The sequence below is a fragment of the Colletotrichum fioriniae genome (genome assembly GCF_027942845.1).
Source record: "Colletotrichum fioriniae strain IMI 355084 chromosome Unknown scaffold_2, whole genome shotgun sequence".
Taxonomy (NCBI): Eukaryota; Fungi; Ascomycota; class Sordariomycetes; order Glomerellales; family Glomerellaceae; genus Colletotrichum; species Colletotrichum fioriniae.
In genome coordinates, this window is record NW_027076838.1 from 447,660 (window position 1) to 556,968 (window position 109,309).

General features: G+C 53.0%; 16 protein-coding genes across 16 annotated transcripts; 7 read left to right on the top strand and 9 right to left on the bottom strand.

Annotated features, from left to right (window-relative positions):
- Positions 1–17,365: 17,365 nt before the first annotated feature.
- On the bottom strand, positions 17,366–20,116 carry N0V96_001978 (uncharacterized protein; the record flags this gene model as incomplete). Its single annotated transcript, XM_053195114.2, has 1 exon — positions 17,366–20,116. One exon carries the CDS (start codon positions 20,114–20,116, stop codon positions 17,366–17,368), a length of 2,751 nt encoding a protein of 916 aa, XP_053047385.2.
- A 10,090-nt stretch (positions 20,117–30,206) lies between these two features.
- N0V96_001979 (Chromosome alignment-maintaining phosphoprotein 1) lies at positions 30,207–30,519 on the bottom strand (the record flags this gene model as incomplete). Its single annotated transcript, XM_065756393.1, has 1 exon — positions 30,207–30,519. A coding segment is annotated over one exon (313 nt), but the record flags the coding sequence as incomplete, so codon positions are not given.
- Positions 30,520–30,595: 76 nt separating this feature from the next.
- On the bottom strand, positions 30,596–31,688 carry N0V96_001980 (uncharacterized protein; the record flags this gene model as incomplete). The annotated part of the gene is made up of 3 exons (XM_065756394.1): positions 30,596–31,079; positions 31,148–31,212; positions 31,276–31,688. Coding segments are annotated over 3 exons (962 nt in total), but the record flags the coding sequence as incomplete, so codon positions are not given.
- A 15,923-nt stretch (positions 31,689–47,611) lies between these two features.
- Positions 47,612–50,593, bottom strand: N0V96_001981 (uncharacterized protein; the record flags this gene model as incomplete). Its single annotated transcript, XM_065756395.1, has 3 exons — positions 47,612–48,133; positions 48,344–50,251; positions 50,345–50,593. The coding sequence occupies 3 exons, from the start codon at positions 50,591–50,593 to the stop codon at positions 47,612–47,614; spliced, it is 2,679 nt and encodes an 892-aa protein (XP_065614764.1).
- A 3,273-nt stretch (positions 50,594–53,866) lies between these two features.
- PKR1 (SMK killer toxin resistance protein) lies at positions 53,867–54,445 on the top strand (the record flags this gene model as incomplete). The annotated part of the gene is made up of 1 exon (XM_053195112.1): positions 53,867–54,445. One exon carries the CDS (start codon positions 53,867–53,869, stop codon positions 54,443–54,445), a length of 579 nt encoding a protein of 192 aa, XP_053047383.1.
- Positions 54,446–55,034: 589 nt separating this feature from the next.
- On the bottom strand, positions 55,035–57,299 carry N0V96_001983 (uncharacterized protein; the record flags this gene model as incomplete). Its single annotated transcript, XM_065756396.1, has 5 exons — positions 55,035–56,185; positions 56,244–56,315; positions 56,377–56,688; positions 56,748–56,773; positions 56,833–57,299. 5 exons carry the CDS (start codon positions 57,297–57,299, stop codon positions 55,035–55,037), a joined length of 2,028 nt encoding a protein of 675 aa, XP_065614765.1.
- Positions 57,300–59,503: 2,204 nt separating this feature from the next.
- HIS1 (ATP phosphoribosyltransferase (ATP-PRTase) (ATP-PRT)) lies at positions 59,504–60,637 on the top strand (the record flags this gene model as incomplete). Its single annotated transcript, XM_053195109.2, has 3 exons — positions 59,504–59,576; positions 59,640–60,209; positions 60,267–60,637. The coding sequence occupies 3 exons, from the start codon at positions 59,504–59,506 to the stop codon at positions 60,635–60,637; spliced, it is 1,014 nt and encodes a 337-aa protein (XP_053047380.1).
- A 968-nt stretch (positions 60,638–61,605) lies between these two features.
- N0V96_001985 (uncharacterized protein) lies at positions 61,606–62,257 on the top strand (the record flags this gene model as incomplete). Its single annotated transcript, XM_053195108.1, has 2 exons — positions 61,606–61,692; positions 61,844–62,257. 2 exons carry the CDS (start codon positions 61,606–61,608, stop codon positions 62,255–62,257), a joined length of 501 nt encoding a protein of 166 aa, XP_053047379.1.
- A 1,589-nt stretch (positions 62,258–63,846) lies between these two features.
- Positions 63,847–67,709, top strand: N0V96_001986 (uncharacterized protein; the record flags this gene model as incomplete). The annotated part of the gene is made up of 4 exons (XM_053195107.2): positions 63,847–64,659; positions 64,718–65,130; positions 65,178–65,396; positions 65,447–67,709. The coding sequence occupies 4 exons, from the start codon at positions 63,847–63,849 to the stop codon at positions 67,707–67,709; spliced, it is 3,708 nt and encodes a 1,235-aa protein (XP_053047378.2).
- Positions 67,710–68,149: 440 nt separating this feature from the next.
- On the bottom strand, positions 68,150–69,745 carry MCA1_1 (Ca(2+)-dependent cysteine protease; the record flags this gene model as incomplete). The annotated part of the gene is made up of 4 exons (XM_053195106.2): positions 68,150–68,175; positions 68,249–68,418; positions 68,492–69,317; positions 69,373–69,745. 4 exons carry the CDS (start codon positions 69,743–69,745, stop codon positions 68,150–68,152), a joined length of 1,395 nt encoding a protein of 464 aa, XP_053047377.1.
- A 2,957-nt stretch (positions 69,746–72,702) lies between these two features.
- On the top strand, positions 72,703–73,383 carry N0V96_001988 (uncharacterized protein; the record flags this gene model as incomplete). Its single annotated transcript, XM_053195105.2, has 3 exons — positions 72,703–72,796; positions 72,895–73,119; positions 73,337–73,383. 3 exons carry the CDS (start codon positions 72,703–72,705, stop codon positions 73,381–73,383), a joined length of 366 nt encoding a protein of 121 aa, XP_053047376.2.
- Positions 73,384–79,012: 5,629 nt separating this feature from the next.
- Positions 79,013–80,474, top strand: N0V96_001989 (uncharacterized protein; the record flags this gene model as incomplete). Its single annotated transcript, XM_065756397.1, has 4 exons — positions 79,013–79,160; positions 79,441–79,808; positions 79,838–80,084; positions 80,176–80,474. The coding sequence occupies 4 exons, from the start codon at positions 79,013–79,015 to the stop codon at positions 80,472–80,474; spliced, it is 1,062 nt and encodes a 353-aa protein (XP_065614766.1).
- A 3,300-nt stretch (positions 80,475–83,774) lies between these two features.
- On the bottom strand, positions 83,775–84,686 carry N0V96_001990 (uncharacterized protein; the record flags this gene model as incomplete). Its single annotated transcript, XM_053195102.2, has 1 exon — positions 83,775–84,686. The coding sequence occupies one exon, from the start codon at positions 84,684–84,686 to the stop codon at positions 83,775–83,777; it is 912 nt and encodes a 303-aa protein (XP_053047373.2).
- Positions 84,687–91,398: 6,712 nt separating this feature from the next.
- On the top strand, positions 91,399–93,417 carry N0V96_001991 (uncharacterized protein; the record flags this gene model as incomplete). Its single annotated transcript, XM_053195101.2, has 4 exons — positions 91,399–91,809; positions 91,886–92,350; positions 92,408–93,247; positions 93,310–93,417. 4 exons carry the CDS (start codon positions 91,399–91,401, stop codon positions 93,415–93,417), a joined length of 1,824 nt encoding a protein of 607 aa, XP_053047372.2.
- Positions 93,418–95,188: 1,771 nt separating this feature from the next.
- N0V96_001992 (uncharacterized protein) lies at positions 95,189–96,957 on the bottom strand (the record flags this gene model as incomplete). The annotated part of the gene is made up of 2 exons (XM_053195099.2): positions 95,189–96,180; positions 96,234–96,957. The coding sequence occupies 2 exons, from the start codon at positions 96,955–96,957 to the stop codon at positions 95,189–95,191; spliced, it is 1,716 nt and encodes a 571-aa protein (XP_053047370.2).
- A 2,804-nt stretch (positions 96,958–99,761) lies between these two features.
- On the bottom strand, positions 99,762–105,005 carry EST2 (Telomerase reverse transcriptase; the record flags this gene model as incomplete). Its single annotated transcript, XM_065756398.1, has 9 exons — positions 99,762–100,121; positions 100,192–100,810; positions 101,014–101,313; positions 102,249–102,420; positions 102,516–102,584; positions 102,645–103,524; positions 103,622–104,044; positions 104,094–104,836; positions 104,894–105,005. 9 exons carry the CDS (start codon positions 105,003–105,005, stop codon positions 99,762–99,764), a joined length of 3,678 nt encoding a protein of 1,225 aa, XP_065614767.1.
- Positions 105,006–109,309: the final 4,304 nt, after the last annotated feature.

Below are 109,309 nucleotides of genomic sequence, written 5' to 3' on the forward strand. Positions count from 1 at the left end.
CCCAGATATCTGGAAGAAGTTTAGAAGGGAACTAAAAGTCCGGGACGGGATTTGAGGGGGTCCCCTGGCCATCATCCCAGTCCAACGGGCTTCTGGGATGATTTGTTTGCCCGATCCCACCCTTCTTCGTTCGCTGCTGTTCTTTTCTTCTTCTATCGTGTTTGGAAAATCCGACGGGATGTTGCCGCCTTGGAAACCCTTGGGGACACTGTCCAGTCTCCAGTTGTGCCAGTCTTGTTCCGTTTGCATTCACTCGTGGCGCTCCTTTGCCTTCGTCTTGAAATCCAACAGGAATGCCATGTACGGAACACGGGTTACCCTTTTCTCGGTGTGACATTTGGCTCACCTTGGAACCACTACCCGTCTTCTCCTCAACCCCGAATCCCGGACCAAAGAGAGGGAGTGAGAGAAAAAAGCAAAGGACACAACGTTATTGCGATTCCAGCGACTCGGTCCAGTCCTATGCCGATACCACGCCAAGCTTGGCCGTGCGAGGCAAAGGCGATTGGCTCAGTCAGAAAAGTCCGACTTGATCGTTTCGGATGGTCCCTTCGATTGGAAGGGGGACGCAGGGCCAAGTCGCATAGCATGCCTGTTTCAATCGCGTGGACAGTGCTCTTCTCTTTCTGCCTCTACTTCTTCTTTTCTACCTTTTTTTTTTCGCCTCCAGCTCCACGACGAGTACGGCTTGCAGGAATACGGGGGACATTTACCCAAACAAGGTAAACGAGAGCCTCTTTTTGAAGAGCCTCGCTCTCTTACTTCCCGGTTTGGCCCCTCACCTGTTCAGACAAGCAGAGCCCTGGGCCATTCTCTGCAAGACGAGTTCAGAAAGGGGCATGGAACAGCATTTAGAGACGTCCCGTCTGGACGACCTGAAAAAGCCAAATGCAAACTGATTTGTCAAGAAGAACCATAACTTAACGTTGCCCATGAACGTCCAACTTCAGCCCAAGTCGTTGCTGTTGCGTTCTTGACCCAAACATCAGGCTGTTGTTTCGTTAACCTCACCCTTCTGTTCTTTAATAGAAAGAAGCACAGGCCCAGAACCTCACAAATACACCACAAGAGGCGGTTAATACAACCCAAAAGGGACAATCCAGAAAAAACGGGAAACATCAAGTGCAAGAAACAAACAAGCAGCACCGCCGCCTTTAGCCTTTGCCCTTTTACGGCAGACCTCGTTTCCGTTCCGCCGTCCGTGAAGGTGAGGCTCAAAATCAAGAAACCCATCAACCCATCTATGTTCCTACCATTCCACCACGCTAAAGATAGCATTCGTGACACAAACCTCTTTACCGCCTGGTTAAACGGATTGTCCTGCCTACCATGAACCCAGAGCGTCCCGTCCTGCTGCTGGCTGCACACGTCCGTTCCCCTCTTATTTCCAAAACATTGTGATAATGCACCGCCCGGTCATTCCAAGCGAATGCTGCACCGCTCGGGAGAAGCGGCACTGTATGATAACTGGGAAATTGTGGCAGGGCAGCAACTCTACAGTTCTAACAAACTTGCCGTCTTACTACATTCGGGTGGCAGTCTTCCGTGGCATCAGAACGGGAGCCAAGCTGCGGGGTGATTAAAACGGCTGAAATACATCACGGTCCCCCAAAGAGGTCTAAATTCTACCCATACCGTAAATCTGCCCCCTCTGGTGCAGAATACACACTTCCCGTGATGACGGGCGCCACGGATTGCCACGCAAAAGGGACCACATGGACAACAAGGCTCCAACCAAATGGGAAATACGGCCAACCTTTTCCCATCATCATCCTCATCGGGCCGCGAGGGGCTCTTTTTCGCATTCACTTACACACCTCCGCGTCGATGCCTGCCTGCTGGTCAGCTTTCCACTTCAAAAAGTTCGCAGAGACAAGAAGAGACAACGTCGAATGATGAGGCCTAATCAACAAAATGATGTAATACCACTTCCTACGTGTGTCCATTCTGCCCTTGCCCGTCACATCTCGTGGCCTCACGTTAACCCAGCCACTTACACGCGATACAAACCTCGCCACCCGCATTCTCCAAGGGTATCATCACAAATACTACTACCATCTGATATATTCTCCAAAACTCCCCTGATTCGTGATCCCCCTCCCATAAGCACGCGGCAGAAATAACAACCTCTCAAAACTTCCGACGTCCTACGGGCAATGAGGCAGGTGCCCGCCGGAACTGCACCTCAGATACTTAACCATCCCGTCCCCTCTTGCCCCTCTCCTCTCCTCGCCTCCACTCACCCGCCATCATCCTGGAAGTCAAAGGAAAACCCAAGCAAAATCTCCTCCAAGCCCCAGTCTGACTTCGTTGTCGGTTCCACAAGACATGGCAATTCCTCCTCTTCTTCCCCCTCTTCTTTGCTCCCTACTCCGCTCCCGACGGGACAACCCCTGCCGGGATAACCTAAGCCCCCGAATCGGGGCCAGGAAATATCCACAGAATCGCAATACGTAAAACGGACACGACCTGCCGCCCCCTTCGTCCCGACGGATTTCACACGGGTCAGTGAGACCCCAAATTCCGTTCCGTGCCGTCTACATTGCATTCTCCGCAAGTTCGTTTTTCCCAGCGTTTGAAAAGGAAAGACTTCGCCGTCCAGTCATCATTTAGAAGCTACGAGTTTGTGTGTCAACCAAGTCCCGTGATGTCTCATATGTATACCTGTGTACCTGCCTACTTTTTGAGGTTAACTATGGAAAACCCGTGCCTTATTCCTCAAGGGCCAATAATTTCACCCATTCACTTAGATTCTACAGCGAAATATCGGCGAACGGGGTATGAGTGGGACAGGGTTATGTATTCGTCCGCTCAACTAACTAGAACCAACTAGACTAGCTTGCTGTGTCGCTTCCGCCATGTGTGCGGTGTCGCGTTGTTTGCGTATCGTGGCTTGCAGGCCAACGCCAAATAAGTGAGTGCCTCCCTGAAATGTGTTGATGATGTGTGTGCACTCAGGCTGGCCCCTCAAGTGGTCAGCCCTCAAAACCTGTCAGATCCAACAGACCTTGTGAATCCTACCGAAAGACCTTGAATCCTGAATCATGCCACCACGAAGATGACGATCCCTGGTTTCCTGAAACGCCATAACCACCGAAAGGAAAAATAAACGCCGTGGTCGATCCGTGTAAAAGGTCATACTGCATGCCGAACCGAGGGTTTCCACGAAAGAAAATTGCAGACTGTGAAGTGAAACTGTCCCCCATATCTAGTATGGCAATCACGTTCCCACTGCCCACGCCGTCCACGCCTACGCTGTCCACAGCCGCCAAGTCCATATCGACTTCCCTATTCCCGTACCCATGGGTTGGCTTGGAGCGACCCACCATTCGTACCACCCAGCATATGCCGATGGCTTTCGTCGGGTGCTGCCAGGTCTCCGATCCAAGGGCTCGGGAGAGCTGCCGGCAGTGAGGTTCGGTTCGTAGGATTCAGATATCCGCTCCCGTGAAGACCTTCAGGCACGCCAAGAGCGGTTGGCGTAGCTCCGTTAGGGTGGCGTGCGAGAATCGGAACTCCCTGCGTCGAGGCGCTCGCAGTCTCTCCTGGACCTGCAAAGCCAGTCGCCTGATGATGGTGTTGATGCATGTTGGAACCAGAAAAGGACACCTGTGATATAGCACTGTGGTTCGTACGGCTGGAGCCGTTGGATGCGAAACCCCCACGAGCTGGGAGCAGAGAAGGAATGGCAGCATGCCCTCTCCGACTACCTTCGTAAGTGCTGGACACTGGTCTGGGCCGGCTGCTGTTGAAAGTTGGTGAACCTGGCCCTTGAACTCCAGTACGAGGTCGAATCCTACGCCGACTTTCACCGCTGTCTGTTGGGGGAGAGCGACGTTCACCGTGGCTCGATCCAGATCCTTGCGAGCGGTTTGGGTCATCCTGTGCCAGGCTGGCGTCCCTGTCTCGCATGTAGCCAGCGTAACCAACAAGGCCTCCAAGGTTCACATGACCACGGTTGCGGTAGTACCGGTCAAAGTTTGGGTGTGTGGATGTGATCCTGGGTTCGTGAGGCACCTTGTCTCTGCAGTAAGGGCAGCTGTCCGACTCCTCAAACCATTTCTTGATGCAGTGATCACCAAACACATGCTTGCATTTGGGCAGTCGGAGTGGGGCCTCCTTGACACCCTCGGGTGTTTCTACACCGAATTCGTTATAGCAGATGACGCAGGCTGTCAAGTCATGTTAGTCCCCATCTCTCACAACAGCGCAAGAATCCCTATAACTCACTTCTTTCGCTCTCTGAGAGCTCGGCAATTGGAACGCTCTGGAGAGATTGTATAGCCGATGAAGACGCCACATATTTCGTGGTCACAGAGCCACGCATGAATTGGGCGGCCCGAACGTGGTCTTCTTCCAAAGTCATGATATGACGTGCCATTTGCGTTGGGTTTCCAGCCATTGCGATGACTTGTTCTAGGGCGCCTCGGTCGGAATCCACATCACTGTCAGAAAGAGGGCTTTGTCTTCGGGACATTGCGCGCCGAATGGCAGGAACTCGACGTCGCTCTGAGTGGTGATGCGAGCCCATGCTACTTGATGAGCTTGAGGCTCCAGAAGATGAGGCACCTGTAATATTCCGGGCATCATTAGCATGCAGATTGTGAAATGCAGGCAAACCCCACTCACCTGAATTAGGTTGGCGAACGTCAAGCGGCGGGTTGGGGAAGGTTGCATGGCTGCGATGGGGAGCAGTTGAAGGAGGCGCAGATCCAAACTGTATACTGGTGCCGGAAGATGGTGCTTGACTCGTACCTCCGTTAGATTCTGATATGTCGATCTGGGGAGGATTCGGGGCCGCCACAAGGTGTTCTTGGCTGGTTTGTGCTACGGGAGGAGTTGATGGATTCACAGAGTGGGAAGCTGTGTTAAAAGCGCTGTGGCGAGGTGCAACATTCTGCCCACCAAAGTTCCTCTCAGAACTGGTATAGAACGGCTGGCCTTGGGCCGGATGGCCTGCTGGCAGGGCCGCAGAAAGGTTGAATCTCACCGGAGGGAGCTGCGTATGAGGGAACGACGGTTGCATGGTTGGAGGGCCTACCATTTCGCCTTGCGGCCCCCCGGAGTAGCCACCAGCCACATTGCCAAAGTTTGGAACCGGCACATGATTGTAGTAAGGTGCCTCAGAGGCTGAGTTCGAAGGCCGGTGCTGGGGTGCCGGAGGTCCCCGGTGGTTCATCATCTGAGGTTGGTGTTGCCAGTGATATGGCCCAGGTGGCAGTGGTCCTTGAGGTTGCCAACTTGGGTAGTTGACCGAGGAGTGAACAGGGTCGTAGTGCATTGTTGAGCGGTGCTGTGGCATCCCAGGCAGTTGCTGCTGGCCTTCCCTGTTAAGGAAATATGGGCATCGTGGACGTTGCTGTGCGTACGGGTTTTGTGCCTGACCCTGAGACTGCTCCGGATGATGATATGCGTAATCCATGGCTTCGTCCATGCTGTGAATCCCTTCCACCGTTGCGTGAGAAAAGTCCTCTAGACTGGCTAGACTGTCGCTGTGAAGCCGGCTTCTGAATCGTGGCTAGGATTGCCTATATTGGAGAATCGCAGTCTCTCTTTCACCAAATAACTCAGTTATCTCTCTTTATTCCCCTCGTTTTTGTCGCTTGATCCCCCTGTTTGTATGCAGCTGCACGGCGTCGCCCGCTTGCTTTTCCTAAGCCCTTGTTCAATCGATCAGTGGATGCGTTCGTCGTCGTACAAGCTGCCGGTGGTCGAGGCAAATGGATCGTTGACACGAGGGGGGATCCGAAATGAATGTGGTCTGTTGGCAAGTCGTCGCGGACTGACTGGAGGAGGGGTAGATGCGGGTGAGTCTGGGGGTTTCGGAATGCGTTCAACCGAGTGTCGCTGCTGATTTTATCGATTGGCGATAAAGAGTTTCCAAGGTCGGCTCGAGATATTTTTTCCCCAGTTACCCATCGAGGTTTATTTTTTGGTGAAGTTCGTGTCCTCCAGATGAGATGCGCAAGGTGCTCAAATTCCCAACCTCTGTTTGTTGGTACCTGGGGTGGTAAAGGCGGTATCGAAGTGTAAGAGTCGGGCGGGACGTGAGACGGCTGTGAGGTGAGGGGCGCTGCTGCTAAGACACTGGGATGGGCCGCTGGATCATGCCGCTTTCAGAAGTTAGTCGGATGTTCGCAAAAGAGCGGGATGCAGGCGTCTGTCTTGTTTGGCCGTAACAGGCAAGATGCAGCCTGGGTAAGTGCGATGGAATTTAATGCCGTGGGGAATTTAAAAAAAAAAAAATGGAGGGAAAACGACTGCTGGGCATTCCTCGTAACAAACTGGTATTAAGAGCGGTCTGTGTCTCTTAATCTGCTTGTTCGCTCTTGCTCTTGTCGCAGGGCAGTGATGGAGTAGGGATGAAAGGAGGAGCGTGTAAGAGGATTGTGCGTGGGAGCAATTCAAGGCGGGGGATCGAAGCAGAGGGATGGGATACCTTATATGAATGTAGTGTGTATGAGTATCGTTGAGGGTGACTACTCAGTAGGAGGCTAGGTAAGGTGAGATGAGCCAAGTGAGGCAGTGAAAGGAACAGAGTGAGGGCGAAGGCAGCCTGTTCGTCTTCTTATTAGGTAGACGAAAAGAGGGGTGACGGCGACGGTGACTCGATGGGTTTTGTTTTCTCTTGTGACAGGCCGCATACGTCGTGACGCCGATGTCGCCGAGCAAGGGATATTGGTCGATGGGGTTCGGGAGGAAGACGTTGGAAGGTTAGGTTAGGTTAGATTCATGAGCGGTCGGTGGGCGGCGAAGAGTATCGGTGAGACGACGATGGCTCGAGAAGAGAGGAGGAAGTGGGAAGAAGAGACGAGAGACGACCACCGGGGGGGTGGAAAAGGGAAGGGAAGGCGCGGCAAGGAAAGAGGGGTGGGCAGGTAGTCTTGGGTTTTGTATCTCGTCGCAGGCAAGAAGGAAGGGAACCTTGGGACACCAGACACCAGACGCCAGACGCCAGACAGACAGACAGACACCACCACTTATTGAGGCAATGTGTATTAGTAGGTAGGCAAAAAGACCGGGTCGACAGGGCCATGGGCGAGCGACGGAGAGACGAAGGAGGAGACACTCCAGCCAGGCAAGGTCTAAGAGACAATGGGAATGGGTGGAAGCGAACCGGAAGGGAAGACAAGGCGAGGTCCAGACAAGGCACCGGAAGCCAAAGCAAAAGCCCACCTTGGACCTCACTACCCCAAGAGGTATAAGTCAGGTATCTCGCTCACACTCACACTCGACCGACCCTCACGAAGGACAGGCTTGGAACAAGACCACTGATGATGGAGCCCTTCGCAGAATGCCCGGGCAATGGCACCGGGACGGGGGGACTAGCAAGACCATACATACATACGTACATGTGCAGAAAGAGTGAGGGAAACCATGCACCAAGACGGGACCGAGTTGGTAGACTGCACAATCCAATACGGCTGGGCCGGGCTGGGCTGGGTTGGACCGGCCGGTCTTTACTTTACGGTACTGCTAGCCAGTCAGATATTACTACCGCTACTCCTCCTCTTCTTCCGATGATCCAAAGAGCAGCCCATGACCGGGACCATGTTCCATGTCCAGAAAGTCATGTCGTTGCAGGGCAGAAAGGGCGGTAATTATGGGCTGGGTTGGATCGCTTTGCTACAACAGGATTGGATTGGACCAGGTCGAACCAAAGACGACGAAGCAAAGTGCCGCAACGCAAAGCACAACAGCAGAGCAGAGGCACATACACAACACGCAGCACACTGCACACAGAGCACTACCTACCTCGTACACACAGCACAACATGGGCAGGGCAGGCAAGGGCAAGGGCGTGGCATGGCATGGCGCTGCACTCCCGCCAGGGAAGACGGCAGACAATAACCCAATGGGGGGCCAGGTCAGGTCAGGTCAGGTCAGGGAGCAAGGGCAAAAAAAAAAAACAAAAAAAAAAAAAAGGACCGGGACTCAGAAGACGACTTGCCGTGAGAGGACGATACACGCTGGGGGTACGGTGCGGAAGTAAGTGTGAGAGTTGGAGACGACTGGGTGAGTGCCGAGCAAGAGACTTGCAGGGCCATGCGCATCCGCCGGTCCAGTCCACTTCCCAGCTGAGGGCCATTTTGTTCCCGTCCAACGAGGGGTATTTGGGTTTGCATTTTGCCCTCACAATAATGCTGTATCCGACTCGTCCATCGTTTGGCCCTCTCACCATGCCTCGGGACCCCACGAAGCCTTCTCTCCGGTGACCGAACTGAGTGTACGGCCGGGCCCACCAAGAACGACGATAAGCAGTAAGAGCAAACCAAACCGGGGCTGGAACATACTGAATATTGGATGTGGCTGTCTGTCAGGAAAAGCGACAGGTTCAGTCTGGAAGGAGAATGACGGAAATTCGACCGCGTGGCCTAGTCCAGGCCGGGCGGGTGCTGATTGCTGGCGCTGCTGTTGGCAAAGATGTTTATTATCCATCGCTGATTCGGGTGCCGGTCTACTCATACGGCGGGAATGTGCTGGATGACTGGGTACGGCTACCTTGTGCGATGCCCTCATTTTGTTCGCAGTGGTCTTTCCCACGTCAATGTTCCACATGTAAGCAAGCCCGGCCCTGGGATGTGCGTGGCTCCGTCTCTTTGGAGGGGCAAGCTATGCGACATGGACTGCGCTGGGCGAGGGTTAAATGAATAGTTCCTTGTCGGGTGCTCATCAGGCTTTGGAAGCGGAAGCTGGAAGCGGATGAAGAGGCAGAAAGCAAAAGGCCAAGACAAGTTCGGATCTGAGAGTCAGTGAGCCTACGAAGACACCGTACTTGCGTGGGTATTCGTACTCTACACTTCCCTTGCCCTTCCCTTGAGACTGAGAGTAACCTTTTGCAGCCTGCCTGGCTAGTGCTCCGTCCGAGGTGAGCCACCAAAAGTGAGCGAGACGTGAGCAACCTTACCAGACATGGGTAGCGAGCGGGTGTGTTTGGGTCGTTGTTGTCTGTTCGGATCCTACGGGGGCGGGCGGGTGTCAGTTGGCGGCGGCAAGGCACCTTTCCTTTCCTAAACACTTTCAGAGGCGGCGAGGGAGGAGACGAATTGTGATGCGCCAAAGACTGGGTCGGGAGACCAGGTCACAAGCACCGTCCTCGATGGCGGATGGGTGGTGGTTGATGGTGGCGGCGGTGGACAGGGAGAGGCTTGAGGATGTCTGCAAGTTACAGCTAGGTCTCGTCATTGCCAACAGGTGTCGTCTTTCTCTTGAACCATACATTGATTATTGCAAAAATAATGTAAGGTGGTATCCGCAGTTGACCATTTGTGTGCGGATTGATGCACACGGGCGGTAGACTGAAAGTTTCCTTGCTCTTAAAGAGCCATACACGATTGAGCCGGGGCCTCGGAAGCGTTGCAAAGAATGAATGAGCCGGCAGAGGAAGAGCACCTTATCCATGATCGACCACATCCATGATCCAACTGGGCTGGAGGCCTGAACAGATGGAGGAAAATGAACGGGAGCCGCTGCTGAAGGCTTGTAAAGTGAGATGTATCAGGAAAAGCGGGCGCTGACAGGAATGCAAGCGCACCGCATCGTAATCAGCATCAGCAGCCTCAGCAGATTACCACGATTTGGAAGCGACGATATGCTTGCCTGCCGAAAACGTCTGAGTGTGAAGAAATGCTCTTTCCGAGGTTCGTTACTTTGGAGTCTACGCATTTACGCTCGCTGATCACAGACTGGCAGACGGAGCTGAGAACCCACTCACTTACCACTCCAGCTGTCCTCCGCGGGAACTCCCAAAAACTCCGCCGTGATTTCACCGGGCATCATCATGTCGTGACCGGGTCACGAAGGGACGAAACCTTTCGGCCGTGGTGCGAAAGCGGTATGAATGTAAACGTCAACGACCAGGGGCCATGGGGTGTGTCAGTAGGTCGTAACGGCAGTCCTGGGTCCTGGCTTCAGTTGGTCGGCTCCATCTAAGTGTGAATGAGGTGCTCACATGAACCACCTGAGCTCGGCCGGTCCAAGCAGGGCAACCACCCAATAATAACACACATTCACAGTGTGTTTTCCGATAGGTATCAAGTATCAATAAATACGGTCCAATACCCTTGTCACGGGTGAATGGTCTGAGAGGCTGTGACTAGACACTTTTCTCGTCACTCTGTCCTGCTAGCTCCTCACAGCAAACCTGGTAGGCTAGCTCACCATCGAGCTGGATGTCATGGCAGGCCCTGGTTCTCACCTCACTGAGCACAACATGGCTGACTGGGCTTGCAGGATACTGGCTTGACGATAGTGAGAAGGTTTTGAGGACCCTGTAGGCTGTAAGGTAATCACTCACTAAATCACTGCTCTGCATGCTCTCTGTCGGTGGCACTACAGACGCAAGCCAATTCCCATGCGAAAAAATACACTATTCAATAGTTCGCTGCCACCACAAAACCACAAATCCTGGTTGAATTCTCACAGGAAGTTGCACTGAAAATAGTATAGCTTCGGGTGTGGGAGACGGTCTGGGGTCCGTGTGATTCGAGTTGGCCTGAGAGTAACCAGGGCCGGGCGACAGAGTGAGTGAGGGTGAGGGTGAGAATGAGAGTGAGAGTGAGAGTGAGACTAACACACAACTAAGGCAGGCTTGTCAGGTGTTACGAAACTCAACTTGATCGACCAGTCGCACGCGCCATATGCGAGCCCTTCGCAGCACCAGCATGTTTTCGGCTTGTTATACATGAAGACGGCCATAACACCCGCCATGTACCCTGCCTGCCGACTTCCACTATCCGTACTGCCTGAGGTGCGCTGTGATTTTTGCCTGTCAACACAAGTGAGGTATCCGTATGGATTGGTAGGTGGTTGTCTCAACCTCGTGCTTTCTGCCCTGGAAAACCTGGACTTGCCGCCTTCCCTTACCAGAAGGTGTCTTTTACGGCTTGCCTTGCAGTTATGTACGGATACATAACGCAGTGTAAATTGGGGCACTTCATGCTCCGTGAGTCCTTCCTTGTCGATAAGTTAGTAACTCATTCATCCGCTCACCTTCCCGTATCTGGGAAATAGAAGGTCAGACCCTGAACTTGCATTCAGACCGGGGTCCTGTCACCTCAAGCTTGCTTCGCCGGCAAGTCTTCTTTTTCTTGCAACCGCCCCTCGGCCGTCAACTCACCTGTCTTGGAAACGAAACATCATGTCGCCTGCCTCTTTGTAATATAAATATTCCTATGCCGTCTTTTGCAACTCCAAGTCTCACGGAGAGGATTGAGATTGAGGCGTGTTCTCAGGCTATCCCGGTCAAAGTTCAAAACAGCCGCAACCGACGGCTTCCCTTGCGTTTGCCCTCTTCTCCCTGGTATTTGCGAGACACAGCGTCTCCACAACTGGACCCCTCAGCCGGACAGCCCTCGATCATGAAATGCACCTAAAAGAACCCAGCAAGCCCACGATGCTGCGGACTCCCTGCCCGCCTCTCACCGGTTTACTTGCCTGCTTGTCAAAACAAACCCAAGGTCCGAAGGTGACGAAGCTGCTGTCGGTCCACACCGTGCGCTGTCTCACTCGGCCGTGGTTTTATTCTGCCCAGAAGTATCCCGTAAGCTGGCGAACTTCCCAACTCCCCGGCGGGTGTGAGTACCCTGATTGTTGCGGAATTGCGACCGCCCTCCCAAGAAGCACGAGGGGCCCGACAATCCGCCGAGCGTGCCGACAAGATGCCATCGAGAAAGATGCTTCAAGATACCTGACACACACACACACACACACACATACATACTGATTACCAGAGACATATATGGAAGGTTTTCTCAAGTTGATACTCTTCGGTAGTTCTTCGCTCGTTTCCTCGTTGATCGACGTATACCAGACCTGTCTCTCAGCATCATGGCGAATCCTATTATCAAGTGGTTCGCGCTACCTTACCTTGCAAATGACTGACCGCCGACTTGCCGGCCGGCGTGCACCACCTACATATCCGCAAGGTAGGCACGATAGCGATAAGGAGAGGAAGCAGGAGGAGGGGTAGGGGAGGGTGTCGTTACAACAGGGAGGGGCCAGCTGTTGGGACCAGCCACCAAGGAACCGTCACTTTTTTTTTCCATTCATTGCCCTTTCACAATGTCGTACGCCATTCGTATTCCTCGGTTTTCCCCCTTCTCATCCCTATTTCCCATGGGCCTTCCTCACAAATCCCACTTCATGTCCGTTGCTGACCCCGACACCCGGGTAGTGGTCGAAAAGTACGGATAGATTACGGGAGAGGAGGGGCCGTGGGGCCTGCCATGATCAACTTGGACCGTTTGCGCCGGGCCGTTCACACCACACTCTTCCACTGTTGGAAATCCAACCACTTCTCTCCCACCATCAAAAGTCAGTAGTGCCCCCGCCTTGGGCCATACTAAGGTATGCTCCCTCATCTGCATCAGCAGCGCAATCAGCTTTGGTCCTAGGCGGAAGATATCATTATCGGCCCCCATTTGGATGGACCCCTGACAGTGACTCATTTCGGTTCTGTTGCTCGGAACCTCCCAAGTCCTCGCGTCCTGTCACTATCCTCAACTGGTTAAGAACCATCCGGTTGACCCAGGTGGTTCTCAGATTCAAAAATAATCCAAAACCTCACGTTTCCCGAGTCTACGTCCTCACATTTCCACACACCCCCTACCAACAAGCTACGTCATAACAGGTTCTAGCTCCCCCTCCGAAAGGAACAGACACGAGGGAAATGCAAGGACCCCGCGGCTTTGTCTTAACAAGACCCCAGTCATGACCCTGCTGCCAGACCATAAGACCATCTAGCTTCGAGGAGACGGGACTTATCCATTGGCTGAAGCCCATTTTGGTCGCTAACCTCGTCTCTAATTCGTTTTCGAAGCAGCGGGATCCCCGCGACGATCTTCTGAGCCCTGGTTCGCGCTAAGATAAAGTGTCCCCCCCGTCCACGCTGGACACTACTGTTATCGACTACTTCGGTGACTCTTGTCTCTGTCCCTCCCTTCTCTTGTCCCACCTCCCTGTCCCTCGTCCCCGTCGCCTGACCAGGTGAGATTTTACTTAATTTCACGGACTTTTCCCGCCAAGTCAGTCTGTTTTGCTTCAGATGTTCGTCTCATCATTCAGTGCTCTAGGCTCGCCACAAGGGTGGACTGCCTCAATTATTGGAACCTCGAGTCAGCACCATGGCATGCGCCCAGGTGTGCCCATCCATGTCTATTCTTTCGCCTTGCTATCGCCCATGGCGGTGGAGGACGCATCATCAGCAAACTTTTCTCCTCGGCACTCATCTACCGCATTTGAGGTTGAGCCAAGCCTCAAACGCGGAATCCAGCTTGACTGGTCTTTTGAGAGTTATGATCATCACTCTCATTCAGCAGTCTGATGGTCGAAACTCTTACTAGGCTTTTCCCTTATTACCACACCAACCAATACCGGAAGCATAGCATGCCGGTCCTTTTGTTCCAGTCGCTACTCAGCGCCTTGTCCAGACCGACGCTCATGTGGTCACCTGCAGGACCAATGACACCCGAATCTGCAAACACTACACGAGACAAGGTTGAGTTACACGGAGCGAGCTACTTTAATGTCGTGGTTGACACATTGTCTTTTTCTTTCCATGTCTTTTTATGTCTTGCGAGTTTCCACATCAATATCCGGACTACGCAACGGGTTTGGCAGGTAAGCCGGAATTTCCCTTTTTTGAACATGCATACCATGAGTCCTATAGCGAGGTTATCGATGCCACGCATGGAGCACCTTACTCACCTATAAGGGGGGGGAAACAACAACAATAACAACAACTCTCTGGTGGGCAGCACTTCATCCACTACGTTTGATTGTACCGTCCTCGATTGCCGCGCATGATTAAACAAACAAACCCCGAGTCGTCGATTGCACGTCCGAGGCACTCAACCGGTCCGATGATCCACAATCCAGGCATTTCTGCTCCGAAGGGCTTGCTCCGATGACTGCTGACTCGGGGCCCATGTCTGGACCATGGCTTGGCTGGGGCGGGGGGACCCAGAGCTTTCGCTGGGTGATGATGACGTCTGATTCACGTATTTTCGGGTTTGTCGGCCCTTGAACCTCCGCCAATGTTACGTCTCTTACCGATATCTCACCGCATCTTGTCATCACGCAATTTGCTGAGAATGGTACTTTGGGGGCCCGTTGCTGGCGCCGAAGCCTTCGTCTTCGTTTTGTAGACTCTTGGTCTTTATCCACCACGGACAGTAGTGAACTCGACCACAAGAGATATTTAGGAGTGAAGAAGTGAAATGATGAGTTCCGAAAGTCAAGTGGCTCTGTTTGTTTCCTTCTATCTCTCAACTTACGTTGTTGAATTAAGGAACAGGACCGTTCAATCACTAGGCGGTGCGAACTTATTTGGCATCTTGATCTCCAAATTCCAAGCCATCGCTAGAAGTGAACTCGGCTTTGGTATTCTTCTGACTGTGTTCCAATTGAGATGACATTGATTAACGTATCGTGCACTTGCATAGTGACCGACAGTTGACGTGACTATGCACTCGGATACCCTGTCCAAGCCCAGCTGCTGTGATACGAACCTTGGACGCTGGTCATCTCCTTTGGACAAGTCACAGAATGTAAATGCGACTGCGAATAACTATCCGTTATCAGATAGGAATGTGATTCAGTCTGGCATGAGGCTAGGGAACGGGGTCACCTGCTATTGCCCTCGTCGTGTCGATAATGTCTTGGTGGAAACTTGTTTACCTTCAAATCTAACACAGTTAGCGATCTCTTCTTCTTCAAGTCCGTTCACAAGTGCGTCCGCAAGACCTAATGTTGCGTAGACTGATGTCCAGACCTGACGTAATTCATTACATGTGGGACGATATTCCATCTCGACTCCGGCTTCAGGAACAGAACGACTGAGTTGAAATGTTCCGTTATGAGTGACATGGCACAATCAATCAATCCCAGATGAGTACGTGCCGGTTAGCAGGAATAGACGTTTCACCTAAGTACCATGCCTTGAGGAAGACACCCAGACTCTGTCTCCAAACTCTTCCTTCTTTTGACTTCTTCCACCTCATGCTCCATTCTTGACGACAGTGAGCCGTAATTCGTGGAATGGGAGCCATCCAAAGGATATAGATGTTCATAGTACGGACGTCCCCTCTTGAGAAGCGAAACACGATCAGGGTCTTGGGGATCAGTTGAAGTTGTTTATTCGACAACGCGTAGCTGATGAAGACTAGAGCAGCCTTCCACCGCAGTCTCTAGATCGAAGGCGAGAAGCGATACTTACCATCTTTTGAGCAAGTTTATGTAGGCACTAGTATCAGGGTATGGCAGCGATTCTGAGGACATATCATGTAAGTCAGCCCAACAAGAATGGATCCCATCCTGTTACTCATCCTCACTTTTTCTACATTTGAGAAGGAGGCCGGGTTTATACGTCAGAATCTGACCGTGATAGACTTTATTGGCTATGCTGTAGAGCAGTGTACTCCCGGTGCTCTCAAAAAGTGACCATGTCATTGACAGACGTAGGAGACTGAACATTGAGTGAGGTTATGGAGTTATCGGCGCCTGCCTTACTCTACGCCTGGATTGGATCTTCTGCGCCAATGATCCAACTTGGCCGATAGATCCTCAGATATCGCTTGTCAAGATACGAGGAGAAAATCATGGACTAGGCTTGCCAGCTGCTGGGGTTCACTCAGGCAATTAAGGTCGATTTTGAGATATCAGTGTCTCGATTCGAGTACATGCCAGATCACATCATATCTCAGAGGTCGAAACGTCCGGCGGTCAGGTCCAATGGAGCGAAAATCATGGCTTCTGATCTCCCCGGGAGATTTCGGGTGGTGTCAGGTACCAGCTATCATCATCTGCCTTTATCGAACCTCAAAAATCTCTTTGCTAAATGCATAGCTGACTGATGATGATCATACAGCTGCATGCTTATAGGGTCAACGGAAGCATCGGCTTTTAAGGCAGTCTCTCCAAAGTAACTTCTCCGCCCCTCTGTTTTGAAGGTTCCTAGTCTTCTGTGATTCCTACTTCCTATTCGTATACATTCCAGTGCAGTTCCACAAACACGACTTGAATATTGTTCCAGTAAGTTACTGTCGCCTTATATCGCTTTTTACGCTCAGTGGCTGATGCCTAATGTCTCGCCTTTCCCCCTCACACCTAGCTCACAGGGCTAGTTTTCAGCTCCCTTCTGAATATCAAATGGTGACTACACTGCTCGAAGCCTCTTTTTGAAGTGCATTTGGCTGTCTATAGACTCACAGAGTCTTGAATCAAAGTACCATCGTGGCACCGCAAGTTATAAGCATACGGATGCAATTGCAAGGCAAGCTCATGAAGTACGTGGAAGGGTTCCTGAACGTCTCGATGGTTTATGTTCAGATCTCACAGACTGTTGAGACATACCTGCACGCAGGCGTACTCGGCGAAGCAGGATGCTATACTCGAACACTCATCTTCATGCCAAACACGAAGCGACCCAAAGACAAGAAACGCGCGGTGTAACCGCTGTCATCCAAGCAGACAGTGTCTGGAGCATGATGATGATGAATGACAAATATTTCATGATCAGGGGGACGGTGCTTCAGATTTGATCAAATTTAGCCTCACAGAGGTGGTCAACTATGGCGAGGGGTCTTGCCCAGGCAGACACAGTAACATGAGCCCGATGACTGACGGCCGTCGAGGACTTCAGTTTCGCGTTAAGGAACTTAGCAACTACTCTTAAAACATACACGGCGTCCCAAGACGTAAAGAAACAGGTAAATCTCTACCATCCAAGGTGCTAGCCGAAACCGTGCATCTACGGAGATTGAAGCAAATCTCTAGGTATTCCATTCTCGTCGAAGTCAGGCACGATGCGTGGGAGGCCCCTTTTAGACCTAGTCCCTCCAGTTGGGAGTAGATATCAAAGAGAGAACGAGGAGAGAAGACCTTGATGCAAGTATTTCTTGGGGCTACGAACGCAACTGCCGCTGATTCTGCTGACCGTTGTAGCCGAAACGAGGGTTGAAAACAAGGAATGAAATCACTCCAACCCTCATGACGCTCAAATTGCCAGGCGGCAACTTGACAGGCATCGAGCTCATGTCCGCAGAGATCTGGGTGCAGGATTGATGGATCAAAATGATGTTAAGAATAGTCTCGCCATCAGAAGAAGGTGATTGGAAAGCACGTGGGTGTATCTTGTCGAGTGTGAGCCGTGACCTTCAGTTACAGCATCCACGTTACGGAACATAGGCTAGTGGGCATAACTTGGTTGGGTATCGTAGCTATTATTGACTGTTACCAAAGTGTGGCTCTACAAATGAGCCGCAGGTTATCAACTTGAGGTTGAAAAGTCCCCCGTCATAAGGAATCATCCAGCACCCTCAGATCCAACAACTCTCCTGTCTACTGTCGAAGAAACATATCCCGCTCATTTCTTTGGCAGTCGATACTTTCCTCCGACCAGCTCCAATTCATCCATCGCCATCTTTTCTGCAAGGAACTCCTGCAGCTCCTCATTGCTCCATGGGAACCCGTCCGCTATCAACATTTTCATCATCATGGCGATCTGAACCAGTGGCATGGCCGGACTCGAGTTGGTCAGCATACCAACAATGAACTGCCAGTACACCTGTCGACGCTCCTTCTCCTTGGCATCCAACGCGCCCGGCTTCTTGGGTGAAAGTTCACCCGAGTCGGGCGCGGGAGCATCATCGGGGCCAGGTCCAGGTGGATTCCCTCCGTCATCGGCATCATCATCTAGCTTCTCAATGACGATGAAGGTGCCCGGCTCGATCTCGCGGATGACACGCTGACCGACCCAGAACGAGAGGGCAGAGCGGATCAGATCATCGTCCATCTGCAATACCTCTTCAAGCTCGTCAACTGTACGACGTATGGGAAGCGGTCCGCTGTAAAACTCGTCTGTTTGGAATGCATATATGACAACGGCTTCATACGTCTTGCACTCCTTCTCAACTGTCCTGTCTTCAAGTTCAAGGCTGACAGTGGCGTTTCCGAGATTATTGAGCCATGTAAGCTTGCGGTTAGACTTGAGACGTTCGAACTCGCCTTCGTACTGCCCTTGACCCTCGACGACAGGCCCAGGCAAGATGAAATGCTCTCGGTCCATAGTTGGCCAGAAGAGCCGAGAAAGAATTTTGGTATGATATGACGGAGTGTTATGGGGCTTACGGACGGGGCCGATGACGCCTGTCCTGATCGTCTTGGAGATGATGGAGTCGACTTTCTTCGAGTCTTGGATGTCCTTTATCATGACGTCGCAGTTTTGCAGGGCATTATCCCCAAACCGCTTCTTCAGGAGATTGAGCACACGGACTTCTTGGCTGAACTCCACCTGTGTGGACAGCAATCTCTCTGCGATGATATTCTGGAACTCCTTGATGAAGATATCCTGAGAGCCTAGAGCGCTGATCAAGGTTCCGATGACGTCCTCTGACTTGGGACGCTTGTAGTTGACTCCGGCGTCAACGGGATCAGGGATCCATTCCATATCGTCCCAGTCCAGTTCCTCATCCTCCACGGCAGGCCTTCTTTGCTGCGATGGATCGTTGAGTAGAATGGCGAGCTCAACAAGTTTAGTATTGCCTGCCTCCGTACTTGAGTCATCCGGGTTTGATAGGAGTCCAGTCACGACGATGGGGATCGCATCGTCTCTCTGACATAGGTAAAGCTGCAACGAATGAACCACACGGTCTAGTAGTACTTTGGAATGGTCTAGAGCATGGAACGTCCTGATCATGGAAATGTATACGCGAAGTATATCCAATGTTGACCGTCCGGGGTGCAACAGCCGTTTCTGTAACGCTGCCGAAAACGTGTCCGTCAATTGCAGCCGTCTCTGCGGCGTTGTGATTGCCATTCGGAGGTCATCAAGAGCGCCTCTGCTGTGGGGCCATTGGAGAACGATGTCGAAGAGTTCATGGATACGCATGACTGCTAACCGTCCAACGGCAATCTCCTTCCACTTTTCGACATCGGTCCAAGCAATGTCCCCGCTACCGATGCGAGCAAAGACCTCGACTGCTAGCCGCGAATAATGGTTCTCGACCCAATTGCATAGTGCAGCAATACAGCGCGAAGGGGTGCCAAGTTTCGTAGCGCGAGGCACAGACGAGGCGCGCGGAGCATCCTTCCCGCCATCAGATTTCGACTGCGTCCAGGCGCCCGCGAATGATGTTGTAATGTGCTCCACCATCATGGCATCCATGAGCTCAGCGAACAAGACTTGGAACCTCTCGCCTGCCAGTCCCACTTTGTGCAGTGCCTCAATCAACCGCAGAAGCTCTTGTCGCGCTGCCGCTGCCGCTGCTGCCTGACGATCTGCTTCGAGGTCGTTTGTCCGAGAGGCACTCGAGGGAGGCCTAGTTTGCTGCATGCCGAGAACCAATCTCATCAGGCGACTCAGAACAGCTCGGAGGGACTCCATAAGCGCCTGCGACATGGAGTTGCCGATGACTGCGTGTAGATCACGGCGGAACTTGTCGACGGCGATGTCTGCATGCTTGTTCTCAAGACCCCGCACGATAAGAGACAGTCCATAAAGATACTGGCGGTGAGCTGCTTCCAGAGTATGGATGCTTCCGAGGAGTACCTGGGATTGGTCACCGTACGTGTTGCAAGCGGAAAGTAGGGGGAGGACATGTTGGGCGAAGTGGTGGCGAACCTGCTGAGTATGCCATGAAAGGATGTCCTCGGTACTAGCGGCGTTCCCAGAGTGCTTCGCTGGATGGAGCACCAGCTTTAGACTGTCATAAAAGTCTGCGTCGTAGTCCTGGGATTCCGGAGCCAGAGTGCCAAAGGAGTCCTCAGCGGCCACCGACGGCGGAAGTTGGATACGAGTCGTCACAATGTGCCATGCTTGGTCCCACCGGACTTGTTCGCTGGTCTGCATGGAAGCAGAGGTTTGTGAAGGCCTGGACGAAGATGAGGCGTGGAGTTCTGAAGGTTTGCCATGGCCGGGGAACTGCGAGCGGGAGGGTGATTGACGGTGTAGTGGCGGTGATAGTGCGCCGCCAAAGGGCTCTCCCTGCGACTTGAACCTCTGAGAAGGTATCGAATGAGGAGTAGGTTGCGAGATTTCGGAGTCAAAGACTGATTTGAACACACTCTGTCTCTTGCCGCTCCACCTGGACGGTGCGGCGCTCACTATCGTGGCCATGACTGCTTGTGGAATGCATCCAGATGCGCTCAAGCGGAAGGATTCAACGCCTGCCTCATTGCAGAGTCTCGGCAAGGATGCTGAGGTGACTCAACAAGGAAGTCGCAATTATGTCGGTCGACGGTATCTATCGTGGAGGATTGCCGTGCTGTAGCCGGTTGTTGTTGATTCCTAAGTAGGTGGATGGAAGTGTTTACTTTGTTTGGCGTTGATGGGTTGATTAAGCGCTGCGCTTAGAGCTTGCTTGACGCCTCAAAAATTGGGAGGAATAGCGTGGGCCTATCGCAGTGTCGCGCTTATTTCTCCCGCAGCTGGCGACAGGCGCTAGCGCGGCGTTCATGGTTCAATTGGTAAGCCCAAGGGGAAAGAACGCCCGGAGCGGCAGCCACGAAGCGAGACAGGCGCACACGGCGCAGATGCTGATGGTGCATGCGTCGTGAGGGTTGGCAGTGTACAGAAGTCGAAAACACCGTACTAAGCACAGTATACCTGGGTAGCCCCCGCTCCTGTCCCATCGCCTTACCTAGGTTCACACCTCCAGAGTTGATATCCACTTTTACAATCACCCCTCCCCTTTGCGCTAGTGTACAATACGACGCTTCTCTCTCTTTCGCTCGTCTCGTGCACCACCTTCAACGTATCCCCTGCTACCTTATCTAAGCAACCACTGAACTCCATCGTAGTTGCGGACGACTCCCGATGTCAATTCGCGACCTATGACCAAACTACGAAGACTCAAAACCGCCGGGAGAAAGTATCACGCCTAGCTAGGCGCAATACCTGAGGACCATGAACAAGTCATTCCAGTGTCGTTGCCTTCAACCCACAAATACTCGCTTAAAGCGCCCGCAGCCGCTCTTCCCTGTCGAGCATGGTCGAGGGCATGTCTTCAAGTGGTGTTTCCCTTGCGACAAGTGTGGGGTAACGAGACGAAGGATTGAGGCAAGCTGCGTTGAACCTGTCCTCAGCAGAACCTGCATGCTTCAACATGGAGAAGAACTGGGGACATGGCAAGGTATCACCGCTGGACCAGAGCAAGGGGCCACGGGGGACTTCAACGTGAACGCAAACTCCGAGGAGACACAACGAGGAAGGAATAAGATCTAAATCTCAGGTACGAACTTCTTTTCCCACTCCCCCAAAGCTTCAACTCTATCGCAAAGAGCCTGTAACGCATTCTTCCCATAAGTCGTTGGCGACTAACCGTGTTTCGTATCCAGACGTGGAGTATTGCTGGCCAGTGCGCAATATCAAGAGCAATCTCAAAATCGTCCGAGGATGCAAATCTAGGCTTGATTGCCAGTGGGCTGGATCCTCGATCAACACAAAGAAGCAGGGCCATCCCAAGCAACGGGCGCCGTGACCATCCAAGGCCGGGGCGATTTGCAATCGACGTCGGCGTCATCCCGGTACTCCAATACGTATGCATTCCAATATCGCTCGCTGTCGGCTCGTCTCTCCGTACCGGAAGATTTGCTCGGGAGTACACGAACGAAATCGAGGCCAATAAAACCTGACCAAAAAGTGGTTCAAACACCGAACCGTTGCGGTCTTGCCCCAATCGGCCACTTTCATGACCGATCACAGCTTCACGCGTCGTGTCGTCAAGCCTCTTCCTTCGAAGCGGGGAAACGCGACCCCCATGAGTCCCACGGAATTATCGAGGGAGAGGAAGCCTTCGGCCCCGAGACAAACAGACGGCTAGTGTCTTCCGGCTTAGTCAACTTCCACCGTCGTTAACCCCGAGCGAGGTCGAAATGATGGACAAGCATACCACGGATGCCCAGGTCATTCAACATACGCTTGCCTATACGAAGGGGCTGTCGCGTCTTTGACATGAACCCTACGGATACAGCCTGTCAACTTCGCCTACACGAAGATTATGAGACTTACCATGCTTCTGGTCAAGCTTGCCGTACTTGTTGTCAACGCTTCGTCGTTACCTATCGACAACTTCGTGGTTCTGAAGACGACCCCGTTTGCAACCCTTCCGATCTGAACGCCCGCTCATCAAGGGTCACAGCTCCATGGCTTTCTCTCAACGTCTGCCCGCAAATCAAAGCAGCCGGTAGACGAAAGAATGCATGCTTGATGGCGGCACAGTCCTTTCCAGAGCTTCCATGTGGCTGTTCCACTGTCGCCCTATGAGCCGGCCCCTGCTTTTCAACCACCATTAGCCGTTGACCACCGTTGCTTCATGATCCTTTGCAAGTGACAGTGGCACCGTTTTCGTGCCACCTATTCGCTCCGCCGCGATTGTACATCAGCGTCCTGCCGGTGACTTCGCCACTTCGCGCCCAACAGGGCTGGCTTTTGAGCGACTAGCCTTGGACAAGATGGAGGGTGAATCGATATGGATGCAGACGGACTGGGCTGTGGGATGCTCCCGACCGGCACGGCAGTGGATCAAGCCACCAACCTTGTCCAAAGTCGCCCGCCTAGCCCATCAGTGGACCTCGAGTAATACTGCTGCCTGGAAGTCATCACAGGCCGTCAGCCTACCCGTAGCGCGCAAGCGACAGGAGAACCGACGAGCGGCTACCGAGCATCTCAATAGATTCTTTGTAGTGCCGTTTGATTGCTAGGGCGGCGTCTTCCCGAAATTCGAAGCGACAGCTTTTCTGAGACTACTACCATAACCTCCTTCGACCTCGGAGTACGTTACAAGCATATACTCATGTCCCCGGATGAGAGTTTAGAGCCTAAAATCAGCAATTGAATAAGTGCAGTTTGTTCTGCCAGCAAAGCCACGACTTCAAACGATTGTCGTGAGCCTAGGCCCCTGAAGCGGATGATAAACAAGGGGCTCACACGTAACCCGAAGATGTCAAGCTAGGGATAGAGATAGCCAAAGTTATTCGAGCTCTGACAAACGCCAGAAATCCACCACCCGACTTTGAGACGAAGACTTCCAATAACCACAGAGGGGTCGTTGACATACCAGGAAATCCCGATCGACTAGGCAAGGAAGGTACTTAGCCAGACTATGCTCTGGCGTCTCAGGTCAAACTTGCTGCGCCTACTTCGCTACTGCCATCATCGAATAGCAGACGCTTGATGAGTCCTGAAGGATTGCACTTGCAGCTCGCATGGTAGCCAATAAGGGCCAAGACGCAACGAGTGTCGTCGAGTATTCCGTCCAATGACGCGCGAGGAGAGTAGACGGCCTCAGCATGTCAGGACCTGTCACAGCTTGCTGTCAACTTGTCAACTTGGCATGCCCTCGGAGTGGGCCCAATACTTTTCCGGGTCGCTGGAGTCGCAGATCCATGTGTATGTTTGGTCGTTGCATATTCTGCTTATATAATACAGTAGATGTTGGGTTGGGTTTTGGCCCCCAACCCCGCGGCGAACAGCCTGGGAGTCCCTTGCACTGGTTGTTCGAAGAGTTGTAGCAAGTTCACAGCTGGTTCGGCAGCAGTCGAAGCTACCAGTATTTCGCATCATTGCGCGCGGCCGGTGGGAAGTTGTACCTTTCTGCAATTTCTGAAACACCAGCGAGTATGAGTGTCTCTTCCTAAGGACACAGAGCTTGCGTATATCCATGACACCAAATACTTTGTCGCAAGCCACCCTAGACAGGCAGCGGTCTCAAAACGTGTTGTCAAAGGGTAGAACAGTCGAGTCTTACAGCAGTCGTCTATGCTATCTTGCTCACAGCTGATAGCTCCTTGACCAGTCGCGAAATTTTTCTTCTGACTTTTGCCGATCGGCGGCCCCTTTCTCCTTTTCCCGATCTTTTTTCATTTGCGATACGAAAGTAGCTGGTATTAGGCGCGGATTGATACTACACCAAGGCGCGCAAATGAAGCCCGGACGACAATACCGACTTGCCCGACGGTCGTAGCTCTCAGTCTCCCCCGTTCGCAGTGATTCACCGACGGGCGTAATGGGGCCGAACACGCACGAGAATTCGGGACTACTGCGTAGGGTCGGTTTGCCACGGAAGCTCGGGGGTCATTTGTAGTCGCTCTGGGTCCGCCGACACGTTCATGTGGAGCATGAGGCCACTCTAATGACTGCAATCTCGACTCTTGAGCGGTTGGCGTGGCAGTCATCCGCCTAGACTAGCGTTTACCTAGCACGGGGAGCCCCCCGGATCACATCTCAAGGGGGGCTCGATTATTGATGTCTGTCCGTATTTGTACACTACGGACACAGGCTATGGATACCCGCAAGGTTGCCATGCGTTCGAGGTCTCTACTCCCGAGCCTGTTCGGGAGTAAGATCGAGGTTGCAGAAGACTGCAACTCCATAACCTGGAGGTTGGAACCAGAAACCAGGGACCAATCATTGCACATTTCAAGTGTTGCAGCTAGGCAGGCACCTTTGGTACCTGTGCTCGAGCCCGGACGAGCAGGTTTATGGATACTTGCCATCGCCAACTCCCACAGAGACCGGACCCTCCTTGGCTCATATTCACGGGGTTTTGGGTCTCCTGGTCCTTGGTCACGCTTTTCCTTGAAACCTCATCGAGTAGGGTCTGCTCATCAGTTCGTCAACCTCGGGCCTGTGTAATTATGGCTGAGTTCCATTGCGGATAATCCACGGGCATCAGGAAGAGGAAATTTTCGGCTGCGCCTGGGGAAGAAGGGCACTGTCCAGAACAATGAGCTCGTCTCTGCTCTCGTCTTACTGGTTGCATTAAACTGATACCCCAGGAACGTACCTAGCAAAGACCAAGCATTCGAATGTCCCAAAACAGGAAGAACAATTTTCTTCCTCTTTCTCAGCTCTTGTTCGGTATTTTACCACACATGGACTCTCAGGGCAGGTGACTTACGAAAGATGACATCAGATTCTATCGGGTGGTGCCCCTGTTCTTCTTTCTATCATCCGTATAGATGCGGGCACATCCAGCGCATGAAAGATGCTTTCCCCCCTTATGCCGCAAAAGCCGCTTATCTCTCTGCTCACGACTCTCTCGCCTCATTTTCCACTCCTGGCTTTTCCTTGTAATCCATGTGCCTTACAGGGCAGGGTGTCGAGTTGTCTCCTCATAAAGGGGGTTCAGTAGAGAGCAGATTGAGTTGTATGCGTAGGCCAGTCGGGGTGTGAAGGAAGAACGAAGTATACACTATAGCCACAGCACTACGACGTTGGCACTTGGCGAAGCTGAGGTTACAATAGGTACCAACTTTTGGCCCTAGCGAGAGTTTCGGGTAGCGACTTGAACCGCTCGCTCCAGTCGTTCCACCCTGGGATTGAAATTTGGGGGCGGAGAGTCTCCGACAAGCACGAGCCAGAACCAAGGATGAACGTCTTCAGTGAACCCAGCAAGGATTTCGGACGAGAGAGCTTGCCTCGGGACCGAAGGTTCAGTTCGTACTGTAAGGATGAAGGTTCTGGGGTCGACGGAACAAGGTATGGCAGTCTCGACTATCCCATGAAAAGTGGCAATAAGGAGACAGAGCGGCGGGTTGACTGAGGTAAGGTAGGTAGGTCGAGATTGCCTTCACTACCTTATTGATACAGTACAGTACCTACAGTCAGTCGTCACTTTTCAGACCTGCACGCCTAGCAAGGGTATCGCCCAGTGACGGTCCCTTGCGGCACCTAAGGTACCTAAAGCAATATGTCAACTGAGAGGAAAGGAGGTAACGTAGCCATACACGAAATATCCATGTACCTGCCCAGGAGTGAGGTGTGTTCGTACGTACCTTACCTGCCTTGCTACCTACCTTACTACGTAAGGAACAGAGCAAAGTAAGGTAGGTACCCACCGTTATGGTCTTGCACTGCACTTTCTTCACCTCTATCCGCAGCGTCCCCTGCACCCTGCCACGCCTGCCCTCCTCGTCTGTTGGGTCACTTGGGTGAGGGCTGACAGGCGGCGGGGGCGACCCTCTAAAAGTCCGGGCGGTCCAGTCAGACGCCTCCCTCACATTTGCAGTGTCGCGCTCACAACTTGCCAGGCCAGCCCTTTCTGATCCATCACCAGGTCGTCGACACCAACCGGGTGGCACCCACGTCGTCTTCCCTCGCACTGCATCTGCATTGCATGGCTCCTCAATCCCACGTTGATCTCGGACTGGGCTGCGTTTGTGCCTTTGTCATTCTCGGACTCGGAGGATGACACGCCCTTGACGCAGCATCACTTGGTCCTGTGCCCCATCCTCCCGCGGAAGACCTCGGAGAGGCGCGTGGGCGTCGCGCAGCCATCGACGGGACACCCTCAGAGCCAGAGGAGCAAGCGACGATATTGTCATCGTCATCGTCTATCCGTAAGGATACAGAGCAAACCAAACTCCAACGACCATGTCCACCACCACCATAGCCATGACTACTGCACAAGTCTGCGCACTACCTGCGTCAACAGCCGCGGTATGCCGCCGCCGCCTCCTCCGCCGCCGTCCGCCCGCCCGTCTATTCCTTCTCGCCCTGGCGGGCCGTTCCAAGCCTCGAATTCTCACAAGCAAGGACTCATCTCAGCTCAAACGAGATTCGTGCATCTCCAATTCGACCTTATTTTGATGCCTAGAGACAGGCTGGTCGCGATCAACCCTCCAACCCCGACCTCTTTCCATAATCAGATGGACTCAATAGACGTTAAACCAGACATCGTTAGGAACGCCTACAACCTACCAACGTCTTCCCGACCAGTTAGGACCCATCCTATTTCCATCGCGGCTGTGTCGAACATGGGGGGAGGGGTGAAGGCGGGGGCAGCTACACTACACTACACTACGTGTTTACACCACACCACACCACAGTGACCACACACCATCAGCATTTTCTCTTTCTCCAATAAGTACGTACCTTGCCTTACCTTCATTCTCGGTACGTACCTCGGCCCTGTTCCCCTCACCTTGCTCGTTGTTCTTTGCTCACCGTCTTGCAGCCCGCTTGGCCAAGAAGATATCATAGCCCTGAGCTTTACGGATGCTTTCCTACTCATACGAAACCTGGCCTGCCATTCCTGGTCTAGAGCCTAGACGGCTGGATACGGATACGCTGGTCGAGCAAGACAAGTCTCAGCAGCCCATCTGCAAGAAAACTTCGTTGCCTTGACTGAACCCGGCTTGTCTGGGTCGTCTGCGACGGCGATCGCTGCCCGCTCTCCCTCGTGAGCCCTGGGAGCCCGGGTCCCAGGTTCCTAGCCCCTCAACCAGGTCCGTTGTGACGGGAGGCGGGTCTTCAATTGCCCGCCGGGACCAGTTACACTAGACAAAAGAGGCTTGGGTTGAGTCGACCGGCCCCTCCTGCGTTTCCTTGTCCGATGGCAGCATGCAAGTCGGTCAGCCTGATTCGGCCAACTGCATACTCTTCCAAGTATTCATTGCATGTGTCGCTCAACTCTGGATGGTCTACCAACTAGCATTTTTCTCTCGGCTCCGGTCCGATGAACGTCAAGTTAGCATTTCTCGCGAGACAAAAAAAAAAACTAACTGCAATCTTCGCTGTCCTGGTATCACAGGCCAGGTGGGCGATGTCAAGCGGGTGAGGGAGAATTCGAGAAAAAGGCAATCTCATCCGTGGCCAATCTGGGCGTCTGGTTTTGGCCTTGTCCGTTTGTACGGTGCCGATCCTACGCAAGTCGACCCGTAAACTTGGTAAAGCATCTTTCGACTCCACGGCCTCTCAACGTTGCACGGCAGCCACTTGTTCGCAGCGGCTCTGCTAGCCATCCCGGTTCCAGGACTACGACTCGCAAATGGAGACACTTTGGGGCCAGCCCAAGTCATGAATGGCATCATATACTGATCCTCAGAGTGCGTCCAAGCCCCCCTAGTTGGCTCCGCGCCGTCTCGGTCCGGCACCGGCGCGAAGAGGGGACCTCCATCCACCACCAAGAATCTCCATATTTTCTTGATATCGTCCGATGGTCCTCCAGGTCGACAAGCGACAGCAAGCAAGCGAGATGGGATGCTGGGCGCGCCGCGTACCAGTCTACCAGTTTACCAGTCTACCAGATCACATATGCCATTACCTCGCACCTCCCCGTCCGAAGTACACGTGGACGATAGATTGCTCCCGCCGGTGGCCTGGAATTCCAGCCCCACGATCCGTGAGTTCCACGGCTGGGAACCGGGGGATCCCCCCCCGAGTGTTTGAGTCCCCGCCGGGCCCTTGCAAAAGTCGGATAAAGCACGACTTGCTCCTACCCAACTCCGCTCGACTGATCTTGACATCACTAGGAAGCCCCCGGCTGATAGCTCACTTGGCGCTGGCGCTTATGCATCAGCGTCTCCCCTATGGACGGAGAGCGACTCCGAAAGCTAGGACCTTTCCTCTCCTCCCATGGCCCTCGCTGGAAACGTCGTCGCCGCCCCCCTCCTTCGTCCATCCAAACCTTGGTCCATCCGACATCTAACCCTCCACAATCCGTCGTATCTCCATTTCTGACGAATTGACAAAAGATCCAACGACATCGGATGCAAAGCAACGTAAGGTGATGTCCTCACATTCCCAGCTTGCTTGTCTCTATTTTCTCTCACGGAGTACCGCATTCCAAATCCAACTGGCCTACCAAGCCACGCCGCATGATCGGAGGGAGCTCCATTGTCATCTCGTAAACCCCCTCTCAGCGAAAATGCTTATTGTTCCCTCCTTTGTGCGTCTGGGATACAGAAGGGCACGTCCCTGTTCGTCTTTCCAACCTCGTTTTTCACTCTTACTTTGCTTCCGCGGCCGCCTTGACAAGGGACCCATCGTCACGGCGTCGTTTGGCGGCCGCCAACAACAACAATTGCTCCTTAGGCCCGCCCCTCTTCAAAGTTCCCATTGTTTTGAATAGTGGCTATTTCTCCCTCCCCCTCTCTCTCACTCATAAGATTCAAGGCCCCTAGCTTGGATAGCTTAGTAGTTTCCACGGTCGGTGGTAACAAATGCCCGAAACAGAGAAAGGGGTGGGGTGGGCGTGAGGAACTTGAGAGACACTGCGGGCTGCCGGTTGCGGGCGACTCACCCAATTTCGAGATTGCCAGGGGTTCAAGCGAAAAAGTGCCGGGGTTGCAGAGGCTTTTTCTTTTTTTCCCTCTCCCGCTTCACCAATTCCGCCAGGACCGCCCTCCCCCCCGGTAATGTCTTTCACATGTAGACTAACGATAAGGCGGATATGAGAGCGAGAGAGCGAAAGAGCGAAGGAAAAAAAAACTTATTGATTATTCGATATGACGTGCGTCCAAGGATGCTTGTAATTTATCCTTCAAGGCAACAAGATTTGTTTTCTCAATGCCTAAAAGTTCGGATGTCATGTCCGCTGGGTCTGCGCGCACTGTTGATACTTCTCCAAAATAACCACGAAGAAAAAAAGGGTTTCTCCACGGAAGCCGGGTGCCACGTCCGTCTTACAGATGAGTTGTAGGACGAGACGAGACGACGTTGGTAAGACGGAGAACGGGGGTTTTCTAATTTTGACAGACTAAAATCATTCTCGACTGCATGTCCCCAATTCGATGTTAATGCACCGAGGTATTGGTGCACTGAGATGTTGATGCACTAAGAGAGCGGGATTAAAACGTGTGTGTAGAAAGATGCGTTCTTTTGACGCTAGTGAAAGGGTATATTTCAAGATTTATCGACATCAATATCGAAAAATTGAGTAGAAGAAGATATGCCATCTAGACGATTTGATCGTCATTGTGCCGTTGGTGCTGCTCCTGCCGCTGCTTCCAAGAAAATCAAAGCCTTCCAAAATTGTCGTGAGAACAGAAAAAAATCGATGAAGTGAAAACAAACCAAAAAAAAACACCCCTCTGGAAGAAAAGCCCAAATAACCCAAATAGTAGAACCAAGTGAGAAAAAAAAGAAAAAAACAGACAGAAAACTCCTCCCAAAAAGTGTGCCAATGACAAGCTCATTGGACAACTTCTACCTATGTGACTCCCCCCCTCCTTTCCAGCGATATTTTTGTAACCCTCCTCGGCTTCTCTCGTTTCCTCTTTAAGTAAATGCTCAATGCCCCAAACATGTACAGTTCGAATGGTAAAACGGATCTGGTTTTTTCCCCCCCCTCCATCCGCAAATAGCACGGCCGTAAGGTCCTTGCGTGGCTTGCGTGCGTGTGTGTTGGAAAAAGGGACTTTTGTTATTGTTGCTGGTTCTCTCTCCCCTTTCGCGTGCTGTTGGTTCCAACAACCAACAGCACTCACGTGTTTCGGCGCTGCTTGCACTTGTCGTGGAGAAGGTGGCCATTCCTTGCCGTCGTCCTCGTGAATTCGGCGCCGCAGTTAGGGCATGTCGCCTTGGTAGCCTGCCCAGACTTTTCTCTTTGATGCCTTAGGAGGTTGCTAAAGGTTGAAAATTGTCTTCCGTTGCAGCCGTGTTCCCAGCATTGAGGTTTCGGCCGGCTCTGCACCACTCTGACGTGACCCCCTTGGTCTGGGGCCCCGGGGCCCATCGATGGCGGTACGCCATACATCAGGCTCGGGTCTTGTCCAACAGGCATCGAGTGTCGGCTTCTGCGTTGGTTTCTATTAGTTTCAAAGCGTCCTTCTTGGGCAATCACCGTCTCGGTGGGTTTCTCTCGCAACATACCCGTATTGTGCTGGTGGTTGGAACTGGTTGGAGTAGTCCATGCCACCAATGCTGTAGGCCTGGGCCATTGGTGGGTATCCGCTCTGATAGCCATGGTCTGATAGAGGTGGGCTGTAAGACGGGAGGTACGATGATGATCCCATTGAAGTTGTTGGTTCTGCGAGGAGGGAGATTGGCGCCGGCGCTGTCGTGTATACGGGCACGCCCATTGTTGAAGAGACGTCGGGTAGACTGAGGGGAGGCGAATGAATGTAGGGGTTGCTACTAGCTCTGTGGACGCGTTGTGATGCCTTGGAGTCTCGACGAGCCATGTCTCTCTGCTTCTTCAGTTCTCTCTGCTCTGGTGTCAAAGTCCCCCGTGGCGGACTTGCTGTTACTGATCTGGAACCACTGGGGGGTGTGAGGCTGGCGTCTTGGTGGTGGTGTCCGAGGGAAGAGAGGTTGTGACCGAGTAATGATCCGCTTGCTTCAGGGTTGTCGAGACCTTCGAGTTGAGAATGTTAGAAGATCCCAGAAGGGTACAAGAGGTGATCAAAATGTAAGGTTAATTACCAGGCCAAGTGAATGCTGATCGGCTACCCATGGTGAACGAAGGGTCAAATGGAATAGCAACAGTGCTGAAGGAGGAAGTGTTAGATGGTCTTTATAGTCTAGTGGCTGGTACAATGTTGGAAGCGCACCTCATGCTTGCTCCAGTTCGCAGTGGCGGAGAGGACTGGTTGGAAGAGTAGTCCTGGGCGGGGTCCACTCTGACTAGAGGGGTCGAATCCGAAGTGTGATGTACCTCGTGTTCGTTCCACTCTGCTGCGTTCAAGATCTCGGGAGGTAGGAGAGGGAAGGGTGAATATCCTTGTGAGTTGGAGGTTGAGAGAAAGGTTGCGGAGTTGGGCGGGTTGGGACTGATATAGCCGGAGGAATGGAGAGCCTCAGACCTGACCGAGGGGCTGGACTCTAACGGTAGCGTTCTGGGGGAATCGACTAGTTGGATGTTGGCGAATTGAGCAGCAGTAGCTGATACACGGCTCCCTGCTCTAGATCTGGGTGGAAGTGAGTAAGAGTCCTCGCAACCCTGCTCAGAAAAACTGGAAGCCATTGATAAAGAAGAAGGACGACGATGAAGAAACTCTGGATGGCACATACGGGCGAGGTTGTTGAAGAGTTGATGTCGAGATGTACTTGTTGTCAAGAGTATACCTTTGATGTGTATGTCCAAGCGTTGTAACCAGTTGATGAGTTGTATCAAGCCAGTGACGATGTTTGATAATCGACGACCCGGATCGACGACTTATAACGAGACCAGTGCGATCAGGCAACGATTTTGAGGTCTGGAGAAGGAAGGATTGCTTGCTTGCCAGGTGGAGGCTTTTGGTTCAACGAGATCACAGATGCTAAACTTGGATATCATCAGAAGGTTAAAGATCTCAGCCTCACAGGCCCAGGAGCGGGCACTGTCTTATAAATGGCAAGCGGGCAGTGAAAAGCTGTGGAGATGGTAGCCCAGATCCCGACCTCTGGACGTACCTTTTCCATCGCATGAGAGGAGAGAAGACACAAGACGGCCATGTTCAAGGAGACAAGCTACACTACATGGAGGTAGGTCCAGACGGTGGGCAGGGGTTCAGGGTAAGAAGAAGAGAGATGGAATTGAGTGACCAGGTCGGGATGGAGAACAGAGTAAGGTACCAGCGCCCATTGTGTGTATACTGTTATGTTATGGAGAGGAGGGTGTGGGGTGTGGTCGCAATACACCCGGGGCAAGGGGGCGTGTATAAGATGGGGAACGAGGGCAGACTTTTGCTTGGGAGCGGAGGGAGAGGTGTAAACGGGGGGTGAGAGCGGGCGAGAGAGTTCCTAGCGCATGGTGCAAGAGCGAAAGCGCGCGCAGAGCGGAGGCACGCTGCTAGAGGTGTGTGAGAGCGAGTGAGAGCGAGTGAGAGCGAGTGAGAGTGAGATTGAGAGTGAGAGTGAGTGAGGGTTGCTGAGGTACACAATAGAGGGGATGATGGGCAGATGGGCACAGTTGACGAGTGAAGAAAGACACGGGGCTGTGGCGGGGACGGGGAAGGGATCGATAGGCTCCAGCATTTCCAGCAAAAGCATTGGCAGCCGTAGCGAAAAGCCCTGGTCAACGTCCCTGCTTCAAGCTTGAGACGGGCTGCAGGGCTATGGCTAGTGCGCACTAAAGCACTGCTAGGTGAAAGAGGTGTGGAAAGTAGAGGATGGATCATGGATGACATCGCTCGAGCCCTGGCTGGCCGTCAGAGACGGGCCACTGGGTTCTGGGTTTCTGGGTTTCTGGGTCAGCTACCTTACACAGTAGTTGCTAGGTATGTTGGTGCTGGGCCTCGGGGAATGGCTCACTCAGGGAGGAAGATGACGGTCCACGGATGTTGGTGACGGGGATGGGAGCCCTTGACTTGAACCCATCCCAGCCGGTCTGTGATCGGGAAAGAGTGGGTAATGGGACCTCAATTGACCTTATTCCCTATTGGGGCAGCAGTTTCGACGTCGACGGGGAACCAGGGGCCGTGTTTGTATGCCTGAGCACCCTGAGTTGAGGGCATTCGATCATCGATTCGACGAGGTGATATTCCAGCAAGCTAGGACTGAGGAACCGCTGCGCGCGCAAGAGAACACCGAGGAAAGATGAAATGATGTGGTAGTAGGATGCTGGACCTAGTAGCCAGTGTGTGTGCCGAGGAAGCCTGTGTATGGTTGAATGTGTGTGTGTGTGTGGCATCCTGTATCCATGCCCTCTGGAGGTTGTCCAAGTTGCAGTAGGTGACTGACCACTGGGCCCCAGGAAATGGCAGTGTTGGGCCGGGAGCCAGTACGTCGGGACGGCGGTTTTGCGTAGCAAACCTAGCCCGGCATTGGACAGGCAGAGCAAGAACTTGATGTTGGTCCGATGGGCTGTGACGCTGTCCTGTCCAAGGATGTGAAGCGACTATTTCTCAATGTTTTTGGTTTTGCTTTTTTTCTCTCTTTCAATTCGTCTGTTTTCTTGGCGGCATCGACAGCAATCCGGATAGCAGGCAAGCAACGGTACCAAATTCCCATGTCTAATTGGAAGACTGAGGTGCTTCGATAGAAGAAAACCGTTTGAAGAAGAAGCCGGACACTAGATGCTCTCAACGGGCGGGTTGGGCAGTGTCCACAACGACGGGCGACTCAAATTGGGAACGAAGGAAGCGGAAGCGGAAGCCAATCCATACCGCTGCATTGCAGAATAACAAGATGCCCGGATAGGTTAGGCGAAGACGAGGGATTGACACGGGAGGACGGTTTAGAACGGGCTAGGTGTTGACCGTCTCCATCGAAGTGCAGGCGGCGTTCAACAGAGAGATTGCGCGAGCAGGACGTATTCGCGAAACGGAGGGCGGATAGGAGAGGAGATCCAAGGAGGACGTAGAAACCAGGTGCGGCAAATGGTAAGGGAAGGACAAGTCCCTTGAACTCCCCCAAGAGGTTGAAAACAAAGGATCGGGATCCTTGTCGCTGCTTGTCCGCATATGGCCCGGTGTTGGATATGGTGGTGGAGAGAACGTGAGCAGGTTGGGTGAGACGATAATTGGAGAAGAAGGGGAGCAGGAGGGGGAAGAGAAAAAAAAAAAAAGGCCTTGGAAATTGGAGCTGTCGTTCGTCGTCCAAGACGGAGTGGAGATGTACGGTGTGTGGTCGGGAAAGCGCGAGGTGCGGTACGTACTGGATGGGTCTCCAGGATCTAATCTTATTCGGGTCTAGAAGAGCGCCTCATGGGGAACCGGGGCAAGAAGAATACGTACCCAGGGTATCCGTAAGACAGGTAAGTAGCTACCAAGGTACCTACCTACCTGGACGTTCCTACGGACGGTACGGCACAGTAAGGCGAGGCAAGGTAAGGCAGGTGCCGCCTTGGGAACGAGCCAGGAAAACCACGATTGAGAATCTTCTTCAAGGTGTTTTCCTCAAGGTACCTTACCTTACCTTGCGGATACGGACTCCGTACTTGCAGACTACGTCTACCTAAGGTAAGTCCACTCTACCCTGCCAGCCATTCCTTCCATTTATGCCGACGGGAGATATGACGGTGACTCAACGTTATCCCGTGTCCACAGTCTCTCCTTCTCATTCTATCCGTACGGAGTATCCGTATGTCACCAAGATAACCAATCCCGGGCGAGCGTAAAACACGGCGAACTAAGGTAATACCGTACGGATGGATGTACGTCAGGTATGGGATCGTCGACAGACCCCGCCGCGCATCGGCTTTGTGTCGTCTCTCATTGCTCCGAGTCCGTATCCGGGGCAAGACATGGAAGTGGGTGTACAGACGAGGATGAGCACTAGAATTCCGTACATCTCACCTTACCTTTCCTTATTACGCACATTGGGGCAATGTACATTCGGATGACGGATTACCAATGCCTTAGTTTAGGACGACAACCACCCCGACCGGCACCGCAGCGGCAAATGGGACCTGCAATGGCTCTATTTAGAAGGTTAGACGAGCGTGTGAGATGTCTGCGCCAGGGTAACCGCAGTGGGTGCGCTACGTGCGCTAGGCGTTTTGCTGTCCGATGTCAAAGTCCCAACTTCAATACGTCCAAGAAGTGGGTGGGTGTCTTGGGTGTGTCAATAATTGGCTTTGGCTCTGTTTTTCGTCTGCTTGCTCTCCTCTATTTCCCGATCTCCTTCTAATCACTTGTTCGTCTTTCCAAAAATTGGGTCAACTTTCTTTTCTCCTCGGTTTTTTTCTTTCCAGGGGTGAGACGTCGGACGACCAAGGTTTCTCTGTCGTGACAGAAGTTGGGTCTTTGAATGGCGACAAATGCCTACCTTCCCTTGCGATTAACCGGGAAGGCAAGGTAACAAATGGAAGGCATGGATCTGGGAATCTCTCCCGCGCGGGACCACCAAGTAGCGTCCGTCAGGCGTCAGCATGGAGAAACAAGCCAATGGCCTTTTCCCACACTGACCTGTACGCCACACTGTAAATATCTGTGAGACAGTGAACGTGCCTATCCTTGACTTTTTCCCAAGGTGATGAGGTGAGGAACTCGGGCGTCTCGGCTTATTTGACCAGTCTCATGTCTGAGTCTGACCTGTCATCACCTACTAGGTACGGATATACCGTCTAACTGTGTTCTGCCTTCCGCGGGTGCAACTTGCCTCAAGTTTCTTTCGGAGACATTCAGTCAGACAATCAGTGAGTTTCCTTTTTGCTTTTTTAGGTCTTACAGGCAGGTTCTGCTCCCGTGATCGTTGCTGTTGCTGTTGTCGTGGCCGAGTTCGGCTGAATTATTCGAGACCACCTATCAAGCAACTTAGCTTGATGCGATGGACAAAAGTTCATACCATTCTGACAAAGTTTTCAGCAAAGACTCTGTTGATGATTCTACCTAATCATTATCTTACCCTGTGGACACACCTCTCATCAATGTTTACTCTGTAGGGATACATCGTTTCCTTCTTGGATGTCGGATGAAGGTCGACCCCAGCTTGCTGCCATGCCAAGCAGTGAACCGTGCTCGCTCGATGGGATTAAGTCAGCTTCTGATCGACAGACCGTGCTGCTTGAGGTCAACCCTGAAGTGGGTCTGTGAGTACTTGGTTACCTGCCTACATACCTTAGTGTAGTGTACCGAGTACGGATACATGGTACGGTGTCTTACCGGGCTTACCTAAGGCAGCCGACCTCGGTATGCTTCGGAGACGTACTCCGTAGAACACCTTGTTGGCCTGAGCTGTACCTAACAACCTGCGACTGGCGAGGACCAGTGGAAGTTGGACAAGTTGGAAATTGCCTGCCGCCGCTCCGCTGGTCATCACTTGGTGTTCAGAACTGGGAGGGGCGCACAGACCACACTTACGGACGCAAGCCCATCTCTCAGGCGACGCAGCTGTGTTCGGCAAGGCTCACTCACTCACTCAATTTCACCTCAGGCACTGACAGACTACAGTCTTCAACCCCCATCTCCCTTCTAATTTCTCTCCCGCCGGCAGAATACACCCTTGGTGGCTACTGCCAGACGCCGGCTGGCTTTGACCTCGTCCGGTCCCGAGATCTTGGTGCGGATGGGCGAGGGCCAGGCCAGACCAGGTATCTTAGGCAGTCGTTAAGATCCAGGGCAGCAAGGACAGGCCCGGTAACGTCAACGGCTTACCTTACCGTACACCCCTCCCCCATCAAACGTTGGCATGAGAGGGTACGGAGTACTTCGTACTCCTTACCTACCTCCAGTCTCCCTTACCAATCGCCCACTCTTGAGTCTTGCTACTGATGGAAGTGTCTATACGAAAACAGATACGGTTGCATCTTTCCCACTGAGCTCCGTACGGATATTCAGACAGAGCACGCACGACCTGCCATCCAAGCCACGCCATTCATCCAATCACTTCACTCAGCCATCGGCAACCCGAGCAAGCGAAGAAAGTCCTGGTCGTTGGAAAACGGTTTTCAAGGTGTGCCTTCACCGCACTATCAGTACCCGTACGGATACAGATGTCCCCGCTGCACTGCCATCGCGACAACAAGCCTCCGTCCCCATCACGTCGCCGCTATTCTCGCATGTTTGCATCGCCGTTAGGCAGACTCTTTCTTACCAGCCCTTGGCTGCGCTTCATCCTTCTGCACCTCGTCAAGCCTGTCAGTCCAGCTCGGCTGTCCACGCAGTAGTTGATCATCTCGTCTTTTCGGCGTCAGCGTTCTCGGTCGCTTGTTGTCCGAATCATGGGGCGTCCCTTGAGTCTTGACCACATCTAGCTCGTCCGTCACTCTATCCGTACTCAATCACCATCTTGCTCCCAATTCGCACCTCGGTCACTTCCCGACGCACTAAGGAACTACACATGACGCCGTCGCCCGCACCTTGACGCCCTTTAGGGCTGGGGTGAGGAGACACTGAGCCTCAGGCCCAAGGTACCGCATCGTTGCCGCGCTACCTGCTCCTAGCACACCCAGTTCAGCTTCAAAGCTCACTAAAGTAAAATCACGGATAGGGCTCGCCCGGGAACTCGGGGCGTGGCTTGCTCTTTCAGTTTTACAGCGCGTCCTCGTCGTTCTCTCTCGCGGGCGTTCATCAGGTGCGCCGTCGCTCTCCACAAGCTTCTACCGCTCAACAGCCGACAAAAGTCCCCCCTCGAAGGGACGCCATGTCATCATCTCCAACGTGTGGGGAAGAGCCCTTCAAGCAACAGTCGTCCTCGGCCCAGTGTCGTTGGGTGACAGGATGATGCACATCATTGCCGGTGAAGGGTGTTGCTGGCCGTCAGCAGACAGCACATCTACAGCGGTACAACTCAACCGCCGCAACAAAGGGACCTCGCATCGCACGATTGCTTCTCCGACTGGACTCTAGAGGTCTAAAAGCACCCATTCAGTCCCACCACCAATATGATTTTGGCTACCATGCCCGCCTACATAGGTACTACCAGCTGCCCGCCCCTCTGGAACACCACACCCACGAGTCTGGACGCCACCACACTTGAGCCAACGTCGACTGTCGCCATTGGCGGCGTTCCACTTGTCGCAAGCTCACGCTGCTCATCGCTGTTTCAAGTCACTTCAGTGGCCATCCGTGGTCTTGCACCAACGCCTCCATGTTGCGGCAGGTTTCCGTTGTGGTCGAACTGCATCTGACGCCCGGCAGCATCTCAAGCCGTAAGTCGGCGTCCCGAAAGTGATGCATATTCTAAATTAGACGGAGAAACTTAGGGTCACTTGGTCCAAGGTGCATTTTGTTGCTGCCTTGAGACGCAAAACGCGATCGTCGCTCTCAGGCCGCTTCGAGCTGGACCCCCAGAGCTACAGCTTCGGACGAGGTGCAGCCCCATTGAGGCCCGGGCTTGTGGATTGCACCAACGCCATTCACCCTAATCACATCAGCAACGGGCTCAGGCCGTGAGATGGGCCACACATTCCAAGCGGAGGTCTTCCGACTGACACATTAGACGGGTACTGAGAGCTTGAGTAATACAGCAAGCGCCCATGATCCGCAGCCCATCATCGACGTTACCGGGAAAGTCCCTGCCACTACGATATTAAGCCCACAAGGCTTAGACTTTGGGCTGATGACCATGTTGTTTTCACCAACTCTAGCATCTTTCTTGGCCACACAGTATCATATCCGAATGATCTTTACGGATACTGGGATTATGATTTCCCGACTTTCGGGTCACAAACGCTTTCAGGCATACTGACACATATGACACTTTGCCAGGTAGAACCATCCGATGGCGTTGACGGCCAGCGTTTATCTGGGCCAATTATCTCTGGCTCACCTGTTCACGCCATCTGGGCCGGTCCATGGCGCACATGTACGTCCAAAGCAATGGACGGCATTCGAGCCACGAGATCGGTCCCCATGTGGCCCGTTGATTTGCCGCCCAAAAACGCGTTTGGACATAATGTGATGACCGCAGAAGCTGAGAAGCCTGAGATTACTCAAATCGAGAGAGAAGGAAGAGTACCCCAACGTCAAGCCGTGGGGCTCCGATACCAGTCAGACAGTACCATCAGCCACGGAAGCATGGGCGCCGAATAGGCGAGCTGCGAAATCATTGGCTTGGGTCCGATGATAGGTTTTGGAAACCCTTCAAAATCGAGCCTCTACCAGATGCAAACGCAACAAGCATTATGATGGAAATGACTCTTTACTCGAGAGAGACCCATGTCTTTGAGAGTGAAATAGGCCTTAATACGACGCTTTGAGTTCTCACCACTCCCACGGTCATCGCGGATCGTTGCGCTCTCATCAACAGGCCGCGTCCTAACGCATCCCTGATTACGTGAGACGTACGCATACGCATGGAAGACGCAAGAAGCGGGAAAGATCGAAGATTACGGTCGGACAATCGTTGGCCAGATTTACGAATTGCCAGACTAGGAAAGATTGCGAAACTTTGGACGAATCTCAAGGTTCGACACAAGTTCGGGTCGATGAAGACAGGCTGCAATGTTACTCTTCGATCCGGCCCCGGATCTATTGCAATTTTGCCCACGCCTCAAAGTCGTCATCAACGTGGACTCATAGTAGACTAGGGAGAACCTGTCACCTCTGATAGGAGACAGCATTGACTTATCCGTTAAGACGAGCGATGTGAACCTCGGCCTTTTCGCTGCCTCTCTGAGCCTTAAGTTCTGGCCGTTGACGATCGAAGTCTGGCCTTCATCACCACCGTGCTATCCGAATATCATATCCAAGTCCTACGGAGCCACGTTGAGCTAAGTTGCAAATAGCCACTCCGTACCCGACTCGGACTGGCTGTGTGTCCGTACGGATAACCCGAATCACCACAAATACACAGCAGAAGCTCACGCCTCATATCAGCAAATATGCGAGAGCTATTGGCACCCTGTACCCTTGAAGTATGTAAAGGAACAACTGCCACGTTGGCGACTGCCCATCAAAATGGAGACCAGACGACCAGGGTCGTCTGACGCCCTGAACTTTGAACAGCTCACTGCTTATGCGGCATGCCACGGACTCGGACGAGTGAGCTCCAAAACCTCGGGGCTCGCCCCCCAGCTCCGATAGTATGAATGGGCAGCGTGATGGAACCCTTGGGACCCCTTGAAAGGCAATGAACACAGTGCACCGGCCAGGCACTTGATCCATCGTAAACGACGCAATAAGAAAAAGGCCGAGGCTGCGAGATCGTAAAACCAAACGTTGTCGAAAGCACTCGGCACGCGAGGTCAGGTCAGGTCGTACCGTTGAATAGAGGACGCTGCCACCCACGGACGTTCGTCGAATGAGAACCTCCACAGGGAAACGTACTGCTTACCATTGCGTTTCATATCGCGGGCCCTAGAAATTTCGCCAGAGACATTACAGAAGTATCTTGCATCTTCTCATCTCGCCGTTTACAGCTCACGCGGCTGTAGCCCACCGGGATGGGGGTGTTCCGTGGACTCCTCATATTCCCCGTTCATCTACAGCACGCGGCACGCGGCATACAACACTGCCCTGTGAACAAGAAACCCGCATACGTGCAGTGGGCACCGCAGAATCCCACTTTGCTTGAGATTCTCTCCGCTCTCCCACATATAATTGCGGCATGGAGCTGCAAAGAGATGGAAATGGCGCTTGTCTGCTACCTTAAAATTGTTAGCGTCACCGACTCTTCAGTGTTTTGCATTTCTCAGACTCCTTTGGGATCAGATCGTGCTCAACTCCTGATGATTTGCTAGGAACGGTCTCTTTGCGCCAAATGTCAAATCTACCAAGCTACACCAAGGGGCTCGATCTACGATGCTACAAGGTCCACCAAATCCCGGCCACAGGATACAGTTCGTTGTACGGAAATCCTACTGTTGGTCTGATCGACTTTTCGGAATCCTTGACCGATGGGGGAGGACTGTGCCTCTTACCCCGGATTCACCTCGACCTAAGGTAGTCAAAGTCGCCGAGAGGCTGTCGAAGTCTCCGACTTCGCAAAGGCTTGAACAATCTCTGATGTCCTGAAGGCTCACATTGAAGCTAAGAAGCGGGCGTTTACTGGAAGAGTCAAGAGACAGGTTTGAGGCCTCGCACCATCAACAGTAGCTCTTCTAACCCTCGCCTGACCTCCGGAAGTTTCGCGGCGGCACAGACAGCATAGACCAGGTTGCGGGCGCTCGTCGTTATATGTCAGCAGATTAGAAATTGCGATAGTTGGGAGCGCCGTGCCTCAGACCATGGCGTCTCTAGGTTGAACGCCGCCAATATCGTTGCGGCTTCACAGACCTCACAGCCTGGCGGGAAACAGCCAGGTCTTCTTGGGCACGCCGAGTATCCGACGGTCTCTGGCCTGTAGGGCAGAGCGATTTAGGGCTGCCTGCACGAGACGCATAGGTCACACCACACGGCGGAATGCATGTTCATGTTGGGAAAAGGGTTGAACTGCCTCTTCTGGGTTGCTCTCCGTGTTCACGAGCGTAGCTAGAAAAGCCGCGTATTCTTCCTGCCGATTCGCCGACAAGACATGCAGAAGGGCGGCATGGCTCTGCTCTAGATACGTCGACGTCATCCAAGAATGAAACCCCCTCAAATTCTACGCGGTCGCCATCACGAAGAATTGTTGTTTTTCGCCCGAACCGCTTCGCTCCGACAAATGTTTTGGTAGAGATGTACCCGTACTGAGACCAAATTCGAGTACCGCGCCTACGACGTCATGGTCTGTTCGCAGGCCAGCCGGTGCCGTGGCTGGCCAGGCGGACGGAACCTTTGTACGTGGCCGTATCGATACGCCCTCAACACGTATTTTACGCTTACACCTTTGGCTGATGAAACCCTTCTCCGTACATTCGTACATACCGGCCATTAGACACACTCAGAATCCTTCCGCTGCCGCCCCCAAGTGTTCCTCCCAGCCCTACGAGGGACCGACCGCTCTCCATCTGCGTCTTGGGTTGCTCCAAAGTCTGACATGCAGCGTCAGGTTCCAAAACAGTACACGCTCGCCCGTACACTCTCAAACAGAAAGTCTGCGTCTTGCAGCACACCCCTTGTCAGAAAATGAGCTGAAGCACTGGATTCGAATTGACATATGGCCGTCATCTGCACGCTCGACGTGGCCCAGCACTGTTACATCCAGTTGCCCTGTGGACTTGAGATGCTGCGGCTGTGCCGCAGACGAGTAGACAGACACACCACATTATCCACGATTGTTGGCCAGACCCTGGCCCCTTCATTATTATGGGGACTTGAACGAATTGCTATTGTCGGATATTCAAGTCCACTCTGCTTACGACTTGTTTGGCACTTTGGTATGGCGGGACCTGATATATCAGCCCGAACCTGCCAATCGCCTTCACCCAAAACTCCGCAAGAGTGCGAAGAAACCATTGTTACAATCTGGCCTGGCCTGTCTGGCTTCTGGCCGTGAAATGTAACGGTACGATCCATCCCGAACGCCTTTGATCAGGTTCATGCGAGCATGGATGATTTGGCTCATCGGGAGGATTCAACGTCTCGCACCAAGCGCCCTATGAGGGGCATGACCAAGAGGTGCCAGAGACACGCCCCCTCCTGATGTCGAGAGATCGATTAATTTGGCGGCGCATCACCCGCTTGCAATGGCGCACTTAGCACATATTCTTGTCGCGCCTTCTTCGATGCACTGCATGTGTCTGGCCAGCTACGGTGGCGGTATCTGACCACTCATAGTCGGTGCCGTCCGCCAGCGACTCGATGCGGTGTCTATGTGTGGGAACGAAGATAGACAGGAATTGCAGTGTCAACGTGGACGATATCGAACCATGGAATCGGTGGTCTATCATAATCCCCAGACGAATCACGGTGGTGGTCAAGTAAGACGAATATGTTTATCGCCATAACGAACGAAAACAAGTTTGGCAAGAGCTCCGTTACGAGCGTCAGCAATGAACTCTCGTGGACAACAGGTCAGCATCTTCAGACACCACAGGGAAATTTTGGCCAACGCAGCATTGCCAAACATCTTCTTGCGTTCGCGGTCGGACTTTCCAGATTAACCCCGTGGTTGTGGCCGACTCGGCTCATACGCCGATGTGACTCGGAGCACCTGGTCTCGCTTCAGGTCCTCCGGACCTCATGGACGGTTTCCCACACGGCCGTCCGGGGAATTGGTAAGGGGGGCGCACGGCTCGTAGGGCTAGACGACTGATGCATTGGGGCTGACGGCGGTGGACGACCTGGCATGTCTCAACTTGGAAGCGGCGACGTCTGAGGGACTAGCGGCGAAAAGATCCGATCTTGAAGCTTTGCATTCGCAGTATGCGTACAATGCAGAAGCGTCTTGTTGTCGTCGTCACGGGGAGGTAAGCCGGACGCCCCCCGCCTCTGGCGGCAGTCACGATTTGGAAGCATGATGTGTGTATCAAAGGGCACAACATAGAAGCATGTACGTGAGCCATCTATGTGGACCACGTCTCATCAGCCCGTCTCACGAAGGGGGAAAAGTCAGCCTTGTGTGTCCTGGATATCCCTTCTCACCTCAGCCCGACTCCGAGCTGGCCAACCTCGACTATTATGATCGAACTCTGGGCTCGCGAGCCGGGCTTGAGCGGTATGCACGCGGTCCTCCCAAAACTGTGGCTGGGGTTCTGGTGGTAACGAGGCGGTGACCTGCGCAGGGAGGTAGATCCTATGGCTCTCACGGACCAACCACCGCACATCGTCTGGGCATTGAGGGGAATGACAGATTCTAGGCTCCAGAATTACCTTGTTGCTATTTTCGACGGCGGACAGCATCTCGATGGCTCGATTGTGAACTCACGGAGAGCGGGTGTGCTCCATTAGTGTCCGGGCCAAGCGCCGGTCTGACGAACGAGTACCGTCGGGGAGAGAGGGTGTAGACAAGAAATGGGGATAACAGACCAAGATGGAAGGATTCGTCGAGCGATGTGTGGCGCAAGGTACAGCGAAGCCAGCGCACAATGCCGCCATTCCGGTCAACGAGGAGGATTCATCGGCAAATGTTTAATGTCCCCACGACAGCTCATGTCAGACGGACCTAGGTCCGGCTTTACAGTCTAGATGCTCACTTGTAAGAGGTCATCCAGGAGATGGGGATGAATAAACGATGAGCCAAGCACAGTAAGTCCGCTTTGCAAAACAATCTCCATACGGTGAAGAAGCAGGCAAACGAAGGAGCCGTTGGCAAGAGGTGGTCTTGCTCTGGGCTCATGTGACTACCAAAGCCCTGACTGAAGCTCGCCCCGGTCTGGAAATGGCCTCTTCACGAGTCTCGACTCTGCTCATTACGTTTCAGGCAATGACGTTTTGAGCTACACCGCAAGCAGAACCCCTTTCATCACAATCCTAGAGATATCACAGTCTCTTTTGATAATTCAATTACCACATCCGAAGGGGGGAGTCCTGAGGCCGGGATGCACATCCTCAACTGCCTTGGCCGGTTCGAGTAGACCCGATAGTCCCATTCTCTCGGTGTTACTTTACCTTTGCGGAGTCCTCAAAGTAAGGCAACAGCATGTCAAGGGCCTTACTGCGGGAGCTCCGCCTTGCCAATCTTTATGTAGAATCGACGACCGTTCGGGGCAGCCCTACAAGGAGACCATGTATCGTCCCCCGGAAGTGAGAGGTCATCCTTCTGTGCCTTTTCTGTCTTCTCAATATTTAGTTTACCGGCTTGGCAATAGGCAAGCCGTAACCCTCCCCTTGTTGAACATGTAAACGAAATGACTTCGTCTAGCTATGTATGGGCGTACTGTCTTGTAGTTGGACGACCTTGAATAGTTGGATTAGGCTTCCATCCTTTCGTTTTCTCCCCTACTCAAGCTGTAGGGGTTTGTCTACCTGTAGACACATCTACTCGTTCGCGAGGAGATGGTCAGGGTACATGACGAGAGAGAGAGAGAGAGAGAGTAACGACGCAGACAAGAAGAGGGAGGGGGTTTTTCGTTCGTCACCCCCAACATCACTCTTCTCTTCGAGTACACCCTAATTCCACATCCTCATCCCACTTGAGTCTCCCACCGCCGTGGCCTCAGTAGGGGAAGAAAAAAAGGCAAGGATCTCGATCCTCCCGCTTGACTCCTTTCCCTCGTTCTTGGATTTGGTTTTTTTCTTCTCCCACCCTTTCCTGTATCCGTACGGATATTCCACCCACATACACTCATCTCGACCTGCTTCTCCCCTGCTCCTTCCTTCTTCCTGCCGCAGTGCGCAAGCCCCCATGTCCACCACCATCGCGAACCGCCATCACCGCCACGACCACCCCCACCTCTTTCTCTCTCTCTCTTTTCCCCATCTATCTGCAGGACTAGGACTTGCTAAGCTTGGTGGAGGTCGACAGTGTTGTATCACTGCTTATGGGTGGCTTCTGAACCCCGTTTCTCGCAGGGACTCCGCCAGAACTGACAATATGTATACATGTATACATACTTGGTAACTCAAAGCCACCGAGGCCGGGAGAGAGAGGGGGCTGCGAATGAAGAAGGCCATATGTATCTTTGCGAGACTCGTAGCGATGAAGACAGGGTGAAGGGGGATAGATGGCGCAGAATACTTCCAGAACAGAAGAGATCTGCCTCACTCTCTTCTTCCTGTTCTGCACTTCGCCTCCTCCACTTTCACATTGGTGCCTACTTTACCTTCCCTTTCGAACCCGCGAGACGAAGGAGGGAAGGGGGCGGCTAAGAGATGGAAAGGGTCTGGTTCTCCTCCCCACCTTCATATCGATGGAGAGTCTCTCGATCAAGCCTAGACCTAGGACTTTTTGTCCCCTCCCCCTCTGTCCCCCCCAAACGGCTTTTGTACACTTACATGAGACCCGGCTTTGAGGTATACTAGAAGAAAGGCATCATCATTGGATGAAGGGTAGGACTATGACTAGGACTAGAATGACAGAAGGCGAGGGGGAGGGTGTGGTGACAGCAGGGTAAGTTCCGTAGATATCCCCCCCCTTCCCTCTCTCTTTCCATCAGACCATTCAGAGCTCTTGTACTGGACTCTTGAGGAACCACTCGCGGTAGTCGGGGTCCCCTCTTCCCGAGAAATTACAAAGCCAAAGTTGATTCCGAGAGAGAGAAACGCCCTAGTGGAAAGCTTCGGTTGACTTGACATACGTACACACACACACACACACACACACACACACACACACACACACGCGTAAAACTTGACGTAGTCCCACTCTAACGAGTCTAACATATCACTTTACAACAGCAAAACATACTGTCGACCAAAAGCCTCGTTCTGGGAATACGTAAATACAAACTTCCCATTGGATTGTACGTGCCAGCCCTACCTACCAACTCCTCCCCTTGTCCCATCATCCATCCATCCATCCATCCCCCTCCTGAAAGGGAGAGTACACCACGCCGTACGGGTACGGTGCGGAAAGCCGGAAAGACGGATGGAGCTCCCCCTCCCCTACCCTCTCCAACGAGCTTGCTTCCTGGTGAATATGGTGATGGTAATGGCGGTGGCTTTCTTCCCCTTACCTCCAGCTTCTCCTCTCCCGCAGGCACGAAACGGCTAACGCATGCAAGGTCTGCTTGCGTCCCCCATGCCATGCCATGCCATGCCATCCGATGCCCTCCATCCTCCCATCTACATCTGAAGAAAATAAAAGGGGTGGCAAGTTTCCATCACATTTCCTTCCTCTCCGCCTTGTCCCGAACTGCCTACTGTGCCACCCCCATCTATCCATACACACGCCCCCCCTTCCTCCGCTTTCCCTTCCTATCACCTCTTCTCTGCGCCTATCTCACCTCTCAAGTACCCATCTCATCTCCCCCGATCCTTCCAAAGAGCAAAAAATAGACGCCGGTGGGCGGGTGGGACAGCAAGCATAGAAAAGACCAAGGAGGAAAAGAATCAACCAGGGGTGGGACTTTGGACGTAACGTTCCAAACAAATCTCGTTGGTCTAGCTTAGTCGTTCATAGGTGACATAGGAAGGTGTAGGAAATATGGTTCTGTATGTCAATCACTTCTTGACAGAGCCCAGACCTGCTTGTGCCCAAAGAGAGGGGGGGAGGATCATTATCATATATCTGTTCCTAATATCAAGGCGTCTTGAACAGTTCTGCAGAGTCAGCCACTAGACGGGGTCCAGTGTGGTGGATAGATGGACAAGACCATGTTGCTTACCTCTTGGACATTATGCCCCTGAGCATGGAATTGACAAAAAGACGAGAATCATACTGTACCATCCACCAAATATACCGGGTTGACCTTACTGTCCCAGACATGAACAACACGCAAGTGAGTTGCGCACCATGACAAAAGGGTTCCGGAAAAAGGGATGGAATTAACAATGGCTCCCTATGCTGCGGTTCAGCACGGGAAGGGATATCAATTGATGTAAAGGAAAAGACGACTAGGCTAGTCCATTTGTGGGGGAGGGAAAACAAGGCTGCCCCCAAAACCTCAAGATAACGTACTTTGCAAAACCTCCTTCGCCTTTGATATTCAACCATCTCGCTGTATTGTTCGCATATGTCTCCTTGGTATGCAAGTTTTGACCCATCCAGATGCCTCCTTTGGCGAACTTCCACCCCCTCCCCCTCGATCACTTTTTTCCTACCTGCGTTTCAGAGGCTAAATCACAGTCTGCCGTGCCGAGCCTTGAAGATTGCGACCTTATCGTCGTAGAACAGAATCTCGCGGAGTCGGAGACGAGGACGTGAGGTGCCGTAGTCCGCATCTCGCATCGATTCATCGTCGTCCGAGTCTTGCGCCGCAGAAGCTTCCGACTGCGAGTCATCTGCATGTACTGCATTCCCCGGGGTATCTTCGGTTTCCTCCTCAGAGGTGTCTTCATCCACTTGACTCGCCGTGTCGTCGTCGTCCGTAGCGACCTCATCTTCCTCGTCTTCGTCTTCACCGTCGACTCCAGATTCGTGGCCCACAACACCGTGGTCAGCTGCGACACTTGTGGTTGACGCACCGCTTTCTTCTGCCGGCTTGCTTTCCAAGATCTCGAAGCACTTTGTAGAAATGCCCACGTAGCAGAGTTGAATATCAGGGCGAAGGGTGATGATATCTACCATCTGCAACGCCAACTCTCGAGGGTCAAAGTTGCCGAGTATATGGTCGGCAATATGCTGCAGGTTGAGCGACCGCAGCTGAGGGGTATTTGGCAAGCGCTGAAGGAATGTGTGCTGTAGTCATCGTCAGCTTTGGGGGTTCTTTCAATTCTGCTTCTTCGGAAAGCCTGAGCATCATCACGACAATTGCAAGGGCTGTGATTGTGGCTGAATGAACCCTTGATACGGGGCACACGTGTTCACTAGCTTTGAGGTAGGTGCACAAACGATGAACGAAAAACAACTTACCCAGTCTTTGAAGTGCAAAGAAAAGGCCAATTCCCTTAGGCTCACCATGCGCCCACTTGTCATGTAAAGCAACATGTCCGTCGGCAGCACCCAGTTGCGCCAGCGAGCGGTGTCTGTGGCAGTGTTGCCATTGCTACGCTTCCGGTCTGAGCTGTCTAGAAGAACCTTTTGTAGGCTCGCCCGGTGTTTCTTGATGACTCCCTTAAAGATTTGATCGATGGTCACCGCTGGCGGTCCACTAGGTCGTCTCCGATCCTGCAGGAAGAGGACTTCTAAACTGTTAGGAGCCAGAGTGTCTCTGAGAAAGCTGATCAAAGCCGCCGAAGTAACATCCGTGTGAATGCTCTTGAGATTGAGATGGTACTCCATAGCTTGCTTGGAGCTGGCGTGGTGTTGATGAGATCCAAGCCTGATAATCGGAGTGGGAGCGAATTGCTTCCTCAATGCCTTCCAGAGACTGTCGTGCTGGGCGCACTCGAGTATAGTCAACGTGGTCAAGACAGTCCAGTCAAAGGCTTGGCTGAAGACTTGAATTGACAGATGAACTCTTTCGAGCTCGAGAGAACGTAGCTTGAGCTTGCCGTCCAGCCTCCTTCTCGGCACGCCCGAGGGTGTATCCACGAGGTCCCCGTCGCTGGTTACCTGGTCTTTCACAAGCTGTGACTTTTCTCCATGGCCTGCTCGGTCATCGCTGTTCTTCCCTATGGCATGAGCTGCGCCCGTTGATTGAGCCAATGCATCGACTAAGAGCGGCTCAACTGAGCCATCCACTTCCATAGCGTCTGATTCGTTTAGGTTGGTTTGCCCCGAGGCATTCAAGGCCTCCGCGGTATCCACAACAGAGGTCACGATATTGGTCTGTTGTGTCGCTTGCGTCGATGCCATGGGGGCCTTCTCTCTCGATTTCGACGTCGACTTGCGGCGAATGTCATAGATACGACCGACAAGCACGCCCAAAACACCGCCTAATCTCCTTTCACCAATAGAGCTCTCACCGGGCCATCTGGCATCCCGATCGATTTGCTGCAAGTCGGGCCCATCCCAGGCTTGAACGAAGTCCTTGAAGACAGCTCTCGGGGATATGCCGACGCGAAGCTCTTGTAGGCGGTCTTTTGATCTTTCGATCGCTATGGCCATCTCGTCCAGGTATGCAAGTTCGTCGATGTCGAGAACAGTCAGGCTCTTGAGCGGAGGCAGAACGCTAAAGGTAGGGAATTCGATATTCGTTTCCGCGTACGGAATCGCGCCCCGCGGTGCCGGATGAGCAGAGTCCGAAGGAATCAAGATGCCGACTGTAGTGAGGTGGCTGCCGGGTGGGACGAGGGGCGGAATCGGGGGAGGCGGACTCGACGATGGCGACGGACTGGAGCCGTCGGTGTTGTCATGCCATCTCACCCAAACCTTTTCCAGCTTTGACTCGCCCTCCGAGCTCTGTTCAGGAATGGATGCCAGAGCCATGAAGATCTCGGAGAGAACACCAGTCGGCATATCCCAGACGAACGACTCCAGGTTGACCATCTTCTCCACAGCTAGAGCGACGAGCGTGCCCAGCATCTTGCCGCTCTCCTTCGAGATCATGTACTCGGCTACCCAATCTTGTGGTCCATTGCCCAGTGAAAACTTCTTCGTGTATTTGGCGTAGTCATTCTTCTGTCTCCGAACGTTGGGACCGTAGGTGGGGATGTAGCTTGGGTTGAGCATCTTGCGGGTGCGATGCGCGAAGGAACTGCCGAGGCAGATTGTGGATAGGCCGTAGGTAAGGGCATCGACACTCTTCGAGTCGGACGTAGCCATCTGGGTGGCATCGGGCCAGACGATATCGAATCTCGAGTAGATGTGGGGGATCGCGAGATTGTGGAGGTTTGAGTTGGTCAAGGCGAGCGAGGTAAGGTCATTCGTGTGCGTGATCTGGAAATCTCAAATGTCAGTACGGGGGGACAGACCGAGATGTTGGATAGCAGCTTAGCTTGCCTCCTTAATGATCAAGCGCAATATGTCCACCGGCAACTCGAGAAGAGTCAGCTTCTTGCCTGACTTGCTGGGCGCGACAGCATCCCATTCTTTATCCTTGCCCTTCATCAGCTTGCGCATGACGACGGCGGGGTCTACCGAAGCATCGGGGACACCATCGTGGTCGACGGATGCGGGGTGGCCTGGGACGTCGTTGTGGTAGGGAAGCTCGACCTCGTTCGGATGCGGCTCGGCGGCTTGATGGGTCATTGGATCGCTGGTCTGCAGGGCTGGGGCCATGATCGCGAGGGGCCTCAGCGCATGCTTCGGATTGCGATGGCAGCGGTTGTCGATTGCTATTGTAGGCTGCTACAGCTACAATAGCGTGGTTTCTCTCGGTTTCCAATCGCGTAATATGTTGTAAGGTACTGTCGGGGTGAGGAGTGAGTCGTCAGAGGAAGCGATCGTGGGTATCTTGGCTCGGATGCAGAAGGCGCGTTTTGGGCTTGTTCTTTTTTCGTAAACCCGCGGATGGGTCAGAGAACAGGATGGTAAAATGGATTAAAGAAAATACCGGGCTGAAAGAAGATGATTGGGAATGCTTTGTTGAGGGAATCAAAGAAAGGCTGGCGACAGCAGAGGTCTCGCGAGACCAATCATGTCATGTCAGAAATGACGGACATGGGGTGTCATGAAATTTCGTTCGTTGCGGCTCTGTGGTGAGGAGGAAGCGGCGACGGCGACGGCGGTAATTGTGGTAGTTGCGGCGGAGGTAGAGGTGGTGGTGGTGGTGCGTTGGTTGCCGGTGCAGTCGTCAGTCGTCGATCCGGTGGTGGACGTGGTGGACCAGCTTAGGTTGGCCAAGGTCTTTCCCAATGTGCTCCGCGCTAAGGTGGGTGGTCCGGTCACACGTTCCCCGGATATCGTGCAAAGTAAGGTAGTGTACGTAAGGAAGGTATGTACCCTTTCTCAACTGCTGTTCTTCCCTCTCTGAGTACCTTGACCATAAGAGATTGGGGTAAAAAACTCCGACTTCTCCGACCAGGAGTGAATTTTCTTCCCAATCCGATTGGTCAAGGGAAACAAGAGGCAGGGTATAGACAATTTGCCTTTCAAGGGTCTCCTTCTTGCTTGCTCTGGGCGATGGAAGTTGTTGGGAAGCAAATGGATACATACAAGGAAGAATGGTGTTGCACCTGAGAGAGAGGGCAGTCAGTCGGTAAGGTAGGTATCCATACCTTAAGGTACTTCAAAATCAGAGTAACCCGGCGGCGGCAGTACGGATTTAGAAGAACTCGGAAAGGTAGGGGTATATTTGTCGGGTCCCATAAGTATTCGGTCCCGCACCTTCAGTTCCAGATTTGGGGGCGGAACCCCAGGATCATCTTGCAACGTGTGGTTCCTGACGTTGCCGGCAAGGGCATTTCACTTGTTGGACCTGTTCTCTTAGTCAGTCACAACCTAATAGGCTAAAACTCCTTTCTTTGAGACGGCCGATATCTCACACAGACAGGCCTGCCATGCGAATGAGATAGATTAAATGCAACTTGCAGGCTCAAATTCTCCGACGGCTATGGAGGAAGACGCGCATACGAACACATATACATATACGCATGCAAATAGGGCAGACAGCTCCTGACCCCTTCTTCTGCCGTCGGATCATGTATCCATATTCTGTCCCCCGTCGTTTTCATGGGGCAATACATAGGAAAGATGTGTGCACCGTAGCCGATGATCCAAGCATGGAGTGGCGTTACTCTCTCTCTCTCTCAGTTCTTCCAAATTGAGCGACTCAACTTAACCCAGCTCAACTCAGCCCAGCCTGTTTAAGCTTACAACTGCTTCACCTCAAGCTACGCCATGACGTCCGGATCCTGGTTCCTCAACGACTTCAGCTCGCTGCTACATGCAGCTGCTGCTTGGTCCTGGCGGTACTGACGATAAGGATTTAAGCTTTTTGCATGATCTGCGTACTATCCATCTTCAGTTGACACCCGAGGGGAATACAGGTAGTCGGGGGGTACTGTTTCCAAGATAGTGCTAAGTAAGGAACTGTGCAATCTTTTTGGTGACCGGCCGCATTGACAGGGATTCCGCCTATTGCTTTTGGTGTATGGCTCAGAGTGAAACCGAAATTCGGCAACTGTTATCGCCGACGACGTGACTGGCCCCCACCACATACTGAGGTGCTTTAAGCATGGAAGACAGAACACTTCCATACCTACCTAAAGGCAGCATATAGAAAACAAGCCTGGCAAGCAACAGTGATGAACCAAAGGATGGAATTAACTTCCCATGTTTTGACATGACGCGGACGATACAAGATAAACCGCCATTGCAGTAAGGATCAGAACGGATACTTTGTACGCTTCACCCCGCAACTCATCTTCGACGGACCCCAACAAGCTGGTCAGCAGGTCCCCTTCGCCTCGCCTCGGCTCAGTTGAAGCTTTGCGTTAGAGAGGTCACGACCCCACGACCCCAGGGGAAAAGAACGCGACGGTGACGTTTCCCGAGCCATGGAGGGGTCATTCCGGCCTCCCGCCGCTCCATTCCTATTGCATAGAAACAGCCCAAGAAGCGTGTTCCGAGGGGCCGCGTGCTGTGACCGACCCCTCTGTGTTGCTTGACGGTATTTGTCGTCGTCTTTGAGTTGGGCAATCCGTGACCACAGAGATGAACGGAACCTGCCTGTCTGTCTGCCTATTAGGCAACCCTATGACCCTTTCTCTTCACAACCACAGTCAACCCCGTAAACATCCAAACACGTCGAAGTCAACTATGGCGATGCCACGGTCACCTCTTCTTCTCTAATGTGCCACCTGTTCCGATTCTATAAACACCGAGTGACCACGTTGCATCCACCCTCCGACAGAGAGATAGAAGAGGAAGATAGAGATAATACCGTGTCTCCTCTGGCTTGCTGTCGGCCAAAAAAGAAAAGGTACATTATCTCGACCGTTTCCCTCTCCTCCTTCTCCCACCCCCTGCCACAACCCGCGCGTGTTGTCAATGGTACTCGCCTGCCCCTACCTACCTTACCTCACCTATAAGGTAACCTTCCACCTTCCCTGACCTTCCTAAGCAGCCGGAAGGGACCCCTCTCTTTCCTGCCCCCTCCCTCAACCCAATTGTTGCTCAACCCAGAAACGCTATTTATTATGCGCTCTTACCGCCTTGACTCTGCCGTCTGACTGCAAATCCAAACGAAACAACCGCATTATCGCCAAATAAAAACTCGTCGCGAGCGTCGTCTTACATTTTGAAAAGAAACAGAACATCCTACCCTAGTCATCTTCCCGAAGTAGCTCTCATAAGCTAGAGCAAACTGGAATCCACTCCTCCGAAGGTCCCTGCCCGAAGCAAAATACTCCACCAAGAAGCATCGCATCCAACGACTACAAACAGCACTGTGGCCAGTATTCACCTTGTCAAGCCGCGCATCACCTCCACGAAATCGAACACAACGATCGAACGATACGAGAACAGCATTTGATCGGCCGACGGCGAACCCTGTGCATCCGCAAACGCCATACATAACATCGACACCGAAGCCCCCCAAACACATCAATCATGGCGGCCTTCGTCACCAACCTCTGGGAGTCAATCTTCACCCCAGGCCCAACACCGACTCTCCTTCGCGCAACCAACGCAACCTTTGCCGCCCTCCAGCTCCTCCTCGGCGTCCTCCTCCTCGCCACCTGGAGCATCCACTTCGTCATCCTCTCCTTCCTCAGCGCGGGCCTCTGGTACGCTATTAACTGGTTCGTCGTCGAGCTGGCTGAACACGCAGAGAAAGAGGCCAAGAAGACGTATGGTACCGATACATCCGCCGGCGGAGTAGCAGGAAGCAGCGCGGCAGGGGCCAATACTCAAGGAACGGATGATAGCGACACCGAAGTTGAGGGCGGCGCCGTTGTCGGCGGCGTAAGGGGTGGCGCTCGCGGGAGGAAGGGCGTCGTGGGCGGTAGCAGCCAGATCGAGACAGCTGCTGAGCAGCAGCAAGCGGCCGACTTGAAGCGTCGTACCGCCGTTACCGCCGCCGCCGAGTCTGGGGCTGAAGATGCCACTAACGGGGGCACGCAGTCGAGCGTGAGCACCGAGGATGAATGGGAAAAGGTTTCAGAGAACGAGAACGAGAAGGACAAGTGAATGAGCGTTGAGGCGCGACGACGATACGCTTGACCAACACCACTCGCCGAGCGATGCACACCACTCGAATATCATACCACTATGGAGGAGGAGGACGACGAGAAGGGAGCGGGGAGTTGTACGGAGAGACTGATGTTCGGGACGCATCGCGCGACGAGAGATTTGAGATACCCTTGAGCAAGCGTCGAGACATGCGCTACCACTGTCCGGACCGGACTTGTACATAGGGCTTTGGCAGCATGCTCCATTATGGGCAGCTCCACGTACACATACTTATGAAGACAGCGATTCACACCGCCGGTAGTAGCCTCATTCATCCGTGACGCCGAGTGTGTTCATCGAATGCCATGCTGGAACATGGATCCTTTACATTCAACAAAAGCCCATAGCTTCGAGATGTGTCATTCCCTCGAAATCCTTTAAACGAAGCCAAAAGCCCTATGCGTTTTATCCCACACATGATCTAATGCAAGAGAGCTTACTCTCTGCCCCCCCTCTCCGTAACGCCATCCCATATCCCCTACGCTCCCTTTGCCCTTACAATGATGAAATCCGTACTGTTCCTTCTGTTTCTACTCGTACATTGTACTCAGAGATACTTGAGCTTTCGCGTGGCGAACGCGGCCACCACCGCACAAATAGCACCGATGAAGAGACACACGGCAATGGCGTTGGGACCGTCGGTGTTGTGCTGCTCGTGCTCGGGTGCGTCCGACAGCTCGGGGCTCTTGCCAGGCTCTAAAATGGTGAAGACAATGGTGCTTATAAAGGTTCCGATAAACTGCGGCAGGGTCGTGTAGATGTTGAGTATGCCAAAATAGATGCCCGACAGCTCGCCCGTAGACGATGTCGTCTGCTGGCCACCCTCATCCGGTCCATGTTCCAGATGGAGTGGCTGGTCCTGGCCGAGCGTGGGCAGCTCAATGTTGGAGCCGTTTGATAGGCGGCGGTAGGCTGCCGTCCCGCTCCCTCCTTCGCGGGCACCACTAAGCTTATTTACCTCTACACCGAGGAAGGTCGTCGGCGCCCACATGGCGATCGTCCAAGATAAGCCGCAGAAGGCAACGAGGAAGGTTGCGAAGCGGAAGCTTTGCGCAAAGGGGGCCAGGAACATGGCCGCGGCGAACATAAGATGGCCGCATATCCAGGCGGTCATGAGGTCAGGCTTGTTCTTGTTGAATCGTTCAAGAAATGGCGCAATGGCTTGGGGCGGGCGAGCCGTAAAATTGTCATCATCTGGCGATTTAACAACCATGGGCAGGAGCCAGGCGCCTATGAAGGTGATGGCCGAGTAGATGACCAGCGCCAAACTACCGATGCGACCAATGTCGCCAAGGGCATCTTTGGAGTCTTTTCCCTCTGCCGGAGCGTCGTATCGGAAGTACGTCTCGCCAACCCAGGTGGTGCTGTAAAACAAGAACGGAAACCAGCCGATCCACGACCAGAACTGGGCCCAGCAGATGGCCTGGATCCGAGGGGGAAGATGGAGCAGCGTCGACCAAATTTGGCGGAAGACCTTGAACCGCCCAGTGGCTTTGCGGGGATCGTGCCTTGTCGACACCAAGACCCGCTCAGTGACAGCCCAGCAGGTCACTCCGGAAGAGAAGAGCACCAAGAACGTGGCGATGAGCGTGAGCTGCTTGAATTGCGAATCGCCCATTGTCTTTCCAAATATGCCGACTAGGTCGATGGCACCGGCTCCATAGCCCAGCATGTGTCCAATCGCGGACATTCTACTAGCTTTGTGGGGATTAGCGGACGGGATGCAACCTGGGGTGATGATGCAAGCTTCACTTACACCACGCGGCGCCAGTCTGTTGCTTCTCAATGGGGAGAGTATCGACGATCAGGCTTCTTGCGCAAGACATCACTGTACAGGAGTCAGCTTCAGAAATAACGAGAGGCTTGCACGCAGGCCTAATCCAACGCACCAGCATTGATGGCGAAATCCACAAAGTAGATGGCCACCACTGCGAGGATAATTGTGAAGATTCGCGCAGTCTCCTTGTCCGAGACGAACATCTCGACAATTTCTTTTGTGAATCCCAAGGTCAGCAGGCTGATTGCGACGATGATCGACCCTATCACGATAAATGGTCGCCGCCTGCCCCATTTCGACTTGGATTCGTCCGCGATAGCTCCCACAATGGGCTGGACTACGAGTCCCGATAATGGCCCTGCGATCCATACCAGCGAGGTGTTGCTCTTTGTGAGGCCGAGATTCAATAGGTATGGTGTACAATCTGTTGTCAGGGTGGATTAGCACGCGAAGACCGGCGATTGTGGATGTACAGCGACGTACAGGTCATTTCAATACCCCATGTGAAGCTACAATTGGAACCTGGTCAGTATGGTAGACCCATTGGCAACTGTCGCTTGCGACATACGTGATACCAAGAGTGTTGAAGGTCAAGAGCACCATTCGCATGGCCTCTGAGCTCCCCCTAATGGAGGGCTGTCCCGCCCAGCTAGACATCCCTGCGGGATCTTGCTCTAATACGAAAGCGTCGTCGTCTTGGAGGCAATCTTGACCGCCGTCGTTCTCGCCTCTTCTAGATGTGCCCGTACGGTGTTGGGTAAAATTGCCAAGACCGAAAAGCTTCGTGTCCCCTTCTCGATGCGCTTCTGGGGGTTCGCGGACTGCTAAGGGAAAATGGGCGTCGTCATCTAGCTCGTTGCCGCCCTTGTCGTCATCGATGTTGCTGCTGGAAGATCTAGAGGGCGTCCTGATCGGGGTCGATTTCCCGCCCGAGTAATCGTCGTCGTAGTCGCGGTCGTCCAGCGAGGGGGAATGGTGAAGGTGTAAGGATGAGGAGTTGTGCGACGACGTCGTTGAGGCTGACGTATGGGCCATTTGAAGGGGCCGGCGCAGCACTCCGTACAACAGGCTGCTTGCGCTGCCAAGGGCAGGGCGGGCGGCTTGCGTATGGGCAGGGGGGTTTTCGAGGTGTGGGCCAGGACCGAATTTAAAGTAATCTGGGCGTCGCGGCCGCTGCGGATATCAGGACCGGGTGCGCGTCATGCCCACAATTCAGTGGTTGTGAAAGGAAGATCAACCGGCTGGAGTAAACTTTGCTGGCAGATTGGGGATGGATGCAACGGAGGTCCAAGATGTGCAGGCCAAAGGAGTGGTGGTAACGTCAAGCTATGGTGGGCCCAGCATGGAGCAGGCGCATCGAGGGTCCAAGGTACGGAGCACGGAGTACGTACGGGGGAAATGATGAGGTAGGGGGCAAGCTAGGCGGCCGGAATGCAATACGAAATTGGCAGGGCGAGTGACTGCTGCGCACCTCACAGTTCGACTTTGGATTGTGCAGAGTCGGGAGCTTGGGATACCTTATTTTATGATTAGGTATTGCCTACCTTAGGCGAAAGGGGTCCGATAGAACAAGACAGTCCAGGATATGCATAAGAACAGGAGAGGGAGCAAACATCAATCCAATAGTCGGGGTCCTCAGGGAAGCAAGCTCGCAGCCGGCTTTGCTGTGCTTCCCTCATGTAGATGAGGATGCGTGGCTTGATGGAACATGGAAGGGATACGAAGGTAAGGTGAGTACCTACCTTATTGTTGTACACTGATCGTTGTGTCAAGGAGTAGGGATAGGGAGTAGCTTGTACCTAATGCGAGGGAAACCACCAGGAGTGATGGAAACCAGAAAGCCTGCGGTATCAAGAGTTTTGTTTTAATTGGGCTTGAAACAATGGAAAGTAACTTAGATTGCCCTACACTTCAATTCGTCCAGGGAGAATTCCTCTTAGGTTCCATTCAAGGTAAGGTATCGTCTGCCAATTCCCAGGCAATTGGCCCGACAGAATGGCTTGAAAGTTGAAGCTATGTCGAAGCTTACACGGGGAGTTTCTCGCGTTAGAAGCTCAGACCATCTAAAGAAGCCAGGTCCAACTTTCAAGACAGGCCCGTACAGAGATGCTCTGTAAGAGTATCGAGACTTGGTCATGGCCGGACATTAGGGAATATTTATCGGCATCAGAGATATACTTCTCACTCCAAACCTTTTGGTTAGTTCAACCATGTATAGTGGACAGCAGTCATGTTTCTACTCTGGGGCTTGAAATTCAGCAATTGCCCAGTAGAGCAACTTGAACATGAACATAGAATGCCCAAACTCTGTACCTTACTGTTATTTTAGCTTTCTCTCTTCAATAGCGACACAAGACCAAGCACCTTTAGGAGTGATGTAGGGGTGGATTTCATCAAATCATTCCATAAGCTACTTCACAATAACGTGAGTTGAGTGTATCGATAAGTATACTCCGTATATATCCTTCCCCTTCAACCCAGGCAGAAACTGGCAGGTAAAGATGATATCCCCGAGGTACTGGGTAGCTTACCTCAGCGAGGGCCCGCTGTGAGAACGGGCGCAGGTGCCGCCTGCCCCTCCGGCGTGTGCCGTCACTTGGTCCAAGGACTGCCCCGCGTTCAACGGCGTGCCCCGCCATCCACTCGCGCTCTCTGCGCCAGTCGCAGCTCCGACATAGGCCAACGTGGTGGTGGCCCGCGGTGATGAGTGACGACTGCTGCCGCACACTAGGACGGCGGGGTTCCAATCCACCACACAAAATTTCCGCCCTCTTTCTCTCTCCCAGTCTTGGCCCGGTCTTTGACTCACCGCAGAATCGAACAAGTGTAGTCACCCCTCTACGGACAGCTTCCGCGACGACCAAGAACAAAGTCGCGCAGACTTCGACTTTTTATCATTGCCCGAGTCCCAGTCCAATTGACTCGAAATTACGCTCGCTTTCCAAGCCTCAACCACCCTCGGAGCACCTCACACCGACCTGTGTTGTGCGACCCAAAACCACCCCGCCGCTGTCGCTGCAGAAATTCTCGTCGCCATTGGCTTCACTGCGACCTTGTGCTCCAATCCACACACGCGCCCGACCCGACCGTTTCCACCTAACCTCTTGAAGCGTTTCAACTCTGGGAGCAACTTCTCTCCACCTATTGTATTCCCGTCTGTCGATCGCGTCATTGCAACATACCTTTGCCTACCATGGATTTGGTCAACCAGTTGGTTTTACCCCTCCATCACAACCGCCATGGACCATTTCGCAGAGAAACTAATGACGAAGCAAAGCCTAGAGGGCCGCCTTCTATTCGCCGTGCCCAAGAGTGAGTCAACCCATAATGTTCATCTCAAAAGGCGCACACGCTGACAATGACTCCTTTCCGCAGAGGGCCGCTTGAACTCCGCTACGCTCAACCTGCTTGAGGGAGCCGATATCCAGTTCCGCCGCGAGAACCGCCTCGACATCGCCCTCGTTAAAAACCTCCCCATCGCCCTCATCTTCCTGCCCGCCGCCGATATTCCCACATTTGTCGGCGAGGGCCGCGTCGACCTTGGTATCACGGGCTGGGACCAGGTCAAGGAGCACGATGCCGGCGTCATCAGCAGCAACAAGGCCCGGAGAGCCTCTGTCGAGCTGAACGCTGAGGGCGAGGAGCTCCAAAAGGTCGGAGGCTGCGAGATGGTCATGGAGCTCGGCTTCGGCCACTGCAAGCTGCAGACCCAGGTCCCGGAGAAGGGTCCCTATGCGACGACGCAGGATCTGGTTGGCAAGACCATTGGCACCAGCTTCGTCAACCTGGCGGCAGAGCACTTTGCCAAGCTGGAGCTGGGCGTCGACGCCGATGGCAACAGCAACACCTCGCCCAAGAAGCTTCGTACCAAGATTATCGATCTCAGTGGAAGTGTCGAGGCTGCTTGTGCGCTGGGTGTCGCCGATGGCATTGTTGACCTTGTTGGTAAGTAGTCGCCCTGAAATGGCCAGCATCTGAACAAGCACTGACATTCGCATCCAGAGTCTGGCGAGACCATGAGAGCGGCCGGCCTCAAGGCCATTGACACCGTTGTCGACTCTCAAGCTTGCCTCATCAAGTCTCGGTCGCCGTCAAACACCGAGCTTATTGAGCTCATCGCCGCCCGTATCCGCGGTGTCATTACCGCTCAGAGATTCGTCCTATGCCAGTACAACATTGAGAGGTCACGTCTGGTCGAGGCCAAGCAGATTACCCCTGGAAAGCGGGCGCCGACCATCACAACGCTGGACGAGGAGGGCTGGGTCGCTGTCAGCTCAATGGTTGAGAAGAAGAAGATTGCGCTGGTGATGGACGACTTGACCCGCGTTGGCGCTCAAGACATTTTGGTGCTCGATATCCACAACACTCGATAGATTTTGCAGTATTTTGGAAAGGAAAAATAGATGAATACCACGAAATATGTAATGCCCTTTCAAGAATGTCAGCAAGCGTGCAAGACTCGACCAATCTGTCGCAATTGAAGTAACGGCAGGAGTTCCAAAGAACAAGACGTGACCGAAAGCGAAGATGAAGCTGAAGCTGGGCGGAATGGTCGTCCATCACCGACACAACTGAGCAGTGAGCAGTTGTGGCTGAGGTGACGGTATTTTCGATGGTACGCATGGCATCGAGGCGTCGACATTACTTGCGTCGCTAGCGTTGCATTTCGAGGCTCTGCACCTTTGCTCGGCCTCATCGACCAGCCCCTCCTTCTGTGGATGCAGGGCTGAATCAGAATGAGCAGAGCCACGCACTGGGCACCCCTGATAAACAAAGCTCTAAGGTCTTTGGGGGGGCTCGGGTCCTCGGGCCCGCACGAGCGAATTGGATATCGATCGATGCTCTGAGTATTTTTTTTTTTTCTCTTTTCACAGCGTTTCTTTAGCTTGTGTTGAGAGAGAGAGGTGTGATGTGATGTCTTGCTGATCAGTGATCCCCCAATACGCGCCAAGTGGAGACCTTCCGTCACTCCCGTATCCCGACCGCAGTGCGCGCAAAGGCGAGGTACCGCAAGGTAAGGCGCACCACCTGGCAACCGAAACCGAGGCGGTGGTAAATTTAGGCCCAGTACGGATAGTGGCAGCACGGCGGCGGTGCTGCCCGCCCGCGCCGAAGCTACCGATGATCAGGTACCTTACCTGACTGACATATTTCTATCTCCGCACGCCGCCGTCTTTGACGTTTCTCCCTTTTTTCTGAAATCTTGATTTCAACCTCATCTCTGGAAGACAAGCCCTTGACAGATTGCTAGATATCCATATTTCAAGCTTTACGAATCAGTTTCCAGCTAGAAGTCCATTGTTCACGGACTCTACAAGCAATTCAGCCATCGGGAGGCACAATGTCGTCATCAACAACAGCCACCAAAGTCACTGCCACGCGAGGCAGCAGTGACGCTGGAGCCGTCCAGCAGTCTACCATTTACAAGGTAAGATCCCCACGCGCTCAATTCCAACGCGGTATCATGAAGTCTGGGGTTTGCTCTGAAGAGACCGGAGAGGGTTTCCGGCTGAGCTGGGCATCTCAGGTGACATAGTCGCCGTGTCCTGATGCGCAAGACCGCTCACATTTGCACCCAGTTTATAATGACACCCATCATCCTCGTCTCCTTCCTGCTCTCCCTAGCCTGGGTGGACCTCACATACACCATCAGGAGGTCAAGAAACCACGGCAGGCAAGGCTGGATGCCCTCCTGGCTGCACAGCATCCTCTACCGGAAATCACAGTACCGTTACGCAGAGGCCAAGGACTCAAAAACAACGACGCCGACGACGACGCCGAGTCCCAAGGATGAGCGGGAGGAGTTTTACTACCATAGTAAACAGAAGAAGCTGTTGCGCGCGGAAGTCGACGATGCGTTCCAGCTGAGAGGTCATGTTCTCGTCGTGATGGCGCTCGTGTTGCTCACGACATCGCTGGCTTTTGCTTGGGGTGGCTGGATGGTTTTCAGCTGGGTATGGAAAAGCTTTGGCGAGAGACCATTTGGCGTTTGAGAGATGACGAATGAGAATGTGAATTACTGCGCCGGGTCGAGAGTTCTGGTATACGGTCGCAACTACACGATGTTCAAAGCTCTTCCCAGCTACATCAATGCGCACCCGGGATGAAGGCGGCACGAGTTGGGATGAACTCTCTATCCATGCGACTGTTCCAAGGGCTTTGCCAGAGTCGACCCCTTGTGGCCCACTTGAGATTCCTGGTGGCTGACTCGGCTTGCCCTCGACAGCTCTGATATCCCGATTCGGCAACGGGTAGCATTTCGGAGCTTACCTCGAATTTGGTGCGGTATTAAACACAGGCCGAAGAAAAATATAATCGACTATGATGGGAAGACTGGATGGTACTTCGGACAAAATGGCGTAGAGGGCGAAACCTCGGGAGTTTGGTTATACCCTGGAGTTGATTTGTAGCTGCCTACATTTAATGATAGAACCAAAAGTTTTCGCGTTGCTCAAGGTGGATCAGATGTGGGATTTAACTTATGATTCTTCTATGGATATCATGATGCAGTCTCACGTGTTCACCCATATGAACTCGTGGGAGAAAGAAGCGAACATGTTACCAGAATAAAAACATTGTAGTGAAGACATCCATCATTAAATGTGATATCCAAGTGCCCGAGAATAGGAACCTGCTTTGTTGAAGGGCGGTCACTGTTAAAAGAAGTCAAGCTCAGTGTAAAAGGATAGTTGCAAGAGGTCACGTTAGCATGGATACAAGGAAGGTGCGATCATGCGGTCCAATCTTAGAGATGGGATCGAGCAGGGAGAAACGACAGAGAATGGGATCGCTCCTTTCTCTAACCAGACCCCTAGAGGAACTCGAAATCAGATCAAAACCTCTCGAGCCTTGTCTTATGAATAGCTTCATGTCCATACTTTTCACCGAGCACCGGACCATTCGGTCGAAGGGTTCTTTGCTCCAGAGGCCCCGGTTGGACCATGAAGTCTCTGGTCTAGTTCGGGGTCCAAGTTCGATCCCCGATCAGTCCAGCTTGGTTTTTGCCTTTCTCGACTCTTCATAATTCGAGAGATTTGACCTAACAGTACTCTCTAAATCATTCAAGGGCAGCTGAGAGTCCCGAGTTCGACCTCCTATATACATACAATTAGAATTAGAATATACTTTCTTAATCGCATACACAAACCTTTCTTCCAATCTTCTTTAGTCCCTTAAGCAATAGCTTGAGGACCTCTTAGATTTTTCACTTTCAAATTTTAACATCTGTCTTTCAGTCTTTTAAACAAGAGATTGTTGCACTGGATCTTCTTACTTGCCAACTGCCGGGGAAGGTGACTCGAGTGGGGCAGATCTTGGAGTGGGCCCAGCACCATCAGGGAACGCAGCTTCCCCTGCCGACTCTGGTAATTTTCTGGAGCTTCCCTCTTACCCCACGCACGCGCCGACTTGCTCTTTGCACCTTTCCTTTTCTGGCTTTGAACGCGCCGACTCCAACTCTTTCCACTTCAACTTACTCAACCGACTTTGCAGGCTGCCTTTCGAGACCCACTCACTAATTCATTCATTCACTACAAAAACGTCATAGAGACATTCGGCAAATGCGACACATGAAAATACAGTCATGTCGGAGCCGGAGCCTGCACCTCAAAGGCCCGGCATCTTGCACGGCACCAACGCGCCACTGAGTAGCGCCCTCAGAGCAGAGTTATACCAGGCTATCGAGGCCCTTTACGCGGTCGGTGGTGGGCCCGACACGTCCCACGCGATCGAGTCAGAGACAGAAAACCATCCGACTACGACAGAACAGCACTCCGCCTCCAGTCATGCAATAGATGCTGCATACGGCCGGCTCACTGAGATTTTGAAGCACTGGGACTCTAGGACTCAGGATCGATCCTTGTCGCTTCAATATGCTATCTACCACTTCCACGTCCCGAAAAATGGCATGGAATTCGAGAGTTGGGTCATGGGGCAGAACATGTCTGCTGCTGACTCTACTCTCATTACTCGTCTCATCGACTTGTGCCCTCGGCTAGGATTTGAGGTTCTTCCAGTGGTTATGAAATACACAGGAAAACATTGCCAGTACCAAGCTTGGATTTCCTTTCAGAGAGACGGCAATGCTGGGTCGCAAACCCCTGAGCAGAATGGCTTCTGGCAGGTCAACCAGCATATTAGACACTTGCCCAGCATTGGGTATTTTGGCAGTTTTGATGATTTCACGCTTGCTGAAAACATCGATTGCCAAGAGGGTAATGTTCTAGATGATAGGAATATTCTCTGGGAAAGGGCCCGTCGGTCAATCTTTTCATGGCAATGGCCCTATGAGAAGCAGGCATTTGACGAGGAGCTAAGATATCGTGAGGCAAACCCTCAGTGGTACCGGAACATTGTCCCAGGCACTAGCGGTGACCTAGGACAATACTTCGCACCAGTGAGTTCGAGGCGACCAGCCATCTAGGCGTTTGTGACTCCACTCTGACTATACACAGGCAATCATCATTACACCTCTCCGAACACAACTTGACTTTGTCAACACGACCAATCAAACCCAGCTTGCTGGAAACCTCTGGCGCTATCTCTTGCGGCAATGCAGAGGATCTTCAGAGTCAGCGTTCTACTTTGAAGCACTCAAGTCTCTTTGTCAATTTGTTTGGCCTCAGTACGGCAATGAGTTGCCAGAGACACAGATCCTTGGCCTGCGGGTTAGGAGCCGTGAAGATTTCATGGGAAAGATCGACCAAGATCTCATGGGTGATTTGATATTGACTTCACTGGCGTTCAACGACCAACAACTTTTCCAAAACCTTGTCGCCAACATCCAGTCCAAGCCGATAGTAGACTATGACTGGATATGCCAGAATGCAATCTTTCATGGCTACTCGGCAGCTGATGCTCTTTATGAGTAAGTTATACATTTACAATCAATAATCAAAGCTAACACCAGCTTAGACTTCGCCATTTCCTATCCGAGGGCAACAACTTCTTGCAAGTTGCAAGCATCATCGACAAGCTGCCTGCATGTTCCGAGGCCAACAACTCGAGCCATTACACCCAGGAACTGGGAATCACGGCTATCAGAATGCTTGAAGCCCCTCTTTCAGCTAGCCATGGCCGGCTCATAGTAAACCTCTTGAAGTTGTTCAAGGACTTTGGCACGTGGAGGGACACGTGAGTACATTTTCTAATCTTTGGTATTTTATCATACTGATAATCAATAGGGTGAACGCAGCCGTGAGCCGACTTGGAGAAACTCAAGAGCAGAGTCAATTCATTCTCGGATTGTTTAACAGACTTTTCGAGGTGGCCAAGAGACAGAAGCTCCCCCTTGACCAAGTCACCGAATTTTACGAGAAGCACGCAGGAGTGACAGGAGCATCACGAACGCTATGGAACATCAAAAACTTGGTTAGCAATGCCAACAAAGAACAGAGCACCGAAGCCCAGGCTTCTCGCAAGGCTTGGTGCGTTGCTGAACCGACGGAGGAACGTCTTCACGACCTCTCAAAGCTGGGCCCAACGAATCACACAATGATCGCTGGACTACTCCGAAACCTTGATCGTCTAGGTATGGTTGATCAACTATCTGATCTCACAAATCACATTGCCCAGCATGTTACCGAGATCGAGCCTATCCATTTGGCATCTCTCTGGCTGCCATTGCTCAAGACCCTCCAGGATGTGGCGGACCCCGATAAGCCGGCATATCAGCGCCTCTTTCAGGCCATCTTTGTGCGTTACGAGAGCGCAGTGTTTGAGGATGTCTCAGGTCTGATCGAGCGGGAGCCAAAGTCGATACCCCCAATGGCCGAATGTTGCGGTCACTGCAAGACTCTTAACTCTTTCTTCGAGCAACCATCTTGGAAAACAATTCACCTGGTAAAGCCCAGAGCAATTGTAGACCATATTCAAGGACAGCTCAACAAGCAAGACAAGCCCATCAAAGCAGCTATCTACGGTAAGAACGAGGCTAGTCTGACGATGCAGCTTACCAAATTTTCGCTGGTCAACGAAAGAATCCGCACAAGTGAAAGATTGAGGAGACAGGAGGCTACCAGAGCTGTTCATCAATTCGACCCAGATGTTCTGCTTTCATTCCTTGGAGACAAGGGTGGGATCATGTGGAAGCTTGGAGATGCGGAGTCTCAGGGGCCTCTCACAAGCACCGCCGCAAGACCCGCAGCTTCTTCTCCAGCTATTGTGACTGTTGAGCTACCTAGGCCAAGCTCTACGTCCACTTCAAGCATTTCTCTGGTGTCTTTGGAGACGCCTCGAAGGAGCCACCAAGAATCCCCAACCAGAAACGAGCTGCCACCAAGCAACAGCGTAACCCAAAACCAGGCAACTCCAGAGGTGGAGGGTGTGGACATGGCAAACATTGTGAAGCCAGAGCCTTCGTCTACTGCCATTTCAGCGGCTAGACGGTCAGGTCACAGGGACATCAGGGAGATGTTTGGCGCGAGTGTCAAAAAGGAGCAGTCTACAAGTACCCCAAGCGGCAGCAGCCAAGATGCTCTACCCGTCTCCAGCGACACCTCGACGAGAGATCCACTCAAGAACTTGGGCAGGATCAAGCTCGAGTCTACGCCCAAGTTTGATGGTGAAGCGACGGCCCGACTCCGGGCGAAGCTAGACAAGAGACTGACGCCGAGAGAGACCCCTCGAAGCGGCAAATTCGATTCCAGTGTGTCGAGAACGCGGGACCCGTTGGCACCGTTTGGAGGAATCAGCTCGAGAAAAGAGCCCGTATCGTCGTTCAGCAGACGAGCCGGGTTAACGGGGACTTTGGAGCCCATGTCTTCGCTTCCGAGCAGGCCTGACGAACCTTCCAAAACACCGCGGCTGGACGCCATGATGGGTGGTCCTACGCCTAAGCCTACGCCGCGTCTGGACGCCTTATCGGAAGGGTATTCCAACAGCAGTCGACTAGGCCTCGGGGTTAGACCTAGGAGCCCTTCGAGCAGCCCGTCACCAGCTACCGGCAGCAGCAACCAGCCGGACTACATGGCGGCGATCCTAGACGCGGAGCGCTCCAAGAAGCGTCGTGCCGGCTCGACATGGGAGGTGCGGTCGGCCTCGGGTAACATTATGGGTTCGGGCACGGCGTCCTCTGCCGCGAGCAGGTCGCGGTTCAACGGACTTGTCGACGCAAGTCAACAAGAAAACCCCAGGGTCACTTCCCTTATGAACGAGAAAAGTCCCCCACGTTCGCGCAGCGGATTTGGGGGAGGAGCGAGAGCTTCGTCGGGAGCTCTTACAGCGCGGTCTCATAATGTGAGGCCGGGGCAGAGTCGCATCTCCGGCACGATTCCTCGCAAGAGACAGATGGACGACAATGACGACGAGGATGTTATTGACCTCTGCGGCGACGATGGCCCTTCTCTCAGAGGACGTCTCGGAGGAGGAGCCTCGGGGGGGAACAAGAGGGTCAAGACCACCCCGATCTTCAACCTCCTTGATGATGATCCTTTCGGTGAGGATTAATGGAGATGAGTTGAAATTCGTTTATTTTGGCATGAGCTCAGCGCATCGGGGCAGTAGTGAGCATTTACTTCACTGGACATGGCTTGGCGATATTCCATTGGTAGAAAGGGGGTTTCCCTTTCCTGGCCTGCACGATAGGACGGTAATCACGGGAGAGGGCGTTTGGTCGAGACATTTTTTTTCTTTTTTTGCTTATGCTGCTTCGGAGAGGCGCACATAGGCGATTTGCACGATACCCACTACTATAGACGTTATAGAATCAGAAACGCAAGGCTTTTTTTCTCTTCATTTTGAATTAATGGAAGACGATGGTCATCATGAATCATTTATATTTGTATGACTTTTGTCATTACTACGCTTTAAAGCACTGCTTTCCCAAGTTTGAGTGCCCTGCTTTTTTTTTTGTCCTGGATAGCTTCCGCCTCGGACACCAGAAGAGTTTACATCACATAGAGAAGATCCGTGTCTAAAGGACGATTAGCATGATGTATCAAAAGTAGATTAAACACATGAATGACAAGTGGATAGACGCGGCTTACCGATCGGGTGACTGCTTGAAAGTTGAGGCAGCTGGGTGTACTTCTCCTCCAGGACCTCGCGAATGCTGTTGAGCAGCTCGACGTAACTTTGCTGGGGGTTCTTTTTCAGAGCCGTGATAAAAGCGTACGACATGGCGCCCGTAGCTTGGTTCGCAATGGTAGCGTCGGCACTAGTAAACAACTTTTGTTAGATCTTATAACTCTGTGACGCCGTTCCTATCACGGTAGATGTGGGAAACTCACGATGTCTGACTGTCCTTGCTGCCGGACCACATGATGACGTCGGCGGGAGAGGTACGCGTGTCCTTGGTCTTTTCGTAGGCATCGTCGCCGGCAATGGCGCGCTTGCCGAAGCTGAAGATGGAGCTCGCGACACCACCTAGATCGCCCGAGGTGTAAGCCGTGAATGCCTTGAGCAGTCCCTGACCGGCCTCCTTGGCCAGATTGGGCTCCTTGAGAACGCCCTTGGTGGAGTAGATGTAGGGCAGGTCGAGGGCGGAACCAGAGTGGCATGAGTCGAAAATGGCTGTAAGTCTCACGCCGGGCTGGAGGGGTCGGACCATGATGAGGTGCATCTCGTCGTCGACAATGTGACCGGCTTCCTTGTAGTCAACCGGGTAGATGACTTCGTCGTAGCCGTCATCTTCATCACCATCCAGATCCTCAGTCTGGCCGCCGTGACCAGAGTAATGGAAGAACAAAGAGTCATTTGGCTGTGCGCCCTGAACGAGCCAGTGCATGGCTCGGAGGATGTTGTTCTTCGTGGGCTGACCCATGGCCTGCTGCTGATCGTCGGTGAGGATGACCATGTCTTCACGCTTGTAGCCGTACTTTTCTACCAGGAAGGCCGACAGGTTCTTGACGTCGTTGATGCAGCCGCGCAGCTCACCATCCTGGCCAAAGTAGTTGATGCCGATAAGAAGGGCTTTCCTCTTGCCCTGGCAGGTGGAATACTGGAAGCTGTAGCCATCGGGAGCGCCGTGGCCGAACTGCTGAGCGCCGGAAGGCGGGGGAGGGGGCGCGTTTCGGTTGCCGTGAGCCCAGTCGTTGGAGTTTACCGTTGGCATATCTGAGATGAATCAATACTCATGAGACTTTGAAGAAGCGAGGCGTGTGATACTCACGGGGTCTTCCCTGGTGGCCGGAATTGACAGGGTAGCCGTATACGTCGAGGCCCGGAGGCGGAGGATGGGAGGGGGGTGCATACCTTCCGATGTAGCCCTGGTCCGGGTGCGGGTTGGGCGGTGCCTGGTTATAGCCGTAGCCACCCTGACCCGGAGGGGGACCGGGAGGCGGGTTGTAGCCGCCGCCACCGCCGCCGCCGTAGCCTCCATGGTGTGAGGGAGGGGGTCCCGGGGGAGGTTGGTATCCGCCGTAGCCGCCGCCGCCTCCTCCTTGGTGACCTCCATAACCTCCCTGTTGCTGGTGGCCGCCGCCATAGCCTCCTCCACCATAACCACCGCCGCCGTAGCCGTGCTGTCCTGGGTAGCCAGACATGTTGCCAGGTCAATTGACGCTGTGCTTGTGCAGGGTGAAGAGTGTTGTGCAAGACGTGTTTTGGTTTACACAGGCTTCGCTGGAACAGAGGTGAGTTGAGTTGTGAGTGAGGTGGTGTCCCGGAAAGGGCGGGGTGAGGGGCAAACCCACTATGAGCGAATAAGCTGTGCCCAAACAAGCCTTTGTTATTGAACGGAGACTTCCCGGCAAGCCAGGGAAGATGCAAAATCTATAGAGGAGGGTCTGAAGAGCTGCAGAAGTTCGGACTCGGAAGGTTAAGAGTTGATATGAACGGAATGCGAAGGGTGTTAAGAAAGATTGTGGGGTTCGGTTGGGTGAGATGCGAGAGCGATGCGCAGAGAATCGGGTGGTCGGATTGGTACCTTGCCAAGGTCTTTTGAGCGGTAGCGCGGCACTGCGGGAAGCTCCTGCTCACCTCAGAGCTGGGAAAGCGTGGATTGTAGCAGCTTACCTTAGGTATCCGTAATACCCAAGGTCGAGGTGGGAAGGGATGGGCTCCGATGGAGGGGCAACGGGCGAGGCAGCCCAGGATGAGACGTCTTGAGGTCAGAGTGGTGGGGTTGGAGGGGAAGGGGCGGTAAGGGGAACTGAACTGGATGGAAGGTGAAGGGAGGAGACCCTCGGTTGCACTTGCACCAAAGGCGCGACGTTTTGTCTGTTTCTGGGCAAGTGTTTGGAGTTTTCAGCTGGGATTCACACATGTCTCCACGCAGTAGAAGAGAAAGAAGGAGTTCCAGAAACTTGTTCCAGATCATCTGATCACCTCTCTCTGTCCGTACTGATACGCGCGAGGTTGAGGTATGCTTTCTTACATTCTCCCGCGTGTTCGAGATAAAGCTCCAGTCCTTCACATCTTATTCCTAGCTACAAAGTCAAAAAGTCATCTTCATAGATTGATTGCTGCAGCTTGTTGCCTGGTCTGGCTGCGAGCCTGAGCATGGGAGGGCTTCGCATGCGAGGCACACTCCGTTGGTTAGATCCATCAACGAGCAACAGTTGGGATGCCTCCAAGGCTGATACAGATGGTCCGTGATTCGAAAGGTGGCTGGCTAACGGTAGTCCTGGGCTCAATGGGAGGAAGAAGTCCAAGCCACGCTGAAATGCAGGTCTCAGGAAATCATTGCCGATGAGCCCAAATGCCGGTTGAAGCTCGATGCATCACCAAATACCCATGATCAGTGACAATTCCAACAACGTCCATGCCCAATCATGACATATGCTACCGAGACTACCTTATTCGAAAGGAGCAGGGGGGGTTAGCTAGGTGGCTAGGCACATAAATGTCTGTTATAGTTCATTGTTCGCCGAACTTCCATCGTCTGCCAAGACCAAGCGGCTGTCAGTTCCTCCCCTTCCCGCGGACGGCAGAGGAGAAGGGACGACGTGCCCAGACCTGGTCTGACGGGAAGAGAGGGCGGAAGGCGGAGGGAGTCCCATTGCTGCCCTTTTCTCTGCAACTCTGCGCAAGTCTGCACGCTATCATTCGTACATACGCAGTACAGCTATCTGATGTTGCCACCCACCCACCCCCAAGCCCGGAAGCCAATTCAAAGCACCGGACAGGACCTAATCCTTTTTGAGCAACGGCGATGTGGATGTGGCCGCGTACGCTTGCAGGTCCGCGGGCGGAAATAGACTTGGACGCCAAGACTCTTCCAGGCCACACAGGCGCTAGATGGTGCCGTAGGGCAGCCTGGCGTCATACCTCACATGCTGGTGGTGATCAGGGTGCACAGCAGGGTACCGGTACTGGGCATCTTAGGTAAGGTAAGGTATTTGTACGGATACAACATGCAGCTAGGTATCTTGTGGTGTGAGAGGGGGAAGGGGCCTAGTCTTTCAGACTTTGATAGGAGAATGTCACCAACAGGTTCAGCTGGCGACTGCCAGACATCTGTCAACCTTACCACACCTTTGGTCTTTGGCGTCGCAGCCTGGAATTGGGACTGGACTGGACTGGACCGGGCTTGATGTTGATACAATTGACTAAAATAAAGTAATACGAAGCTAGGGACAGAGCAAACCAGCATCAGAGCAGTCTCAAGCCAGGGCTGTTGGAGGGATGGCACGCTACTTCTCGGTATCGGCATCCAGTCCATCGGCATCCATGTGCAGGTACCTTGCTCTTCATAGCAAAAACAGGTGGGAGCAAGGTAGCCCAGCACTAAGAATGCAGAACCATTCAATCAGGCTGAGGCCAGGCGAGAGAACGAGGGGCTACGGGCTACCATTCCTCGACTCTTGTTTTTCTCCCCCTCCACCTATTACCTTGCCTACCCTCATTTTGCCTTGCATCTTCACTCAAACGTCAACACACGATTCTCCTCGCTCGTCGCACGCGATAGCCTAAACGAACCGAACTAAGGTGCACATCAGATTATCGTTATCGTTACTCGTCCAGAAGCTTGCTGTAGCTTCCTCGACACACCTATTCAGACCACGACACACGCTCGTTTCCCGACCCCGCAAAACTCAAAAATGGTGCGTTTTCAGTCGCGACCCATGATGCTGCCCCTCACGTCGCAGCTCCGATATGGCTGTCGTTTCGCTGGCATCCAAAACGCTGACATTTCGACTTCGATCTTCGTGTAGGCCCCTCCGCCCTACGGACTCACTGAGGAGCAGTACAAAGACTACAAGCAGGTCTTTTCCATCTTTGTAAGTTGCAAGAACCCTGCCTCTCACATACGTACCCCGACAATAGCATCATCGTGCATTGTCCTCCTCCTTGGGATGAACTCCTTGCTGACAGTGGTGTTTCCTCCCTGACAGGATCGCGATGGCACCGGTCAGTAACTCCCGACTTAACGAACCCAACTAGTCGTTCATGCCGAATCAGCCTGCTAGGCTTGCCATTCCCGCTGGATTATCAGCTCATCCAGCTAACTAGAATTGCGTATCTAGGCGCCATCAACGCGGAGGAGTTCCAGATCGCCATGAAGTCTCTTGGGCTGAACCCCAGCATTCAGGAGGTCAACGAGCTCATCGCCGAGGTCGATCCCAATAACGACGGCGGAATTGATTTCGAAGGTGCGCCTCCGTTTTGAGCCGTGGTATGATTGGAAATACAGTCGCCATGGTGTTTCGCTGTAGCAACATGGAACCTCTGCGACTAACAACGACCGCAGAATTCCTCCAACTCATGAGCGAGGCACCCGCACCCTCAAGCAAAGACTCCGACACCAACACCGAGCTTGTCGCTGCCTTCAAGGTCTTTGACAAGGACAACAGCGGCTCCGTCTCGCCCTCGGAACTGCGCCAGGTGCTGCTGTCTCTCGGTCAGCGCGCCACCGACGAGGAGATTGAGGAGATGATTAGAGGTGCCGATCTCGACGGCAACGGCTCTATTGATTGTAGGCCAACCCCCAATACTGCGAATGTGTACCCATGCCCAACGCGATCGCATCAATACTGCCAGTGGCCCGGTGCCGCGTCCCTCGCCCACCGCAATGGCCCTGCATCACCACTCCATTCGCATTTCGCTTGCCACACCCGCCCCCACTCAGTGTTTCTTTAATTAGCACCATTACTTTCGGAAGGATTGCGGCTGACATTGCAAAAACATAACAGATCAGGAATTCGTCCAGCTCATGGCCCCGAAAGACGGCAAGAAGTGAAACAGTATTCTGCAAACGCGAGAAGCAGCAGCAGCAGCGACAAACAGTTTGTTAGCGGGGCGATCTTTCTTTGATTTTGGGTCCAATGGGCGGTGGGGGGGGAAGGGGAAAAAAGCACACACTGCCGCCTTGATACCCTTTCCTCATAAGGCACAGTGAAGAGAGGATACGGGTGCTTTAAAAGTGGAGGAAAACGACTTGGCAATACACATCACAATCATACACATGACACAAGACATGCAAGACATTGATTGACGGCTTTGACACGGATTACTTCACATTTTTTCACCATGGTCTTGCCTGTCTGATGCAGAAGAACATTCAACAGATGGGTGGTTTTTATTTTCGTTGGGTGTATTTACTCTGCTAATGACTGAGGTTGAGTTGCTATGTCGAGTCCTCCTCACCAAGTGAACAGCCCGAAAAAAAACCTCCTATCCCAGAAACAACAAGGAAAATAAGCGAAACGCAATCGCCATGTGGGTAATCGTAAGAGCAAGAATGTCTCTTTAATGCTCAAGTGAACAAACTAGCGTGCGGCAAGAAAACCGGCATCGCAAAGAAGGGGGTGTGGAAGGATAGAAGAATAAAGCAGTCCGCCTTCCAAGCCGAGTCAAACAACCTCCCGCTCCTCCATCCATTCCCCATGCCGTTTCCCATTCTCCAAACAAAGGCCGTGATCGCGTTCGGGGGTTGATGGTAGTAGGGGGGCCCATCTAGTTGGTATCTTTGTGTTGTAAGTTTGTTGCCTTGGTCGCACTCGGTATCTTCGTTTGTGTTCGGCTGTTGCTATTTATTTTTTTCTGTTCCCTCTCCTGCTTGGCGTGTTACACGTGTGTGCGTGTGTGGATTAGAAGCAACAGGTCAGGCACTCGAGGCAGCATTCGCAGGTCTCTCCGCAGAGCCAGCAGCAGCAGAGAGTGGCGATGCTATATTTTGTGTGATCAGTGTGTGTGGGTTGTAGAGATATATTGCGAGCATGCGGCGATGGTCGCCAAGGGGCTGTTGTTACTTACCAGCCGTAGAGGCAGCCCTTGTCATCCTTCTTCTCCTCCTGGGGAGGGGGAGCCTGGCCCTGGGGAGGGTAGTACATCTACAAGAGCAGTGGAAATTAGAGTCAGGCTTTCTCGCGAGTCGAGGGTGATGACGATCGGTACAATCGGTGTTTGAGCAGAGAGAGAGGACTTACGGGCTGCTGGCCGGGAGGAGGGTAGCCCTGGGAGGGTAGCCGCCCTGGGGAGGCGGGGGAGAGCCGTAGTAGGGCCTGGAAGGGATTGTCAGTTTTTTTCTTGGGTTTCTCTTGATGCTTCTCTTGAGATCGGGAAGGTGAGGTTGGTTGGTTGGGTGTGAAGAGTGGAAAGGCGCGCGAGCGCGCGCGTGTACGAGCGCCGATGCGCAACAAGGTGAGAGAAGAGCTTGGGAAACTTACTGCTGGCCGGGAGGAGGGTATTGAGACATGGTGATTAGGAAGGTTTGTGATTATCGACGAAAAGGAAGAATTGACGATTTGCGAATGGAAAGTGGAAAAATTCAGGAAAGAGAGTAAAGGTTGCAAGTTGCAAGGGGTGCGGCGGAAGTGGTGCGTGGGATGTGAAGGAAGGAAATAGGTGGTAGGATGGGAGATGGGATAGGTGAGATGAGATGAGATGGGGAGTGGGTTATGTTCTTTCCTCCCCTCCCGTCGGTCACAATCCAATCCCAATGTTTATTCCAGGTGTGTGTGCTGGGATCATACCTCGTTCGAGGCGCAGGACATAACCTCGGGGAGGCTCAGAGTGAACTTGAGAGCGAGTGAGTGGTCCTCTGGGTTCATGTCTCCCAGCGATTCGCTGACAGCTTCACCACACATTACACGCGCGTTACGTGTAAGATACGGTTATGTCCGTACGGAATACCCATCCATCCATCCATCGAACCCCATTTGCACCAAGAAACGCTACGCCTCAGACATTTGCCGTCCATCCTTGGGCATCTCGGGAACCCAGTGAATAACGCGGAAAGGGTTCACTCAAACCTGGAAAGGGTCCCTTTCTCGTCCTCTCCGTGGCTCCCCTTCTTGCTCATTCTGTTCCTCTTTGGTCGAACCGTATCTTGGTTGGATCATGGATCATTGGATGGTCCCTTTCCCCCTTGTGTCTCCTTAAAAAAGGGTCCTGTCTTCGGGCCCGCGGATCGCTGTTCGCGCGCAAAGGGTTCCAGTTTCCAGTGCATCAACCCAACGGCGGCCATGTGGCTGATGGTCCAATACCAGTAAGGTAAAGCACAAAGAGGAGGGGAGCCGGGGATCACCTTACGGCTCGGTGCTAGGCATGGTTAACTGGCCAGAGGAAGTTGGAGCGACGATGAGCAACGCCAAAAAGAAAAAAAAGAGGGTCTCGGCCGGGATGCCGGGCTCTCGGCAGTGGCATCTGGTGGTAAGTTTTCTGGGCATTCACACATGGGATAGGGAGTCGCCGTTGCACAAGTTGATAGGGCGGAGCAGGGGAGCAGGGGTGATGGGCACTGCTAGCCTGTAGGTTGTTTAATTCGATAGTGTCCGTATGTGTCCTCAGAGTCAGGCATCGCCGATTTTGGCACTAAATGCGTTCCCGTTTGGTGGCTGTACTGCTATACAATTCGGTATCCCGCACTTGAAGACCGGATATGGACAGTAGTGCCAGACTCTCGTTCAACGGCACAACGGTCATACCGATTGTGTACGCGGTAGTGAATCATTGTGTGTTATGTGTTTCCCTGCGCCGTTTTTGAACGGGACAAGGCTTCTGGGGTGGGTAGGACGGCACCAAAAGACCGCAAAGCCAAGAGGCCAAGGTTTTCCTTCCCTCTTGGCAAGCGTACGCGTCCACCATCAAAAAGCGTTAGGACATCTGCAGCTCCTCAGCTCCTCAAAGCTCGGCACGGCGGTTTGGCGAACAAGTGGGCAGTCTCACACGCTCATTCAGTGAGTGGGTGGTGACTAGAGATCCATTGCCGAGCCCGTTGGGACGGCACGAACGGGGTTTGGAGGATGCACTTGATACACTGTTGTTCTTTCTCCCTCTGGGGCGATTGGGGACATACAAGACCCCTGAAATGGATCACCTGGTCAGTCATATGAATAACAGGCCGCAGCAAACATAAAGGAGGGCGATGCTCATGCGGTTTCCTATCGTCTTTGGTTGACGATGTTTTGATTCATCGTTGTGGCTGTGGTTTGATACCGCACAGAAAGAGCCTTATGACTCGTTTCTCTTTTTTTCTTCTTTCATTCTCTTACTTGTTTGTCCGCAGAACGAACAGCTCAGCCCACTCGATATTTCATTTGCATGAAATGACCCTGTATCTGTACGTACAAGCGAGGCAATTCTGCATTCTGCACTGCAGAAGCGCATTTGTGAAGACATCCAATATGCTCGGTAGTACCAGACAGGACGGACATGCAAAGAGGTGGCATTAAAGTACAAAGGCAAGGACCCAAGGAAAGACATGACACGGTGACACAATCTTTCTTTAGCTTTTTGGGCTGGTATTTTTGCCATAGGCGGTTAGACTCAACCGTTTTTTTCTTCTTTGGCACGTTAATTAATAAAGGATAGAAACTTCGATTTGCAGGGAAGAGAGCTTCAGGTGGGAGGGCCTTACCTTGAGGTACCTTACGGAGTAGATACGTACAATCCAGACTAAGCCAGATTGGGGTCCGGAAACGCCATGTTTAAACCGGTCGGGTGGAGAGGGGCGGACAGGGCGGAGCGCGGGTGCGGCGAAGCGGCGCAGCTCAGGAGCACACACACTCACTGCGGTAGGCCGCAGGAGCAAAGTCAGCAACAGGTGAAGTTCGAGACGTGCTTCATGTTTACTGTCTATGTTTCTCTGGCCTGCCACTTTCACCTCCTGCTGCTGATCAGCCTGGTCTCTCACCCTCTCGCCCACCCACACACACACGCACATGTCATGCCTACCCTGAGGTATCTTTACCTTAGGAAGTAAGGTCACTCACACTGAGAGCAGCTCTGGGACCTTAGGATAAGGTAGGGGCCGACGGAGCCCCATCTTGAACCCCTGCCTACGGATATTCTTTTGGTAACCGGATAGGTTGCCCTGGACCCTACCTTAGCCTGGCGCCCGCCCTACCAGGTCTGCAGAGCTCTGCAGCAAATGTGTGCCAATCACTTGCCTCACTCAATCAGGTGTTTCTTCAGGACTCCAGATATCCGTACTCTCCCGTCGTGTCCTCTCTCAGACTCTCGCCTAGCACTTGCCACAATGCGATCTTCGAGGTCCTTCTACTTCCCCGCCGGCGAGCACCTCATCACCTTACCTTGTAAGATGGCCCGCCTCACGATCCGTATCGAGACACAGAAAATGGCCAATCTAGTCGTACATTGAATTGCAATCACTAGGTAAGAAGGTACGCAGTATACCAGGAAATGAACTATTAGCTTGAGGCCTCCTACCGAATTCGGATAGACGGCAGATGGAGCCGAGTGAGTTGAAACCTCATTCAGCCGTTACGACCACCCGGTGGCCTCGGCCAAATAAACTCCAGGGCGGTTGTTTTCATTCACTGAATCAATTGCACTCATGACTGTGACTCTCGTCCAAAGTCTGAGGTGAAAATGGGAGGGATCCTGAAGCAGGCACCCCGTACTCCGTACTCTGTACCCCTACCTTACCTGAGCTGCGACGGGGGCGGGCAGCTTTTCGTCCAACGATCAACCTCAGTTGCCGGCCCGTTCCTTCTCTGACCGGCCTGGCCCAATCTCTGGTCTGCGGTCTGATGATTTGATGTGTGAGGTCGGGTGTGAGGTATGAGGTGTGAGATGTCAAGGTCGGATTCCGTGTCTTCAAAGCTCGGCTCTCTGGGCATTCTGCGCCGCCGGGAGGGAACCCATTGGAGCCCTCACACAATCACGCCGCACCAGGCAGGAGCACCTCACTTCACCTCACCTGCCTTACCTGAGGTATTACAGGCTTGCAGCACTGCGTGTCCGTGAAATAGACGCCTCACACACTTCTATTATTCACGCGCCCGCTACCCACGCCCAAGCCCAAGCACACGTCTCGCACCCCAGAATTAACCTGCGAAGCATCCGGCGATCCACTCGAACCGCTGTCGCTCTCCGCAGACTGCAGTACAAGTGCCCAAAAGTCTTGTCCAAGGACCATAAGGTAGGCATCTCGCGTGGACCGTCCACCAACCCGACCGGGCGCCCATCTCGTCAAATCTCCTTGGCTTTTCCCCATCCCGCTTTCCTCGCTTGGAACCTTCCCGTTGTCCGCCCGCTGCCATCTCCTCTTTCCCATACCTTACCTTGCTCCGTACCTTACGGATACTGCTCATCTCCCCTCCAGACTCCAGGGCTCCCTCCTTGACCGCCCATCAGAATAAAAAGGAAAAGGGCTGACGAAGCGTGCCACGCTGTTCAACACGTTTTTGCCCCTCTCGCAGCTCTTTTCTCGGCCCTCTGCCGTCTCTTCCGTCCCTCTCTCTCAGCTCCTGCGCTGTTCCTACCTTACCTTACACCAACTCACCTCACATACGGGATATCCCACTTGCGTTACCTGAGAGATACTCCGTACCAAGTCTACCAACCTTGCTCTGCTACCTTACCGTACAGCCTAACCGAACAACCGAACCGAAAGATAAACCATGTCTTTCTTCAAGAAGCTCACCAAGGAGTTTGAGGAACTCAAGACCTCCTTCTCCGACGACAAGCCCGCCGAGAAGAAGGACGATCAGCATCAGCAGTACCAGCAGCAGCAGCAACAACAGCACCACCAGCAACAGCCTCAGACCGGTAAGTGAAGAGAAAAATCCCTCTCAATCTCTCCTCTCACTGCCTGTTACACCAAAACAAACGAGGGGAAAGAGGACAAAGTCTCCAGATTTGTTACTGAACAGTCATAAATCATGTACACGTCCCCTCATACCTTGTCACAATAACCCTGCCTATTTCAACGTCTTCCCTTAACCGAACCATCATCTGTATTCTTTGCCTCTCGATACCATCTAGATCTAAACAGATCTACCATCGTCGTTACGTTAAGGTTACTGACTCGCGCTTCTTATTCACACAGGCGAACGCGGCTTCGGTGATCAACCGCAGCAGCAACAATACGGCGGCTACGGTAGCGGCGCTCCTCCCTCTAACTACCCTTACCCATCGCAGGCACAGCCCGGTTACGGCGGCCAGCCCAGCTACGCCCAGACGCCGGCTCCGGCTCCCCAGTCTGCCGCGCCCCCCATGGCCGCTCCTTCCGTCTCCAGCGGCTGGTTGGTCCAGTGGGACACCAACAACAACCGCTGGTTCTACGTCGACCAGAGCACCGGCCGTTCCCAGTGGGAGCACCCGTCCCCTCCTACCGGCGGCCAAGGCGGCTCCTCCTACGCCCCGCCTCCCGTTCCCCCCACCCTTCCTCCGACACTAGAGCCTTCGGCGACCAAGGTTCCGGCTACGGCTCACCCGCTCCGCAGTACGGCGGCAACCCCAGCTACGGCGGTTCTCCCGCCCCCTACGGCCAGCCTCATTACGGCGGCGCTCCCGCTCCTTACGGCCAGGCTTCCTACGGCCAGGACCCGTACGCCCAGCAGCAGCAGGGCCAGAACCCGTACGGCACCAAGGACAAGGAGAAGAAGAGCGGCAGCAGCGGTATGCTCCTTGGAGCTGCCGGTGGTCTCGCCGTTGGTGCCGTTGGTGGCGCGTTGATTGCTAATGCCCTCGGTAAGCCAACCCCTTTAACGATGCTTTGCGCAATGTGACGCTTGCTCCTTGCTCTTCTTCGAGATACAAATCACTAACAGTCATTTTGCAGACGACTCTGATGACGAGCACAAGCACGCCGCTGCCCCCGCAGCTCAGCCTCAGTACGGTGGCTACCAGGACCCCTACAACGACCCCTACAACCAGCCTCCTGCCGTGCTCCCTCCTACTGACGCGGATGGCTCCTCCGTCTCTTCCAGTGATCGTGAGGAGGTCCAGGAGGCTAGAGAGGAGTACGAGGAGGCTCTCGCCGCCGCCGCGGACTCGGACGCCAGCAGTAGCGACCATGAACGCCTCGAGGAGGCCAGAGAAGAGTACGAGGAGGCGTACGAGGAGGTTTACGAGGATTAGACGCGTCTCACAGTAACCTCGAAACTGGAGTTTGCGCGCGGTCAGAGTGTCGACCTTGCTATGACGACTTGACGACAAAAAATATGATGGCTCAGCATTGCGTGGCAGTGGTGACGGCCTCGAGAGGAGGATGTAGAGCACGGCTTGGTGGTTTTCGGGGGAACACTCGTTCGTTTACCTTATCCCATAGCTTGCGAATTCCATAGCCCCTTGAAATTCAAAACGCGAGACGCAAGTGTTGGTCTCTGCGTACAGTTCATTCAATAAGAAGTACTCAATTCCTAGCCGTGTGAGACAACCTGATGGACGCAGAATCGATAGAAGTTCATGACGATGTGGAGGGAGGGGGGGTCCAAGGGCACATCGACCTCGACTCTCCTCCTACCTCCTTGACGATGGCTGCTGAAAGACTTCAATAGACTGGCTATACAGAGGGAGATCAGACCCCATCACGCGAGCACGACGCGGACATCGCGTCCCCCTTGCCCCCCTTGGAGAGCCTCGGTCGAAAGATGATACCAAAAACTAGTGCAGCACTCCAGACCAGGGCAAACCGCGATGATGGGTCGGCAAGGGGAGTGAGTAGCTGATCGATAGACGCAGGGAGGAAAAATATACAGGTCAGGCACAAAACTTCCTCCCGTAAAAGTGAATTACTGTTGGTTCCTGTTGGTTCCTGACTTGAAGCGCACTAGGCGTACTCCGCAAGCGAAGAGATGGGGGAGTTGTGGACGTGGGTGGATGAGAGGGAAAAAAAATTGTTTCAGGCATCCCTTGGATCGTTTCGTCGGCGCGATGGCCGGCGAGACACATGATGGGAGGTATCTTGCACAGTATCGATCATGTTTTCCCTCTGCGGGGGGTGTGTGTACGGTTCATACCTCTGCGGCGGCGTCGGCTTCATCGCCGAAAAAAAAAAAAGTTGTTTCTTTTTTTCATGTTGTGATCTTCTTTGGTTGATTGGAAGATGGTATTCCCAGGACGCGTTGATGATTGACGATGCCTGCTGCGCTTCACCCCCGGATTCGCGAGACATGCATGCGTGATGCCTCTAACTCTGTTAGAACAAAGTCCTTATTTGCCACTTACATTTGCATTTCACATCTCGATGCTCTACTGTGCTGTGCTCTCACGCTCTACATCTTGAATTTTTCCTTTTTTCCCCTCTTCTTCTTCTTCTTCTTCTTCTGTGTAGCTCAAGGGCGTATGGTACCGTAGAGTAGGGCTTGCTGGGGAGAGGTGGGCAGAAGATCCAAGGTTAAGCAGTCAAGCAAGATCGCGTCTAGGGGGGTGTATAAGATGAGATGTGATACAACGAAAGAAGAAGAAAACCATTCATGCGATTTGAAGAGTTGAGACAATGATGGAGGGTATATTAATCTTTGGTTATCATGACGCGCTCTCTTCGCGTACCGGAATGCCGAGGTTCTGTGAGGTTAAGAAAGAGAGAGAAAGTGTGTGATTTGAGTTGATGGTCGAATTCGACTTACACGCTTTCTCATAGGCTTTACTCAATATCCAAGTCTCACATATCGACTACACTTCCCACTCACGTTACTCAGCCTCCGTTCAAATCCATCCATACAGCTGGGCGCGGATAATAGCCCGCCGGAAAGGATTGAACGGACAGGAGGGGGTGTTTGCCTGCCCCCCGGCCAGCCGTTCAGGCCTTTGGGAGGGGGGGGACCCGACCCCACGGCCGATTCAGGCACATCGTCAAGCCGATAGGTTCAGCTGGCGCGGATGGCAAGGGAAAAGGGTTCGCACTATCCAGTATCCTCCCGCCCCGATTCCCGTCCCACACCTCATTTTCTCTTGCCCTGGAAAGAGTTCATCTGGGCTCGTTTCAGAAGGTTAGGAACTGCGGTGGTTGGTTTGGCCCGGCCTTTATTACAGGCCACACCCCCGGGCAGGGCGGGATATTCAGGTACGGAGTCTGGATGCGGCGTACTATCGATAACACCAGCCACCCCTTGCGTCCTGCGATCGCTTCCTGACAGAGTACTGCTTCCAGGGTTGTTGTAAGTTGCTGTTTGTCCGGGGCATAAGATCCTTAGTTCTCTTGTCTCAGTAGGAGAGAGCGAGAAAGTTTGCTGGTATGATGTGAATTGGGTTGTTTGTATTGTGTGCGAGTGATGATCACAGTAACGTTTTCTGTCCTGGAGAAGCGAGAACTGAGTGAGAGGAAAATGAGCGCCGCCGTATCAGGGCGTTGCAACTTGAGAATGGCGGGGAGGGGGGGAAGGACTAGGCCCAACACGCAAAGACCAGCCACCCACCTGCCACCATTCCTCCGTACCTTACGTACCTTACCTTGGAGCAACGATCACGACACAGGGCGGGAAGATCCACCGCGCTACCTAAAATAACTATCGCAATCTGTTATCCCCCATCCGTACCTGCGATAGTAGTCCGTAATAATCCAGAAAAGAGACGGGGAGGCTGGGGTGGAGGGGGCGGGGGAACCGGGGAGAAAGATACAGGAAGCAGCTACGCTACAGCGCGTTGCGCGACTGGCAATCAATCAATCTATTGGAATTGTCGCGTGCAGAGAGAAAGAGAGTCTAGTATCAAGTTAGATACGGATAGTACCAGAAAACATTGGAAGCTGGCAAGTCTGGGGCACTGTCTGAGCGGCTACGAGTCAACGGCGCGCGGGGGGCTTGACGTGACAGCTCCTTTGACAGTTCCAGTTGCGACAAGACAGACGGGTAGCTAGTGTAGTCGAAGGGTTGGTAATGTTGAAAACGTCCACATACGTGACAGACATACGCGTGCGGCCTCGGATGTCACAACCGCATGTATCAAACCACAATATCGTGTCGATAATATCAATCAGAGTATGACGAGGTCATTCCACATCATGGAAGAGAGGGCGTCAATCTCAATCGTAGCAGATCCAAGTTCACGAGAATGCAAAGCGTGCAAGAGATTTGAGTGTATCTGAGTTTCTTGTATTTTGGCCTCTCTGTAATAAGGCGCATAAGGCGACTGGATATCTCGCTCAATGAGATTCCGATGACCTATTCTGGTAGATAAGGTATGCTTGCTCTCGAGTGACGCAGCACATGTGAGAAGAGAAAACAAAGAAACCAACATGTTCCAACTCAAAAGCTAGTTCCAAGCTCGAGATCAACTAAGCGCGAGATGAGGCGCTGAACAACCGCTCCTAAAATGTCCCACAAAAGCCGTTTCCGGGCTCTGACCGTTTGATGCTTGTAAAACGCCACATTCGAACCCCAAGACAAATGAAAAGGTAAATTCTCAGACTATCGACGATGACACCAAGGTGGGAGTCAATTACCGCCAGGTACCGTGGAGGTTGGCCCTGCGGCTACTCCTCCGAGGTCCCTTGAGGCCGACGTCGCCCTGGACCATGAGGCTCTTCCATCGCCGTGATAGGCAGTTCCGGTCTTTGCCTAGACTGCGCGCGCAGTCTTGCCACTCCGTTTTGGAAAGCTTCAGCTTCTCCAACACGAGCTCGACGAGTATCCTATCATCCTCGGCACTCCACCGCTCTCCATCGGCCTCGACCTCCACGGTTGAGTCTTGCGTGCCTGCCGCCTCCATGCTGCTGTGATTCATGTTCACGCCGTCACCGTTGAGGAGGTGCAGTGTGTGATAGTCGGAGCGCTCGAGGCCCAGAGGGATCACCTCTGGGGCGATGCGCGCGCGTTTGGGTGTGGATGGGTTGGATGGGATGGGGTTGTCGTTGGTAGCTTCAAAAGGCTGACGCTGAGAGGAGATGTCGAGGTCGCTCTCGACGTCCTCGTCCGTAAGGAGACCATCTTCACGACCCGTCTCCTCATCGGCAGCGCGCCGGCGCTTGTTCAGGCCTCGTGGCGGCGCGCGCTTTGCGATGCGCTTGCGCGCGAGGTGGTCGTTGTTGATGGCGCCATCCTGCTTTGCGCGTGAGCGCAGGCGCAGTTTGTGAGGAGCAGGCGCGTGGGCGAGGGGCGGCGTGGGAAGTTGAGATGGCGTGGGGAGGTATTGTTGCGGCGCGTCGTACGAGAGAGCGGCGCTGGGGATGTTCTGGTGCTGAGGCGATGAGAGAAGGGCTTGGAGAGAGCGGCAACTATCCAAAATGTGGCCGAAGCCGCTGCTGGTTGACAGGGTAGGAGGGCTCGAGGGAGGCGATGCGAAGAGAGACGCCTGAAGTCGGGTAAGAGGCGGCTGCGACGTGTCGCATGAGAAGGCGGATGGCATAAGCATCTTGAGGGATTTGATCGGTATGCGGTGGTGGGCTATTGAGTGTCGCGCGATGCGATGACGAGTTGGCGAGGTGGTTTGGTATGCGACGAAAAGACTTTTGCGACTGTGCGCGAGTATGCGACGGGATAGAAAGCGAGGAGGCTTGGAATGCGCCGGTGGACTGTAGGGGGCGGACGAAGGGGTCTTAAGGGCGAGGATATTAGAGTGATAAGTGTTTCAATATTGAATCACAGGGTCGTCTTGTTTTCCTGCAATGGGAGGGAGGAATGCGGGTGAAGCAATTATGTGTGCGATAGTTGTGGTGTGTCGGTGAGGAAGTTCGGGCGGGAGGCGGGAGGAAGGGAAGCAAGTGTAAGTAAGGTAGTGAGGTAGGTAGGTAGGTTGGCTGGGACCTGGATGGCGGCAGAGTGGCAGGTGGCAGATGGGATGGCGGAGGACTGGAAGGCTCATGGGGGAGAACTTACTACCTTGTGTCTGGCAAGGGCGAAAATGGGCTTTCTTAGTGCGCTGGAGTCAAGAGTGGACCACCTGACAAGGGTCCGTCCACTGACTGAGGGCTCTGGGGCCCTGGGGCCCTGGGGGTGGGCGCGCAAACTGCATGCTGCTGCAAGTACTTTGGGCCGTGGTCGCCTGGTGTGGGTATCACAGTGTTTGAAAAGCCTGGCAGCCTGTGTCCCGATGCGAGCTCTTTCACTGTCTGGAGACTGGAGCACTCGAGGAACGTCGCGGTACGTATCCATTGCTTTTGCCAGGGATTTTAATGGAAGTGGGAGGCAAGAGGGGTCTGAGCTTCATTCAGACCGACCCTTCCGTTACGTCGTTCTTTCTTTCCTCTCAAGCCTCTGTCCAAGGTCAAGGTCAATGTACTCCGTACCTTTGGGTATGTCATACAATAAGGTACCCGTCTACCTTGCCTGCCTCAGGTTCTGACATGAGGTAACGTACCTATCAATCTACCTCAAAGACATCAGGTAAGCAGTACGGAGTACATCCATATGGTATACGTACATCAGTCAAAGCCCTAAAAGACACGAGGCATTTGGCATGCGAATGATGGTGATGGTGATGGCGATGATGATGATGGAAGCACCCGAAACAGTCTGCCGTACAATATGAATTACTACGTACGCACCATCAGGGCTGGTGGTACGGTCGAGGTAGCCCTCACGAACGAATAGCCGGACAGGCCACGCGAAGAGGTACGCCATCGCGACTTCTCCCAACCTGTCTCGTAGGGCCCATCTTGTGTCTCAACCGCCTCGGGCGGTACCTCGAGTCTGGGACGGCGGCGTTGCTTCTTCCCTTTCAACCATCACCCTCCCTCCCACACCTCTTTCTCCTGTCCCTCACCGACCTGCAGTAGCTCCCCTCTCACCTTCGGGTCCGCACCCTCCACCCCGTCCCTCGTCCCTCGCCCATCTGCAAGGGTCAACTTGCAATAGCAAAGAAACTCACCATCGATCCCCCTCCCCCCTTCTTGGCCCTTTTCGTTTTTCGTGACTCTGATCTCTTGTCACACTCACACCCGCTCTCGATCAAAGGCAATACTGCCGGCTCTTTGTTGCTCCTTGCTTCTTCCAATTTGTCTCGTCAACCTTACCCTTTCTCCGTCTCTACTGACTCTCCTCCGGTTCATGCAAGGTGGTCGCAAGACTAAGGCACAAGACCATTCATCTTTACTGTCTCTGCCTCATCTCGTCCCCATCTCCCCCTTTGCCCAATCAATAAACTTTGAGCCCATGGATGATCGGACAGCATCCATCTCCCTGGGCTTCTCCGGCCGAGAACATAGCTGCAAGACATGCGAGACATCCTCTCCCACGAGGTTTGCCTCCTAAGTACTCTACCTTGCCTCACGAGGCTCATGACATACATCCACCTCAGCTTGGAATCCCCGTTCTATTGGAAAGCGTAAGAATGTAGACAAAATCGACACTTCCCCTTTTGGCTTACTGCGTTCGCTCAGACTTAATCGCTAAGGAGCCGCGGCTCGCGCCCTCCCTTCTGTCAAACTCCCACACAATGGGACACACGGACGGCCAACCAACAGAGCAGTGTCTGTTGAGCCTAGCTCGAGTCAGGACCTCCACACTCTTCGACTTTCGAGGCGTCTATTGTTTCCAACGACAGACTTGCAATCGATTCGGCCCTACACGATTGCCTGCCTGCTGTTATTCCAGTCTCCCTATGCCCTCACATCTGTCCACGATTGCTGCGATTGCTTCAAAGTTTTACCTGCAAGATGAGCCGAAAGCAAATGACTATAGATGATGATCATTGGCCGTTACATGTGGTCTCTATGCTCGTGCTCCCCCAGCCAGTCTGTGGAGAGAAAACGTGCTCCTCATGCTGCGCCACTTACCAATTATCAGTTACCACTGCGTTAAGAGACTGCTGAGGACTGCACAAAGGGATCTGGGCTTGGTGCTTCAGCACATTCCGTCTGTGCTTCGGCCAGCTGCCGTCATAGTCTCTAGGTCTTGATTCGAGCGATTCCTGGGGGTTATACCGGATAGCTTTGGCGACATGTTCCGATCGGGCCCCAACTACATCATATCTCTCTGATTCCGGATACCACCTTCTCTCGGCCTTGAAGGCCGTAATTAAATCTTGAGAGGCCTACCGAATTCCTCCCGAAGCTTGTTCAGCGTCCCATGGTACTCTGTATAGAGTACTCCGTACTTACCATACTAGACGACCATATACTCAGTCACACATACTATGCCCTAACCATCGTTTGTAAGTTGTGGACGAGATGACGCATGACTCGAGGGTGCTCCTGGCCATGGGAGTCGGTTCATTGCTTCCGAAACGCCCGCCTCTTATGTTACCGTCAAACGATCTCATGACCCTCCTTCTCTGTGATGCGAGACCACCCTCAGGGTAGCCACGGGGTTATTCATGAGCGTGTGAGATGGCGGTGTGGTGGTGGTATTCTTAGTGGCGGTGGCTTTCAACCTCACGTTGTGACGAAGAGCGGCGCACCACCTCTAGGGTCCAACATTCCGTCGTGCTCCGCATGCCAGGTGCCCTGGGCACAAAGAGGGGCTGTCTTTAATGGCTTGCATCAGAAACGTGGGTAAATCCGCTGCATCATGCCCCGCCTCTTCCAAACTTTCGCGATTGCGACAAGGGCACTCTCTCAGTCTCCCCTCCCCCTCACTCTCAATGAGTGCTGCAAAAGCGAAATCGCAGAACTCCAGCGTGGAAAATCAACCGATGGCTTTCCTTGGCCCAAGCAGACAGGCAACGCCAGACTCAGAATCGTCAAAGATTGACCGGACCGTCCAACCTAGTATCAGCCGGCTTCAGCACTTGCAGGAAGATCAGAGCGAGCAGGTGAGCGGTGAAGAAAGAATGACTACACCGAGAAAAGACATGGAATCCCGCGATTGCCGCTTGTGAGTCAACCAGTAGGGCATTGCGCCACATACCAACTTGGAGCAAAGAAAGTGGGAAGAATATCCTCGTTCAGACTACAGAAAGAAGGTGGGCGGTGCCCGTTGCGAAACTTTGCGATGCGGTCGGCGCGTCGTCGCGAGCCGCACGCGTTCGACGCGTTTTACACGTCTCCACTTACGGGGTCGCGTTTAATTGCTTGCAGGTCCCATTGACGAATCAACGAGCTCTTGGGGAAGCCCGGCCCACCTCATTGGCCAAATGTTCTCAGGCCGTTTCACCCAGCACAGTGCGCCGCCTCCCAGTCGGTGGGTCTCTGCTGGGAACGTACCCGCCTTTTTCAACGTCACTCGTCGACTTTTTTCCTGAGCTTCCACCGACATATATGTAGAATCGCGTAGGTATCCGTACTCCGAAACGTGGTCCACGTCCGATTCGTGAGAAGAAAAAAAGAGAGTACACCATCCTGTTTCGAGAAAAGGCTTCTGGACCCGGACGTCCTGCGGAGTCATCTATGGGACTGGAGACTTGCAGAGAGAGAGGTGGGCATTTGTCATGACTTGCCTCCGGTCCCTCCTCCACCCCGTTCGTCCCGTCCATGTTGTGCGCAATTTCTGCTCTCTCGTGGACCCTACCCGTTGTCTCCCGTCCTCTCCCGAGGTGGTCCAGGTCCCCCATCGTCCTATCCGTTTAAGTGTCACTATGGTAACTGGCCGTCCACCCTATGCGCCCAGCCAATCTCTTTCGTTGCGCAAAAAGTCGAGTGCAAAAGTCGTCCTGGCAACGATCGGGGGGGCACGGCGGGACACACTACCATCGAACTCCAGGCTATCCACCAGCATACCTGTCCATCATCGGATATGTCCCTCTCCCGCACGCGGTGCCCCGCACGCCGCAAAGCTTTGACCGCGCGGGTGCAAGCGATTTGTTTCTTAATACTGTTGGCTATGCCGACTTTTCTGACAGTCTGAGTTGTTATGTTCAACTACACATTTTACAACCGCACACTTGTGATATGAACGCAGTGCGCATATATATATTGTCGCCTGACTTGAAAGTACTCAACGTCAGTTCGTGTATGCCTGGATCTATAGAACAGCCTTCAATGGACTTGTATAGCGAGCAATTGCCTACCATAACCCGTCAACCTTTTGCCCCTTTTGACGTACAGAGAGACGAAGCGTGCCTGTCAGGCGCTCGACTTCAGCTATAGGTACCCTTTACGCATGAAACACTATCCCTTCTAACGGTCCTATTTCTTAGTTACCCCCCGGTTCCAATTGTTCTTCGAGGCCGTTGGGGTTAAGCCCGTTCTGGACAAGTGTTGCAGCGCGGGATACAAATCGCACAGCTACTTCGCAGCGGAACTCCTAGTCATGGTTCTGTGATTAATGATATGCTCGCAACTGGCAAGTACTTTCATAAGTTTACTTGATCATGTTCCGTAGTGGAACACGCTGTCTTTTGTCGCGCAAGGCGACTACTACCTTACCAGAATATATAGCTTCTCCTAGGTAAAGCGGCATCTGTGCTTAGCCGCCCTGGGAACTCATGATGGATATATGGAATCTGTGAATGGCCGTGTCTTGATATTCATCCTCATTGCCGAACCTCATCCCACTCATATGTCATCTACGCTTTCTCGTCTTCTTCAATGACGATGCATCTGTCTGACGGTATAACCAACTCCTGCGGTATTTAAAGAGGGTATCCGGTCACTCTAATCGCGCAATGTCTTGCCTTCAATGCATTATCTTCTTGGCCTTCCCAGCTACGTATCATAATCACAAGTAAAAACTGCTCTCATCATGGCACTTGGTGGTTCTATTCTACACCACAAAGTCTTCTCTCTCTTCATCGTCTTTTTTTCCATTCTGAAAAGGGACCTCATGTTGATATCTCATTGCCGCTATGTCAGATATGGCAGGATCAAGTTACATTGCTCTTGCCAGCCTATTAGGAATGCTGCACGTGCAATGTTGGAGAAGGTGATACGCTCTCCACATCAGACCGTACTTGTCCTCTTTAGTAGCAAAGTCTTGCCAGGAACGAGCATCGTCTCATTTATCTCATTCTCAAATGGCGAGATGGTTGCTCTCCAATCAAGCCACACTCGATGATAGATAAAGCTTCAAGTTTGGAGCGATGATCGCCAGGTTTTGCATTCAGGACTCATCTAAGGTAGCCACATGTGCCGCGAGCTCAGTCCTAGACATACTGAGAGCATCATCCGTCTCTAGTAATACCACAACCACCTTAGCTCCGATTATGCCTAGGAATCATAGTAATATTTCAACCACAGCATGGGCAGTCTCACTTTCGGCCAGTTATGGAAGCACACTCGGGTCCTTTAGACTCGGTCTCACGCGACTGAGTGTCAATCTAATCTTCTGCAATTCATCTGGCACAGTGATCATCATAACTTACACATGAGACGAGAGCTCATCAGCCCTGGATTTGAGATATACCAATTGCTTTGTGTTAAGGTTTCTTACTTACGAATAACAATCTTTCCTTGACAGATTTTCGAGAGGCCCCTGTGTGCATACCACTCAGTCTCTTTGATGTTGTAAGCCATCCAGAAGGGTTGCGTAAGCCACTTTGCAGTATATCATTGACTTGATAGGAGCTCCGAGTCTTTATTACTATGCTCAAATTCCTCCTACTCTCCTTGTTCATGTCTAATCGCCCGTCAGCTCACCCCTTTTCACCCGCTCATCTTGTTGATATCGAGAGTCTGTGAATTGATGGCTGTTCCCCTTCTTTTCTATCTGCCCTTCTGCTAGTATGGAGAGTAGGGATGACTAGTAGAAGTTTCACCCCTTTCCCTCAACCAGTCTTTCGTCATCAAGAGTCTCTGTGAAGAGAAGGAGTTCCAGGTCTTCCTGAAAATGCCCTTCTTGCGATGAGTACTTCTTCATGAGGCGAGGCACTCACCCCGTCTTACCCGCAGGCCCCTGGATGCTGGAGATTTCTCTTGGGGACGGGAAGCTCACTGCTCCTCGACTGCTCCCGCTCTCGTTGTGATTAGGGCTTCTTCATGAGGCGGCAACTCACAACTTATTGTACCCGCTCTCTTGATATTGAGGATTTCCATGGAGGGCGAGAGCTCTGGACTTTTGTTTTCTCTTTTCCTCACCTTCTCTTGTTTTGATTCCCTTTCTTCCCTCGACAGCTCGAGTTCTCGTTTCTTACCTCGACACTCTCAGCTCTTTTTCACGGCTTGACCATCAATATTCGCTACGCCAGCAACTCGACGAGCTCACCCCTTATCCATCAATATCAGCATTCCAACTTCATCAGAATCATCGTCATGGACCAGTTCAAGACTCATACCACGTCCAAGGGTGGCCGGGACCGTGGCCACGACAACTGGAGACAGACTAATCTCGAGGAAATTACCTGCGACTGTTGCAAAGAGATGCCCACTGCCCAGACCGTTCACCAGTTGTGCAGCGAATGCGGCATCGTCGTCTGCCGTGACTGCGTTGCCAAGGGCGAGATCTCGAACCTCGGCTCTCACGTTGCTCATGAGGTTGGCGATTTCGACTGGGTGGACCGCTACGCACTTTTGACCCAGCACGCCAGCGGATCGCGCGCTCCTGCTCCAACATCCGAGGCCATCGCCGTCCCGGGCCGTCAGGCCAACACTCCTGATGCCTCGCCCACCAAGGGCCCATCTTCTGCTTCCAAGAGCTCTGCGAAGAAGGGCAGCATGGTTCAGGTACGCTGATTTCCACCCACACCCGTCTTTTCTCACTCAGAAGCTGATTTTCTCTCCCTCCTTCCCTTTTCTACAGACCACCCTCACTACCAACCAGAATTCGTCCCTGGCTCTCTCTACACCCACCAAGGCCAAGAATTCCCCTAATACCGCTCAGCTTCGCCCTTCCAAGAAGACCAAGCATTCGAAGCAGAATAAGGCGGCCAAGAAGAAGAAGGGCAAGAAGTCGTACTACAATTCCGACTCGAACTCCGACTTCGACGACGAGATGGATTCGAGCGCGCCCTCCGACAAGGAGTATGTCCCGCCCGCGGAGGCAGGCGGCAAGGGTTCCGTCCCTGCCGCCACCGCCGATGCGGGCAGGGGCATGGCTCCTGTCGGACTGGCGCAGTCCCGTCCCGTCCGCGCCGCTGCCATCAACACGTACGAGAAGATGCGCAGCGGCAGCGGCAGCGGCACCGGCAGCGTCAAGAAGGAGCCCGAGGCTGAGGAGGAGGAGATGAAGCTCTCTGAAATTCCTGAGGCCAACGTCCCGGCCCAGGTAAGAACAGCACCTCTACTTCACTACGATTTTTCTTCACTCACGTATTATTTTCAGGATCACGGATACGCCCAGCAGGGTCAAGTCCAGGGTGGAGGCGCGTACCTCCATGCCCCTCAGTACGGCGAGGGTCCCCGTCACCTCGGCCTGCCTCAGCTTCATCCTGGTGCCGAAAACAAGCGTGCGGCGACTGCTGCCGAGAAGCCCCCGGCCGCGAAGCGCCAGAACACGATCAAGATGGACTCCTTCACTGCCGGCATGAGCTCCATGTCCGCTGGTACCGTTGGTGTTTCCAAGAAGGCCGCGACTCCTCAGAAGGCCAAGGTTTCTCAGAAGGGCAAGGCGCCTGAAGTTGTCCAGGCTTCGCAGGCTTCCCAGCCCCAGGTTTCTGGCCAGGCTCAGTCTTCCAACCAGGCCCAGTCTTCTAACCAGGGCCAGTCCTCCAACCAGGCTCAGTCTTCCGGCCAGGCTCAGTCTTTCCAGACCGTACCGCCCCAGCAGCACGTCTTCCCGCCCCAGCCCATCGCCCCGAACACCACCCTGGAAGAGCGCAACGCCAACCGCCGCCTCGTCACCGCCGACCTGGGCGATCTCCTCGATGCGATCCAGGCCAAGCTCAAGCTCCAAATCCGCGCCGCCGGTCTCACTAAGCGCTCGCAGTGTGACATTGTACTTCGCGAGATCGTCCACAGTGCCTGGGTTACCAACATTGTCTTGACGCAGATGAAGCGCAACAACGGAGAGCTGCCTGCGATTGCAATCCTGCGCGGCTATGCCTTGGCCATAATCGCCAACATGAAGCTGGGAACATGCCCCCTGACGAGAAATTGGATCGACGGGACTGATCACGCTATCCAAGCCGTGACTGCGGTCGTTCCTGACGCAATGCAGATCGATGTAAGTCGTAGCTTATTTCTACAAAGACTTGGAACGACTTTGCTAACACGTTTTTCAAACAGGTCGTCCAGCCTGCCGTTCAGCCTGGCCTTACCTACCCCATCAATGGCGAGGACGTCGCGGGTGCCAACACTCTGACGTTCATGTCGGCTGGCGGCCACGGCAACTAATACGCCCACGACCTATATCACCTGGCACCGAGAGCTCTTCTTGCTCTTTACTAGTACTACGACACATCAAAAGGCTGCATTTCTTTCGAATAGCAACTTTTACATCGCTGGCTTAGGTTCTGGTATTGGGTTTCCATGTCTCTTGGGTTAGGTTTCAGGCGTTGGGTTGTCTTCACTCTTGGCTTGACGTCTCTTTCTTACCGACCTCTGGTGATCCTTTCTTTCCCCGTCAAGGAGTTGAATTCTCCAGCATCGGTACGCTGAAGATTGGGTCTGTATTGATTTGGAACTGGCTTTGGGTTTGCGAAATACCCCCGTTTCTCTTATTGTATTTGGTCAGACTGGCGTTGAAAAGGGCAGAGGTTTAGAACAGACCAGAGTTTAGGATGGCTTTTCTCCTTTCGGCTCAGATACCCCCTTTCTTTCTCATCGTTTTGCCTAGAAGGGCTCATAGGGTTGTTAAAGCCTGGTAGCCAGGCTTCAGTAGTATGCAGTGATCAAGCATACCAGTACACATCATAATTCTCAGTCTCGCTCAAGTGACGTGATCATGCCGCGGTGAGTGGCGAACGTATAGTGCGAGTGATTCAAAAGACTGGTAATGATGACAGAATGACTGGCAACATCAAGCCGGCGGTGACTTTGAGCCGCTATTTTCAAATCAAACAACATACCAGTGGTCAGGTCACATGCCCCTTCTCCCTGTGTTGAGGTGAATCTCCAGATGGTAGTCGCAGTTACCCAATATGGGGAAAGAGCAAGGAAGCCTCATACCTTATCAACCAGCAAAAGTTCTCCCACCTATGTACAATAATGATTCAGGAAAGAATTTAAAACATAAAAAAAAAAGAGTTCACCACCGGTGTGGCTACATCTCTTGGTGCTCATACTGGGATTCGAACTCGGGGTACTCGTATGCGCTTAGCCTGTCGTCGAGTAGGCTGGTTGGCGTAGCTAATTGATGTTGACCATTAACCACACCGCTACCCAGCCAGTTTGACCTGACCCGTCGACCTAGACGGGCACCTGCTGGCTGGTGACGGGAATGGGTTTGAAGGGGGTTATATACCTTTAACCCTCCTTTTGCTGTCATGTGCGGGAAGGTACGAACCGGTCGGGCTTGCCTACCCACTACCTTACCTACCTATGAATATCAAAATTAACAGCTCTTCTTTACCCTCGACGGAAATTGTCCAGCTTCTAACCCCGAGGAAGTAGCGAGCGATATCAACTGCCTGAACCTTTCACCACCAAACAAGCTCACTCAAGGGACGAGGAAGGAGACAGATACACGCTCGAAACACACAAGATGAATAGCGCCGTGCGCAGCTTTTTGCTGTCGAGGATACAGTACGGTTACAGAACCTCCATTTGCGGCCTAGAGAAGCCCGCCGTGGAGGCGTACCTGAATCAAACCTTTCCTCACAGACACATTGTAGTCAAGTTGGTATGTTACTCACCCATTGCATCGATCAACATACTAGGCTCACTAACACAAATACAGGATAATGACCACTAGGAGTGTGTTACCCCGCGAAGACTCACACCAGAGGAGGAGAATGGGCTCGAGAAGCTCCGAACCGGAAACGATCCTACAGAGAAGCAGGAGAACAGGAGCGTACTTCACGTCAAAGTGAATGGGGATTTTGATTCGGAGGAGGGACAGCAGGCGAAAGAAAAGGCATATCTTCCCTAAAGTTTATCTACAGAAAACTCCAACACATTACTTCGTCGTATCATAACATGAGAATGAGGGCTCGCGCCCGATGCTCTAATAACTGAACCCAGAATCCCACCAATGCTGTCCAACATGCCAATGTCCAATTGCTTCCATATCAGGCTTCCACCATGACGTCTCCCCGCGACCGAAGCCGAGGGCGCGCACGATCGAAACGGGAACGGGCTCCATGAGCCAGAGGCCAGTTTGCGAGAAGTCGTCGGCCAACGGCTGGACGGTGACGTGTAGCCACACGAGCACGAATAAGAGGTTCCCAGCTCTCCTGAGCGTACGAGGCATCTTTGTACTCTGGGGCTTCATGGCGGTACAGAACGTCTGCTGAGTAAGGACGCCCAGCCCTGACAACCAGAAGAAGAGCGCTGGCTTCCACCACTTGGTCTCGGGGATCGCGCTGATGCTTCCGGAACCATGCAGCAGACCAGACAGAAGGAAGGCGGTAGACATCCCGATTGATTTTGTGCTTCGCGTGCCTTTCTCAAGATAACCACGTTTTATAGCCCAGTTGACTGGCGCAGAGAAGGCATGTCGAAAGGTCTGGTGCCACCAAGCTCCCCAGAACCCGGCCAAGCCTCTGTCCAGAATCTGTGTAAAGGAACCGAATACCGTCGAGTACTGCCACAGCTCACCCCGCATGGGGAAGACTTTGCTAAGGACGTAGTACTGGAACAGGTCATGAACGGAGAAGACCATGACGAGTGCTGCGTAGAGAATACCGAGTACGGAGGCATGCCGCCATATTGATAGAGCCCATGGTGGGAGAGCCGCGAGATGAGCAGGAAGGGGTAACGACTCGGGTCCGAGGAAGAAGTATGGGTCCTCCATGATGGCAACCTTGGCGATGTCGAGGATCATATACGAGATTGCGATGGGGATGACCTTCCGTCGCAAGAACTCTTTCTCGTCTTCGTAGGTCTGGCACCCCACGAATGTTTCCAACGGAATGGTATCCATCTTGACGAGCTCACCCGTACCAGGGTTCTCCGGGGGAACTGGACTGGGAACCGACGAAACCGCCCAAGTCCAACCTGATTCATGTTATTATAGAGCTCGCTTTAGCATAGGGGAACAATTTCCTTACCGACTCCCCTGAAATTGGTGTAGAGGTCGATGACCCAGCCCAGTCGCTCTGAAAAAGGCCCATTCTCTGGGAAAGTCTGCCAGTAGTACTCGTACTCTTGGAGGTTGACTTCAGGGGCCGTGACTTGGTCGGCTTTTCGCTTCTTGCCACCAGCTCGCTTCCTGAGTCCGGATCCGTTTATTGGAGATGCGCGATCCGCAGACGGCTTCGATCTGTTTGAGGTAGTGGCGCCCTTTCTCCTCCGAACAACTCTTTCGTAGTCGAATTGTGGTGCCGTGAATGCCAGCATAATGAAGTTAGACAGTATTCCCCAGAAGGCTGACAGGCCGCTTGAATAAGATATGGACATGTTGGTGCTAGAGGTGCCCAGCAAGATGTCAATGTTGAAGATGACGATGAAGGCTAGCACGAGCCATCTTGCCTTGTAGAGCCATGGCCGTTTTGTGTGCGGAAAGGTCAAGTAGAGGATGGGGACGATGAAGCTCGCAAAGATGCCGTAAGGAAGTACGAAAGGTCGCGCTTCACCGGCGGCGACGCGAGCTTTGAAGGTAGCACGGTAGCTGTCGCGAACTATGGTGGCAAGCAAGGGAGCGCTGATGTTGGCAAGGCTGGGCTTTGTGGCGTTTGCTAATACCGGTGCGGTGAGGCTTGGGATACCCAGTGTCGTGGTGATGTCGGCTGCCATTTTGTTCTCGGTCTGGATAGTTTCCTTGGACTCCAGCATATACTATTTTGCTTCAAGAAATAGAACCTTCGAACGCCTAATGTTAATCGGTGATGGTGAGCCAAGAGACGTTGGAAGAAGGGAAGATGAAGTGCTGTATAAATAAAAACGGCATTAACTGCAGCTGGCTGCGTATCTGTCTGACTCGCACATTACACGAGATAAACGAGACACGGCTGAGTCTCCGAGTACGGAAAGGCGACGGAGGCGTTGGCTTAGCCACAGCCAGGGTTTTCTGGTTAGAGGGGAAGGAAGCAGTCAAAACTTGAAGCCTCTTGAGAATGATTGATATGGTTCCGATGTCTGACGAGAGTCTGCCACAAAATCTGGTCCAATGCCCTCGTGGATTTCGGCGTGCTTGGACCAAGTCGTCAGATGTCGTTTCCAAAGCGAACCCGAGTACGGTGATCGCGAGTGGGCAGAACGGGATGGTTCAAGAGCCCGCGACCGGTTTGAATTGGGGCGAGGTAGGCAGGCTGGCAGATAGAGACGAGGGTTCGAAGGTAAAGGCCCCAGACCAGCAGCAATGAGATGGGCTGAAATTATGCGACGTGTGGCGTGTGTGGGTGAGTTGGATGATGATCATGGGTGAGGCGAGTTGGTGTGAGTATGTGCGTGCTTCTGTCGTCCACAGAACATGGCAAGTCAAGATGTGTTTCGCCCCTTTGGAAACAAAACTGAGATCTCAAATAGGTAGCAGGTTGTAGAAGGAGGATGGGATGGCAGTGTCATGTGAGCAAGGATGGATCAAGTATCGTAGTGCAAGATAGTGGGCTAGATAATGGGCAAAGGGAAATAGACGAATGGAACTAACAAACAGGGCAAGGGTATTGCTTTCACTAGCCTCTCTTTCGTTTACCCTTTTCGCGCTTTACAGTTGTGTTTTTTGTCTAATTAAATCGAACAAGGCGTGTTGGCGTAGTAAGCGTGGTAAGCTGAGCCGGCGGGAGACGAGCATACGCAAAGTCGCCGCATCTTTTCGTCTGACGTCAACCAGGCCGCCGGTCTATGAAAGAGCCGGAACCCACTCCTTCTTCTGCTTCCCCTGCACCTGCACCGCCAGTCGTGTGGTCAGAAGAGGCAAGAGTGTGGAAGGCCCGCCCCACGCAAGCTTCCCGGGCCGCCACCATCTTTGCACGGCACCTGCCTCGGGTGATGGGACCTTCCCTGAAAATCGTCGGCCAGGCGAGGTGGCTCCCTGTCGTATCCGAAGACTACGAATCATGGGGGCCATTCTGGTGGACTCAGTCGCCCGCTAGCTGCGTGTAGTGGGCTGATTCGCTAAAACCTCCTATGCATCAGCGTCATGAAAATGCCTTACCTCAGCGCCAGGAGACTCCTTCCTTCATCTGCACCTCCCTAGGTACCTATGATACCGCAGTACCGTATGAGAAAGTGCTTGCTCAAAGAAACGACAATGCACATACGAGTACGGAGGGTAGGAGCACTGCCACATTGCGATCTTAGATCTTAGCTTGAATCTTCATCTGCTTTTCTCATCTAGGTAATATCATCAAGCCATGGTGAGCTTCGTCTTTCCTCGGCCACCGCTTCAACCGTTGACATATCACCTTCTTTTCATGTCACCATCCTGGTCAACGCAAGCACACCAATACTCCTAGGATACACCGAATCCGTATTGAAAGTGACAATCCATTAAAAGAAACATAGAAACAAAGATGCGGCTCACAGGAGCTGAGTCTGTCAGATAACCTTGCAGCCTTGGAGATTCGGAGGGTAGCAAGGGACCGAGGGGATCTGGCATGTGTCAATCTGCCGTGCCCGATCCTATTTCTCCGAATCCAGCACTTGGACGATGCGACCCTACCTTACATTACCTTTCGGATAACCTTGTGCCTTAAACCAACATGCTAAGGCACCATGCACTCACGAACCCTCTCCCCGCGATTTCTGCCCATCTTCTCGCCCCTCGTCTCTTCGACTATCCCATCGTGGTAGAGGTGTCGTCGCCATCTCCGTCTTGTTCAGCTTATCCTTTGCAGACCGCCACATTGTGTTCCAAGGATCCCCCAGCCAGTACTCCATCGACGTCCAAGTTTGAGAGGACTCGGCACGCACGGGTGCATCCATATCCACCACCGGAGTCCCTCGCGAGTTTGATGCCGTCTTGACGACTGTCGGAGCCGTGTGTATCGAAGTCGCGAGTGCCGAAGCCGCTGGGCTCGGTGGCCTGGGCCTGGCATTGTTGAACGAAGAGTCTACGGCTGAGCCGAACCTGCCTCGAATGTTCCACGCAGGAGACAATCGCTTGATCAGTCGAGATCTCCTTATCTTCTCTATGGGGGGTTCGTGCGTCTCACAATCTACACTGCCGCCGCCTTGCCTCCTACGGCTCCCTACTGGCTTGACAATGACCAAAGTCGCGATAGTCATGAGTACGCTGGCGACCGCCCATGTGCCAAAGGCCGCCACCGAAAAGTTGTACATCGGAACGGAGCCTTCGGTCGTGCCTCGGGTGGCATTCTCGGTTTCGTTCGAAAGGTCCTGAAACTTGACAATGTCCGTACTGAGAACTGTCTGCATGGAATATGATTGGTTACGACATCCGATCAGCGCATTCGGGTTCTGCCTCTCTTCAACAACTATGCTCGACGGGGACTATCTTGGCTTACTGATACGACCGTGACTGGTAACAATATCAGGGCAATGAAAGACAATTGCTTCATCGCTGACGAGTCGTCCGCCGTCAACGCCGCGATTGTCTTCATTTGCTGAGTTGAGTGGTGCGCTTGCAACCGTTGAATCTAGACCGTTTAGCGTTCGCTCCCCTTGATCTGACACCCTTAGTCGCCACGTACGTATTCTTCTCTGTTCCTCGCAAGTTTATCCAGCGCTGATGCCCTGTCCAACAAGTCCTCAATTTCTGCCATCACCAATGTCAACTTCTCCGCAAAGCCTTTGATATGCGTCCGGATCTCATCGGCGTGGGAATCTTTGAGAGGGCCGAGATGCCCGGCCACATCTTCCACGAAAAACTCTCGGAGACGGCGGAGAACCCGAAGGTTATTCTCAAATTTCATGACACTGCCATGCCGAGTTTCCATCAAGAACGCCATTCTACGTAGGTCCTGGGCGTGGATTGATTCGCTTGCCTTGTCATTCACCATCTCGTCATCGTCATACGGATAAACGTACGGCTTGGTCTGGATCGGATCTCAGCATAGCTCCGGCTCTGTTGCGCCTCTCACATCATGTGGCCAAGAACGGACTCACCAAGTCATGAAGCCTCTTCTCCGTGTCCTGGACGTGACGCGAAAACATCCCGATGGACCACTCGGCAGCGGCAAGGAGATTATCGATACTGATGCGGAATCGCTCGGGGACGTCAAGCGACCGGAGCGAACCCATGTCACTCGCCATGTCGTCTTTCAAAGCGTTCCAAAGCAGGTTCTGCGTACCGTGACCCCTTTCCAGATGATACGATCGGGGGCTAGCGAGCAACCATACCGCCGTGCCCTCGATGATGTCAAAATGAACGTACACGACCGCAGAGTGCGTCTCCCACCGCGGTGTTCTAGCGGGGTTCGCGTCTCGGGGTAGCGCGTGTGAGGGATACTCGCGGATGCTGAACAAGGTGAGGCAGACCTGAATGTGCCTACCACTGCGACCCAGCACCGCCAAGCCTGTGGGCTGTTGACCAGGGTCCGAGAGGGTGTTCGTACAGCCTTTGAAGCCCGCGGAGCTCATGCTGCTGGCGAAGCTCCAAGAGTCGCCGCCGCTGGTGAGGAAAGTCAGGAAGTGAGCTGGGATCTGATGGTAGGTTAGGATCCCCAGCAGTACGTCTTCGCCGAGGTTCAGCAGCAGCGAGGTAGGCCACATGCGCTCTAGCAGGCTGGTTTTCGATGCCGTTAGTGCCCCCCTTTACCGTTGCGCTGGATGATCGCTTTTGGTGAGCGGACTCACATCACTCGCAACGGGGGGTCCTTCTTGAGGTATCCGGGCTTCCACGGGCCTTGCTTCGGATCCGGCCAGGACAGCTTGTTTCGTAAGTTGTCAATGTTTCGTATGATGTGTAAGTCGGTCTTCTTCCCACACCTCTCCTCGCTGGAAACCTCGTTGGCATCGAAGTCGCCCACAGTCGGAGATTCACCCGTGCCGAAATCAATGACGATCAACGGGTTATCCTCTCGCTTCCCCAAATCTTCGTCAAATACTTGATGTTTCTTCTCGGCATAATGCTTGATGCGTGCATTTAGCGTCGCCCGTCGCTCATCCTGGTAGAGGAGGGAATCTGGGTATTCGGACGCTGCGGCGAGTTTCTCTAGGAAGAATCTCTCTTGCTCTTTCATAGTTTCTCTGAGAGTCGTCGCCGTAGCTCGTTTGAGCCACCCCCTTCTATGGAAATTAGTCAAGATATAGGGCTGAGTGCTAGCTGCTATCTCTGTGGAATTCGATGACTGTCAACCTTACTGTGGTATAGAAAAAAGAGGTTTCCTCTCAAACGTCTTAAGGCAGTGTTTGAGTTACTTCGCCTCGGAGATGAATCTTGTGCTGGCGCTTCACAAGACAACGCTCGTATTGCACAAAAGTCCAAATTCCGACTGATGCCCGGCAAGCAACAGGGTTTCCGAGTGGTACGAGAAGGCACTTTTCCTAGGCTTTCCATCACAAAACTCGTCGACGTGTTCGATATGGATAGGCGATGTGTGGCACATAGGAGCGGGGCAGTAGAGGCGTAGCGAGTAAGACAAACACGGGGGAGAGTTCACGTTCCATCCGACCTATTATGGTAGGCAAGGAGGATTCTGCCTTGAAGGAAACACACACACAGGGTCTCACAACCAGCCTTTCTCTTTGACTTTGAAGGTTCCGTGTAATGTATATTGTACAACGGTAATTGTCTATTTATTCACCCTCGTATGTACTTCCTCGCCCGGGCTGTCTTCCGGGAGTCGAGACATCCGAGCTCCTTATCAATCCACGACAAGACGGTCGTAAAGTTTGCCTGCTTCTTCGCGAGAATCATCTTCACTGCATCGAGAGCGAGCCTTTGGGAGAATCTTCAAGTTAGATGACGAGTCGCTACAACAACATATTGGGGATGGAAGAAATACATACCACGCAACGTGCGTCTTCTCCAGGGCACAATCGTACTCTGGGTACTTTTCCCTCCGAGACTTACTCGTGAGCAACCCGAAAGCCACGTCGATTACTTTGGCCAGGGTCTCTGTGACAACAAAAAATGAAGATTGTTAGTCGAAAGGGGGTAAAGCAAAGGCCGGGTTTTAGTAAAGCAAACATGGTGTGTTTGAGCGGGATAAGGGACACACATACGCATGACGAGCCCGTCACCGGGTCGTTTGCTGGTGGGCAGACAGCGCCAGTACGCCCACATTTTCTCGGCCGTCTCGGCAAAGGCCTTGTGGAGGTTGGACATGACGGTTTTGATGGTGTTGTGCTTGGTATCGTAGAACATGAGGTGGGACTGGATTTTGAAGGCGTCTGATGGCAGATGACGCAAAGGTTAGCGGGCGTGTCTTGAATCGAATTCACGTGAACGATGGTTAGTTATAGGAAGGTATGGTTGCAAGACGTACTCAAGACTCTTCTCTGAAAATTTTGGCCGGGCTTGTTCCCGTAATCCACGGTCAACGCGTTGGAGACCACTGATGGCCAGGTTAGCCAACGACGTGTACCTCCTTGCGATGGCATAATAAAGAGCTTACCTGTATCTTTGACATAACCTCGGTCTTTGACAATGTCGAGGGTGTCACAGTCGATGCCCAGTCCACAATAAGGGAATCGAGCCCCATCCGGAAGCCTGGCTACTCTCGTACCATCAAAGTCCATGTCAAAGTTGACCAAGGTCTTGTTGGGGCTGACGGCGACGCCGTACTCGGGCAGACCGCCGTGCATGACCCCCACAAACCTGCGCGCCTTCGCCTGGTTCGTCGTGATGAGGAGGAAGTCGTCAATCAGCCTCAGGAGCAGACAATCTCCTCCCTCAACCTCCTGCCCCTCCCCTTCTGACAGGAACGACAGATGTTGCGCCTCGAGGTCGGCGTAGAAATAGTTGCACAGAGCTGAAGACAATACAGAGCCCTGTGGGATGCCCTTCTTTTGCCTGTAAAATTTCTTGCCCACCTTGACGAGGTTCTGCTTGATATGCGATGCCATCAGCGCCATCAGTGCCTCCGTCTCTAGCTCCTTCCTCATGGTGTTGCCCACGAAAACGGTATTCTTGCGGTTTATGCCGAGGCGCTTCTCCACCAACTGCGAAAAATCAGTGGTATCGTTGCAGGTGACGGCGATGGAATGCCACCGTCGCGTTACTGTTGATACCGCATTCTTCTGATGTTGAGAATCCAGTAATCCGGCTTTGACTTCGACGTGCTTCTTGATGATGTATTGTTCTTGACTCGGAATGCCGTCCATCAGCTTCATCACAGCCTCCTGAGGGATGGTATCGAAGGCAGACTGTACATCTACCTTGGCGAAGTAGAATACTGGCCGATGGTTGCCAAATCTGGCATTGAAGGCGTTTAGGCGATGGTAGAGATCACCCACCGAAAACATGGATGACCCAAGCCTGGAGGGGTTAATTTGCTGCAAAGCCCATTAGCAAAACGACAAATGACACAGATGATTGATTAGTGAGGGTCACCGTTTCGAGCTTGAACATGGAATGTACCGGGCCTAGTACGGTGTTTATGCTTGGACCGAGAATGGAGCTCCTGCCCCTGATCTCTGTTCGCCTCCGCAGGTTCGTGATCGGCCGCATACCCTTTCCTTTGGGCAGAAGCCTGATACGACTGAAGCCCAGTCGTCTGGAGTCAAGCACTGCGGTAGCCCGGTCAAGCTTGATCTCCTCAAATATGTTTGTTCGGAGTGTCGCCATTGCTGGTTCTGCGACGTATCGCCAAACGTCATGCCGAAAGAAAAAGAGACGATAACGGTGGGAGCTCGACTCCGTAATGTAGAAGTTGCTGCGCAAAAGGGGTATCAACAGCGAATCGAAAATGTAATACAAAAACTCGTTCATAATCTCTCGTCGTTTCTTCATGTCAGTCAAGCTGGTCTTCTGGCCTTTGAGACCTGGAGGCGCCAACCACTCCATACTGGTAATCTTTATGAATACGTTAGACAGAATCCATCAGGGCCAGATGACTGCTTACCTTAATGCCGTCTGCGAGCTCGCAAAGGGACATAGCCTCGAATCTCCGCAATTTGACAAAGTGATCGACCTTCCTCAGAATTTGACTCTTGTTGTGAGTTCCGTCCTCACCATTGCCCCACATCTCATCTGGTATAATCTTGGCTAATACAGCCTGACAGAATGCGGAAACATGAGCTGCGGGAGTTGCCAAGTCAGTGATCGCATCAAACTTGGGCAACTGCGGAAGCACCGTGGGTTGGTGAAGCTTGTAGCGGTTCTGTGTGCTATTTCTGGGGGGTCTAGATGTAACGACTGTTTGGTTTTCTCTTCCCGCCACCGGTGCAGGATTAAGTCCCTTGGACTGCTTTACCGGCTTCTTTGAGACGGATTTCTGGGCTTTGAAATCAACGGCAGAAGGGCAGTAATGTCGCAGTATCTCAGCGTAAGCACAACGACCGTGGAGAAGTTGTAGCCTCTGCACCAGTCGTTTTGCGTCTCCGCGCAGTCTCTTTGGAAGCTTGATATCGCGCCCCTTGAACGTTGTCGAGATCTCATCTTCGCGGACAGAGTAGTCTGCAAACTTTTGCGATGTCTTGGAGTGGTCAACTTTGGAGGTGAAGGCATTGTGTAAGCCGAATTGTCGAGGGAAGATGTACATCATGACTTTCAGCGTGTTGCGCTCGTTCGCCTGTATCGTTCTTGATCTCTCTCCTTCAATTTCCCGTTCTGGACACGATAGGCGCGGGCAACGACTCAGGATATCTATTGATTGGCATTAGTGAAAGTGTCTCTCTGCCTTTGGTTCGAACGCAAACCTACGTATGTGCCGCAGTCCATACTGAACCGTGCCCTTGGCGGTAAGAGCAGCTCGAGCGTAGAGCATGCGATTTCTGATGAAGTTGATTTCAGACGGGGCCCGCTCCTGGAGCATGGGCGGCGCTGTGGTATTCCCTTTTGTCTGCTTCTTGATATCCTGATTCGCGCCTACGCCCCTCTCTGATATGGGAATACCACTGAGCTGGTACATATTGCCGTGCCCAGCTCTCACAGGGAGAAACATCGCCGTATCAATGAGGAGATCTATCATGATCTGTTCGCCTGATTTCCCGAGCAGCATAAGTACTTGCGGCCAAGGGGCTTCTTTGAGTGCCTGCACGTAATGATTCGGGTCGACTGCCACCAGCCCCTGAATCCCGCTATCGCGACCCTGGCCTTCTGTATTGGCAATGTTCTGAGCCTGCCTCCGGAACCCATCACAGAGGAGGTGCTTCGGCCGAGCAGCATGTCTGTTGAATATTTGCCACACTACGAAGTCAACGATCTGTGTTTGACGGTCAGCCTTGGAGACGGATCATTCGCGCAGTAATGGCCTACCTCGGACTGCGAGGAAGTAGCTTGGGCCAAACCTCCCGAGAGAGACACAATCGAGTCGTCGGCTTTCTGGGAAAAAGACCGCCATTGCTCCCACCGAGAGTCAACTTGTGCCTCAGGGTGGTGTTGCGTGCAGACCAAGGTTGTGTCTAACAACGAAGCAAGCTCTGGTATGATGTCGTGGTCTTGGATGCGTGCCCACGGTGCCTGGTCTTTTCCCAACGCTGCAATCTTCTTGCGGCGAAGTCTCGAAGACCCTGGCAGTTTAGAAAGCAGGTATCCGCGGAGTGTCTGCACGACATCATAGTGCTGTTGTAGAAACGTGTGCCTGACCTGACCTTTTATCTGTATCAACTTTGATTTCTTGTACTCGGCTTGTTCATCCTTTGGACCCTCAAGTGCCAGGAACTTCCTCTTGGCCGCCATAACCATAGCCAGATTTTATGTCAATACTGACAAGGAACTAGACAAGTGTTTGAGTTCCCGTCCTGATGTGAACCCCACGACTAGATGAACAGGGATTATTAGAAAGCCACTGTAAATCACCGCCAGTCAGGATTGCGCGACCTGACCTCACGCGCTAGAAGGTGTCATCTCAATCGATTATGCAAGTCATGTATGGGAGGAATGCCAACAGTGAGAATGCGGAGGCCAGATCGAGGATCAGACTTGTGCTCTGTCGTTGATCGTATTTGGTTGTCAACAAGCGCGACAGCTCAACGCGTCTTTGGTTGGTCCAGTGTATCAGGTAATTGGTACCCTTGAAGGTTTAACAGAGTGAACGGAGAACCTAAGCCTGCTAAGGTAAGAACCTAACGGTACTGGGTAAGTCGCAGCAGGTACGTATCGCAGCTTGAACGGTCGGAAGAGCACGTACTGATTGGCTGGTGACTTTCAGGTCTGGGCTCATTGAGCAGTGGGAAAAATGGGACGACGGTGCACGTCCCACACGATCTGCCGAACACGGGCGCCGTCTCTAAACGGTAGCTTTGTTGCTTTGCCTTCTTTTGCCCTCTTTGGAGATTTTGCTGTCGTTGACTCGTCGTCGCTCGATGACGCTGCCTACCTATCCATCCGTACGGGGTACAACCAGCCCACCAGGAGTTCAAAGTTCAGGGCTCCTCGACGCTTAAGCCACTGAAGGGGGGCGCAAGACCGTGGGAGACCGTGGAACGCTAAGGCACCCCTTGGGGGGCTGGTGAGACGATTGGTGATCGTGGGGGTCCACCAGCTCCCGTCACCTTGCGGTGGAAATTCTTCAAGTGTCAGGGCACGCTGGGGCTGGGCGGAGTCATCGGCCTCTCAAACTTGCCCTGGTCTCGGGAGTCACACTCTGTTAGGAGAGTGCTGTACGCAGTAAGGCCACGAGGTGTACTATGTATGCGTTTGGATAGTTTGAAGAAAGAAGAAATACAGGCCCTGCAAGTGGACTTTATTTGTTTGTGGATTACCTTACGTATCTTGGTCTAGACTATGGAGTGGCCACCGCCGGCATTCAGCTTAGCCTATATATCTCCAAGGCGTTTTGCCATGTATGTACGCTGCACCAAGATGCACCTGCACACTTGCAGGGCTTGCACTACCTCCGTCTAACTAGAATGTGCATCGCCACTTGTTAGCCTGGCAGTGCCTGGAGACTAGAGCCCGGCTGAGCTCTACTGTGCATGCAAGGGCAGCGGAAAGCGGGCGGCGGCACGCGGTTAGGAGAGTTGTCCTGCGGGGCTACGTTGAATCAACTTTTCCAATATCGTCCGGCTCATAATTGGAGTGAACGCCTGGGGGAAAGGGTTCCTTGTCTGTGGAAGAGACGGTTCGGTATTGTTCACAGGAACGAGCCAGTAAGCTGGGCCGACGTGGATCGCGTTTCATAATAGCCAAAAGATTTTCTGCAATCAGAGTACTAGCGTCCTACTGAAGCCCCAGGTTGTGCCTAGTATTGGTTTTCTTGTTAGTTGTCATTGTTGATGTCCCATACCGCACCAATCTTGATACATCAATAACAATAGCTGGAGAGAGTGTACGGTATTTGACAGCGTCAACGGGTAAGACGCAGATGGCCAAGCCTGTGACGTCTGACTAAGCCACTTCCTGAACCCAAGTCTTGGATGGGAGAGGCGGGGGAGCTACATCAAGGAAGGTCGAGCTGGGTCGGCCATCCATCCATCGATTGCCCTGAGCCCTCACATCATAGTAGCATGTCTTAAGAGAAGCACAGACTCCAGAGTTGCATTGGGCCATTGGCGGGATTTCCCTGCCTCAAGACCGAGAGCGTTGAATTACTTCTCTGCGTCTTCTGTCAGAATACGAGTTGCGACTGTTCCCCAACTTGTCCGGCCTGCCTGCGTAAGCCCGCAGGATGCAATGCAGCGGCAAGTAGGATTTCTTTTCTCAACGACCGCCGGCCCCCGGGGTCCTGGCCGCGTCCATGTAGTAGGCTGTCTGTCAGCCTCGAATAATTCCAATACGGCGACATGGTGATCACGGAGCATTCGTATGTACGCAAGTCGATAGTAGCACTGATATAGGTGCCCGGGCTTCGAATCCCAACACAGTTCCCTTGCTCCCCTCATCGAAACGAATCCCCCCAGTGCCCTGCGGCCTGCGCATATTGATCCCAAAGCAGATCGGTTGGCGTATGGCTATCGGGCACAGAATCAATGGTCAGCCGCATTGGGCTGTTGAGCGTTGAGCCATTCGCATAGGAACCTTGAAGTCATCCTGTCGTAAGAAAGCAACTTAACTCTCTCGGATGTTCCAACCCGGGACCTGGAAGGACTTGGCTTGATTGCAACCCCAACCGGCAACCACAACCACCACAATCTCGGTCTCGACCCGACTTTGACCGTTTCGGGATGAGATGCGTTGTTGTGTTTGTTTCCGCCCACCTCCGCCTCCGTTGTCGGTGCCGAACGGATGGATCATGAAGGTGGGAAACTTTGATAGAGCGGTATCCATACTGTACCTTGCGGAGTATGAAGTACGTATTTGTCAATATATTTGACCTTTGCTCGTCCGTGGCTTTGATCTAAGCCTTGCGGTACAACATCGTACCATCGACGAGGGTTCCCAGCATGGAGATTGACTCCTCTGACCTCGTGGAATGCTTGCCAGTTTGCCGTCATTTTGCACATTCGCAGCCAATCACCCATGGGCTACAAGAGCCAGGCCCCGCCGTTCTCTGGGTTCGGTTACCGCCCAAAGTATTGACCGATTGGTGGTGACGGCTGATGTTGGTTGTGGCCGTACGATCTTGGCATTTGAATCCAAGCTTCTTGTCTCTAAATCATCTTTTGGATGCTTCTGTGATCCCCCCTCCCCCCTCTTGTACCTCGCGGGTGGAAATGCTTAGATACGGGGACCGTCAATGCACTCTAGGTGCATTCCCCTTTCTCCAATGTCTTGCGTTCTTACTCAGACGCCGCAAGACCATTCTAAGACGGGACGAAGCGAGGGCCAAGAGACGCATCGGGGTTTGACTTTGTGCAGCGAAAGAACAAAACGTTGCCTCTTTGGAAGGGAAAGGGGCATATGACCGTATCGCAGAGGAATTTACCCCCGCAAGACGATAGATCCTGAATCGTTCGAATCGAGATTACCTTTTGTTGATGTTGCCTGCCGGCCAGAGAGAGCGAAGACGGATACTCTGGACAAAATGCAAACTTCATCAATCTTGCAGTGGAGTTTGGTATTTGTTTCTCTGGGTCTCTCTGGAGACACAACCATGCCCATGCCATGTTTTCCAAGGTCCAAACAGTCGAGTGGAGGCTGACAGGGAAAGACGGACATTTTGCAAATTGACGTCTTATTTTCTGTACTTCCTACCTTACATAGCACTCGCAGCACGGTGTACCAGTACCTATGAAT